The sequence below is a fragment of the Cavia porcellus genome, unplaced genomic scaffold (genome assembly GCF_034190915.1).
Source record: "Cavia porcellus strain 051 isolate PalLab524CR breed Dunkin Hartley unplaced genomic scaffold, mCavPor4.1 scaffold_3, whole genome shotgun sequence".
NCBI classification, from domain to species: domain Eukaryota; kingdom Metazoa; phylum Chordata; class Mammalia; order Rodentia; family Caviidae; genus Cavia; species Cavia porcellus.
Window position 1 is genome coordinate 19,987,637 of NW_026947486.1, and position 117,701 is coordinate 20,105,337.

Sequence of the window (117,701 nt, forward strand, 5' to 3'; positions counted from 1 at the left end):
TTGCCTTGGCTGACTACCAGTCCATCTTCCTTGTGTCTCCCTCCCACACTTAGTCCCTGGATGGTCGCCAGATCCGTGTGGACCATGCAGGCAAATCTGCCCGGGGCACCAGAGGAGGGGGTGCTTTTGGGGCCCATGGACGTGGTCGCAGCTACTCTAGAGGTAAGTACAAAGGTAAGGTTCCTCATGAGGTGAAGGGAAGGATCATCTGTTGGTGGCCTGTGTTTAGACAACTGTCAGTTAATCATTTCTGTCTGATTAGGTGGTGGGGACCAGGGCTATGGGAGTGGCAGGTATGACAGTCGACCAGGAGGATATGGATATGGATATGGATATGGGCGATCCAGAGACTTTAGTGGCAGGTGAGTAACTTGAATATGGAACTTACCTTGTATTATACTGTATGCTGATCCTGTTGAGTGGTTTTCTCTTATGTTAATAGGAAATGTGCTTTAATTTGTTTGCTTCCTGAATGTGTTTCATAAATCCTGCTTTAGACAATTAAAGCTTGCATTGTGGTACAGACTACAAAATGTGTGTATGGTTTCAGTGTTCTGTGTGTTCTAGAATGCATTCTTGTCAAGCAGTTGTGTTTTTTTCCCCCCAGAAGCCAGGGTGGTTATGACCGCTACTCAGGAGGGAATTACAGAGACAGTTATGACAACTAAGAGGCTTATAGACATGACGTAAGTGATAACCTGAGTATTGGTACTACAAACCTCTGCCCATTGGACCCTGTTGTATCCCTCTGACCTTGTCTTCAGGCTGGATTTCTCAGCATTCTACCACCTTCACATACCTCACCAGCCCACCCACCAAACCATTCCCAGGCCTGCCCTGCTCTTAGGTGCATGTCAGAGTTAATCTACTGGTGGGGGGGGGGCGGGGGGGACTAAAAACCCATCTGCAGTGATCCCCTACTCTGCAGATGAAGAGGTACTTGCATTAGCCAGCCCTCAGAATCTTTGTCCACTCTGGGAGGTGAAAATGTCAACCTGTTTCTTCCTGACATCACAATTTAGCCCTTCTTACTCTTCTCAGATACACAAGGAATAGCACTTCTCATCCAGAGTCATCCTTCCAAATCGCTGTGTACAAATTTTTGGAGCTGCGCTGAAACTTATTTAGTATAATACCTATTTTTGAAAGGAGCTCCCAAGGTATCTTGTTAAAGACCTTTTAGAAAACTCTGTGTGTTCTTTAATTTCTCCCCATTTAAAGACAAATTTCTGGGACATTTGTAGAGTTATGGGGATTTTTCCTTTACAAAAGTTTGTACTCTCAGGATCGTTGCTTCTGGCAAAAAAAAAATTGCCAGACTGATTTTTTTTAAGGGTATCTGGGGATATTTTTGAAACTTGTATACAATTAATAATGACTAGAAAGTGATGTTTGAATGTACCTGTAAGCAGTCTGCATCAAGTTGCCAAGAGCTGTTTAATTGAAGATCTACCATCATGATTATAAGAGCTTCTTAAGAATGTTAATGTAATTTTTTTTTAAATACTGGAAGAAAAAATATTCTTTCATGTTTCATGTAGTGTTTAGGGTATTCTTCAGCGCTGATTAAAAAGATGAAACCTAAACACAAGTTGATAGTGATTGCTTTTTCTTTACCACAGTTCATAAATTTTTAAAGAGGCAGGTCAGGAGGGAGGAAGACTTGGAGAATATTCAGTGGGGAGGTGAGGCAGGGATTTTGAGAAGGGTAGAGTCCTCATGTTTGGGCTTGGTTTGAGTGTATGTTGAGGCCTGAGGTATAATGGGTATAGGTAAAATTATGGTTGGAATTGGGTTTCCCAATGTGGTTTTGCAGTTCCATTGTCTAATCAGGGTTTGCTTGAGTTTGACTTCCTGCTTTCTCTGAGTGTTACTTGAGCATCCTCGTAACATTGTTCTGAGAAAGCTAGATATAGTGTCACATAGCTGCAATCCCAGCACTTGGAAGGCTGAGGTAAAAGGATCACCATGAGTTCCAGGCCAGCCTGGGCTGCACAGTGAGACCTTGTATCAACTCCCCCACCACCATCACTGGAAAAATTGATTGATTAGGAGTAAAAGCACCTAATCTCAAGATACGTACTCCTGGCCCTGTCATAAACAGTAACACCACTTTCCTCCCCAGAAGTGATGGGAGTTGGGTACTAAATTCAAGTCTGTGACACATGACAAACCTGGTTTGAAAAGTGGGTTCTAAGAACTCTAGCACAGAGGAGGCTGAGACAAGAGAATCTCTGCAAGTTCCAGGCCAAACCACATTGCATAGGGAGACCCTGTCTCCAAAAACAATACCTTAAGACTGAATTCTGATATAGGCCCCGCTACTTCAAAACGGGTTTGCCTTTGATGAGTCACTTGCTCAGTGGGCACTCTACACAAAGGTTGAACTGAGTAAGGACATAAGGCCACTGTGGACAGTTGGCAGAGCTCACAGGCATTTGGTCACATACCCTGGTGGGTCTTGGATAGTAAAATGATGGTCCTTTGTAGTCTCGTTTTTTTTTTTTTTTCCTGTGTTCCAACTGCTCTTAGTTTCCCAGTGATGACTCCATTACCATTGTTCTAGTGGCTATCTGTATTAGGATGCTATGGATATTCTCATTTAGTTCCTAAAAATCTGGTAGGTGTACAGTCATATACCATGTAGCAAGTTTCAGAATGCTGCCAGCCATACTCCCTTATTCATGGGGCCTGCTAGCATGTTACTGGTGTCCTAGTCTTGGAGACCTTTTCTCAGGTCCCCCAGCTAACTGCTCTACACTCTTCTTTCTCACACCTGAATGAATAGTCAGTTGTCTCTGGCAGGTTGATGGACATGTATACCTAAGAGCATTTTGGCTAGTTAGCCCCATTGGATGGATACTAGGTCTGAAAAAAGGTATATGCTGAGCCTTGGGAGAGGGAGAACCATGTTACTGCTTTGTAAGCGGTGGAGCATCCTGTCCTTGTCCCAGGATGAGCTCCTGTCCTTGTCCCAGGATGAGTGTTCTCTTGCCCTCGTCGCATCCCAGTCAACTCTGCATCAAAGAGTCCGCTAGGTGAGATCAGTAAAGACCCAGATAGTCTCACACCCATGTAACAAACTGCACCTGGCTCAGCTTTTTAGATGTTAGATGAATTGCAGTGCAGCCATGGGAGGAGGCCCAATCTACCTTTCTTGGTTCTGAGGGAAAGTTCCTAGGAGACCCACAGCAGCTTTCTTTTGAAGTGCTTGTTGATCTGCTTTAGCTTGGTCAACATCCCACAAAGGAATCAGATTCCCAAGAAGCTTCAGACATTCAGAAATACCTTGAGGGAGCTGGATGTTTAGCTCAGCAGCATAAGCGCCTGGTGTAAGCAGGCAGTCGTGAGTTCGATCCCCGGTACCGATAAAAAGAAAAAACACAAAAAAAAAACTAAACACAGAAATACCTTGAGAACATTCCAAGGCTTGCAAAGCCATTTTCAATCCCTAATCTTGTCTATTTAAAAAGCCTATGGAGGGCTGGGGATTTATCTCAGTGGCACAAACACCTACCTGGCAAGCATGAGGTGAGTTTAATCCCTGGTACTGAAAAAAAAAAGCCCATGGAAAATTTCTGTTGGTACCAGACATCACTCCCAGGGCTTTGAACTAGGGGCTGGGGATTTAGCTCAGCAACATAAGCACCTGCTTTGCAAGCAGGCATTTGTGAGTTCGATCCCCAGTACCGATAAAAATGAAAAAAGACCAAAAAAAAAAAAAAAAAAGATGCTCAGGGCTTTGAACTGAATCCTGCCAAATATTGTAAATGGCCTACCTTTCCCTTTCCACTTCAGAGCCCCAGAATAAACTATATGTGAGCTTTCAAATCCCAAGTCCCTCAGAAATCACTTCAGATCTTACAGTACTTAGCTTAATTTCTGCTGTTTCATAAAAGAAATAGCAATAGCACCCATTCCAGAGGAGTTTGGGATATCAAATGCATGACATTCAGAATAGGCTAGGTCTGGGATATGTACCCCACCCTCTTGCTTACATGGATTTGGAGGTTGTGGAAAATAAAACACAAATTGCTGTGACTACCTTGTCTATAAAACATAATAGCCAGTGTTTCTGCAATCAAACCTGCTAGTCAAAGTGAAACTTGCCACTCCTTGCCCAGCTGCGTTCCTTTCTCAACTAGCTAAGGCTTTGTGACCATCACTTGATTTTCTAACTAGCTACACATAAGACTCAACTAGGAAATATTAGCAGTGTTGGGTTATGAGAAGCTGCCGTAGAGCCTGCTGTGTTGAGGGGAATCAATTCAGGCTGGCCTTGAACTCAATGATCCTTCCTGCCTCAGCCTCCCAAGGGCTGGGATTACAGGCATGGGTTGCCATGCCTGACCCTGCAGCTTCAATAATACTGGAAACAGTTCATAGCATTATTCTGAATAAACATTTTAAATAGCGTGTTTTGCAGGGGACTGAGGGAGTCAAACCCAAGGCCTTAGTACATGCTAAGTTAAGTATAACAGTACCATTGAGTGTGATCTTTAGCCCCCAATTTTTTTTTATCGGTACTAGGGATTGAACTCACAACCGCGCACTTACAAAGCAGGCACTTATGCCACTGAGCTAAATCTCCAGCCCTAGCCCCCAATTTTTATGATAGACATATCTTCATGTTACACTGAAGGTTGGAAAATCAACATAACTCTTGCATTTTATTTTTTTGACCCTTGCATTTTATAATGCAAAAAATAAGTGGCATATTCTCCTTTGAGAAACCGCTAGCAAAACACACATGAAAGATAAGCACTCTACTTCCAGAGCTATGGCACTAAGGTCCCGTCTGAGAAGCTGACTGTAAAGGTGTAAGCTAAATTGCAGGGTTCTGTAGAGACAGGAGCTATAACACCAGTCTTCTGTGTTAGGGTTAGAATCATGGGACTTGGCTGCTCCATGCTACCTAAAGTGCACAGCATGAAACAGAATTTTGCTAGTTGGCTTACTAAGAGATTATTTATATAATGATTTTCCCTACTAGGAAATTTAGTCTCCTAGGAGTCTCCTAGGAGATTTAACAGGAACAAAAAACTTAAGAGTATGTCTACCAGAGAAGGCATGCCCACCTACTTATCACCCAGCACACCCCTTTTTCCTTGATAACTTGAACACAATTTACAGTCCTAGCTATGAGTACTGACTTTGTAAAATGAATGAATAATTAGTTCCCCACACTTACTGTTTGTGTGTCTGATTTGGGGTGGTTTTTTTCCCCCTTAGGATTCTCACTGTGTAGTTCAGGCTGCTCTTGAACTCACTGTATAACTCAGGCTGGCCTCAAATTTGCAGTGATCTTCCTGCTTTAGCCTCCCACGTGTGTGCACTGCCACACCCAGCTGTGTTTTAAATTTTACCCTCTTAAAGTGTGGCTGGCATAAACAGTATACATGCTTCCATGTGTGTCTATGGTGGGAATGCTCATTACCTTGCAGATCTTACAGTGTACAGTACAGTGTGAACTTTAATCACCATGGCTGTTTTATCTGCAGAGCCTGTTTCTCTTAAAGTTGATATAACTTGGCCACCATTTCCCCACTCATCAGCATCTGATTGCTATGGTACTGTTTTATTTTTTGAGAAAGACTCTTGTAGTTTGGACTGGCTTCGAACTCACAGTAAAGCCAAAATTGATCTCAAAACTTGGGATCCTCTTGCCTCAGTCTCCTGAATGTTGAGGCATGTGCCACTATGCTAAACTAAAATTTTTGAATACGACATGTGAAATGTTTTTATCTTAAGGTGACTGGTTTATTTTACTTAAAATGTGTTCTAGGTTCATGTATGTTCTATGTGGCACTTTTCTCTTTTAAGACAATATGAGGTCACGTATGGTGGCGCATGTCTGTAATCCCAGCACTCAGGCTGAGGCAGGAGGATCGCCATGAGTTTGAGGCCAACCTGGGCTACACAGTGAGTTCAAGACCTGTCTCAAAAAAAAAAAAACCCTCTGGGGATATACCTCAGAGGCATAACACCTACCTGGCAACCACAAGGTCTTAAGTTCCATTTCCAGTACCCAAAAAAAATACTGTACCATGTTTAGCCATTCATCTGTTGTGGACATTGTAGTTTTTTTTTAATGTGTTTTGGTTTTGTCTTTAGATAGGGGGTTTTGTTTTTATATAGGGGAGATACTGGGGATTGAACTCAGGGTCTTCACAGTGAGCCACAACCCCACCCGTTTTTGTACTTTAAAACAGGTTCTCATTAAGTCACTGAGTTGCCCAGTCTGGGATCAAATTTGTAGTCATCCTACCTCAGCTACCATGGTGCTGGGATTATAGGCTGTGTCAACATATGCAGCTCCTTTTTTTTTTTTTGTATCCTTGCGTTTGTGAATAATGCTCTAATAAAAATGGGAAAGTAGATACCCCTTGGAGATACTGAGTTCCATATATTTTGAAACTATTCCTTAAATGGGGTTGCTGGATCCTATAGTAACTACTTTGTTGTGGGGAGGGTAAGACAGGATCTGGCTATGGTCCTGAATTCCTGGGCTCAAATGGTCCTTTTTTTGGTGGCATCTGGGAATGTTTTTATTTCTTCTTCACCTGGAAAGAATGATTTTTTGCAAGTGGTCCTTTCACTTCTGCTTCCTAGATAGTTGGGACTACAGATGTATACCATGACTAGCAGTAGTTGTACATTTTGAAGTACCTCTAGTTGTCCCAATGGCTCTTCCCATTTACATTCCCACCAACAATGTGTGTTTCTTCATGAACTCAGCAATCCCCTCCTGCCTCAGCTTCCTGAGTGTTGGGGTTAGAGGTGTATGACATCAGGCCTGGCCTGACTTTTGGGGGCTTTGTTTTGTTTTGTTGGCAGCATTGGGATTGAATACAGGACCTTATGCATGATAGGCAAATGCTCTACCAATAAACCAGCCTTTGATAAATTTTATTTTGACTGGATTTCTGTAAATTCCCAGGCTAGCCTTGAACTGATCCCCCTGCCTCAGCCTACTGAGTAGCTGGGACTAAGGCATGTGCCACCTGGCCTGGTGTGTTTTGATTTTTAAAACATTACAAGGATTGAATCCAGAGCCTTGACTATACAAGGCAAGTATTCTGCACTGAGCTACACTCCCAGCCCTTTTAAAATTTTATCTTTAATTTTTGCTTTTAAAAAACCTCAAATTTAAACTGGACATGGTAGTGCATGCCTAAAACCCTAGCACTCGAGAGGTTGAGGCAGGAGGATCCTTGGGAGTTCAAGGCCAGACTGAACTGCATAGTGAGACCCTGTCTATTCAGGTCAGGCTTCCTGGCATTTTACTGTTAAGACACAAATGCTTTCATTTTCCTTAAAATGTGTGAGTTTAAAGAGCTCAGAGGTCCACACTACCTGGGCCTCCCCAGCCCCCTTCCCTTCCTGCCTCAGCTGCTCAAAGCCCCATGGCACCGAGGTCAGGCCAGCCGCAGGCCATGTGACAAAGCTTCAGCCTCAGGCCCTGGTGCCCTCTAGCCACACAAGCCCAGCCTATCTGGAACAAAACGGTCCCCAGGGAACATAGTTGCTGACTTCAGACCTATCCCCCCAACCTACGCAGAGTCAGGCATCCCCAGATGTGGCAAGGACCATGCCGACAGTTTTCCCTGGTCCCTACTCTACCTGTATGCTCAGAGCCCAGGGCCTGTTATGGTGGTTGCCCCTGAACCCCTGGGGTCCATGGACCTATCCCTGCCTAGAAGTTGGTCCTTTTGGGCTAAGCACTGGGCAGTGAACTCCATGTAGCTGTAACCCTGGAGTAGCCAGAGAATGGGTCACACAGGATGGTGACACGGTGGGCCTACCCACAGGAGTGGAAGTGGGCTTCCAGTTTCTTGGCCTGGAAACATCTGTGCTGGGTCTCCACCTTCCCCATGGAGGCCCCTGGAAAGGGGCAGCCTGCAGTCTCTGCAGCACCCTCTTCCCCCCTGGCCTGGGCCTGCAGGCTGGGTGGCTCTATTGGCCTACAGCTTTTGCCTGATAGCCTCCATCAAGCTCCAGCTCCTGGGCAGCTCAGGGGCCCTTGGCCAAGCTCTGGGGCTCCAGCAGCACCTCCCTACTGTGTCCATCCTTGGCTCCAGGGTGTTCTTCTCAGTCCTGGTTCAGGCACCCTAGCCGTGGGCCTCAGGTCCTAGAAGACCATGCAGGAGGAGGCCTCTGTAGAGGGCTGGTGAGGCTCAGGAAGGGCCATGTGGATGCCCTTGATTTGATTTGGAAGATAGGGGATTGCTAAATTGTCTGAGCTGTCCGTAGCCTTGAGATTCTTGTGTCTCAGTCTCCAGGCTGGCCTAGAACTCTCAGTGATCCTCTTGCCTCAGCCTCCTGAATGCTGAGATCACATTAGTATGCCATCATACCTGGCCTGTATTTTGACTTTTTGATAATAACTTTTTTTTTTTGATGGTAGTGAGGATTGAACCCAGGGTCTTCACAATGACCTTTATCCCCAGGCTTTGTATATTATGTTGAGAGAGGGTCTTGCTAGATCACTAAGTTGCCCCCAGGCTGAGCTAGAAATTTGAGATCTACCTGCCTCAGCCTCCTAGAGTGTAGGGATTCCTGTATCCCTGCCTGCTATGAGTCATTTTAGCTAATATGCAGGTGATATCTCTTTGGGGGTTTGATTTGTATTTCCCTGATTATTAAAGATGTTGACCATCTTTTCATGTACCTTTTGGCCATTTGTGTGTGTTTGAAGAAATGTTTTTTCTTTTGCTTTGTTTGCGTTGCTGTTGAGTTACATGAGTTATATATATTTTAGATATTAACTCTATCAGATAAATGCTTTGAAAATATTTCCTTGTAATGTTTGCTTTTTCATAGTGTGGATTTTCTTTGTTGTGTGGAAACTATGTTGACATCTCATTTGATTATTTTCGATTTCATTTCCTATGCTTTTAGTGTCATATTCAAAAAATTAATTGCTCACACGAATGGCAAAAAGCATTTGGCCTTTTTTTCCTCTAGGAACATTATTAAAGCTTTTGGATCTTATGTTTAAGTCTTTAATCCGTTTTGTATCCATTTTCATATGTGGTACTTAATAAATGTCCAATTTGACTAGTTTTCATGTGGATATCTGCTTTTCAACACTTACTGAAGAGGCTGTCCTTTCCCCACTGTGTGTTCTTGGACCTGTTTATCAAAGACTTATTGTAAGCTGGCATGGTGGAACATACTTATAATCCCAGGATTTGGGGAGGCAGAGGCAGGAAGATAGCAAGTTGGAGCCCAGCCAGAGCAGTTTAGCAAACCTCTCCCAAAATAAAAAATAAAAAGGGTTTAGATGTAACCCAGTGTGAAGTCCCCAAGTTCAATCTCCCACTATTACTCCCCACAATTTTTTTGATGGAGTCTGTATGTGCAGGTTTTGTGGTAGAGGGCAGGCTTATCCTGCACAAGGCCCTGGGTTTGCTGCACAGCCACATGCCAAGATGATCAATTGTACATTGAACATTATTCCAGGGCCCCAATCCATTGAGTTTAGTGGTGGTTTTTATACAAGTACCATACACTTGTATTACTATACCTTTGAGGTTTTTGCCCATCTACGGGCATCTCAGTTCTGACTGAGACTATGAACAGTTGTCACCATGAAGACCTCGGGATTGTGAGAGCTTTGGCTTCAAAGGCAAGCATTTTCCCATTAGGAAACGGTGAACTCCAAATTAGGAGCCCACATACCAACCGGCACCTACCCATTTTGTAAGAAACTCCAGGGGTAATGAATGGAGATGCAGTATCCCTACCCCAGTGACAGTTCAGCTCTGCGACTCCCATTTTACTGACCTACCTTCCTCAGCACACCCCTTGTCATCCCTAGGCACCTAGGCTTTCTCTCAAATCACATCCCATTTTGTCCCCTGAAATTAGAGCCCCAGCTTCAGATTTCATGTCAGCTTGTGCTAGTCATGAAAAGTAGCCAATGTGGTCCAGTGCTTTCCTCTGTGTTTCTAAACCCTAGGAGCCAAAACAGGCAGGAGGCACAAGAAGGAAGGGTGAGCCAGGCATGTCTGGGCCTCGGCCCTTGGGAGGCCAAATAGGCGGCTCTTGAGCTCGAGGCCAACCTGGGTTACATGGAGAGATCCTGTCTTCAAAAGTAGAAGGAAGAATGAGTCTGGGAAACTGAGTGTTACAAAGGAGTGGGTAGAACTCAAGGGGTGGAGCCTCCGTCCAGTGCCGGAAGCTACTGTCCGCGGCTTGCAAGACTCCCACGCCCTGGGAAGTATTCTATCGATTCACTCTGTGCTCCGCAGCCTGTTCTGGCAGCAGGCGGCCATCTTGCTTGGAACCTGAGAAAAGGAGAGACAGAAGAAACGGGTGACACTGGTCTCAGGGCCGCCCCGGGGGCCTCGAGAGCCGGAGGCAGCCCCGGAGGTGGTCCTCAATCCTGGGCTATGCTCTCGGACCCAAGAACCGAAGGCGGAGGGTGGCAGGGGCAAGATGGGTCGGGAACATCAAACCAGGATTGCTAGGCTGGGGGAGGAGCGTTGCTATGGGGACGGGGAGAGGCGGGTCAGGTATGAATTGTTCTTGTGAGTCACCTGGGTGCTGCCCAGGAAGGGCAGGGCTGAGGTGATGACCATAGTAACAACCCGATGGAATTTTGCGACGTTTCCAGCATGGAGGGACTTGGTATCACGGCCACCTGGTAGAAGGGGCGGAACTAGATCCCTTCGCTGGGGACGCTGACATTCCCAGCCCTTGTTCTGCAGGCTTCCGGGGCGGACACGCCAGAGGAGGAGGCCAGGGAATGGCCGCGGTGTGGCAGCAAGTCTTAGCAGTGGACGCGAGGTGAGGCGTGGGGTCTGAGCCCAAGGGAAAAGAACTTACTGTGGTGCATGCGCAATGGCATAAGTGGGGCTGAGTGGGCATGCTGAACATGAACATGCGCAGTAGACCATGGGGGCATACCTTCAGAGAGAATACGCCCAGCTGGAGAGGGTCCCAAAGAGCATGCTGGGAAAATGCAGGCAGATATGAGCAAGCGAAAAAGACGCTGTTTTGGGGAGAGCAGGATGGAGCTTTAGGCTGGCAACTTCCTAGCCCTCACTATTGCTCCCCACTCCTTTTCCTACTACCATCACTACCCCAGCTTGCCCCGTTGCTGCACCTCATACTAACTTGCACTATTGCCCTATAATAACCTCATAGTGGTGCCAGTCTGACATCTACCACCATGCTAGACTGACCCTTGTTACTGTTTGCACTGTCATCCCATATTGACTGCAGAAGAGCTGCAGACTGACTCTCATCCCCATACTGACCTTATTATGATGCCCATTACTACTGCTGAATCACCCCTATCACAGCACTAGGAGGAACCCCCAACACTATCATCGATCATTCTTGCCACCCTGACTCCATTCACTGCCACACACCTCATTTCTCCTGCCCTCTGCTCCAAGCTGATTGATTTCCTCTGTCCTATGCCTGCTGCCTGCTCTGCCTCCTGATTCTGCAGATACAACGCGTACCGCACACCAACATTTCCACAGTTTCGGACCCAGTATATCCGTCGGCGCAGCCAGCTGCTGCGGGAGAATGCCAAGGCTGGGCACCCCCCAGCACTGCGGCGGCAGTACCTGAGGCTGCGAGGCCAGCTGCTGGGCCAGCGTTACGGGCCCCTCTCTGAGCCAGGCAGTGCTCGTGCCTACAGCAACAGCATCATCCGCAGCAGCCGCACCACCCTGGACCGCATGGAGGTGAGCTCCTGTCCACAACCAACCTGCTGCTTTATAGCCGGGTTTAGCTGGTGGGCCTTGGCAGGCCTTCACATTGAGCACCAGTGTCATTAAGCTCCTGTGCTAGCAGGCCACTGTTCCTGGGATTTAGGGTCAGTAGAATACAAAAAGATACACCAACTTCGTCAGCAGACACATAATAAATGACAAAAAAAAAAATAACTCCAGAGGCTGAGGCAGGAAGATTGTTGCAAGTTCGAGACCAGCCTAGGTTATAAAGTGAGCTGAAGGCCAGCCTGAACTTTACAGCCTGACAAAACAAAGCAAAAGAAAAATATGTGAAACATGCTAGATAAACGTATCAATAACTACCATGCTGGGTATTGAGAAATGCTATGATGGAAAAATAAAGCAGAGTTGGGAGAGAAAAGGGCCTAGTGTGTGTGGCTGGTATATAGCTCAGCAGCAGAGCAGTTGCCTAATGTGTGTGAGGTGCTGGGTTCTGCCCCTAGAGCCACACACACAAAGGACTAGTTGGGGGGGGGTGCAGAAGGAAGCCATGAGGCTGATCAGGAAAGACTGCTCTGCAGTGGTAACAGCGGAGATCTGAATAAAGTGAGTAGTTTTCTAGATGAGAGTGTTTATCCTTTGTGCAGTGAACAAAATACTGAACACATTAGCATATGTTGACTATGTGCTGAGCAGAGCAAGGGTGGGGGAACAAGTAAAGGGGCCACTGCAGCACTGCAGGCCAGCAATGATGGTGGCATATGTGGTGAGAAAGGGCCAAGTTCTGGATGTTTTTTGAAGACTCCAGACCTTGAAAGTTCTCAGGAGGTTTTTTTGATTGATTGTTTTGTTGTTTATGGTTTTTTGAGACAGGATATTACTATGTAGTTCAGCTGGCCTTGGACTCATTTCCTAGGCCAGGCTGACCTGGAATTTGCTGTGATCCTTCTTTTCAGCCTACCCAGTGCTGGGATTACAGGTGCACGCCACCACACCTGGCTCAGGAGCTATTTTTAATTTGCATCCACCCTGAGTCTGTCTCTTGCAGGACTTTGAGGATGATCCTCGAGCTCTAGGTGCCCGTGGGCACCGCCGTTCCGTCAGCCGTGGATCCTACCAGCTGCAGGCCCAGATGAACCGAGCGGTCTATGAAGACAGGTATGTAACAGAGACAACTGAGGGTGGCAGTTGTTGAGAGGGGCACAGGGGCATCATGGGCTGAACACCTGCATCTGTTTCCTGTCACTCTTCTGCTTGGGGCCCAGGCCTCCCGGCAGCGTAGTACCCACGTCAGCAGCTGAGGCAAGTCGAGCCATGGCCGGTGATACATCGCTGAGTGAGAACTACGCCTTTGCTGGCATGTACCATGTTTTTGACCAACACGTGGATGAGGCAGGTGAGCCTGGGGGTGGAAGGTCCTATCACTAAACATTTGTCCGAACAGTGGCCCAAGGTGTCTTTCTAGAGTGCAAGGCCCCAGGTAGCCCTCTGAAGGAGGAATTACCACCCGTAGCACCTTAGGCAAACCCAGAAGCTCCCTGTGATGTGCTCCACAGTCTCAGTACTTTAGATACCAGGAAGGACCTCCTTGGAAATGTGGAGGAGCACTTTGCAGCAGGCTACTTGGGCTCATGAGTCCCTTGGAAGGGTTCAGAGCTGCTGCGAGAAAACTCCACAGTGGGCAGGGTGGGTGCACAGTGTCAGAGAGACCTGGTGACTATAAAGTGCTCGCTGGCTAAAACAGCAGGAGCCTTTTTGCATTGCAGAAGACTTTTACAGTCCACAAGGTGCCCTCTGAGAGGTGGGGAACATTTTGGCAGGAAGCCATCTGAGGTTACAATTGGCCAAGGAAAGCCACCATAATTGTGCTGTGGGCTCACATCCTATGTCAGAGCCTTTTATACAAGTGCATGCAGCAAGCGTGTTGACTCCTACAAATGGCTCCTTGCCTTTTCAGTCCCAAGGGTGCGCTTCGCCAACGATGACCGGCACCGCCTGGCCTGCTGCTCCCTGGATGGCAGCATTTCCCTGTGCCAGCTGGTACCTGCCCCACCCACTGTGCTCCGTGTGCTGCGAGGCCACACCCGTGGTGTCTCAGACTTTGCTTGGTCTCTCTCCAATGACATCCTTGTGTCCACCTCACTTGATGCCACCATGCGCATCTGGGCCTCTGAGGACGGCCGCTGCATCCGGGAGATCCCTGACCCTGATGGCGCCGAACTGCTCTGCTGCACTTTTCAACCTGTCAACAACAACCTCACTGTGGTCAGGCTCCAGGGAGCCCGCTCACCATGGGGCTGTGGGAGGGCATCGAGTAGAAGGTCTAGGAGCCCCCCAGGCCCATCACAGTAGCCTTGCTGTGGTCGGGTTCAAAGGAAGGAACCCTGACAAGTGGGAAGGCAGAGTAGTTTGTAGTCTCAAGTGGCTTTGCTGGGTAGACTCCAGGAGGGTGGGGGAGTCATGGCTCTGGGACCCCTTAGGCCTATCAGCCAGAGTCCTACAGTTATCCATCTGCAGGGGCTGCTGCTGGGGAACAAGATGATGACTGCGAGCTCATCCCTCTGTTGCGGTCACGTTCCAGAACAGGCTTCTCAGAGGGCAGGAAGGCCATAGAGAGTCTGGCCTGGGTGACCAAGTGTGAGCCGGTGCTTAGCACCTTTCTCCATTCAGAGCAGCAGCCTCAGGATCCCCAAAGAGGAGCTATCGATCAAGTGCGGGCAAAACTAGCTTATCATAGGCCTGGATTGTAAAACAGTTCTCAGACTGGCTAAGGGGTGGCATTATGGCTCTGAGACTCCTTTAGTTCCATAAACTGCTGTCCTGCCCCTAGGCAGATTTCAAGAGAGGCTGGCTAAACTGGGCCTGGTGGTACAAGCCTGTAATCCCAGTACTTGGGAAGCTGGTGCAGGAGGATTGTTGCAAGTTAGAGACCATCCTGGGCTACAAAATGAGTTCAGGGTCAGCTTGAACTTCATAGCAAGACCGTCTCAAAAAGTCCAAAGTGGCGGGGTGGGGGGCTGGCTAGGAGGCAAGGCAGGTGCCTTGGTTGTCTTCTGGTTCTCTGCCGCACCTCCCCACTCCCCCCACCCCACTTCTTGTGATCAGACTCCAGGAGGAACTGGCTAGGTATGGTATGAGAGTGTGCCTGTTCTCCCTACAGGTGGGGAATGCCAAGCACAACATACATGTAATGAACATTTCCACTGGTAAGAAAGTTAAGGGTGGCTCCAGCAAGCTGACAGGCCGTATCCTAGCTTTGTCCTTTGATGCCCCTGGCCGGCTGCTCTGGGCAGGCGATGACCGTGGGAGTGTCTTCTCCTTCCTCTTTGACATGGCCACAGGTAGGCAGGCCTCAGCCTTTTATCTGGGTGTGGTCCTTCTGTCTCCCAGGGTTTAGACCTCATGCTTACCTCTGCCTCCTGCCTCCACCACTGCAGGGAAGCTGACAAAAGCCAAGCGGCTGGTAGTACACGAAGGCAGCCCAGTGACCAGCATCTCTGCCCGCTCCTGGGTCAGCCGTGAGGCTCGGGACCCCTCGCTGCTTATCAACACATGCCTCAACAAGCTGCTTCTGTACAGGTGGGCTCTCCATCCTCCATCAGCCTGGGCCAGGAGTCTGTCTCCTGATAGCAGGGTGTGACAATGCTGCAGATATAACTCGGTCATACAGTACTTGCCTATTTTGCACAAGGCCCAGTATTAGAACTAATGATAATAACAACAGCAATACCCAAAGATGACAACGATAAGGCCAGTAGCAGCAGTGGAATAACAGCGGTAGCAAATGCCTGGACAGCAGTTGGCACATGGAGGACAGGCCCCATGCAGATCACTTTCTCTGGATCGCCTCATGTAGTCCTCATACGGATCGTGATGCAAGCACTGTTATTTCTTCCATTTTACACTTAAGTAGACAGAGCCTTAGGCTGGGAGTGCAGCTCAATAGTAGAATGCTTGCCTGACATGTGCCAGCACCCTACGTTTGATGCCCAGAACTGCAAAAAGCGGGGGAAAAAAGAACATGGTCCCCTGATAGCACAGGCCTGTTTTCTTTCTGTTTTTTTGATTCATTGTGCTTGTTTAGTTTGCAGCTCTGAGGATTGAAGCCAGGGCCTTGACCATATGGCATATGCTCTGCCCACTGAGCTACATCTACTTTGTTTGTTAGAGATAGAGTCTTACTGTCTTGAATGCTGTGTAACTTTTCTAGGCTGGCATCACACCTGGAATCCTTTGACTTCTTGAGTGCTTGGTTTATGGGCTTGTGCTACAATGCCTGGTTTCAGACCCTTATCATTTTAAAAAATACATTTGGAAGGAGTATCTCCTTGCCTGCCTCTGTCATGTTACACAAATGTGACTTTCAGTCTGGGCTATGTGTTGGAATACCCTGAAACGCTTCAAAAAGTCACAGCCAGACCATTCTGGGCCAGTGATTTCAGAAGCTCTGGGGTGGCCCTGGGCTTCATATGTTGAAAAATTCCCCAAGCAACATGCAATCTGGCCTGAAGACCATGCCCCGAAATATGTTTTTATTATACTATTTTTGTTTTTTGTCTTTCTGAGACAGAGTTTCACTTTACAGTTCAGGCTGACCTTGAACTCACTGTTGTAGTCCAGGCTAGCCTTGAACACGCAGCAATCTTTTTGCCTTATCCTCTCGAGTGCTGGGATTACAGATGTGCATTACCACTCCTGGCTATTGTACCATAGTTTATTATTTTTCCCCTTTAAAAAATTTCTGTGTAGGGCCAGGAGTTTAGCTCAGCAGCATAAGCACTTACCTGGAAAGTGCAAGCTCATGAGTTCAATCCTTGACACACACACACCAAAAAAAATTCTGTGTAGATACATACTTTCTTAAATTCTTACTTCAAGTATATGCTTAAGATTTTTTTTTTCATTTTATTTTGTTTGAATTGTTCATTTGTTTAGTTTGAGATAGAGTTTTGCTATGTAACCCAGGCTGGGCTCACTCTTGTGCTCTTGCCTCAGCCTCCCCAGTGCTGGAATCACAGGTGGGCAGCACCACATCACACCCCCCTCGCACTCCCTCCATCTGCTACCTTGGCCTTCCCCCAGCAGTGTCTCAGCATGCACATGCCCTCCCACTTCTCTGAGAGAGGGGCATGCTGTCCAGAGATGGCCCTCGTGCACTCAGGCACATCTCTCTTTTCTCCCCAGAAGATGCTTTGGGAAACCCCAGTCACCCAGCTAAAGTTCATTCTCTTTAGTGGCTATGCCCCTTTCACAGGGTGGACAGAGTGGTTGTATACCCACTTCCTCTTTTTGTTCCTGTCTTGATGACAGGATGGTTTAGATTCTGAAAAAAATAGGAATAAACGAGACTGCAGAGCTCCCATTTGTGTCAACAGATACTGTGTCTAGTCTGTCGAAAACTTGCACAGCAGCTGCTACAGAGAGGTGCATGCCATCATCTCAGCACTAGCGTTCAGCTGGTCATGGTTGTACAAGTCTGTAGTCCCAGCTGCTTGGGAGGCTGAAGCAAGAGAATCACTTGAGCCCAGGAGTTTGGAGCTATCCTGGGCAACAGAGTGAGACCCTGTATCAAAACAAAACAGTAAAACAAACAGGATTTTATGAACCTTGGAAAGAACTCAGGCTTAGGGGTGGCAGACTGGCCCACCAATGATGATCCCCTGGGACTGATGCTGTGCCTTGACCCAACCTCTTGACCTTTACTCAGGGTGGTGGATAACGAGGGGACTTTACAGCTGAAGAGAAGCTTCCCCATTGAGCAGAGCTCACACCCCGTGCGCAGCATCTTCTGCCCCCTCATGTCCTTCCGCCAGGGGGCCTGTGTGGGTGAGTTCTGGGGGTTCAGGAGCCTGGGTGGCTAGAGGATGGTTAGGGCCAGACCTGGTGACACCCCAACACCATGACTTCCTGGGTCTTGTGACTAATCATGCCCTCCAAATGTTTCAAACACAGACCCCCAAATACCCCAGAGTCCTCCACTCTGCACATGGAACTGAGCGGCCACATGAGCTCCCAGCTAGGGATCTGGCACCTCCTTATAGCCTCTCTCTCCCCCGGACAGTGACAGGCAGTGAGGATATGTGTGTGCACTTCTTCGACGTGGAGCGAGCGGCCAAGGCTGCTGTCAACAAGCTTCAGGGCCACAGCGCACCCGTGCTTGACGTCAGCTTCAACTGTGACGAGAGCCTGCTGGCTTCCAGTGACGCCAGTGGCATGGTCATCGTCTGGAGGCGGGAGCAAAAGTAGGGTTGTCCCAGCCCTGTGCTGTCCCCGGTGCCACCCTGACTCTGCCCTAGCCTTGTGTTGTAAATAAAGTTCCTGTGGTTGTGGTAAGGGCCAGCTCCCAAGTCAGCCAAGAGGTGTTATGAGGGAGGGGACAGCTTCAGCCGCTGTAGGTGGAGTGAGTCCTCCATTCATTCACCCAGCAAGCACTTACTCAGTGCTGTGTCACAGTGGTCACATAGCCGTGCCACCAGCAGACAGTATTGAGCACCAACTGTGCCAGGAGCTGTGCTAGGCACTGGGGACACTCCTGTGACCTAGACTGACAGAAATCCCTGCCTTCATAGCTTTGCATCCTAGGGAAGGGAAAGGGGCCATAGGCAGAAACACAGCCTTAATGTGTTTCACTTTGTGACCTTTCAACTATCTGAGGTTTTTACTCCCCATTGGTGGACAAGTGTACCCATATAGCCTGTCTGGTTCCATTTTCAGTACAGTATCAACAAGTGACTGAAGTGAGTCAGCACTACATCATACCACAGGCTTTGTGTTGGCTTAGTTGTGCTTAGATTAGATATAGTCAGTGCATTTTGATGTAGGCTTTGCTTCTTTCTTTCTTTCTCTTTTCTTTTTTGAGACAGGGTATCACTCTGTAATTTAGGCTGGTCTTGAACTCACTGTGTAGCCCAGGCTAACCTCAAACACAGCAATCCTCCTGCCTCAGCTTCCCAAGTGCTGAGATTATAGGCATGTTCCTGGTTTGCTGTAGAATATTTTCAGTTTATGATGGGCTTCTTGGCACATAACCCTATGATGAGTTGAGGATAATCACTTCTCAGTCTTTTGGCTAAGATCAAGTGTAGTATTTTTAATAAGCTTAATAAATTGAGGAGAAACATCTACACATAATAAACCAGTGAAAGACAGATGATGTGACGAATGAAAGGAGAGGTGTAAAAGTGGTTCTTGGGCTTTCTTGATGATGTTATTAGGGAAGAACCTAGAGAATGAACAGAGACCTGAATGAAACAGAGGGAGCCACAGTGTGTGGAACACTGGATGGAGAAAGGCCAGCACGAAGGCCAAAGGATAATCATACAGGCCAGAATATGGCTGAGCCCAGCATGGTAGTTCATGAGGTCAAACAGGCCAGATGCTATTGGGCTTCTTTTTTTTTTTTTTGTCTTTTTCCTTTTTATTGGTACCGGGGATCAAACTCAGGACTGCCTGCTTGCAAGGCAGGCGCTTATGCCACTGAGCTAAATCCCCAGCCCCTCTATTGGGCTTCTTGAAGTACAATGAGGACTCTGGCCTCTTCCTGAGTGAGAAAAAAGCCACTAGGTGATTTTAAGCAGAGGAAGGGTGTAGCCTGGCAGCAGTGGAGGAAATGAGTGAGGGATGCTGGATTTCCTTCCTGGGCTTTGAAGATATTGTGCCGCAGGACTCTGCCAGCTCTTCACAGAGATTGAGATGTAGCAGCCCTTGCCTGGTGGGCTCCAAACATCTGCCCTGGATTCTTTCCCACAGCAGAAAGCAGAGGTATTTTGTTTTGTTTTGTTTTTGCTTGTTTGGTTTTTAGTTTTTTGAGACAAGGTCTCACTCTGTAGCCTGTGCTGGCCTTGACTATGTAGCCCAGGGTGGGCTCGAACTCACAATTCTTCTGATTCAGCCTCCTAAGTGCTGAAATTATAAGTGTTCTCCACTACCGCAGGCAGGTGTTGAATTCTTGGAGCACTCAGCCAGTGCAGGGTCCTGAGACTGTACTGGGGGGGGGGGTCCTACCCTGAGATGGAGGCAACAGGAACTCTTCCAGTCCACCCGATCTCCTCCCATGCCCACTCAGGGCCCAAATACAAGCCTTGGAACAGCTCAGAAATTGAAAAGTGATGTCAATATGGAGCCCCAAGTGAGGAGAGACTGTTTGGATGGGTGCTGGCAGGGTAAAATTACCCAAATCCATGTCGATGGCAGGAATCACTGGAAGATATCACGGAGGCTCTTGCTCCAGCTGCACTTCCTGCTGCTCTACACATTAGGATGTATACATCAATCTGAACAATGGTATACATCTTGGGACCTCAGGGCTGGCCCACAGAGTCACAGAGATTCCAGCCTGATGACCCAGAGTTACCACAAGCTACAGAACTGACACCAGCGATCTGATTCAGGGAGGAAAACCACTGGCATTGGCTCAGGGTGCTGTTATTGGGTGATATGGTTACTTGCAGCCCAAACCATTTCTGACCAGCACCTCCACCTGATAAAACCTTGGGGTAAGTGCTATGCGATAAGGATATCCCTGAACTGGATTGTTCACATGGTCAAGGTCATATAAGTAGTTGTAGGCTCAGTGATTGGCTAGGAAGATGAATAGGACTCTGCATAGAGTTGTATTTGTGGCTCTGATTGGTCCTAGCAGAAAGCTCCAGAACCATATCAGCAAAGGAAAATGGCACACTGGGCCAGGTCAGGGGAGACCAGTGCAGTGTGCTCAGTTTCCCTAGTCACAAGTTGTAACAATACATGTGTCATGCTGCCAACTAGGGAAGTTCACTGGAGACTCAATGCCCAGGGCTTTTATTGGACTGGTTGGGTAGGCACCTTTGCCTGGCACATAACCAGGTTCCCAAGCCTCAGAAGGAAAGTAAGTGTTCAGCATAAGCCACACTCCTTGTCAAACAGCTTAGGCAGAGTGGACCATTACATCTGGGGGAACAACGGGAATGCTCCGAAATGTCCATTCCTAGACACCAGCCAGGGCCAAGCTTGAAGTCACCCTCCTGAGGACAGCAGCTCAGGTCAGCTGCGTGCTTCTCTGTGCTACAGTTTTCAAGGCCGACCAGGTGCTGTTTCAGCCAAGGTCTGTGGACAGCAAGGTACTTGGGGAACCTCAGTTTTCTCTAACTTTTTTTCCTCACTCTTCATGTCCTTTATTCAGTCTGGATTCAGGATGATTAGTCATGATTATTATTGTGCATGATTTGGGGGTTTCATCTTTGTGAAATTTTTGAGGTGGTAGAGTCAACATTCTACTTTGAGTTCATCTTGGTGATACTTTTCTTGACTTACAACCCAAGGGGAAATAAATACTGAACAAATAATAAAGAATAAAAATTAATGTTCTTGGTTGTTCTTGGGCCTCTGTGAACTCTTCTTTTATCAACTGTGCCTGTGTGACATCAGACCTGGAGTTCAGTTAGCCATTCCACCTCAGAGCCAGGCCTCTGTGACCTGATCCATAGTATTTTTCTGAGTTTGCACCTGAGTGCTATTACTTTACCTTCAGAGAGGTTCTCTGCTCCGAGCCTGAAGCTGGGCTTTGTTAACTTTTATTCCACCAGTATCCATCCAGACAAACCTCAAACCAAGGTTTCTGCAAAATACTCCACCATTAACTGGCTTCTGATCTGAACTTGAAACTAGGCTTCTACTAATCACTTTGTGATCAATGCCCTTATTCTCTGAGGATCCTCAATCCTGACCTTGCATCTGGGCCGCTATTACCTTTCTGTGATCAATTCCAACCTACACCTCTGTGTTAACAGTTGGATTTTGGATATTTGTATGGTCTAAACTTTAAGCCCAGCCCTCTGTTAACTATTCTAGCATCACTATCTCTTTGACCTCAAATCTGGCATTTGTTTGATTTTTGGTGCTAGGAATAAACCCAGAGCCTTTTTCATGCTAGGCAAGCACTCAAAACTGAGCTATAACCTCCAGCCCAAGGGCATGTCTTCCTTGTTTCTGGGGAGTGTACTGGAGTTCAAGTTCAGGGTATTCTGCCATGAAGCTATATATATATATAGTACTTTTTATTTGAGCCAGGATCTCACTAAGTTGCACATACTGGCCTTGAGTTGGCAATCTTCCTACCTCAGCCTCTAGAGTAGCTGGATTAGAAAGCCCCACAAGCCAGCACAGCTTGGCATTTCTTGGTGTTTCCTCCACCAGTCCTGTCTAATACAACCTCAAACCCAGGCACTTGAAACTATCATCATCAGTGTCCATCTGGTCTATCCTCAAACCTAGGCCTCTTATAATAGTTTCATCATCAGGATACCTAGCTTTACTTTTTTTGTTTCTTTGATTTTTGTTTGTTTGTTTGTTTGTTTGTTTATCGATACCGGGGATCGAACTCACGACTGCCAGCTTGCAAGGCAGGGCGCTTATGCCACTGAGCTAAATCCTCAGCCCCTGTTTCTTTGATTTTTGAGATAGGGTTTCACTATGCAGCTGAGCTAGCCTTGTACTCACTTTGCAGCCAAGGATGGCCTCAAATTCATAGTGATCCTCCAACCTCAGCCTCCTAAGTGCTGGAATGACAGGTATGCACACCATGCCTGGCCTCCTAGTTTCACTTTAAATGTGAATCTTTTTAACTCTTCCATCAGTGTCATGGACTATTTATGATCCCACCATCAACAATAACTCTTTTCAAGTCATTTTGGGGTGGATATCTCAGCAAGCAGGGAAGCATCGCAGGTTCCAGAGGCCCCGCGGCCTGCAGTAAGTGCTCAGTGCACTTTTCCCAAAGCCCAAACTGGTCGGGACCCTCCAGGCTTCCGGGTGCAGTGAAGTGGATAAGTGGGTTTGAGGCATCTACATCTGCCTCCCCATTCCGGCTGCGCTTGGAGAACTGTGGAGCTTCCAACAAACAGGTGGGCACACAGTGTCCCTGAAGCCCAGATTATCTGGAAATATGGAGTTCTAAACAGGCAGAAGAGGGCCATTGGTTCTACAGGCCCAGTGGCTTGGGGTAACTGGGTGCCAGAGTCTCAGGAGCTTTGAACATAGAAGGGGATTTCCAACAGACCCTGAGGAAGCTTTAAAATAACACTTGAAACACAGAAATATAGGAAAATGACAAAACGAAACACCAAATTACAACCTCAAACCTCCAGCCCATCTCAAAAAACCCTAGGAGCGATGTATATAGAAGAAAATATATCCCATCCACCTCATATATCGGACACAATAGCCACTGAAATTGACAAGCAACTCCAGGAAGCTTTAAAGAAATTCAAACTCGAAATAATCTCCCAGGTAAAAGAAGAAATGATAAAAGAAATGAAAGAGATTCTGAGTATATCTAAAGAAAACACAGTTAAAAAATTGGAGGAACTAAACAAAAAGATAGAATCCCTAGATGAGCAATATAAGAAACAAACAATACATAATGCAGATGCACAGAGATATACAGGAAATAAAAAACTCCACTGAAAGTTGTAAAATCCGCCTCAATGAAAGTGAAGATAGAATTTCAGACCTTGAAGACAGGATTGCAGCTAGTGAACAGGAAAGGAAAGATCTTTTAAAAATAACAAGGAATCAGGAAACAACAATTCAACAACTGCCAGACAATGCAAAGAAAAATAGCATAAAAATGATAGGGATTAATGAAAAAGGAGACAACATAAAGGATGTCAAGAGGATATTAAGAGAAGTAATAGCTGAAAATTTCCCAAGCATGAGATAAAAAACCGACATCAGGATCAGTGAATCATATAGAAATCCAAATAGTCATAACCAAAATAAAACTACACCCAGACATATAATAATCACCATCCCAGAAATCCAAGACAAGAATAGATTATTAAAAGCTGTCAGAGAAAAGACAGATCACTTATAAAGGAAAACCTATCAGAATCACAGCAGACTTCTCAGCACAAACAATAAAGTCAAGAAGAGCATGGAGTGAAGTATTCCAGATCCTAAAGCAAAATGATTTCCAACCTAGACTGATGTATCCTGCAAAACTATCATTCAAAATTGATGGTGAAATACGATACTTCCATGACAAAGAACAGCTGAAGAACTTCATGAACACCAAACCAACCCTGCAAAAAATATTGAAAGACAGTTTATATACACAAAGGAAAAAACCACTAAGCAAAGCAGATAATTAAACAGAACAGAAAGATAAAGATGCAACAGCAGAGAGATAACATGTCAACAATAAACCAGCATTTAACAGTAATAACCATTAATGTAAATGGTCTCAATGCACCAATCAAAAGAAACAGACTAGCAGAATGGATCAAGAAACAAAATCCAACCATATGCTGTTTACAGGAAACCCATCTAACCCAGAAGGATACTCACAGACTGAAAGTCAAAGGATGGAAAACAATACTTCATGCAGCAGGAATCCAAAAAAAAAAAAAAGCAGGAGTAGCCATTCTGTTTGCAGACAATGTGAACTTTAAACCAACAATGACCATAAAGGACAAACGTCACTACATATTCATTAGGGGAAAACTCCAAGAGGAAGAGATAACTATCTTAAATATATATGCACAAAACTCCAGAGCACCCAGTTACATAAAACAACTATTGACAGAAATGAAAACTCAAATTATCAGTAACACAATTGTAACAGGAGACCTTAATACGCCATTGACACCAAGGGACAGATCAATCAGACAGAAAATGAGCAAAGAAATAACAGAACTGAATCACACCTGCGAACAAATGGATTTGATAGACATATACAGAATGTTCCACCCAACAACATCAGAATACACATTCTTCTCAGCATTACATGGATCATTCTCTAAAATAGACCATATATTAGCTCACAGAACATATTTAAACAAATGCAAAAGATTTGAAATCATCCCTTGCATGTTATCGGATCATAGCGCTCTGAAATTAGAAATTAATGATAAAAGATACTGCAAAAATCCCACAAACACATGGAAACTGAATAACACACTTGAGTAATCAGTGGGTCACAGAAGAAATTAAAGAAGAAATTTAACATTACCTAAAAGAAAATGAAAATGCAGATACAACTTACCGGCATTTGTGGGATGCAATGAAAGCCATCCTCAGAGGAAAATTTATTGCACTGAGTTCCCACATCAGGAAAACACAATGAATACAAATAAATAACTTGATGCTACACCTCAACCAGCTAGAAAAAGAAGAGCAAGTCAAGCCCAAAGCCAAAAGAAGAGAGGAAATTATAAAAATCAGAGCAGAAATCAATGCAATAGAGACTAAGAAAACAATCCAAAGAATCAACGAATCAAAGCGTTGTTTCTTTGAAAGAATAAATAAGATCGATAAGCCCCTAGCCAATCTTATTTAAAAAAGGGAAGAAAAAGCTCAAATTCATGCAATAAGAAATGAAAAAGCTAAAATCACTACAGACCCAATAGAAATACAGAAGATCATCAACAGTTATTTTGAAAACCTCTACTCTCAAAGGTTTGATAACACAGAAGAAATAGACAGATTCTTAGAAACATATGAAGTACCCAAGCTAGATCAAGAGGATGTAAAACTGTCGAATAATCCAGTCTCTGTTAATGAAATTGAAAGTGTAATTAAGTCCTTACCTACAAAGAAGAGCCCAGGCCCAGATGGATTCCCTGCAGAATTCTACAAGAAATACAAAGAAGACCTAATGCCAACACTCCTCAAACTATTCAATGAAATTGAAAGGGAAGCAATCCTTTCTAAGTCATTCCTGGAAGCAAATATTACTCTAGTACCAAAACCTGAGAAAGATGCAACTAAAAAAGAGAACTATAGACCGATCTCCCTAATGAACACAGATGCAAATATCCTCAATAAAATATTGGCAAATAGGATGCAGCAAATCATCAAGAAGATTATACACCATGACCAAGTGGGATTCATCCCAGGAATGCAAGGATGGTTCAACATACGTAAATCAATAAATGTAATCCACCATATCAATAAAGCCAAAGGTAAGAATCACATGATCATTTCTATAGATGCAGAAAAAGCCTTCGATAAGGTCCAACATTCATTCATGATAAGAACTTTACAGAAAATGGGAATAGGTGGTCTTTACCTCAATATAATAAAGGCCATTTATGACAAACCAACAGCTAGCATCATAATAAATGTCCAAAAATTGAAAGCCTTTACTTTAAAATCAGGCACAAGACAAGGATGTCCTTTATCACCACTCCTATTTAATATAGTACTGGAAGTACTAGCCAGAGCAATTAGGCAAGAGAGAAATAAAAGGGGTAAAGATAGGAAAAGAAGAAGTTAAATTATCATTGTTTGCAGATGACATGATACTCTACATAGAAGACCCCCTAACTCCATGGAAAGACTCTTAGATATAATAAATAAACTCAGTAATACAGCTGGATACAAAATCAATACTCAGAAATCAATAGCATCCCTATACACTAACAACAAAATCACAGAGAGGGAATTAAGAGAAACCACACTCTTCACATTAGCAAGCAAAAAAATGAAATATTTAGGAATTACTCTTATGAAAGAAGTGAAAGACCTATACAGGGAAAATTACAATACACTGAAAAAAGAAACTGAAGATGATCTCAGAAAATGGAAAGACATCCCTTGCTCATGGATAGGAAGTCCAAACATTGTGAAAATGGCCATTCTCCCAAAACTGTTATACAGATTTAATGGAATCCCAATAAAAATACCATCAACATACCTTATAGATCTAGAGAAATCACTCCTAAAATTCATCTGGAACCAGAAGAGACCTAGAATAGCAAAGGTAATTCTAAGCAGCAAAGGCAAGGCAGGAGGCATCACAATCCCTGACTTGAAGTTATACTACAAAGCAACAGTAGTAAAATCAACATGGTATTGGAATCAAAACAGAGCCAAAGATCAATGGAATAGATTAGAAGATACAACCACAACTACAAACACAATCATCCACCTTATCTTTGATAAAGGAGCCAAGCAGGTTCACTGGAAGAACGACAGTCTCTTTAATAAATGGTGCTGGAAAAACTTTGCCTCTCCATTTGCCGAAAACTAAAGCTAGACCCATGTCTATCACCATGTACTAAATTAAAATCTAAATGGGTCAAAGATCTGAATATTAAAACAGAAACACTAAATCTGTTGGAAGACAAATTGGGTAGAAACCTTGAAGACATAGGAGTAGGTAGAGAATTCATGAACAGGACTCAAACCACATGGGAAATACTTCCTAGAATCAATAACTGGGACCACTTCTTATTAAAAAGTTTCTGCATGTCAAAAGAAATCTCCAGCATAGTCAAAAGAAAACCCACAAACTGGGAAAAGATTTTAGTGCATTCTCTCTCAGACAAGGGACTCTTGTCTAAAACATATAAAGAATTAAAAAAACTCAGACCCCCAAAATTCAAAGATCCAATCCAAAAATGGGCATCTGAGATGAATATGCACTTCTAAGATGAAAAAATACAAATGGCAAATAAATACATGAAAAAATGTTCATCATCATTGGTCATTAGAGAAATGCAAATTAAAACCACACTGAGATGCCATCTCACTCCTGAAAGAATGGCCAGGATCAAGAAAACCAACAACAACAATTGCTGGAGAGGCTGTGGGGAAAAAGGAACTCTCCTACACTGTTGGTGCGAGTGTAGACTGGTACAACCTTTGTGGAGGTCAGTCTGGAGATTTCTCAAAAAGCTTAGGGGCCTGGGGATTTAGCTCAGCGGCATAAGCGCCTGCCTTGAAAGCAGGCAGCCATGAGTTCGATCCCCGGTACTGATAAAAACGCAAAAGACAAAAAAAAAAAAAAAAAAACCTGGGATTGGAAGTCCCATTTATTCCAGCTATTCCACTTCTCGGCATATTCCCAGAAGAACTGAAAGCATCATACCACAGTGATATATGTGCACCTATGTTTATAGCAGCACAATTTGTAATCGCCAGATCTTGGAAACAACCCAAGTGTCCATCAACTGAGGAATGGATAAAAAAAGTAGTGGTATTTCTCTACAATGGAGTACTACTCAGCTATAAAGAAGGATCACATTGAGATATTTATCAATAAATGGGCGCAGCTTGAGACCATACTCATAAGTGAAATAAATCAATCTCGCATGTGTGAATACCGAATAGTTTCCCTAATGTAAGTAATGATTCAAATATATAAAAGTATGTGGTAATCATGATTCCCCATTATGTGGCCTTGAAGCCTTATAAAGTTTTCACTTATTAATTGGAAAGGCTTTATTCTGGGCTTCTTGATATGGAAATATTTGAAGCTATAGTATATGAAGTTATATTCAAATATTTCAAGGAAAAAGATAGACACTATTGGTAACTACTATTAAGTCAGGTTATTTGGTGATGAAGCACTAGGTTGCTAAAACAGTCATGCTTTGACCTGTATTGTTATGTTGTTATGTCCTCTTTTATCTCAATCTCTCCCTTATTCACTATTATTTAGTTATTTTTTATGGTTTTTTTTAATTAAGGGGAAAAATTTTAAAAATTAGCAGGATATATTATAGTAACTTTTTTGATTTCCTATTAACTTGTTTTGAAGTCCTGTAATACTCCCACTATCTTGTTTTGACTGATTAGACTCTGTTCCATTCTGTATGATAGTATCAAGTTTGGGGGTATAGACAACTGCTTTGAAGGCAATAAGATTCACTAAGATGCCCATTCTGGTTTGACTATTGTCTCCTTTGGAAGTCCTGTAATGTTTACAATGCCTAAGTTTTATTGGTCTTGTTCTCTACTGTTTTGTCCAACTTTATAATATCTAATGAGATAGACAATTCTTTTTAAGGAAACAAGAGACATCGTTGATAACCATTGTTGATATCCTTGTACTCTGTTTTACATCATGTACTATGTCTATCCTTGATTTTGACTGACAGCTTTGTTTTGCCATATTTGACTTTATTCTCTTCCAAAAAAAAAGTAATACGAACTAAGGAGTAATAAAACCCAAAATGTGTAAATTTTGTTGTAAAAAAGAGAGGGAAAAAAAGTGCGCTAAAGGATACAACTGCAAGTGTGTTTAGGGGTGTTAAATAGCTGACCATATTAATGTTTTTAGTTGAATCACTGAACACAACTGTTTGCAGTCTCTCTGTTTGAATGTTAACTTTGTATGCTTTGATACTGTGACTTGAGCAACTATCTCTAAGACGATAATGTGTAATCTATTAACTGGTGATTTCTTACCTTTTTTTTGTAGTTCTGTATTACTTGTACCCTTACACCACTTTGTTTTGTTTTGTTTTTTCTCTTTTTCCTTTTAAATAAATTTTTTTTAAAAAGGCCTTTTGATCCAGGCCTCAGTTAATTCGTGATCAGTGCTCTTTAAATGTGAAATTTGAATTTGAGCCTTCGTTGACTTTCACTTTTCTTTTTTTTTCAATATTTTGAGACAGGGTCTCACTATGTAGTTTAGGCTGGCCTAGAACTCACTCTGTAGCCCAGACTGTCCCTGAATTTACAGCCACCCTCCTGCTTCAGCCTCCTGAGACTAGGAATTATAGGCATGTACTACCATGCCTAGCCCTGTTCACTTTTCCGTACTGAGCACTTCTCTGACCTGACCATAGTAAACTAATATAGTTATACCCCCTCTGATTTTTACTCAGTCCCTGGCCTTTGTTTATTATTCCTCTATAACTGCTACTGTGATCTGATTTTTGTGGGGGGAGGGTAGTCCTGGGGATTGAACCCAGGCATGTGCTCTGCTTCTGAGGTACATTCCCCAGCCCTTTTTAAATTATTTTGAATATGAGGACAGCTGTGAGTCCAAGGCCTGCCTGGCCTACATAGTGAGTTCAAGTGTAGTCTGAACTACATAGCAAAACTCTATCTCAGTCAATTATAAACAGTCAAGGACTTGAGAAGAAACAGTGATGAACTGCAGTGAAACAGCCTCTCTGAGATCTGGTGTCCAAACACTGGAGTATAGCAACATGAGGAAGAGAACAGTGAGGGAAGTGGGTTCCCAGGACCCAGCAAGGGACTGAACCAAGAATTAAAGTTCACAAGGAGAGCAAAGAGAGAGAGACCTCAATGAAGAAGGTGTTGAGCAGCACTTTCTCCCTGAGCCCTGACTCACTGCATGGGAGAAAGGCAGCTCAAATCTACACCTACCTGGTGACTACTGGTGACCCCAGAGAGCTTCGCAGAGAAACACATCAGTGGAATGGAGCACTGGGCACAGCAGATTGTAGTGGCTGAGTTATTTGGTTTGAGATGTGCCCAAGAAGGGGTGATTGGCTGGCAGACATCTTGGAGAAGGGCCAATTTAGCTCAGAACTCAGAGCCACTGCTGGCTCCATCTAGCAGCTTCCAGTGTCAGGGTGAGGTGGAACCTAGATCAAGTTGACAGGAGATTAAGGAGCCAAGTTCAAACCAGCAGGTGGCACATGGAGTATTTCAGTTTAAACAAATTGGGATCCAGCCTCACATCCACAACCCAGCTGTAGGTCCAGGCTTGCTGGAATTATCCTCTACCCGTTGTAAATCTACCATGCCTTGCTGGGATTAATCAACACGAATTTGAGCTCTGTGTGCCCAATTTGTAGCCATTTTCTAAAGGCTCTAAATGCTAGCAATAAAGCTACCTGCCATAAGCAATTTATAAGCAACAATCAAATTATATATTTGGAGAAGACACTGAAGCAAGATGCAACCTCAGACTTTCAGCTCATCAAAGACAAACCAAGGGGCAATGAGGTGGAACAATTAGAAAGCCACCTACCTGCTGTTATGTTAATGGCAGAAGTAACAAAGCAGAAGAATGAGGCTCTAGAAAAAGCCAAATCAAAAGTAACTTCTCAGATAACTCCACAGATGGTGACCATAATGAAAAAATTGATTAGTGGTGCTAGAGCAGATACAGATAAAAAATAGAGAAGCTTAGGAAAATGATGGAAACCACAAATGCCCAACATAGGAAAGAAACAGAATTCGTAAAACAGAGATGTGGGAGATTAAAAATTCTATTGGAAATATGCACATCAGAGTGAGCCACTGTGAATACAGAATATCAGATATAGAAGACAAGATTCCAGTTAGTGATTAAGAAAATACAGATTTCTTGCCAGGGTGTAGCTCAGTGGCACAGTGCCTGCCTGGCATGTGTGAGGTCATGAGTTCAATCCCAGTACCAAAAAAAAAAAAAAGAAAGAAAAGAAAATACAGATTTCTTAAAAATAACAGGGAACCAAGCAGGGTATGGTGGCACACATCTGTAATCCCAGCACTTGGGACTCCAAAACAGAAGAATTACAGCAAGCTCAAGGCCAGTATGATCTACACAATGAGTTCAGAGATAACCTGAACTACATAGCAAGACCCTGTCTAAAAACAAAACAAAAAACCAAGGGACCATGAAAAATCAATCCAACAGCTGCTAGATGATGCAGAGAATAACCTAAGATTGATCAGAGTTAATGAAAAAACAGGAGCTGGAGCTAGTGCAAGTAACACAAAAAACCTGTTCACAGAAGTTATGGCAGAAAACTTCCCAAGCATGGAAAAAGTGTTTGACATACAGGTAAGTGAAGCATATACAACTCCAATTAGCCATGATTGGAAAAAAGTCAAAACCAAGGCATATAATGGTTAAGATTCCAGAAATCCAACATAAGAAGAGAACTTTAAAGCTGTTAGAATAAAGAAACAAATTGCCTATAAAGGAAAGCTCATCAGAATCACAGAAAACTTCTCAACACAATGCCTCAAGTCATAGAAATCTTGGAGTAAAGTATTTCAAGCCCTAAAAGAAAACAACCTCCAACACAGATTGATATAACGCACAAAATTATCTTTCACGATTAATGGAGAAATAAGATACTTCCTTGACAGACAACATTAGAAGACATTCATGACCACCAAACCAACACTCCAAAATGTTCTTAACATCATCCTAGAAAGAGATAGCAAGGATTACAACTCCATGGATTCCAATAGAATGAATCTGACAGGCAAGGCAAGAAATTAAACAGGGGAAAAGGGAACCAATAACAAAGAAGTAACATGACAAGGATAAGTCAATACATATCAATTATATCATCAATATTAATGGTCTCAACTCACCAATGAAAAGAAGTAGTCTTATCATAAAAGGCTATCTCCAGAGCTTCATAGACGAGTTCAGGAATGAAGTTATTAATGACCTGAAGCAAGACATAAGCAGAATAGTCAGAGAAATGCTAAGAACCACCCAAGAAAAAGCAGATGGTGGAATGGAAAAACAGAAAAAGAGGGGAGAATTATTTGATGGAGAAAATAGAGAACACGTAGAATACGTGAAGCATGTTCAAAGAGATTACCAGGGAACTAAAAACTCTATCAGAAACTGGCATAACAGTTTGAAAGAAACAAAGGACAGATTATCTGAACTGGAGGGCAGATTTGTAATATGGGAGCATGAAATGAAAAACTTCTTAAAAATAACAAAGAAACAAACAACAATAATACAAAGACTAAAAGATGATAAGAGGATCTATAACATAAGAATTAAGTACATAAAAGAAGAAGTAGGGACACAAACAAATGAACTACAAAAGCTACTAGCAGAAATAATCAGGAGAATTTTCCTAATTTAGCAAAAGGTAAAAATACTCAGATGTATGAATCATACAGGACCCCAGCCACCTACAACCCAAACAGAGCTACACCCAGGCATATAATAATCAAAATACCAGAAATCCAATATAAGAACAGAATATTAAAAGCCATCAGAGACAAGAAACAGATCACTTACAAGGGGACACCCATCAGAATTACAGCAGACTTCTCGGCACAAACCATCAAATCACGAAGAGCGTGGGGCAAAATAATTCAAGCTTTGAAAGATAATAACCTCCAGCCATGATTGATATATCCTGCACAACTATCCCTGGAAATTGATGGAAAAGCAAGGTGCTTCCAGGATAAAGAGGAACTAGGGGAATATGCACCACCAATTCAACTCTACAGAGAATACTGCAGGATATTCTAAAAAAGAAAAATATGAAGAATCCAGAAATAGTGGCAGAGAGGCCACAGTGAATGGAGCAGAAAACAAAATGAAGAAGACAAACTGACAACTAATGACAGAAAAAGAGCTCAACAGAAATGAGGCAGAGAAGATTGGATGATAGAACAACTATCTTGGAGAAAACAACATCATAATAGGTAGTGCTGATTTGGTATCATCTTATTTTGAAGTCCCATCAAGCTTTTGTTCTTCTATCTCCATAGGTCTTAACATGTTGTGTCTTACTGGATTTTATTATGTGTGATAGTATAAACAAAAACTTTTATAGACAAGGAGATTATACAGAAACCATAGTTCATTATCTGTTAGTTGATTCTAAATACCCTGTAATACTGTCATTCTCTTGAATGGTTATACATTGTGTTGATATATTTGATGCTGCAGTATACAAAGTTATACTCAAAGATCTCAAGGAAAGAGACAATATGGTAACTACTTTTATGTCAGGATTATCTTGTGGTGAAACACTAATTTGCTTAAATGGTTATGTATTGATCTGCACTGTTTAGTTGATATGCCCTCTTTTATCTCAATCTCCATTTTATTATTTACTTTTTTATTTTTATCCTTTTAACTAAAGGAAAAATAAATGTTAAAAAACAGGATATATTACTTCATTCCTGATCCATTTGTTGTTCAGGAAACAACAATTTTTCTTTTTTGGAATATCCTGCAGTATTCTCTGTAGAGTTGAATTGGTGGTGCATATTCCCCTAGTTCCTCTTTATCCTGGAAGTACCTTGTTTTTCCATTAATTTCCAGGGATAGTTGTGCAGGATATATCAATCTTGGCTGGAGGTTATTATCTTTCAAAGCTTGAATTATTTTGCCCCACGCTCTTCGTGATTTGATGGTTTGTGCCGAGAAGTCTGCTGTAATTCTGATGGGTGTTCCCTTGTAAGTGATCTGTTTCTTGTCTCTGATGGCTTTTAATATTCTGTTCTTATATTGGATTTCTGGTATTTTGATTATTATATGCCTGGGTGTAGCTCTGTTTGGGTTGTAGGTGGCTGGGGTCCTGTATGCTTCATACATCTGAGTATCTTTACCTTTTGCTAAATTAGGAAAATTCTCCTGATTATTTCTGCTAGTAGCTTTTGTAGTTCATTTGTTTGTGTCCCTACCTCTTCTTTTATGTTCTTAATTCTTAAGTTATAGATTCTCTTATCATCTTTTAGTCTTTGTATTATTGCTGTTTGTTTCTTTGTTATTTTTAAGAAGTTTTTCATTTCATGCTCCCATATTACAAATCTGCCCTCCAGTTCAGATAATCTATCCTTACTTTCTTTCAAGCTGTTATGCCAGTTTTCAATAGACTTTTTAGTTTCCTGGTAATTTCTTTGAACCTGCTTCACATATTCTATGTTTTCTCTATTTTCTCCATCAAACAAGTCTCCTCTTTTTTTCTGTTCTTCCATTCCACCATCTGTTTTTTCTTGGATGGTGCTTAGCATTTCTCTAACTATTCTGCTTATGTCTTGCTTCAGGTCATTAATAACTTCATTCCTGAACTTGTCTATGAGGCTCTGGAGATAGCGCTTTATGTCTATTGGTGCTGTGTCTGCTATTGTCTGTTTCTCAGGAATGGGAGCCGAGGAGCCTTTCTTGTTGCTCCCTCTTCCCATATTCTTTGTTCCTTAAATACAAGCGTATATAGGAGGCCCAGCTTCCTTCCCTGGCAGCCACAGTCTGATTGAATTGCGCCAGCTAGGTGTTCCTGCCCACCGCAGCAGCACCGGGGAGTTACGGACTGGGCAGCCTATATGGGGCCTGCCCCTCCAGGTCAACCTACTGAAGGCTTCACCACTAGGGTGCACCTCCAGGTGCTGGGACCTGGGTTGTGCTAGCCTACTGGGTCTCAGCCAGCAGCCTCACATAGGCTAGGCACTGCTCACCAATCCTGCTTGAGAGGGGCATATGTGACTGAAGTCACTATAGCACCCTATTCTGGCAAGTCTGCCTGGTCCCTGAATGTCCTCTGTTGGAGCCTCCTAGGCCATAGAAGAGTCCCAGTTTCCCTCACTCACCGCAGGTCGATGCATGGCTCCCCGCCCATCCTGCTCTCTACTCTGTTCACCGATTCCCGTTCTCAGAGCTGTCGCGCGTCTCTCTCCCTACCAAACCGATTCAGATGCAATAGCTGCAGCAGGTAACCCAAATCGCAGCTTCCAATGGCGGGGGCTCCAGCTTCCACACTGAGGCTTTATCTGTTCCTGTTGTAGCACCAGGATTGCATTCCCAGTTGGTTTCTCTCAGCCCAGTTCGTTCTTGGGTCAGCAGGGTATATCTCTTCTTCCTTAGGATTCCTCACTCCACACCATTCCTGGATTCTAAGCTGGGTCTCTCAGAGAGCCTCCGTAGCTGCTGCTATCTGTCTGCCATGTTCATTGTGATGCTTGAGGGTGTCCGAGGATCTTTTGCAGCCTGCAGTAAGAACTCAAAGAAACTAGAGATGCGTTCAGCTCCAGGCTCTCAGCACTGAACTCCCAGTGAGTCTCAATTGTTTTATGTTCAGTCTTCCTCAGATTAAGGTCCACTTACAATTTAAAACATGCAGAACACACACTACAAAAAGGCCAGAATAATAACTCGTTATGAGATAAGTGAATTATTAAGAGACATCAGCTAGGTAAAAATGTACAGCGCATGCGCGGTGCCTGGCTGGCATTCCCAGGGCCCAAGCAACTGTTTCTGTCAGTGGCCTCCAGGTGGCAGTTAGCTCGTTGTTGAGAAGTCGCTGAGGGATTCAGTCAAACAAGTTTCCAAAACAAATTCGTGTTCCTCTTGGCAGTCCATGTGTCTAACTTTGGTGGGTGTGCCAGAGTACACATCAGTTATCCCATGAGCTCACCTGGGACTTGGAGCTGCTTTCTATGGATTCAATTTCCATTTCCCCTGGGTCCACAGGGTGTATTTTTTGCAAATTGCATCTTTCTTCAGTCAGAGGGTCCCAAAAATGCAGCACCATCTTCCAGAGCTTGATCTGCAGGTCCCAGACCACCAACTGTACTTCTTAAATTTGTTGGAGGTCTTGGGGAAGATGCCAGGTTGGTGTCTGAGGACTTCTTTAATATAGCAATCATAGGCGATGGCATTCTTCCTGGAGTTCTGCCTTCTGTGCTTCTATCTTCTCATGAGGACACTTTCATCAGTCTCCACATTGCCAGACACTGCACACATAGACCCCTTCGAATCAGAAATACCCAAAGAAGATTTTTCTCTCTTTCAAAGTCATTTATGTTGCTTGGCAAGCACATGGTCATGAGTTTGATTCCCAGTACCAAAAACAAAACAAAAAGCCATTTATGACGGGTTTTCTTTTATACCTTTCAATTTCTTCGTTACTTTTGGTCTTCATTTTATCTTCTTCAACTGTACTTGCCCAGTCTGAACATCTGGAATGTGGTTTATGGGATTCTGGAGTAGGAAAGCTCTCAAGCCTGCAGTGGACAGCCCGCTCCTCCTCCTCCAGCTTCCTGCACCTCCCTTGGGCTCTGTGCTTCTGCCAGAAGCTCCACCATCAGGCGGGGCGGTGGACTGCGAACAGGCAAGTGGGTGACTTTGGCTCACAGGCTTTTGTGGGTAGGAGCAAGCTCTGCAGCATTAGCATAATTATTAATAGCACCTCTTTTGAACTTCAGAAGTGTCTTACTTGGTAAATTAACAGATTGCACTATGATGCTTTAAGATACTTAAGGAGGTTACAGCGAAAACGGAATTTTGTTTTCTTTTGGTTTTTGAAATACAGTCTATCTGTGCAGTTCAGGCTGGCTTTGAACTCACTATGTAGCCCACGCTGACCTTTAACTCACACTGATCCTCCTGCCTCAGCCTCCCGAATGCTGGGATTACAGCCACGAGCTACCATGCTATGTAGGAACTCTGGCCTCTGTCCTTACTACCATCAGTTATTTTGTGTTACAACAGTCCAGACTTTTCTGCAACAAGCTTTCCCATAAGCTCCTTCCCTCCTCCAGCCCAGAAAGAGGAAGAGGGCCTGCCAATGGGGAATCTCAGGAAGGGAAAACAGAGAGTTCCCAGAGGAATGCCTGCAACTTGCCTTCCTGGAATGGTGCCTGTGTGCAGGGCACTGTGCTGACGACTCTGTCTGGTCTTGCTCAGGATGTGCTTGCTAATAACTCTGGAGGAGACTGCAGCATCGAAGTGGAAGGATGTTTGACCGGGACCATAGTACCTGCAGTCAGATTTGGTTTTAGACCTGGTTTTAGACCTGTACTGTGACACAGAGAACATGTTTCAGATGCTTGCCTTCTTAAATGCAAGGATTACAGAGGTGGGCGTGCTTGGTGGAACTTCTCTGTGCCAGGAAACGCATCCCAGGATGCTCAGGCTTCTGGCTGAAGAAAGCTCTGAGGCCCTGAAGGTACCTGGGGATGCCAGCGTGCATGGATATGAGAGACACAAAGTGTCATGGTTTATGTCAGTGGCCCCCAAGCCTCATGCCTTTTCATTATGCATTTGTGATTGGTTCATTGTCTAGCACTTGGATTGGGGTGTGAGTGCACCTGGCCTAGGGGTGGAGCCAAGATGTGATGTAATGGCAGGAAGAAGGTGTGTCTCTGTCTCTCTCTTGCCAGTTTCTGCCTTGCCCCATTTGCAGCTGCCATGAACTGCGGCCTCACCATGCCACCCTGCCTTGGAGCCAACTGAGTATGGACTGAAACCTCCAAAGACTATAAGAAATAAACCTTTCCTTTCCCAACTTTGGGCTTCAGGTATTTTGTCTGAGTGATGAGTAAAAAATAACTAAGACATGGAGCTTGAGCACATACTGGGACTTCCTCTTGCACTGCAGCTATCTCTGGGGAGCACAGGCCCTGCATGCCTGGACCAAAGGGTGGGAAGGAAAGGGAAGGCCCGGCTTTGCTTCCCATTGAACATTGCCCACTACAGCAGAGTGACAAAGTTAGTGTTCTTTGTTTTTTGGGGGACAGTGTCTTGCTATGCAGTTTGGGCTTCCTTGAACTCACTATGTAGCCTTATCAATCCAAGTGCTGGGATCATAGGCATGTGACATCACACCTGATACTCAAAGTCAGTGTTCAGCACAACCTGTGCCTGCCCATGGGACCATGGCTCCTGTTGAGTACAAGGACGGCAGTCGCACTAGTCTCTAAACTCTGTTTAGTCCCCCATACTTCTAGCTCAGTGATTTTAGGAGACCACCAAGTGGTAGAGAATTTTCAACAAGTGTTGCCTTCTTTGTATGAGCCTGTGCCAAATGGGAATCTTTCAAAATAATTTCCATCACTCTTATTATTTCTGTGTGGTATTTCTTTTTCTTTGAGACAGGGTCTCGCTGTGTAGTTCAGGCTGCCCATGAACTCAGTATGTAGCCCAGGCTGACCTCAAACACACAGCAATCCTCCTGCCTCAGCCTCCCGAGTGCTGGGATTACAGGTGTGCACCACCACACATGGCTGGGTGTTTGTGTGTGTGTGTGTGTGTGTGTGTGTGTGTGTGTGTGTGTGTGTTGTACAATTTCCAAGCAGTGGCCCTAACCAGATTGAGGTCAGCCATTTGGGGCTTTTGCAAACTCCATATCCAGAGACAACTGCAAAGAAAGGTGTGTGGGTTTAGTTACAGAGCTCTCTGGGAGCAGGAAGCAGTCAACAAACCTCTCCTCCTGGCTTTCTCAGATGCCCCCCTCCAGGGGTATTCTGTTTGGGGAATTCCCCCAGATTCTGAATATTGCTCCCAGACATATGTCTAAGTTCACTTTGGCATCTGGACAAGGGAGATGTTTCCTATTTGCCTGACTTTTGCCCCAGCTTCTTTCTCAGTTATGTTAAGCCCTTGGTTAGATTCTTTCCTCTTGCATTCCATATTTTAGCTGATGTTAGGGAACCAAGTGCAGTGCTTGCAAACACTTAGCTTTCATGTTTGAGCGTTCCAAAGGTTATGCTCTCCTAGCACAGAATGATCACCTTCTATTCAGTGTGTCCAACACTTGATAACTGTACTGGTAATCCCAAACATACTGAGCAGGCCACATGGGGCCTCACTGTGGTAATAAATGTTGTTTCTTCTCTGTCAAGCTAACTTGCATAAAACTGAGCGAAATTCTTCAAAACAGCCTTGAGGGGCTGCAGGTTCATGTAGAAAAAGACAAGAAACAGGACAAGCATTGGCCTAGTGCTTTGTGCATTTCTTTGCAGTTGAAGAGCATGCCCCAGCACTCTGATGTATGTGCAGTAATTACACTGCAGTGATTACACTGAGTGATTACGAGGAGGGTTGGCAACAAAACTGTCACCAAAACACAGGGTTTTCGGGGCTGGGGATTTAGCTCATCGGCATAAGCACCTGCCTTGCAAGCAGGCAGTCATGAGTTCGATTCCTGATACCGATAAAAAGGAAAAAGACAAAAAAAAAAAAAAAAAAAAAAACAACAAAAACACAGGGTTCTCTGGGGTCATGACCTTGTGCTTTGATTGCAAGAATGGACTGTTGGAGTGTGCGTATGTGAGGATGAGACAGGGTCTCACTCTGTAATTCAGGCTGGCCTATAACTCACATGACCTGTAAAATGAGACTCACTCAGAGACATCATATCTGCACCATTCTGATGGCCCAATCTTACGACGTGCTGTGACACCAGCCAGCAGGAAGGATACTCTCCTGAAACTGGGCAGGAAAGTTGGGGCAACCCTACAAATTTACACATCAGAGCTCCCAGGCCATCTATCTGAGCTTACTCTGAGGGTTAAGGGTGGAAGGACCCCAAAAAGAGGAACTGGGTGTAGCTCAGTGGCAAAGCACTTGCCTAGCATGCATGAGGCCCTTACTTTCATCTCTAGCAGTAAAAAACAAATAAAAAACACATACTAGGCTCCATACATCTTTCCTGAAGCAATTGTTACAAAAATTTAAGCTGTAATATCCAGGCATGATGGCACATGCCTGTTGTCTCAGCCCTTGGGAAGCTGAGGCAAAAGGATTGCCATGAATTCAAGACCAGGCTGAATTGCATAGTGAGCCCTTGTCTCAAAACAAACAAATAAACAAACAGAAAACAAAACAAAAAGCAAAAAGGAAGAAATTTATGCTGTAATATATTAGTGTGGTGGCTTTACAATACACTAGAAAAAAGGAGAAGCAGCAGAGGTGGGGCTCAACAGGACAGGTTCTTTGCAGAACAAGCCTGAGAGGGACCGCTCTGGCCAGCTGCTCTGGTCCCGGTCATGGGGTCTTCTGTAGGGTTCCGGGGAGGAAGAGTTCAGTAAGAAGGGGTTGTGGCTCCCTGCCAAGGTCAAGGCTGGAAAGAGCATGAGCCAGCAGGGCAAGGTTGCCCAGGGACGAGGCTTGGGGAAGCTCGGGGAGCAGAGGCTACTGTCATTAGCAGACTGAGTGTTCCGAGTCCCCAGACGCTGCTGTGCTGGAGGGGGCGTTTTAGAGGGGTCTCTGACAAGGATGGTGGCGGTCTGATTCCTTCAGAACACATCTACAAATTCTTCTATAATCCTTTGTGAGTCTGCTTTCCATTGATGGAACAAATACCTGAGATAATCAGTGATAAAGAGACTCACAGTTTTGGAGGTGAAGATCCCTCATAGGCTGGCCCTGCTGTTCTTGTCTGTGGTGGCATGCCATGTGGTGGTGTATGGCAAAAGGTTCCACTTCATGGCTGAAGGTGGGAGAGGAAGGCTGGCTGTCTCTGCAAGGGCACACTACCAGGAACCAGAAGATCTTCCATTGTGCCCTCATAAAGGTTTTCCACCTTGAGGCAGAGGCAGGAAGATCACGGTGAGTTTGAGACCACCCTGGGCTATGGGGGTGAATTCAAGGCTAGGCTAGTCTGAACTACATAGTTGAGACCTTGTCTCAAAAAAAAAACAAAAACAAAAACAAAAAACAAGAGCTGGGCATGGTGGCTCACATCTGTAATCCCAGCACTTGGAAGGCTGAGGCAGGAAGATTCTTGCGAGTTTGAGACCAACCTGGGCTACAAAGTGAGCTCAAGACAAGTGCAAACTGCATGGTGAGACCCTATCTCAAAAAAAAAAAAAAAAGACAAAAAAAGTTTCTCCACCTTTCAAACACATCAAGCAAGGCATCAAATGCTCCCTTTGTAAACTAAGGATTGAACCCAGAGTGTTCAAACTAAGCTGCATCCCTGCATCCTTAGTCCTTTTGATTTTGTTTTGAGACAGGATCTTGCTAAGTTGCTAAATTGCCCAGGCTGGGCTAGAATTTTTTATCCTCCAGCCTCAGCCTCCCTGAGTGCTAGGGTGATAGGGATGCATTCCATGATGTAGGCTTTTGTGCGCAGGGTTTCAAGAAGCTTCTGGTCACAGACTACAGTATCCTCCATTCACAGCATGAGTCTTCATGGCCTTACCCATGAGAGCCAGTGAGACACAGTGAGGCAGTTCTAATAGGCAGTATTTAGCAAGGGTTGTGTGTAACTTCCAAGACTAGCTGATAAAAGACAATGTTTCTGCTTGCTTCTCTACCATCTCTGATCACCAGCCCAGGGGACACTAGATGCCATGTTGTGAGGGCATCAAGGGTCCCTGCATTGGCTCAGGTGGTGAGGAGCTGGGTAAGTGGGAAGCAGATCCTCCCAGCCTCAGGAGAGGTGGCCCTGATGAATCTGGCTATATGGGCACACAGGCAAAGCCCTCCAGCTTTGAACAGTGTGTAGGCATTTTCGCTGACTGCTTTAGGAATAATGTGTGACAAAGAAATAAATAATTAGGACAGTTACTAGAGCTTAAACTTGTTTGATAAATCTTTATAAACTCCGGCTGGGGTTTTAGCTCAGCGGCACCTGTACCTGCCTGGCAAGTGCAAGGTCATGAGTTTGAGCCCCAGTACACCTCCCAAAAAAATCTTTATAAACTTAAATCTCCAGACCATGAGTGGGAAAAAAAAAAAAAACAAGTAGGGGACATATCTGGCTGTCTGCCGGGAGAGATATGTGTGTTTATGCTTGGGAACAGCCACCATTTGCACAGATCTTAGTTACTTTTCTCATTGCTGAGATAAAATATTCAATGCCCAAAATTAAAGGGAGAAAGGTTTATTTAGGTCAAAATGTGTAAATGTTTTAGTCCATATTTTGCTGGCTCCAAAGCAGGGTGGTGTGGCCAAGGGGCGTTGTATAGGATAAACAGTTCATGGCAGGCAGAAAGCAGCAAAATAAATAAGGGCAATGACCACAGCTCCTTCTATCCTTTACATTTCATCCAGGATACTTAGGGCAGCTAACACTCACACCCTTGATCCTAGTGCCCTTGATCCTAACATTGCACCATGAATCAATTCTGGCATCACACACTACATGCAGCCACCTCTGACAAGCCCCACCTATGACCACATGAGGCTTTGGGGGGACATCTAGACACTAGTAGCAAGCCTCATACACTCTTTTTTCTTATGCATACCTATGATAAAGTTGAATTTATAAATTATGAATTTTCCACTTAATATTTTCAGACTGTGGTTTCACTTTAAAAGCGAATCACTTTAAAAGTTCCCCAAAGAGCTACGGAATAATTCTTATTAGGCATAGGATATATTTTTAGAATGCAAAAGTGAGCACATGCCTGTCATACCAGCTACTAGGAAGGCTAAGGCAGGAGGATCACAAATTCAAAGCCAGCCTGGAAAACATCAAGAACTTGTCTTTTTTTGTTTGTTTGTTTTGTTTTTTGTCTTTTTTGTTTTTATCGGTACCAGGGATCAAACTCACGACTGCCTGCTTGCAAGGCAGGCGCTTATGCCGCTGAGCTAAATCCCCAGCCCCAAGAACTTGTCTTTTTAAAAAAATGGCTGGGGAGTCAGTTGTTGTGATGCACATCTGTAATCCCAACACTCTGGAAGGCTGAGGAAGGAAGATTGCTAGTTTGATCCTAGCCTGGAAATTTAACTATTTAGTGCGACCCTGTGTCTATTACAAAAGGGGGTTAAAAGGTGTAGCTTAGTGGTAGAGTGCTTATCAAGCATGCATGAGGCCCTGGATTCAGTTCCTAGGATTGCAAACAGTATCTGTATTAGCATTTTAAAATTACAATTTAAAAACTATAATTAAACTAGTAAACAAATGCATACTTGTTATTCTTCCAGCTAATCTGGCTGTTTATGTGTACACAGGCTGCTTCTCATTAACACACCTAAAGACTATACTGCCAGGCCCTGGGGACCCAGTGGTGACTAAAATAGAAGCCTGTTCCGGGGGAGCTGGCGGCAGTAAAAGCACTAAAGTGATGCATGGAGGAGCTTTGAAAATGAGTGGCATGAAACGTGGTGTGGTAACACATGCCTGTAATCTCAGCACTCTGAGAGCCTGAGGCAAGAGGATCACAGTTTCAACTCCAGCCTGGGCAATTTAGTGATTTAATGAGACTCTGTCTCAAAATAAAAAATAAAAAGAGCTGGAGATGCTGGGGTGTGCTGGCACATGCCTGAAATCTCAGCATTTGGGAGGTTGAAGCAGGAGGATCTCTGCAAATCAAGACTAGCCTGGGCTACAAAGTAAGCTCAAGGCCAGCCCGACCTGCATAGTGACACACACACACACACACACACACACACACACACACACACAAAGAGCTGGGGATGCAGCTCAGTGCAGAGGTCCTGGATATGAGCCCCAGTATGCAAAAAGAAAAAGAGAGAGATTGGCAAGGAACTGTGAAGAAAAGGCCAGCCCCAGGTTCACTGATTTGCTGTGAAGACTTAGAGCTCAGCATGCAGTCCAACTCATAGCTATGACTTATTACAACAAAATGACCAAGAGTAAAACTCAGCATAGGGAAAACATGCATGGGGCAAAGTCTGGAGGAAAACAGGTATAAGTTCCCAAGATTCTTGTCCTAGTGGAGTCATACAGGACATAAATTCCTCTAGCACATCAGAAAGATTGTCCTCATTGGGGTACAATGGCATATGCACATAATCCCAGCACTCCGGAGGCTGAGGGAGAATGACAGGAGCAAGATCCTATCCCTAAAAGAGAAAGAAAGAAAGAGAATTGTCAAGTTGTTTGGCACTGAGGAGGCAGAGTCTAGAGGATTGCTGTGAGTTCAAGGCCAGCCTGGGATACATAATGAGTTCAAGGTCAGGCTGAACTATGTAGAAAGACCCTGTTGAAAGAAAGAAAAAAGAAAAAAAGAAAGACATAAAGTAAGAATTGTCTTCAAACAGGTCTCATCAGGGGCCAAGTCACAGAGCCACCCTCTGCCTAGCATGAACCAAAAATCTGGATGCTAGGAAGAAAGCAGGATCAATGTAAACCACATTGTTCCCACACACAGGTTAGGTGCCATGCATCACTCCTGGCATTTAAGGAACAGTGGAAAGGTTCCCAAAGCCTAAGCTCCAAGTGCCAGCTGTATGAATCACCATGAACTGCCATAACTAGGGGAACAACTGAAATTTATTTTCAGAGTTCTGGAGGATGTGAGGTCCCACCAACCCTGTTAGCCTTAATCCTTAATTCTTCTTTAAGCAGCCTATCTCCAAGTCTAGTCACGCTGGGAGTCACAGCTTCAACCTACCAACTGTGTGAGACACAATTTGGTCTCCAGCACTAGCGAAGGGCCAATCTTTGCAAGCAGGCCTTTCAAGGAATAGCAACCTCAGCTAGGCGTAGTGACACACACCCATGATGCCAGCTAGCATTCTAGAAGGCTGAGGGAACTTAGCAATTTAGCAAGACCCTGTCTCAAAACAAACAAACAACAGTCACGGACTTGCTCTCTGAAGTCTTTCCTGCACAGTCCCTAATACCTAGTTTCAGAAGTCTGGAAATAGCTATCAATCACATTGCCCTCTAGGAGAAAGACAGGAAGCCCTGTTGAATTCCTTGTGATCCAGATAACAAAGACTGGGTATTGAAAACCTTCCGGGGCTGGGCTGTAGCACAGTGGTAGAACAGCTGCCTAGCATGCATAAAGACCCCATCCCCAGCAAAGAGAAACAAGGAAGGAGAGAGAGAGAGAAACAGAGAGACAGAGAGAGCCAGAGGAAGGAGAGAGAGAGAGACAGAGACAGACAGAGACAGAGACTGAAGAAGAATGGGTAGAAAAAAATGAAACAAGTTGTATCATGTACAGCTACAAATTCTGTATGATGAACATGACCATTATGTACACCTAAAATGTACCAATAAAATCTGATTGGAGGAGAAAAAGAAAGGGAATTGAGGCAGGTGCAATGGCTAAGGTGGAGGTTTGCTGGAGCCAAGAGTTCCAGACCAGCCCAAACAACGTAACAAGACCTGTACCAAAGCAAAAATGAACAAGATTTTACCTGTCATTTTCGGTCAAACACAGAACATGAGCAAATACTTTGCTCTTTATATTTTGGATTTCTCATATAAGAGAAACCATGTGAAACACAAAATACAAAGAGCAAAATAAAAGATAAGAGGAAGTAGGGAGATCTTTTTCTTTTTTAAAATTTTTTTAAAAATTTTATTTAAGGAGAAAAAGAAAAAAAACAGAAAAAGGGCACAAGTTATACAGAATTTCAGAAAAAATAAACAGTAGGAAATCACTAGTTGATAGATGGGAGATCTTTTTCAAATAGGATGGGGAAGAAGAGATGGAGAAAGGGGAGAGGGAAAGGGAATGAAAATATTGACAGAAAAAATGGAAATAGAGCTTTTGCAAATGAGAAGGGTCCCAAGAGACAGGAGGAGCAGGGAGGGAGAAAAGAGTTAGGGAAACAAAAAGAATTAAGAGGTGTTTTATGTACATGTACCAACTCCCCACCATAAATGTAATTATTATACTAATAAAAAAGAGTATGTAGAAGTACATGATAACCTGGAATTTTATGTCATTTCCAGGAAAATGACAAAGAGCTTTTGGGCTCTGAAACAAGCAGATGTGTTCTAAGTAAGGTGCACATAATCCTTAACCCTCACAACCACCCATAAAGTAGGTAACGAAAGCACCATTCTTCCCACTTTTTGGATGAAGAATCTGAGGCTCAGAGAGCGCTGGATCTGGCCAAGGGTCATACAGCAGTGAACTGCTAGATTTGAACCCAGCTAAGCTTCTACCAGTCAAACAGTTCTGTGTTTCATCAGTGGGATCATTTCTAAGTTGAATATTTTATTTTGTTTGTGGAGACTTGCAGGTAGACCACGCTGGCCTCAAAAGTCCTATCTCAGGCTCCCAGAATGCTGTGATTACAGAAGTAGAATTTTTTTCTTTTCTTTAATGGCTTCCAGATTGGTGGTACTTGGGATGGAATCCTAGAATTCGCCTACTCTGGGCAGGCCCTTTACCTCCACATGGACCATTTGTTTGTCACCACAAACAAATGTTTCTAAAACACATTCCGCTTGATGGCAGTGTTGCTCCAGAAAAAAAAAAAAAAGTCCTCTAGGCCCTCACCCACTCCCAGACCGTAAGTCCTCTGCCCCGCCCTTCGGATCTGAAAAAAACCCTCAGGGCGCCGAGAGCCTGCCAGGAAAGCAGCTGCCTGAGGGTGAGCTCCGCACTTTGTTTCTTTGAAGTCCTTTCATCCTAGAATCCATTTCTACCCAACCCGGACTTTGTGAGTTCGCATGCACTCATTCCCCAACGTGAGACCCCGAATGTGGTCCCCTGTTGGGGAGGCGGGCATTCTGGTGACAAAGGCCGAGTACTAAAGACCTGGAAGAGAGCATCTCCCGCCAAAGCCACCGAATCTAGAGGGCCAGGCTCTGGGGCTGGCGACCTCCAGCTGTGCTCTCCAGCGCGGACCCTAACACTGACTCGGCGGGTTCCCCCTGGTCCCTGGGCCTTCCCGCCGCCTCGGGAACTCATGAGAAACTGCGGTCGGGGACCTCGGCGACTCGCCAAGCGGGTACCGGTGCTCTGTGTCTACAGAGGCCCCGGGGATTCTGCCCCGCGCCTTGGTGTGTGAGAACTTTGGCACTGGCGCAGGAGCACTCACAGGGACTGGGCTGTTCGGCGCAAGGGGTCCCAGGCCCGTCTGGGGGCCATCTGCTCATCCGCGTGCACCACCCAAGCTCACACACCACAGGAGGCTTGTACATCTGTGTGTGCGCGCGCGCGAGCGAGGGTGCATAGGCGACGGGAGCAAAGGGACAGTTTCTTCCAGTGGCTTTATCCTTTATCCTGGGAGAGGGCCCTTTCCCTCACTACTAATTGACTATTGTTTCCCAGTTCCCTCCTATTTACTTTTCAAAAATACTGTTTTTTCTTCTTATTAAAAGAGTCATCTATGCCACTTGCTAGTGGAAACGTGTAACCCAGTGCTTAGCATGTGCAAGGCCCTGAGTTCCAGCCCAAGTGCCAAAAAAGAGGAAGTTCATGGTAGAAATAAATGACAGGCATAAACCAAACATCCTAGACATAATTTTTAACTTTTTAACTTCGAAAGCTTTGTTTTTTAGTGACAGGGTCTTGCTGTGGAGGCCAGGCAGGCCTTGAACTCGAGGCAGTCTTTCTGCCTCAGCCTCCCAAATTCTGGGATTACAGGTTTGTGTTACCATGCCTGGCTCAAAGTTTATACTCTTTTTTTTTTGTATTTTTGAAACAGGGTTTCAGTATGCAGTTCAGGCTGGCCTTACACTCACTATGTAGCCCAGGCTGGCTTTGAACTCAAAGCGATCCTCCTGCCTCAGCCTCTTAAGTGCTGGAATTACAGGCATACGCCGCCATGCTCAGTTTCAGTTTATACATTTTAAGATTCCCATGTTTATACATATTTTTAAAGTAAAACTAGGTATATTTTTATATAAATTTTTTAAGTTTATATATTTATTAGTACATATTTATCATACATGTTGATCACATTCATCATGTACAGAGCATTTTGGATTGCCCTTTTTCACTTATTTATACTATAATATACAGTTTTCCAGTAACTTGTGAACGAACATTTTACAATTTTTAAATTGTAAATCAATCTTACTTGAATGTAGTGAAATGCAGGAAAAAATACCCTCTGCCTAACATTCTAAAAAATATTCACACTATTGTCAGGTATGGTGGTACACGCCTGTACTCAACACTCAGGAAGCTGAGGGAAGAGGATTTCCATGGGCTACATAGTGAGTTGAAGATCAGACCAAGCAACATAGCAATATTCTTCTCAAAAATGTTTTTCACTATTATCAGCTTGTATAAAATTTCAGACTATATTTCTGCACTTTCAGTTATATATATATATATATATATATATATATATATATATATATAACTGAATGATACCAAATGCCCAGGTCCACAGATTCAGTTTGTAGAATATTTATGTTGCAAGACATATTTAAGCATATAGGTAAACATATGCAATAATGCATTGTACTTTTTTCCTCGTACATAATTCAGTTCATATATACAGCATTTCATACCTGTATAATTTCATCATTTACCCTTAAATAGATGTTTCCAATGTTGTTTCAAAGTGCCTCTTATTTTGTAGTGTGTTTTTAAATTATGGATTAAACTATTCTGATAGAAAAATCAGCATAGGCATTTACTAAATTTTGAAAAGTTAGAAAATGTAAATTAGAAAATAGCTGAGTGTGGTGGTGCACCTCTGTAATCCCAGCATTCAGGAGGCTGAGGCAGGAGGATCACTGCAAGTTCGAGGCCAGCCTGGGCTACACAGTAATTTCAAGGCCAGCCTGAGTTATATAGTTAGACCTTGTTTTTTAAAAAAAAGTCATTTTCCTTTATCCCACATTTAAAATTATTTAATATTTATTTATTTTGTGGCATCATGTTTTGAACCCATGGCCTTCTCGCTGAACTATATTGCTGCTAGCTCTGCACTTTTTAAAAAATTTCTTCATTTCAGACAGTGTTTCCCTAAGTTGTGCAGGTGGGACTCAAACTTTCTTTTTTAAAACATTTTTTTATTTTTAAGTGGGCATGGTAGCATGCACCTGGAATCTCAGCACTTGAAAGACTAAGACAGGAGGATCACCATGAGTTCGAGGACAGCCTGAGCTAGCCTTAATGACAAAGCAAGACCCTGTCTCAAGAAAAGAAAACAAATAAAAAAATTTAATTTCTGTCCATATATTTGCAGAACATAATGATTGCAGTCATTATAAGGAGTTGCTACATGCACATAATGCATCTTCTTTTTTTTTTTTTTTTTTTTTGTCTTTTTCCTTTTTATCAGTACCAGGGATCAAACTCACAACTGCCTGCTTGTAAGGCAGGCACTTATGCTGCTGAGCTAAATCCCCAGCCCAACACATCTTAATTCTTTTACCACCCTTCCCCTTCCTCACCCTTCTGTTCCTCCTCCATTCATCTCTTTATCCCTTTCCCATTTGCAAAATGTCTATCTCCGTTTTCTATTGTCAACTTTTTATTTTGCTCTTTTACTTGTATTTTGAGTCTCTCATAAAGAGAAACAAAACAGCTGTGTGATTTGTTTCACTTAATATTTCAAGGTGCATCCATTTTCCTACAAATGATGAATTTTATTCTTCTTTTTAACAGAATAGTCTTCCATTGTATATAAATACCACATTTTCTCTACCCATTTATCCATCAGTAATCATGAAGGACGCTTCCAAGATCTACTTATTATGATAAACATGTATATGCATGTATCGCTGTGACAGGATGTCTTTAAGTTTGGGAGGAAGATATCTAGAAGGGGAATAGCTGAGTCAAATGGGATTTTCATTTTTAGTATTTCAAGGAATCTCCATAATGATTTCCATCGCAGTTGTACCGGTTTACACTCCCACCAACAATGCAGAAGAGTTGTTCCTCCTTTCCTAACCCTGCTAGCATTTGTGATTGGCTGATTTCTGGATGACGCCATTCTTTCTGGAGTTAGTTGGTTGCTCGGTGTTGTTTTAATTTGCATTTTCTATTAGCCAACGATATTGAACGTTTTTACATGTATTTATTGGCCATTTGCCTTTTCTTCCTGATGAGAAGTGTGTGTTCATTTTAATATCCTATTTTTTGGTTGGGTCTTTTATTTTGGGGAATCTGAATTTTTTGAATTCTTTATGTATTCTAGATGTTAGTTCTCTGTCCAAGGAGAAACTGGCAAAATATTTTTCCTGTTTTGTAGGTTGTCTCTCAGCCTGTTGGTGGTTTCCTTTGCTGTGCAGAAGCTGTTTAACTTGAAATGATTCCATCTGCAGATTCTTAGTACTATTTCTTGTGCTACTGGGGTTCTGTTCAGAAAGTCCTTGCCTATGCCTGTGTCTTCAAAGATTGTACCTATTTTGCCTTCCAGAAAATTGTTTCTGTTTTCACACTTAGAACTTTGATTCATTTTTATTTTAGTTTAGTGCTTGGTTAGAGAAAAGGGTGCAGCTTTGAGTCTAGCACTTCCTGCCTAAGCTTCCTGAGTGGCCAGAACTGTAAGTGTGCACATCAACACCTGGCTATATTTGAAGTTTTTGCTGCATTTCATTGTATGCATCATTTAATGCATATATAATACTTGCATTCACATAAAAGTGGGATTATTTTCAACAAAAAAGTTTTAAGTGAAATTATTTTCTACATAGAGTTTTAGGTAATGTTATTCAGTCTATCATGTTTTGATAATTACCAGCACATTTGCATCTTAAAAGTTGTTTTTTTTAAAAGTCTTCAACAGGCTCCCCTTCCTGCCCCTGCCTTTTCCTCTATGGGCAGTGCCTGTGTGGGAACCCCACTCCTCTTACATGGTAGGTAAGTGCTGTACTGCCGTTTTCATTTAATTAGCAGTATAATTGAATTTCAAAAATGGTAGCACCTCAATCTTTAATCTACATACACAGAAAATTAAATTTTTTATTTTTATTAGTATGTTTGCAGTGCTTAATGACTACATTCATCATGGAGGAATTAAATATTTTTATTAAAAGATAACGCTATATATGGAATAAAGTGTGGCCTATCTAGTTGGCCTGTTTGAAGATTCCAACCTGTGTGCCGTCCATGCCAAACGAGTGACAGATATGCCAAAAGATCTCCAACTGACTCAGCAGGCTGAGGCAGTAATGCTATGAATTTGAGGCCAGCGTAGGCTATACAGTGAGCTCAAGACCAGTTGAACTATATAATGAGAACTTGTCCCCCCAAAACAATAACAACAACAAAAACTAGCATCCCAAATATGTGACGATGTGCTTAAAATGCTTAAGAATGTACTATGATGGGAAACATTTCATTCTGAAAGGTTTTTTTTCTCTTCTTCCTGTTATTGGAAATTCTGAATGTTAGATAACTTTTCCCCCATGGGCTCAAAAGATACCTAAGTGACAGCTTGGGATTTAGCTCAGCGACATAAGTGCGAGGTTGTAAGTTCGATCCCCAGTACAAAAAAAAAAAAAAAAAAAGATACCTAAGTGCATGATTATGAGTGAAAAAAAGGGGACATAAATCACATATTAGCAGTTTTTCCATTTTCATTTGTGTGTGAATATTTAATATTAATGTGACCAGGCATAGTGGTATATACCTGTAACCCCAGCACTTGGGAGGCTGAGGCAAGAGGATCACTGCAAGTTCAAGGCTAGCCTGGACTACATAGCAAGTTCAAGGCTAGCCTGGACTACATAGCAAGACCCTGTCTCAAAAAAAAAAAAAAAAAAAAAAAAAAAAAAAAAAAAAAAAAAAAACTAATGCATAGATGCAAAGCATTAATGCAAGTCAAAATGTTTCAGTGAACAAGTTTCAGCAGTTCAACTTTATAACAATGATAAATGAACCTGTTAAATTTTTCTGGACAGTGCCAGCATTTGGATTTTTTTATTTTGAGGATTTTTTGAGAGAGAGTCTCGCGGTGTAGTTCAGGCTGGCCTTAAGTACACTCACTGTGTTGCCCAGGCTGGACTTGAACTTGCAGTGGTCTTCCTGCCTCTGCTTCTGGAGTGCTGAGATTACAGGCGTGCGCCACCACTCCCTGCCAATAGGCCTCGCCTGACTCTTGTGAAGCACTGATAGCTGCGGTGAGGAGGCGCAGGTCTATTTTGAGGTCCTGAGCAATTTCACGCTGCGAAGGGAGTTAGTGAAGGAGTAGTTCAGTGGACTTGTGAGTATTCCGATTACAGCTGTGCTCCAGTCGCAGCCTGTAACCACGAGGTTTCTTTGCGGCTCCAGCAGAGGGCGCGCTCTTAGGGGTGGCTTGTGTAGCCTGCCGCTTCCTGGGTGCTCTCGCCCTGGATCTGCCGGTGGCCCACTGTGTAGGAGCCGGAGTACTGGGGCCGCCTTACTGACCCCTTCCCCTTGGGCTTCAAACACAATGGGAAGATCAATTTGTTTTTGTTTATGGTAAGGGGAATTAAACCCAGGGTCTCGTGTGTGTGCTGTGCCACTGAACCCCGTCTTCAGCGCTCATGTAGAGATTTTTTTTTTTAATCGGTACCGGGGATTGAACTCACCACCACGCGCTTGCAAGGCAGGCGCTTATGCCGCAGAGCTAAATCCTCAGCCCCTCATGGAGAAATTTTTAAAAACTGAAACTTACATTTTTATACCGATGACTAAATTTAATGAGTGTCGTTATTGCCTGCTGTTCAAAAGCGATGTGACAGAACAGTATTTTACTGTACAAACAGGTTCATTCCAGTATGAGTCTCTTCCTCTTATACTTCTTGTTAATATTTTGCGTTTTTTCTTTGTATGTCTGGTGGTTTTATTTAGTTGTTTCTGTTGAAAATTAGACATCGGGGGGGCTGGAGATTTAGCTTAGCGGCATAAGCGCCTGCCTTGCAAGCAGGCAGTCGTGAGTTCGATCCCTGGTACTGATACAAATGAAAAAGACAAAAAAAAAAAATTAGACATCTGGATTGTCTAGTGTGGTAGCTCTGGAAATAGGGTTTTCCTCTCCTCCAGAAACTGCTAAGTGTGAGGGGTGATGACTGTTGTCATCTGTTTAGTGATTTTTCTACACTCTTGTATTTTTTTTTTTTGAGACACGATCTTGTTATGTTGTCCAGGTGTCCTTGAACTTACTGTGTAGTCCCAGCTGGCCTCAAATTTACGGCGATCTTCCTGCCTCAGCCTTCCAAGTGCTGGGATTACAGGCGTGTGCCACCCTACCTGCTTTATGCTCTTTGGAAAAAGCTGCTTGACTTGTCAACAGTCACTGAATCTGTGTTCCTTTAAATTAGGTTCAGTTTGTGTTTTGACAGGTATTTCCTTGAAGACCGGGAGTAGAAAGGAACAGAACACAGAAGTAGGCGCCTCCCTCCAGCCCTGTGGACTAGCATATACGCTGCTCACCACGACCCTGCCTTTGCCTTTGCTTCCACAGGGCAGTTGTAAAGCTGCATTTTCTTGATTCAGCATCCACTTGGTTACCGTAAACTGTGTTGGTGTTGAGACAGTCTTGCTATTGTAGCCTATGCTTGTCTTGAACTCTTGGAGACGTGCTAAATTCGGGACAGCAAACACTGTTAGAGACCCATGAGAGAGAATTTGAGGAAGGCCAGGGAACCCACCAGAATGAAGCCCTGAGCTGACTCAAACCCCCAGGTTTATTGAGGATCAAAAGAGACATAGAGTTCTGCTGAGCACAGATGTTTGTTTTGGGTAAGCAAGGCAGGCAAACAAGGCATGGTGACAGTTTGGCTGAATAATTAACTTTTATCTGATTGTCCCCTACCCCAGGGCATCCTTGTTTTCCCATAAGACCCATGACTGCTCTAGTTGGCAAAACTGTTCTTTAACATGGTCCCAGCTCCCTGGAGTCGGCAGTCTTCCTACTGCTGTGTCAACCCAAGCAGATAGTGACCCTTTGGGTGTCAAAAGGAACTGCCCAGATCCTCTTTCCTCAGCCTCCCGAATGCTAGGGTTACATTTGTGCACTCCATCCCAGATCTGAGGACTTTTCCTGTGTTTCTGTAGAGTAACTTAAAGAGCATACAGTGTCATTTTATTCTCATGTTAGTATTTGTGGTACTTTAATTTGTTTTATCTTTTATTAGTACACATTTGCAATACATTATGCATTTTTTGTTTTTAGTAGTACAGAAATATAATTACTAGGTCTGGGGCTATTGTCCCTTGCTAAAGCCCTTGCCTGGTGTGTGAGGCCTGGGTTCCATGCCCCAGCACCACACCTAATTAAATACAGTGATCTTTTCTGATTATTTATATATACATTTGGTTCCCAATGTATGATGGTTTTACTTAAGGTTTTTCAACTTTACAATGGTACAAATACAATGTGCATTCAGTAGAAACTCTTGTTTCATTGAGACAGGGTCTCACTATGTAGTAGGCTGGACAGGGTCTCACTGTAGTAGACAAGCCTCCTGATTTCTGGGATTACAAGCATGTACTGCCATTATACCTTTTTTGTTTGTTTTGTTTTTTGATACAGAGTCTCTCTATGTAGTTCAAGCTGCCTTTGAACTTACTATGTAGCCTAGGCTGGCCTTGAGCTCTTGGTGATCCTCCTGCCTCAGCCTCCCAAGTTCTGGGATTACAAGCATGTACCGCCATACCTGGATCATTATACTTTCATGTTTAATTGTTTTTGCAGTATGGGGCTTTGAAACGAGGGCCTTTGCACTCAGCTACAACCCAAGGCCTACCCCACCCCCCTTTTATTTTGAGACAGGTCTTGAAGTTTTCATTTTGATCTTTTCCTGGGCCAGGAATACTCAGTCTGATCCTTTCTGGTGATACTGGGCAGTCACCCAACCACCAGAAGAAAAACCAACACTATAGTGTGCTCTGGTGTTTAAGCAATTGTTTGGGTTAAATGCAAAATCAACATCAGTGAGCTTATCAGAGTGTAATCCCACCCACTGAAAGTTGAGTGTCTTTACCCATAGTCTGTATCAATATTAGCACTTCTTTTGTTTCATTTTGTTTTAGGCAGACTGGCCTCAAACTCACAGCTGTCCTCTGGCTCAGCCTCCCAGGTGCTGGGATTATAGATGTGTGCCCACACCTAGCTATGATGGCCTTTTTTTTTTTTTTGTACCAGCTCCCTGGGTAGCAATCGCCGATCCTTATTTGTCTCATTGGAACTATATTTTGTCCTCAGTCTTGTAAAATCACTGGGCAGTGATGGAGACCTAAGCTCCATGCTAGTGTTACAAGTTCCAAAGAGCCTGTAGGGTAAACAGTTCCTTTCCACACTACTGTGGGGTACACCTAGTCCAGAATGTTAGAAAACAGTATGAAACATAAGTTGGGCATGCTGGTACACTCCTGTAGTCCCAGTGCTCTGGGAGGGTGAGGCAGGAGGATCACAAGTTAGACCCCAGCCTAGAAAATTTAGCAAATTAGTGACTCCTTGTCTCAAAGTAAAAATAGAGTGGGAATATAGTCATGTGTGAAGGCTCTGGGCTCAGTCCCAGTACTGTGATTTTTTTTTTTTAAACTAGAAACCGAGCCGAGTGTGGTGGCACACGCCTATAATGCTAGCTCTGCAACTCAGAAGAGGCGGAGGACGCTGGCAAGTTCAAGGCCAACATGGACCACTTAGCCAGACCTTGTCTCAAAATAAAAAATAAAATATAATGACTGCAGGGGGCAACACCCCTCTGCCTGGCGTTGATCTACAGAAAGGAAGCGGCTCTATGGCGTGAGTACACCGTGGCCTACTGATCAGCAGCCGCAAAGAACAAAACAACACTACTCAGCACAACTTGGCTGCAACTGGAGCTCATTGTGGCAGCCAAATAAGCTGGTGCAGAAGAGATATGCGCAGCTTGCACCTGTGGAAGCTGCCCCAACCTAGGCTGGCGCTCAGGCGTCACGTGCTCGCTTGGCATCTAGACGCTAGCTTCCAGACCCAGCGCCTCCACCAGGACCAGATGATCTCGGAGAGGTCAAAAGTAGAATGCTGATTAGCAGAGGCCTGGAAGGGGGGGGGGGGCGGGAGAGAGTGGGAAAGGGCAATTAATAGGTACGAAGTTACAATTAGATAAGGAAAAAGTTCTGGGTGCTATTGTACAGTACGGCAAGGAGCGATAACAATAATGTACTTTTTTAAAAGCTAAAAGAAGAAAAAACAAAAAACCTAAGTTGGAGTAATCTGTAATCCCAGCACTCAGGAGGCAGGAGGATGGCCATGAGTTCCAGGCCAGCTTGGGCTACAAACAAGACCCTGTCTCAAAAATAAAATAAAATAAAAATAAATTTTAAAAAGCTAATTTTATTTTTTTCCAAAACCACTTTATTTCAAGCAGAAAAAGAAAAAGAAACTAAAACCATATGTCAATCATGGGGCAACAATGGTACATACATTGCACATTGTCATCCCCAAATCATTCTTCCAGAGCACAAGACATCTGCATTCAGTTGTCCAAACAATACTGGCACAAATATTTCTCTGCGGTGAACTCAGAGAAATCAGTAAGTAGTACAACTATCTTAACTATTTTTGGGGGTTAGCGATTTAGCTCAGTAGCATAAGCGCCTGCCTGGCAAGTGTGAATTTATGACTTCAATTCCCGGTACCAAAAAAAAAAAAAAAAAACCCAAAACTTGAGGTTCTGAACTATTTCTTTTTTGTCTATTTCGTTTTCATCGGTACCAGGGATCGAACTCACGACTGCCTGCTTGCAAGGCAGGCGCTTATGCCGCTGAGCTAAATCCCCAGCCCCTCTGAACTATTTATGTACATATACATACACAGGTACTTATGTTGCTTCTTTCAGCTTGTCACACTGGTTAAACAATACAATGTTTACACAGATGTGTCACTTATTTCAATAATAAGTATGGCCTCAAGTTGTATCCATTTACATATAAAAGCCTGCAGTTTATGATTCGTTATGGCTGAGAAGTCTCCACCTTGATTTCCACAATGGTTGTACAGTCTACATTCCAAACAACAGTGGAGAAAGTTTCCTTTTTCCCTACAGTCCCTGCAACATTCCTTATTGGTTGATTTCTTGATACTAGTCATTCTTTCTGGGCTGATGTAAAATCTTAGTGTTGCTTTAATTTGCATCTGTTGAATGCTCAGTGATGTTGAACATTTTTTTCACATATTTATTTGCTGTTTGTATTTCTTCGTCTCAGAGGTATGTATTCATCTCAGGTGCCCATTTTTGGCTTGGATCTTTAAATATGGGAGGACTGATTTTTTGGTGTTTTTTATATGTTCTGAATAGTAATCCTTTGTCTGAGGAACAGCTGGCAAACATTTTTTTTCCCAGTTGTGGGTTGTCTCTTCATTCTATTAATGGTTTCTCTTACTGGTGCAAAAGCTTTTCAGTAGGATGAGACCCCATTTTTCCATTCTTTTTGATAGTGTCTGTGCAATCTGGGTTTTGTTCATCAAGTCTTTGCCTAACCAATGTCTACAAGAGCTTTACGAGGGCAGGGGATTTAGCTCGGTGGCATAAGCACCTGCCTTACAAGCAGGCGGTCGTGAGTTCAATCCCTGGTACCGATAAAAATGAAAAAGACAAAAAAAAAAAGAGCTTTACCTACTCCATCTTCCAGCAGATTTAATGTTTTTGTTTTAATACTAAGATCTTTGATCCATTCCTATTTCATCTTAGTACATGGTGAAAGATACGGGTTCATTTTCTATCTTCAGCACATGTAGAGCCAGTTTTTCCAGCACTATTCATTAAAGAGACTATCTGTCTTCCAGTGAATGCGTTTGGCACTTTTGTCAAGGATAAGGTGGCTTAATGTGTCTGCAGTTGTTTCTGCACCTTCTAATCTGTTCCATTAATCTTTGAGTCTGGTTTTTTGGATTTTTTTTTTTTGTTGTTGTTGTTGTTGTTTTGCCAGTACCACACTGTTTTTATCACGGTAACTTTATAGTATAATTTCAAGTCAGGGGTTGTGATGTCCCCTGTCTTCTCTTTGTTGCCCAGGATTGCCTTTGCTATTCTATATCTTTTCTTGTTCCAAATGAATTTTAAGATTGTTTTCTCTAATTCTGTGAGGTATGCTATTGGAATTTTGATTGGGATTGCTTTGAATCTATATATAACAGTTTTGGAAGTATAGCCATTTTTCACTATGTTGGTTCTGCCTACCCAAGAGCACAGGATATCTCTTTTAATGGCATTTTTGAAATGCAAGTTTTAAAAATATTAGTGATGTTCAATTTATCTTTTGTTTGTTTGTTCGTTTTTAGACAGGGTCTCACTTATAGTGAAGTCTGGCTTTAAACTCACTATGTAGCCCAGGCTGGCCTCAAACAGCAATCCTCCTGTCTCAGCCTCCCAAGTACTGGGATTACAGGTATGCATCCTCATGCCCAGTCAACTTTATTCCAGGGGTTTTTGGTGTCTTTTTAAAGAACACTGTGTCTACCCCAAGGCTGATAAAATTTTCTCCTGTTTTTCTTTTTTTGAGACAGTGTCTCACTCTGTAGCCCAGGCTGTCCTTGAATTTACAGCCACCCTCTTGCCTCAGCCTCCTGAGTGGCAGGATCAGAGGCATGCGCCACTATGCCTGGGTTTTGTTCATCAAGTGTTTTCTGTCAAACATTTTTTTTCTGGCACCAGGAATCAAGCTTAGGACCTCCTACTTTTTTTTTTACTTTATTTTTGAGATAGGGTCTCACTTTGTAATTGAGGTGGTCACAAACTCATGGTGATCCTCCTGCCTCAGGTTCCATGTGCTGGGATTACAGGAATATAGCACTACACTCAGCTCTTTTTTATTTTGAGGCAAAATCTCACTAAATTACTAACTTGTGCAAGCGTATCTCATACTTGCCATCCTTCTGCCTCAGCTTCTCAGTGCTGAGATTATAGGGATACACCAGCACACCCAGCTGGAATTGTTATCTTGTGCAATGGTGCAAACACTGTGAAAATCAATGTGGAGATTCCTCAGAAAACTAGGACAAGAAGTCTTATTTAATCCAGCTATTCCCCTTCCAAGTATCTTTCCAGAAAAATTAAAAACATCATTCCACAGATGTGCACCTATGTTTATAGCAGCACATTTTGTAATATCCAGGTCTTGGAAACAACCTAAATGCCCATTGACTGAGAAATGGATAAAAAAAAATATATGATTGCTCATACCTGTAATCCCAGCACTCAGAAGGCTTAGGCAGGAGGATTGTTGCAACTTTGAGACCATCCTGGGCTACAAAGTGAACTCAAATTGATCCCAAACTGCATAGTGAGACTCTGTCTCAAAAAACCACACACACACACACACACACAATGTGGTATTTTTATACAACGGAGTACTACACAGCCATCAAAAGGATAAACTGGACACATTTCTAGGTAAATAGATGCAACTTGAGAACATACTCATTACTGAAATAAATAAGACACACTTGTGAACATCATATTGTTTCATTAGTGTGAGAAGTTGAAAGAAAAAACATGTATATTTGTGTGTGTGTATATATATATATATATATATATATATATATATATATATATAAGATAGTTATACTAGTAATTTCTCTGAGTCCACTGAAGAGAAAGCTTTGTGCTGGTATTGTTCAGACAATTGGATGCAGATGTCTTGTGCTCTGGTTTACTGCTTTGGGGATGACAAATCACAATGTATGTACCAGTGTAGCCCCCTCATTGACATGTTTTGACATTTTCTTGTAGTTTTCTTCTCCTCTTCTTCCTCCTCTTCATCATCTTCCTACTCCTTCTTTTCTCTTTTCTCTTTGAAACAAAATGATTTGGAAAAAATGCTGGAGAGGCTATATGAGAAAAGGAATTCTTCTCCTCTGTTGGGAGTGTAGCCTGGTGCAACCACTGTGGAAATCAGTGTGGAGATTCCTCAAAAAACTAAATTGGAGATCTCATTCAACCCAGGTGTTCTCCTTCTGGGTATCGTCCCAGAAAAATTAAAAACATCATACTACAGTGATATATGTGCAACCATGTTTATATCAGCACAATTTGTAATACCTAGATCATGGAAACAACCTAAGTGTCCATCAACTGAGGAATAGATTAAAAAAAGATGTGGTATTTTTATGCAATGGAGTACTAATTGGCCAAAAAGAATGATAAACTGGAGAGTTTTATAGGTAAATGGATGTAATTTGAGACCATATTCATAAGTGAAATAAGTTAGACAGGCATATTTAAATATCATATTGTCTCACTAGTGTGCGATACTGAAAGAAATAATATATATATATATATACGGTGTGTATACCACTGTTACCCCTCGTTATTGTGTTTTGAAATTGTTTCATTTTTTTCCTCTTTAAAATAAAATAGATTTGAAAATAAAATGATGCCATTAGGAAAATCAAAAGACAAATCACAGAGTGGGAGAAAATGTTTACAAATCACATATCTGATGAAAAACTTTTTTTGGGTACTTGGGATTGAACCTAGGGCCTTTGCACTGAGCTGCATCCCCACACTTTTTTTGTTTATTTTGAGACATACTCCATAAATTTCCTAGGCTGTGCAGGAACTTGTGGTCCTCCTGCCTCAGCCTTCCAGAGTGCTGAGATTACAGCTGTGTGTCACGACACCCATTTGTGTGCAGGACTTATGTTGAGATGATATAAAACACTCTTACAACTCAAAAAGGAAGTGACCAAATTTAAAAATAAGCAAGAGTTGAATGGACATTTCACTGAGGAAGATATAAGAATGGCTGACACATACAAGAAAAGCACTTGTTGTGATTGGTCATTGCAGAAACAGAAATTAAAGTAATAATATAATTCTTCTACACACCATTAAGAGTGGGTCCAACCATGTGGCTGTAGTAGCACATGATTCAACACTCTGGGAGGCTGAGGCAGGAGAATCTTAAGTTCAAGCCCTGTCTGGGCATCTTAATGACTTAGCAAAAGCCTGTTTCAAATTAAAAAGTATTTAAAAAGGACTGGGAATGTGGCTCAGGGCAAACAGCTTGGGTTCAGTCCCCAGTAACACACACGCGCGCGCACACACACACACACACACACACACACACGCACACGCACACGCACACACAAATGGCTGCAACATAAAAAGCATACAAGGATATGGAGAAACTGGAGTCTTTGTATATTTCTGATGAGAATTTAAAATGGCAAAACTGCCAGGTGTGGTGACGCATGCCTGCAATCCCAGAATTTGGGAGGCTGAGATAAGAGCATCACTGTGAGGTAATCCTGAACTGCGTAGCAAAACCCTGTCTCAAAAAATAAAGGCAAGCTAGGGATTTAGCTCAGTGGTCTAAGTGCCTGCCTGGCAAGCACAAGGTCATGAGTTTGATCCCTGGTAACAAAAATAAATAAATAAATAAATAAAAAAGAGGCAAAACCTTTTGAAAAGGAATTTGATAGGTTTCTTGAATATGTATGGATTTGCCTATATTCCCAGCATTCTGGAGGCTGAGACAGAGGAATCACCACAAGTTTGAAGCCAGCTTGGGCTACATAGTGAGTTTAAGGTAAACCTAAAGTACAAAGCAAGAACCTGTCTTTTAAAACAATGGATTTAGGGCCAGGGATATGGCTCAGTGGAACAGTGTATACCTCGCAAGCATAAGGTCATAAGTTCAATTCCCAGTACCAAAAAAATAAAAACATATTCATAAACTGACCATATGACCCAGAAACCTATCCTAGGATTCTGTCCAAGAGATAAAGATACATACATAAAACTTTTGCACACGAATAACCATTATTTCAACATACCAAATGCAATATTATTTATAATAATTCAAATCTGGAAACTATGCAAATGTCCATTACCCATGAATGGACAAGCAGAATGTGGCACAGCCATATGATAGAGAATTAAAGCTCCAAAGATGATCAGAATAACCACATATGGGGCCACAGAATGAGCCTGTAAAACATTATGCAAAATGAGAGAAGCTCTAACAGAGAATGCACCACCCAGCCAGTATACTTGAGTTTCTTAGTTGCCCAGATTATAGTTTCTGCTCCAGTCCCTGTTGTTCCTTTCCTAGAAATGGCCGGTCACTGTGATGTATAGCTGGTCACTGTGATGCACATCGTATAAACCAATCCCCAGCTGACCAGCTATTTTGCCTCTGTACTTCCTGCTTGCTTATCTCATATATGCTTTAAACCACCACAGATCAGGGCCTGACATTCTGGGAATGACCCTGATCAGTGTCCATCAATGTAAATAAATCTACCTCCAAATCCTGAGTGTCATTTTGGTGTTTCTGTGTGTCACTGCATTTGGCGCATTGGCTAGGAAGACTGACTGTGCTGACCTCTTTAGGCACATAGCCCTCAAGGATGGAGTAAGGACTTCTCCAGGTCCCAATGGGAAGGCATGCCCTCAAGACTTCCCAGATCCCCTCTGAGATCTGGAAAAGGATTCCTGGCTTCCCGCCCAAGCAGTTCACATAGAACCCCAAAGAGAGGAGGACACAATCTGTCTGCCTGCCTGGTTCTGGTAAGCCCCTGGGGGAACCCCAGTTAGTCTGTCAGATCTGCTCGGTTTGAGCAGAAAAAGTGCTTATCAATTCTTGTTAAGGCCTCCCTCAGTGGAAGGAGTATTGGAATGTTTAACCTCTGAATACCTGCTGAATGACTGTGTGAGTGAGTGAACCCAACAGCATAAACAATAGGCTGCTCCATCTGTGCACCAAAACTGGAAAGCACTGGTCTCGGTGATTGGGCCCTCACCTGTGGTTCTGTGACATTCTCAGAGCCTTGCACCCTCCTGGGTTAAATCATGCCTAGGTCCCCGCAAGGAGCAGTCAGGCAGGCATCTGAATTGTCTCTCTCTGGGGGGCACACGCGCTTTGTTTATTGTGCCATCATTCAAGGGTTCACAACATACACCATATGGAGATAGAATGGAAGAAAGGAGCTTTTACAGAGTTAAAAAATGAAGTCAAACCACTCCCTGCATCTCAAAAAAAAAAAGGAAAAAGAGACCCATTCTTACTGAGAATTCTTGTGCCTTGGAAGCCATATCAGCTGTTACAGATGCTGCTAACATCTATAGCTTCACTCCGTGCTCCCAACTCACTTCCAGCCAATTGAACTGGTTCCAGCTAGCCATTGCCTGCATTAAGCCACAGAGGCCTCGCTCCAGAGCCTTCTGCTTACATACCCACCTGAGATGACTGTTGACAATTCCTTCTGAGTTGCACATTTTGAATGAGGAAAAATTGGACTGCCAACTCTGACAAATAAGTTGCGCTCTATTGGGTCTGAATAGAAAGAATAAACCAAGTGCTATCAAATTGGGCTCCTGAGAGCCCAAATCATTGCAGAAGTCAGGGGCAAAACTGTGACTTTCCTGGTAAACAGTGGAACAGAACTCTGCCTTCAAAAGTTCCCTCTGTCAGAAAGTCACCATCCCCAGGACACCTGGGACTCTTGCGTCTCGTCCCTTCTCCCAGGCACAAATTTACAACCTGTAGGACATCTCTTTCATACCAAGCTAATCAGCATCACTGTCGTTTAACCCTGCACATTCAACTTTGACTGTTTCCTGGGAGGAAAACGATGTCTGCATCAGCCTGAGACAGATAACTGTAATCCTGAAGTTCTGAAAACTCTCCTCCCTAAGGTACACACTAAAGACTCACCTCTGGGCCTCGCCATCAACCATGCTGCCTCACCACAACCCCTATTACTATCAGATGTCACAGGAAGCAAAAATAGGCATCCAGCCAAACATCAGCCTGATACACTATTAATCACCTTGGGCAAGATTGTAAACCCTCTCTGGGGATCCAATTGACAGAAACATCAATCCCAGCCACCAGACCTGCCCCTGCTATATATTCTAAAAGCTCAAGCTACCACACTGGTACTAGTACACCTGCAGCCAGCTCAGGCTTCAGCATCTGTGTCAGCCCCAACCTCCCATTCCGTATCCATACTGAGAAAACAATAAAAGTCTGTAGGGTCCTGCTGTTAAAAAATCATCTCTAGATATGGCCTACCCTTGATCATTGGCAATGATAATGGGCCTGCATTTGCAGCAGAGGTAACTCAAAAGCTAGATTAAATAAAAACTACATACAACATACAAGCCACGAAGCTCTAAAAAAAACTTTAAAAAACCAGCTTGTAACTAGTTAAAAGACCAATTGTATCTGTAAGCAGTATCTGGAAGGAACTGGTCACAAGAAAAAAAATTCCACAAATTTCTTGGAGATGCTGGCTTCTAAAAAATCTGGATCCTTGAGTTGACAAAAACAATGATGCTCACTTAGACTGTCACCCCTTGGGACCACCCGATGGGCTACCTGTGCAAATACTTAGATCAGGTCACTAAAGGCTGCCTTTCCCCTTTGCCTCCATGCTCTGACAGCCACTATACTTCTGATCAAGAAAGCTGACAAAGTCACCTTAGGCAGAGACCCAAAGGTCCAGGTGCCACATCCACCTGCTGTCCTGGGATAAACTGTTCTAAAAAATGAACCTCCGGACAGATCCTGAGTCTACCCTGTTTATGGATGGAAGTAGCTGTGTTAGGAATGAAGTCCAACAGGTTAGACATGCTGTGGTAACCTTAGAAAAAACTATTTTGTACACAACTCTCCTGCAGAGATGATCTGCACAACAAACTGCTTCCTGCTGCTATTTGGAAACCTGCCACCAATGACACAAAATAATCTGGTCCAGAGGCCTAAGCCCTCTCTGAGGATCCAACTGACTGAAACATCAACCCCAGCCAGAAAAACTTTACCTGGTACTCTCAGAAGATCAGAGTCAGACCTGCCCCCACCATTTGTTCTGCAAGCTCAAGCCGCAGCACTGGCACCTGTATTCCTGCAGAGAGCTCAGCCTTCAGCATTTGTGCCACTGGCCCTGACCTCATATGTTACAATGGACTCTCCCCATTTAAAGATATACAGCTAGATTTCACAGAAATAAAACACAACCCTATAGAAATAGCTCATAACCTGTTAAATGACCAGCTATATCTGTAGACAACTGCACACACATATAACCCAGGTGCATTATTAACGACCTCTACAAGTTTTGGAAATCCAGCTGTAGATCCACTGGAAAATTTACCTGGACAGCTCCTCTGAGGCTCAATTTAAAGAGACAGTACACTTAAATCCCTGCTCTGGTCACTGGACACTTACCAGTCCATGCATAGCTGAAGCCTAAGGATATCGTCCACAGGATTGCACCAGATTTATTCCTCTTGATTTTTGTTTTTTTAAAACTGCTTGTCACAGTCCTTGTTTCCCTACCCATGCAATCTGTGTTTCATGCCTTAAACTCTATGAACAGTTGTCCCAAGAGAATATAAAATCAATCAAACACCTGACCAAGATTTGAGGAGTATCCAAAGCACATGGGACACTCTCCTAGGTCAGATTAATTACCTCACTACCTTCCCAGAGTAATGTTACAGAACGCACAGGCCTGAATTACATCTCTTATGAAAAATAACTTTGGGAAAAACTCTGTAATAAGACAGTATTGGAGAACTTGGCTAGGGCCCATCCTAGGATCACTGACAACCCTAATATTATTGCTTCTAGTTAGTTGCACTTTGTCTCAAATGATCACATGTAATATGTCCAGCAAAGATTTGCCAGGGAAACTAAAAGAGGGGAACAATATAACAGAAAATGCTCCCACCTCACCTTCAGTTTCTTAGCTGTCCCCGTTATAGTTCCTGTTCCAGGTCCTGTTGCTCCTGTCTTTTAGAAAAAGCTGATCACTGTGATACACATAAACCAATCCCCAATTGCCTCTGGACTTCCTGCTTGCTTATCTCATATCTGCCCTAGACCACCAGAGGTCAGGGCCAGATATTCTGAGAATGATGCTGATTAGTGCCCATCAACATAAATAAATCTGCCTCCAAATTCTGGGTGTCATTTCAGTATTTCTGCTTGCCATTGCAAAGCCACATATGAAAGGCCACAATTCTATTTACATCAAATATCTAGAAATGTAATTCTGTAGAAACAGAAAGGTATGGGTAACACATACCTGTAATCTCAGCAGTCTGGGTGGCTGAAACAGGATGACCCAAAATTTAAATCCTACCTGGGCAATTTAGCAAGACCCTGTCTCAAAATTTTGTAAGGGCTGGGCCAGGGATTTAGCTCAGCAGCACAAGTGCCTACCTGACAAGCACAAGGTCAATCTGCAGTACCAAAAAAAAAATTATAAGGGCTGGGGTTATATCTCAGAGTGAAGATATCTTGGATTCAATTCTAGTATCACAAAAAAAAAGAATGAAAGTAAAAAAAAAAAGAAGAAGAAGAAGACAAAAAGAAAAGAGGTGAAAAAGAAAGAGAATAGTCAGAATTTGCCTGGGCTGAGGGATGGGAAGTTGTGAGTGACTCAGGTGAGCTTGGGAGAGCCATTGGATTGAACAAGTGGCACTCCATGAAGGTAGCAGGCCTGGAGAGCGTGATAGGCTCCATCTGTCACCAGCAGTCACATCACATCAGTGCCACCGCAGCATGTGCCCAGAAGATAAGAGCAGACCTTACCCTTGAAACACAGGTGGGACACAGGGCTGGGCATGCTGTGGCCTGCACCTTTCTCCCCAGCAAAGGAGGTCACTTCCTTAAGGATCCGTGAGGGAAGACAAAAGAAGCCATTCCAAGAGACTTTCCAGAGAATTATTTTATTTTATTTTATTTTATTTTATTTGAGGTTGAGGTAAGATCTTGCTATGCAGTTCAGGCTGGCCTTGAACTTGCAGTGAACCCTCCTGTCTCAGCCTCATGAATGCTGGGATTTCAGTTGTACGCCTTCACAGCTGACTCTTTCATTTTCTTGGAAGGTCCTTGAGAAAGCAAGCAGGCTCTCAGTTCTCACAAATGGTTCCTGGACAACCTCCCCATCACCCTACTCTTTACTTTTTTTTCAGTGCTAAGGATAGAATCCAGGACCTGACTGTGATAGGCAAGTGCTCTACCTCTGAGCCACATCCCCAGCTTTTTCTGTGCTTTTTAAATGTGATAACAATGTTATTCATTGCTGAGGTGGTAATGCTTTTCATCTATAGTTCCAGTTATCCTTGAAGTTGAGGCAAGAGGTCACTTGAGCCCAGGAGTTTGAGGCCAGCTGAAAACATAGTGAGACTCTGCTTTAAAAAATAATTAACCGACTGCAGCCCTTCCAAGGGGAGAACTAGCAGTGTATCCTGAGATCCACGCCATGTTGGAACTGAGGACGCTGTGAAAACAATGACCATTCTGCCTCCCTGCTTAGCAATATTGAACCTGCTGCTATGTGGCCTAGAGTCAAATATCCCACTTCCCCTATCCTCCTCCTTCTCCCCCCACCTGCCCATTAGCAAACAGGAACCAGAAATCTGAGCATCTCCTGGGAGGTTGACCATAGCAAATAAGGGGGACTTCCTTCTACCATTTCTTTGAAGGCAAATATTTTTATTACTGTTTTGCTCTTTTCTTATTAGTGGTACTGCTCTATTCAATATTCTGTTTTGATAAGTTCTATAGTGTTCTATATTTCATCTCATTTTGATATACATGATTGAAAGAATAACTATTATAAAGATAACAAAATATACTGTGATACCTATTACTGTTATCCTGGTAACCTGCTGTGAAGTTCTGTACCAATTTCACTGTACGATCTATTGGCTTTATTCTGACTTGTTCTGTTGTATACTTTCAAAATAATATTTAAAAAAAATAAAAAATAATTAAGCACACTGAATTTAATATCATTACTGCTGGTGGGCCTATTGTTTGCTATTATGTGGTACAGGGATTTAACCCTGGGGGCATGGAGCTACCTCCCTGTATCTTTTATTTTTATTTTGAGACAAGTTCTCTGTAAGTTGCTCAGGCTGGCCTTAAACTTGTAACATTTCTTGTAGTGGGGTTACAGGTGTATGCCACCATGCTGGGCTGTTTTCTGCTCTCTCTCTCTCTCTCTCTCTCTCTCTTTCTTCTTCTTCTTCTTCTTCTTCTTCTTCTTCTTCTTCTTCTTCTTCTTCTTCTTCTTCTTCTTCTCCTACTTCTCTCTCTCTCTTTCTCTCCTTTTGAGACAGGGTTTCATTATGCAGTTCAGGCTGTCCTCAAATTCACTATGTAGCCCAGACTGCCTTAAATTTAGAAGGATCCTCCTGCCTCAGCTTCCCAAGTGCTGGGATTACAGATGTGGGCCACCATGCCTAGCTGCTTTCTGCCATCTCTTAACTCTTTCTAAAATGTATGACTCAATGGAAACAAAGCTTTTATAAATAAGGAGAGGTGGAAGAGAAGGGAAGGGAATAGAGAAAAAAAGAAGAATCAGGATACATTATGTATAGTTACAAATTTCCTGTGATCAATTTGATCATTATGTATATCAAAAGTATACCATTAAAATTAATTTAAAAAAAGAAAATGTGGAGCAGAGATACAGCTCAGTGGCACAGCACCTGCCTGGTAAGTACAAGGTACTGATTTGATTCCTAGTACCAAAAGAAAGAAAGAATGTCTGAACCTGGTGTGGTAGGGCACACTGTAATCGCAGCACTTGGAGGCTGAGCTAGGAGGATTGCAGCAAATTCAAGGCCAGCCTGGACTAGATAGTGAGTTCAAGGGCAGACTCAACTATATAGCCAGATTTTTTCATAAATAAATAAATAGATCATACAAATAAAATAAATGTATATGCCTGGGATTGGAATATGTTAAAGGGAAATAACTTTCCATGCCTGTATTGGTGCAACGGCAATCTTTTTCTGGTGCCTCTGTGCCTTTGTGGAGGACAGAAAGAAGGGGAAGAGAAAGAAGAAGAAGAGGGGGAGAGAGAGAGGAAAAGGAGCGGGAATTAGCAGGTGGAAAACCAGTCTAAAAAGGCCTTCTAGAGGGACTAGAGAGGCCAGGACTGCCTCAGCCTCCTTATATCCTGCGCAGCAGGCTGCCACAGGCAAGGAGGCATTTAATAAATATTTTTGAAAAGCAATTTCTAATCTCTTTGTGATCCATAACTACGCAAAGCTGGTAAAATTCAATGGCCGATTAATGGCTTCCAAGTGTGTCTTTTTCGACTATGAAGACTTCAAACACAGTGTCCACTGGTTGGTAAAAGGGAATTGGAAGGATGAAATCCGCGGAGCGTCATGTCCCGCCTTGAACAAATCCCTTGCGCCTTCCTTTCCCCAGAGTAGGGCGGCTTCAGGCTCTCCTCTTGCACAGGCCTTGCTTAGTGGCTACTCCAAAGAGGTCCCGGTGACCTGAGCTAACAGGAACAGAGAAGGACCCACTCATTTCTTTCTTTGGGGGTGTCCTGGAGACAGCAGCTTGCCACAGGGGCCTCCCAGCTGTCCCCGTTGCTAGCAGCTTCACAGCACCAGGCCTGGTTCTCTTTGTCTCCTTTCCCAGGCTGAGGGCTGAAGAGAAAGCACACCGGGGACCAGAATTAATAGTGTCACACAAATGTCATCCAGGACAATTGCGGGATGCCCCTAGGGGAGGCGTAGGAGGCGGGCCTGCGGTTCCCACACTGAACTCCTTGCAGCAGGCAGGGGTCCACCACCACTAGGGCCAGAGACAGGTGCAGGGCACGACCTTGTCATAACCTTATCTGTGACTTTATAAATAATCTTATTTATAACCTTACTTACAATCTGAGACTACTAATGGGCCTAAAAGGACTATGGAATCACTGCTTTGAAATAACTTTTTTAAAAATAGAGTATATTTTATAGATTGGTCCGTTTTAAAGTAGACATTAGCTTGTGCGTTACGTTCACGGTAACTGACCAGGAGGGGCAGATTCCCCTTTGTGCCCTGCTGCTGCATTGGCACCACCTTCCCACAAATGGCATCTTTTGTCACAACTGATTCACCTACGGTTTTTTTCTAACCATACTGGGGTAAAAGATGTATGCTGCCATGCCTGGCCTTTATATTTTCTTTTCCCTGAGACAGGGTCTCTGTAATTCAGGTGGGTCTTGAACTCACAGTATAGCCCAGGCTGGCCTCAAATTCACAGCAATTCTGCGTCAGCCTCCTGAATGCTAGGATCACAGACATGCACCACCACACCCTGCACCCAGCTCCTTTTTTTGTACCTTTTTAAAAATTTGTTGTTTGAGCCAAAGCCTATGTTCCCCAGGTGGTTCTCAAACTCCTGGGCTCAAGAAATCCTCCTTCCTTAGCCTCCTGAGTAGCATAGATTAAACTACAGACCATGTTTTAAAAGAAACTTAGCAATTTGCAAATGTTTCTTTGCAAACATAACAAAATTTCTACAGAGACAATGTGTAGGGAAGTTTTCAGAATCAGCTTGGATTTGAATTTTGATGTGGTGGGTACCAGTTTGCGAATTACTCAATGTCTCTGCCACATTTTGATCATCTTACAGTAGGAATAGTAACAGTGCTCACCATCCAGCACTGCTGTGAGGATTAAATCACTTGTTACATATGCAGTTTAAAGCAACATTTACTGCAACATTTACTATTGGGTTTTGTTTTTTTTTTTTTTTTTTTTTTTTTCGGTCTTGGGAATTGAACTCAAGACCTTGTATTTGCCAGGCAGGTGCTGTGCCACTGAGCTATATCCCTGGCTTACTGTTAAGTTTCTTGATTTGCACAAAGAGTGAGCTTGTTTACTCCCATAGACATGAATGAAGTGCAGTGGTAGAGCCAGTAGCCTGGGTGATCACTCTCCATCAGTTCTGGCCTTTTGTAAAATCCTGTAGGATTTGTTTGTCTTTTGAGACAGGGTCTCACTATGTAGTTCAGGCTGGCCTTGAACTCACTATGTAGCCCAGGACAGCCTTACACTCATGTTGCTCCTGCTGCCTCAGCCTCCCGAATGCTGGGATTACAGGTGTGCACCACTGTGCCCAGCCACATGGGATCTTATCACTTTCACACCTGGCACATCCTCCACTTGAGGACAATATAGTACACAGAATTTTGGAGCTGGGAGCCAGAATAGGAGCTTGCTCCGTATACTCCATGCATAGACCTGGTATTGCAGTAGCTACAGGAATAGTGCACCCGCTGAAGGATAGTGGCAGTAAAACTGGTATTTAAAAATAAATCATTCTCAAGGCCAAGGATTTAGTTCAGTGGCACAGTGCTTGTCTGGCAAGGGTGAGTCTGACCTTGGTTTATTTATTTATTTATTAATAAATATTACTACTCTAAATAAATATCACTCTCCACTGAGTAACATCAGCTCTGAAAGTTGCATCAAATATATTTTGTCTTTTAGCAACTGGCATCCATCTTGTTTTGTTTTGTTTGGGGGAGGGTTGTTTGTTTTTGAGACATGGTCTTGCTATGTAGCTCAGGCTGGCTGGAAAGCACCAGTTCTGCTTCAGCTACCAGAGTGCTGAGATTACTAGTGTGTATCGCCACGCCCAGCTAGCATTTTCTGTCCACTGTGCACAAGTTGCCATATAGCACTCAAGGAAAACTGAGTTTATCAGCAATTAGTGAGATAGAGTGATATACTAACTTGCTACAAAAAAGTGATAGAGATGGACTGAGCTGAGACACCTAGAAGTCTCTGCCATTTACTGGCCACTTCACTATATAATCTGTGTCACAGATAGTCTCCAATTTACAATGCCTCAATTTAACTCTTGTTCTGCTTTGCAATAATGCGGCCTGGGATTTAGCTCAGTGGTGTAAGCGCCTGCATTCTTTTCTTTTAAAAAATATGGGCAATTTGAGAATTTTCCAAATCTAAGTTCTAGTCTCTTTTCACTTAACCATTTTGTCTGCACTTCATTTCTCACGTTTACTATAAGCAATCAGGAGGAACCAAGCTGATCCTTCAACATTTTGTTAAGCTAAATATCATTTCTATTACTCAAGACTTCTACTGTCTACAAAACACAAAAGCACAAACACAATTTAGCCAAGACCTTTCTTGGTCACTTTTGGGTTTTTCTTTTTTTTCCGTTTTGCTTTTGTTTTGAGATAGGGTCTTATTTTATAGTCCAAGTGTCCTCAAACTCATGTTGCTCTTTCTGCCTCAGCCTCCCAACTCCTGCTATTATAAGCCTGTGCCACCATACCCACTTTATAACAAGGATCCTTTTTTCTTCATTGTCCAGTAACATGTTCCCCATTACTTCCCTAGATCTCATTAGAATGGCCTTAGACTTTGCCATCCAACTTTTCTGCCAAGAAATCTGTTCATGATGACTTAGGTATTTCCAAGGAAGGCAGAAGCTTTCTCTGTAGCACTCTCCTTTTCTCTTTGAGTCTTCACCAGAGTCACCTTCAGAGACCCACTCACAGGCACACAGGCCTTTTCTGCATTACATACCAGGACTCTTCCAGCCTCTACCCACTCACTACCCAGTTCCAAAGCAGCATCCGTGCTATTACGTATTTATTAGAGCAACACCACTTCTTTTGATCCCAGTTTGTCTTAGGCACGTTGGGCTGGTATAGCCCAGTCCCCCAGACTGGTGGCTTCTAAACCACAGAAACTTACTCCTTGAGGTACTGGAGATTGGAAGTGCAGGGTCAGGGTGCAGCTCAGTGAGGTTCTACTGAGACCCCTTGCAGGCTGATGAGTCCTTCGTCTTCACATGGTCAAAACAGGTGCAGGAGTCTGAGGGGTTCCTTTTTTGGTACAGTGGATCAAACCTATGAATGCATGCTTGAAAGGCAGGCGCTTATGCGGCTGAGCTAAACCCCCAGGCCTGGGGAGGGGTTCTTTTATAGCATCACTCATCCCACTCATGGGAGCCCCACCTTCATCACCTGTCACCTCCTGAAGGGGCATGTCCTATACTGTCACTTTGGAGACAGGGTTCCAACACATGAATTTTAGGGAGATATATTTAGCCCATCACAGTCCTTTATCTTCTGCAAATAAAACTGCTTCCCTTAACCACAGAGCAATACTGAAAGCTCATCCTCACCTCTTCCATGCACGCTACTCTACCTCTGCTCTTCCTGGAAGTCATTACTTGATAGATTTGGCCCCCTTTCATGGACCTCATGCCACATGTCTTTCCCTTTTCTTTTTTTCAAGGCATGTTTCCACCATATTTAATACCTTTTCCTGATTGTTTCTGTTATATCCAGTAAGGTTCTTTGTTGCTTCAGCCTTGGTTTTTTGAGCCAGGGTCTCCCTATGTAGTTTAGGCTGGCCTTGAATTCATTATGTAGCCTAGGCTGACCTCGAACTTGTGGTGATCTTCCTGCGTCAGCCTCCAGATTGCTGAGATTACAGGTGTGTGCCACTATGCCCAGCCAAGGGCATAGTGGCACACACCTTTTTTTTTTTCCAGTATCTGGAATCAAACTCAGGACCTTGCTTGCCAGGCAGGCACTTATGCCGCTGAGCTATGTACACAGCCCAAGGGGCAGCTTTTAACTGCTGTAAATGTTTAATCTATTTTGTCAGAGTTAATATAACCTTAATCTATTGCATCTAAACATCACAGGATGCTGGCTCTGAGACTTATGGTATGGGGAGAACCAAACACTCACTGCCTGTCCCATCCAAAAAATCCAAATACAAAGTAACACTTTGAGAAACTAGAGAATAAATGAATTTAAGAATGGCTGGGCACAGGCAGAAAAACTTTGCTAGATTTGTTACAGAAGTCTCAATGGAAGCGCCAGGCCCTGTGAGAGGTGTCACTTACTTCCAACAGTGGCACTCACACTCCTTTACACATGAGCAGTCCTACCCTCTAGGGCGGATTCTTAACACGTCATCTGAAACCCCCAGGGCCCACTTCCGGAAAGCCCAGACGAGAAACTGGCCCTCAGGCGCATGCTCCGAAGCGATAACCAATGAGAATTGGGTATGCAGGATGGGGGAGGACTATGTGATTCCCAGAGCGGTGCAATTCCCGAGCATAACAGAGATCTCAGTTCAGTCATTGACCAGTCAGGGCTACTACGGTCGGTCCGCCCTAGAGCCAATTACTTGCTCCAGTGTGTTGAGAGCGGGTTCAAAATTGAGGAATAGAGGGATGGGGGAGGGGAGCAAGGATAGTAAGGCCAAAGTGAAAGAGGCTGAGGGCACTCTGGAGAGCGATGAGAGGACACAGTCTTGGGCAGAACGGATCGGTCCGCAAGCCAGCAAGAGGCATCCCCTCACTGTACTCCGCACTCCTTCCCCACAGGCAACGTGGCGCGGGCAAAAAGGCCGCCCCGCCCCGCTGGTCTGGCCTAGGCGCGGGCCAGTGCGCACACTCCCACCCCACCTCCGCCGGGGAGGTCCTGCCAGGTGCGGCAAGTCTCCGCGAAGGGTGGGGGTCGCGAGGCTTGGGCATGCGCGTCCCGGGGTGGAGCCGAATGCTTTTCCTCCTTTCTGTTTCTAATGCGTGAATAAACATATCGTAAAACTAAGCCTGCATTTATAGAACATTTGTTTTCTGCCTTTAAAAATGTATCATAGTGGGCCGGGGACTTAGCTCAGTGGCGAAAGCGCCTGCTAGACAAGTGTGAAGTCTTGAGTTCGATCCCTAGTACCGTAGTGCGGGGTGTGGTGGTGTGCGCCTTTGGAGGCTGCAGCTGAAGGATCACTGGGAGTTGGAGGTCGGCCTACTCTACATAGTTATAGTTTAAGACCATCCTGAAGTATACAGTGAGACTCCGTCTCAAAAAATCGAAACTACATACATACATACATAAAATGTGTCATAGCATGTGCTCCTCACATCACGAGTCGTTTTTGAAATGGTTAAAAAACATGAATTTAGCAAAGAGTGATGAAGCACGCCTGTAATCCCAGAACTCCGGAGGCTGCAGCAGAAGGATCGCTGGCAAGTTTGAGGCCAGTTTGAACCACATAGGAAGACCCTGTCTCAAAAAAAAAAAAAGAAAAGAAAAGTAAATTTACGTAAGTAATGCATATAAAGTATAGAAAGAACTAAAGAACAAGAAATAAAGCCAACAAGAAGATAAAAATTACAATCTTAGCCAGGCTTGGTGTCACACACCTGGGTTTAAATTCAAATCCAGCCTGGATATTTCAACAACCTATGGAGACCCTGTCTTAAATTTTAAAATTTTAGGGCTGGGGATTTAGCTCAGCTGCATAAGCGTTCCCCTAGCAAGCATGAGGTTGTGAGTTCAATCCCTGGTACCAAAAAGAAAAAAAAATTTTTTTTTTTAAATTTTATTAAAAACGGCTGGGAATGTAGCTCAGCACAAAGGCCTTGAGTTCCATCTCCAGTACAAAAAAAGTAAAATAAAATAAAAATCACAACCTCAAACAGCCAGTGTTAATTTCTATTGGCTGTTTATTTTTGCAGTGGATACTGTTGAGTGAACCCAGGTCAGTCACACTGAGCTACATTTCCATCTCTCATTTTTTATCGTAAGACAGACTTTCAATAGGTCGATAAATTACCCAGGCTGGACTTAAATATGCAGTCTTCCTGCCTCAGCCTCCCAGGGTGCTGGATTTACAGGTGTGCACTGCCACTCTGGGTTCTTTTTAAATACTATTTTATTTTCCCTTGTTATTAGTACCTATTAACTTTACAATTTTTTCTTGTTTCATTTCATATTGGTCTCACTCTGTAGTTTAGGCTGGCCTTGAACTCATAGCAGTCTTCCTGCCTCAATCTTCCAAATACTGGGATTAAAGGTGTATGCCAGCACCCCTGGCCAATTTGAACATTTCGACTAAGTCCCCCTCCCCTGCCCTCTTCCTTAGGAGGCTCAGTCTGGATCGCAAACACTCCTGTGGGCACAAGCACTGAGGCCGGGCTACCCCAGAAACTACAGAAAGTGGGGACACTGAAAATAGGTGGTGAGACCTGTGAGCCCAGAGGAGGAAGGTATCAAGGGGTTTGGGAGGAGAAGGCTGCTGGGATGAAGTGATGATCCTGTAGCTCTTTTATCTGATGCCGAAGAGAACAGGACAGAGGAGGGTTGAGTTCCTGCCTGGCTCAGGTAGGGGGTGGAGATTCCTGTGAGGCAGATATTGGTTGTCACCATGATGACAGTGCTTTGGGACTAAATTGACAAGGGCCTGATGTTGCAGGACTGCCCCACACCACTACCACTTGAACATTTAATGTCATTTACTAAAAGGAAATATTGAACCTAGGTGTGATGGTGCACACCTATAATCCCAACACTCTGGGAGGCTGAAGCAGGAGGATCCCAAATTCCTGCCCAGCCTGGTCAATTTAGCAATTTATCAAGACCCTTTTTCAAAAATGTGTTTATTTCTTTATTAAGAGACAGGGTCTTGGGCCAGGGATATAGCTTAGCAGCACAGGGACTGCCTGGCAAGCACAAGGTCCTGAGTTTGATTCCTGGTACCAAAAAATAGAGACAGGGTCTCACTCTGTAGCCCAGATTAGCCTCAAATTTGCAGTGATCCTCCTGCCTCAATCTCCAAAATGCTGGAATTTGGGATTACAGGTATGTGTCGTACATCTGTCCCTCCCCTTTTGAGGCAAGGTCTGATTTAGTCCAGGCTGGCCTTCATCTCACTATGTAGTACAGGGTGACCTGGATCTTGAAATCCTTCTGCCTCAGCCTTCTGAGTGCTAGAGCATGTACAACCATACACAGCAGGAAATCTAACTTTTAAGTGTTAATTTTATTTTTTGCCAATCATATTTTATTGGTACATTTTAAAATTATATTTTATTGATACATTTTAGATATACACAATGATTATATTCATCATAGAGAATTTATACTTGTACATAATACAAATTGATTCTTTTTTCCCATTCCCCTACCCTCCCTTCAACCCCTCCTCCCCACCCCATTTACAAAAACTTTGTTTCCATTTTTCCCTTCTTTACTCATCTCTCTCTCTCTCTTTCTCTCTCTCTCTCATTTATTCATTTTTTAATACAAGGTATTTCTATGCAGTTCAGGCTAGCCTTGAGTTCACTTTGTAACCCAGGTTGGTCTCACACAAGGATCCTCATGCCTCAGCCTCCTGAGTGCTGGGATTACAGGCATTCACCACCACACCTGGCTCCTTTTTTAAATGGTAATTTTTATTTTATTTTATTTTTGTCTTTTTGAGACAGGGTCTCACTATCCAGTTCAAACTGGCCTTGAACTCACTTTGTAGCTCAGGTCGGCCTCACACTCACAGTGATCCTCCTGCTTCAGACTCCTGAGTGAAGTGCTTATTTTATTTTATTTTATTTTATTTATTATTGTTATTTTGGGGGGTACCGGGAATCGAACTCAGGACCTTGTGCACTTATGCCAATGAGCTATATCCCTGGAACTTAAGTGCTATTTTTAAAAAGACAACTTGCAAGTGTAGCAAAGTTGTCATCCCCTGATGCAGAGTTAAAGGGGACAGAGCTGGAGGCAGAGAAAGGTGGAAGAAGATGGAAAACAAAAGACACAGAAGAGTCAGAACAATTTTATCTTGGCCCCTGTGTGACACCTAACAGTTTGGTAACCATTTCTCATAGACGTGGCCTTTGCTGCACCATTTCCAAGTGGTGGCACCTGGGGTAAGTTACCTCAGCTTCTCTGGGCTTCAACCTCCCCACCAGCAAAGTAGGAAAAGATTTGTGCTCACTGCATGGGATCACCCTTGCATGTTAAATGAGCTAAGAAACAGAAGGCACTTGGAAACATCTGAGAAAACAATCAAATTAGACATATTGGCCAGGCATGGTGACATGCATAATCCTAGCACTTTGAGAGGCTGAGACAAAAAGATGACAAATTCAAGCCCACCCTGGATAATTTAGTGATTTAAAAATACCCTGTCTCAAGATTAAAGAAACAGGGCTGGGGATTTAGCTCAGCAGCGTAAGTGCCTGCCTTGCAAGCACATGATCGTGAGTTCGATCCCTGGTACCAGTAAAAAAAAAAAAAAAGAAGAAGAAGATTAAATAAACAATAAATAAAAAGAATTGGGCTAGAAATGCTGCGCACACCTGTGTTCCCAGCATTTGGAAGCCAAGGCAGGAGGATCACTACAAGTTTAAAGGCAGCCTGGGCTATCAGTCTGAACTATATAAGAAGACACTATCTCAAAATAATTTAAAATAAAGGGAGGATGTACTGGGGTTGTGTGGCAGCACAGAAGCCCTGGGTTTTAATCCCCAGTACCACTCCCCTTCTTCTTCCTCCTCCTCCTGATAATAATAATATGTAATAAAAAGGTCTAGTTAGCTGGGTGTGTTTGCTGACACCCATAGTTCCAGCTACTTGGGAAGCTGAGGCAAAAGGATTGCAAGAGCAAGGCTAGTGTCAGAGATTTAGCAAGACCTTGTCTCAGAATTGAAAAAGAGCTAGGGGTGTGTCTCTGTGGTAAAGCACTTGCCTGGCATGTGCAAGGCTTCATGAGTTCCTTCCACACATTGCTGCATGTCTGGTTTGCTCCAGGTATTTTGCAGGGAGACTGCTTAGTGAGCAGTGTTGAAATGAGCAAATGCAATGGCTTTGTAAAAATGTGTATCTACATTTTTTTGGTCTCTTTGAGACAGGGTCTCCCTATGCAGTTCAGGCTGGCCTTGAGCTCACTTTGTAGCCCAGGCTGGTCTCGAACTCACAACGATCCTCCTGCCTCAGCCTCCCGAGTGCTAGAATTACAGGTGTGAGCTACCACGCCTGGTTTGTATCTATATTTTATATTTGTTTATTTAGTTTTGTGATGCTGAAGATGGAATCCAGAGCTTCACACATGCAAGCCAAGTGCTTTACTTCTGAGTGGCACCTGCGGCCCACAGTCTTTTTGGGAAGGAGGGCAGAGCCTGACTAAATTGCCCAAACTCACCTCAAACTTACCATCCTCCTGCCTCAGCCTCCTGAGTAGTTGGGATTTCAGGCATATGCTACCACACCTGGCTACAAGGTGTTTTTGTTTTGCTTTGTTTTGTTGCTGTTTTGGTTTTTTTCAGACAAGGTCTCCCTGTGTAGTTGTCTGGCCTTGAACTCACAATGTAGCACAGACTGGCCTCAGACTCTTGGTGATCCACCTGCTTCAGCTTCCCAAGTGCTGGGCTTACAGGTTTGTACCACCATGGCTCCACAGTGGTTTTTAAGGCCATGTAGGAGCTGGCCCTCATCAATAGTTGGAAAGTGAGTTGATAAGTGTCCCTGGCCTGGGGGTATGAAATAGCTTGCTAAATTTCAGGCACCCTAAGCTGAGATGAGGATGAGGCGGGAGAAAGTTGCAGCTGCCACAGGGCATGGGACATGGAGCTTGGGCACAGGAGAGGCTTTGAATCAGCGGGCATGGCCTCTGAGGGGCTTGCCCTGGAGGCACACTGGTCTGTTCAGGACGTCAACCATGTCAGTCACATATCAGTCACACTCCAGACCTGTTCAGCACCCAGACTGACTGCTCTCCTGGACTTGAGAGCCTCCTGTCTCCAAATGGCCTACCTGTGTGTGGCAACCAACACTGCAGCATCACTCCAACAGCAATAGCCGCAGGTGGCCCCGGATCTGCTGGTGGGAAACCCCTTCACAGCATGAGACACTGCATAGCACTGACAAAAACCAATTACTGCTACAGGCAAATAGGAATCAAAATAGGACAGAAGGTGTAGAAGAGATGGACAAAAATGTGTGCTCTGCACTCCATCTCTCTTGGGCTTGCAATCAGGTGCTCTGCAGCTGGCATGGTGGCACACGCCTGTAATCCTAGCACCAAGAAGCTCAGGCAGGGAGATTGTTGCAGTCTTGGCTACAAAATGAGCTCAAGGCTAACCTAAACTGAATAGTGAGACCCTGTCTCAAAAAAACCCACTAAAATAAGACACATAATAGTGTATAATCTATAAAGCCAATGACGGTGAACATTTTAGAGCATTCAGTGATACAAACAGGCTACTGGGCACCCATGCCATTGGTGTGCCATCACTGCTATAGGATCTTAGAAGGTGTTCGAAGGTCTAAAGTCTTTTTAGGACAAAGGGGTTAGAACAGTGGCTGACACATGCATTGAGTGCTACATGAATGTTAAGATAAAAGTAGAGGCACTGAAAGTATAGCTCTGTGGTATACCACATGCCAAGCATGCACAACACCCTGGGTTCAAGTCCCAGTACCACAAAAGAGAAAGGAATATAGTAGAATGCCAAGTTTGAGCTCAGCCTGAGCAATGTAGCAACTTATCAAGATCTTGTCTCAAAATGTAAAAATTAAAAGTAACGGTTAGGGATAGGATATAGTTCAGTAAGAAGGCCTCAGATTCATTCCCACTACAACAAAACAAATGAACAAACTGATAAATAAATGGCTGGGGATGTAGCTCTTTGTGAAAGCTCTGGGTTCAATCTTTGATATAAGAGAGAGAGAGAGAGCGAGAGAGAGAGAGAGAGAGAGAGAGAGAGATTGAGGAATTAATTTGGGAGCTATAGGGAGGCAAAGATATGGAGCTGTAAGTCTTGTGCTTAAACTGTAAACTGTTGCAATGTCAGGGGTTCAGAGTAGGGACGGTCTCCGTAATTTTATTTATTTATTTTTATTTATTTATTTATTCATTTAACTTATTTGTTTTTTTGAGACAGGGTCTCACCATGTAGTACAGGCTGGACTTCAAACTACTATGTGGTCCAGGCCGGCCTTAAACTTAGTGATCTTGCTGCCTCAGCCTTCTGAGTGCTGAGATTATAGGCCTATGACATCACACCTGCCTGGGGCTCTGTAATTAAAATGAAAAGCTGCTACAGCAACCCTTCCTGACTTGGTCTTGGTCCTGTGCCCCCCCCTTGCCCCAGGCTACCTGGGTCCTTAGGGCAGGAAGCAGACCAAGGGCCCTTTGACTGCTCCCTGTGGCACCAGCTCTGCAGAAGTGCCCAAGATGGCTCAGCTCTCTCACTGCCAGCAGGAGGCAGGCCTGAGGCAGCAGAAGAATATGGGCCCAAGGAGTCAGAAAGAGGTGGGAAGCCAAAGCTAGTCAAGAAGGGATTAGCCAGTCAAGTGGAGGAGAGCCTCAACCTGAAGGAGGAGGGCTTGAGCCTGTCCCAGGGAGGCGGAGGCCAAGCCCACTGCAGGCCCCGAGGACTTGTTTCCCTTGTGGCTTTTTGCACTTCCTGTTCCCTTGCTCACTGCGGAAGTTCCTCTTCTTTACCCTGCACCCGGAGCCTAGGCAGAGAGGACAAGGACTGAAGAACCATGAGTGGGGGCCCTGTGGGAGGCAGGCCTGGGTCCCGAGCAGGAGCGGCTCAGAACATTCCTTCCAGCCTCCTGCAGGACCATGAGAACCAGCGCCTCTTTGAGATGCTCGGCCGGAAATGCTTGGTGAGCTGGGGCTTGATCTCCAGGCTCCTTCCCTTTTCTCCTTGTCCTCTCAGCCCCTCCTCTTCCCCATCCCTCCCCCCTCCTCCTCTTTCTTCCCATCCTTTCCTACTCCTTTCCCTCTCCTTCATCCCATCTTCTAGGACCCACTTACCACTGGTCCGCCATACCAGGAAGATCTCTGCATCTCTGGCCTTCCCTTTTGCTACAACTCTACCTCCAGGCCTATGATTGCCATGGGCAAGAAAGGCCTAGGCCTGGCTTCTCATCCCTCAGGCTACCCCTGAGCAGACTCCACTGACCCTACTCTCCCCGCAGACACTGGCCACTGCAGTTGTTCAGCTGTACCTGGCGCTGCCCCCTGGAGCCCAGCACTGGACCATGGAACACTGTGGGGCCGTGTGCTTTGTGAAGGACAACCCACAAAAGTCCTACTTCATCCGTCTTTATGGCCTTCAGGTAACCCTGTGGCCCACTGTGCACACAAGGCTGTTCTCTGTGCTGCCCCCATGCAAATCTGTGTCCATAACCCTGACCCTTCAGACAGATAGTAAACCCCTAAGCCCCAGAACCAAAGAGCCATCCAGATCCAAACTCTGCCTTGCCTTTCTAGGTCTGAGGCAACCCGCCCCAGGTTTCCATGGCAAGATCTCTATATACCCAAACAGTAATATACTCCTAAGTCTAATGTGTTTCACAAACAAAAAAAGAAAATAAAGAGTACTGTAATTGTGCCTCAACTTCAAATCCGTTCTGAACACAGCATTTTAAATGTATCTGGGACCAGAATTCTAAATTCTGAAATTTGAACCCCCAGGTAACCACATCTAGGGTCCTGAACCCCCAAGCTAAGCCTCTCCATCCATACCCCAACCCTAGACATCTGACACCTAGACCACCAACTATTTGATGCTGAGTTGAAAATTTCCAGATCAGACCCTGGGACCCAAAACCTGGCCATCACACCCCAGAACCTGGTCATAGACCCCAGTGTGCCTCAGTGTCAGTGTATCCCCATCCTCCCCAGGCTGGCCGGCTCCTCTGGGAACAGGAGCTGTATTCACAGCTGGTCTACTTGGCTCCCACGAGCTTCTTCCATACCTTCGCGGGAGATGTAAGTGGCCTAGGGTCTTTGGGCCTTCACTGGGGTGTGAGGAGGAGAGAGGAAAGGTAGGGGGCCTGGGAGACTGCTGACCCCAGGGCATGTGCAGGACTGCCAGGTGGGGCTGAACTTTGCTGACGAGGGCGAGGCCCAGGCCTTCCAGGCCCTGGTGCAGGAGAAGATACAAAAAAGGAATCAGAGGCAAAGTGGAGGTGAGGAGGCTTTGGGGGAGGATAATGGTTGGGACAGTGAGTGTATGGATGGGGAACTAGAGAAGCCCTTCTTATGGCTCTGAATCTACCTGTCTAGTCACAGATAGACGCCAGCTACCACCACCACCACCACCAGGCAATGAAGGTGAGTCCTTTAATGCAGATGGGGCAGTAAGGGCCTGGCCCAGGAAACTGGCAGGGTTATGAGAACTCCTGACCCATTCCATCTTCCCAGAGAGAAGAGGAGGGCTCCCACCTCTGCCCTCACATCCAAGCGGGGACCAAGGGGGTGAGTGGTGATTCTTTCCTGTGTCTCTTGATGGATGGATTGGTGAAGGGAGGGTGGTTGGATGGGTAGTTGGCTGAGTACATGACTGGGTGAAGGGTTGGGTGGATGGATGGGTATGCAGACATATTGATGGATGGGTGAGTGAATAGACTGGTGGAAGATGGATAGTTACATGGAAGGATGAACTGATGGGAAATTGAAAGTATGAATAGATGCACAGATCTATAGGTAGGTTATAGGTAGATAGGTGAATACATATGTGGATAAACACATGGATGGATCATTCAGTAAACGAATGGACAATGATATATGACAATATTCTAGTCAGTGAAATGATTAAATGAATGACTGAATTAGTGAATAAATCATTTAACAAACTAATCAGTCAACAAGTCAGGGAACAAATGAGTAAATACTGTAGTGATTAGCATGAGTGAATTAATAAATGAATAAATCCATGAATGCATGCATCGTCTTTGACATCTGCCCATATCTCCACAGACCCTTAGATTCCTCCCTCCTTGCATAGCAATTAAACAAACTCCTCCAATTGCCTTCACAGTTCTTGTTCTTGTGCTTTGGCCAGTAGGGATGGGGGGTGAGCAGCCCATTTGTCCTGTATTCTCCACAGGCCCATCAGCTGGCTCCGTGTCCTTGGGGCTACTCACAGTGGACATCCACAACCCTGACATCACAAGTTCACGATATCGTGGGCTCCCAGCACCCAGTCCTAGCCCAGCTGATAAGAAACGCTCAGGGAAGAAGAAGATCAGCAAGGCGGACATTGGTGCACCCAAGGATTTCAAGTGAGAACCCTTCCCCTGTGAGCCCCTCAGGCTAGCAGAGGATACAAAAAGGTGCACGGTCAGGCATGGTGGCACATATCTGTAATCCCAGGACTTGGGAGGCTGATGCAGGAGGATCACTGCAAGTTTGAAGCCTGCCTGGGCTACAAAGTGAGCTCAAGGCCAGTCTGAACTACATAGTGAAACCATGTCTCAAAAAAAAAAAAACCCACCAAAAAAAAGGTGGACAATCTCGTGCCAAGAGGGAGGCCAGATTGGTGGGTGGGCAACTGGACAGGTGAATGGGTGAGTTAGTGAGTGAATGGGTTGAAGTATGGGGTTGAATGCGTTAGGAAAATGAGTGGATGGATTGAAAGGTGGGCACATGGGTAGATAGATGGGCAGATGGACTATGTGAAATCAGGTTGGTGGACAAATGGGTAAACATATGTGTGTGAGTAGCTGCCTGGAGGGATGGATTTATAGGCAGATCAGTGGTTTATGAATGGATAAGTAAACAAAAATTGGGTGGTGGATGATGGCAAGAGGGACAGATGACCACATTGGGGCCACAAATTTTGGGCCCTTTCTAGTCCTGTAACTGTGCCTCCACTCATTATCTCTTTTGGACTCATTCCCTCACTTAGTTCCTGAGTCCCCCTGGGCAGGAGCGGGCAGGGGGGCTTCCTTAGGAAGGGAAGATAGTGGGTTTCACTGGAGTTTCTTCCCCTCCTCCAGACATGTCAGTCACGTGGGCTGGGACCCCCAGAATGGATTTGACGTAAGTAGTCCCAAAGGCCCCTGCACGCGGTTCACCTCCGTGCAGCCCTTCCAGATTCCTACTCAAGACTCCATCCCCAGACCCTGCCTTTCTCACTTCCCTCAGCCGGGGTGGGATGGACCCATTAATAATCCCTGCCCTCCCATTGTGCCTTCATGCTACACCCCTTCCTGGCAGGTGAACAATCTAGACCCAGATCTTCGGAGCCTCTTCTCCAGGGCGGGAATCAGCGAGGCCCAGCTCACAGATGCAGAGACTTCCAAACTCATCTATGACTTCATAGAGGACCAGGGCGGACTGGAGGCAGTGCGGCAAGAGATGAGGCGGCAGGGTGAGTCCGATTCTCCTTCAGCAGCTCTGATATCCATACCTTTTAGATACACTGAAGTCTCTCCATGTGTCTAGAAAGCCCTACGCTGCACAGTAGAAAAGGACAGGACCAACAGTTGTGTGTTTTCTCCTGCAGAGCCACTTCCACCACCCCCACCGCCATGCCGAGGAGGGAACCAGCCCACCCGGCCCCCTGTTGTGGGGGGTAACAAGGGTCGTTCTGGTCCACTGCCCCCTGTACCTTTGGGGGCTGCCCCACCGCCACCGACTCCCCGGGGACCGCCTCCCCCAGGCCGAGGTGGCCCTCCACCACCACCCCCTCCTGCCACTGGACGTTCTGGCCAACCTCCCCCACCACTCTCTGGAGCTGGGGGGCCACCCGTGCCACCTCCACCGCCAGCACCACCACTGCCACCAACCAGCACCGGGGGCGGGCCAGTTCCTCCCCCACCCCCTCCCACTCTAGGGTCTGGGGGAGGCCTGGCCCCTGGTGGGGGTCGGGGGGCACTTTTGGATCAAATCCGGCAGGGAATTCAGCTGAACAAGGTGAGAACCAGGAGGATGGAAAACTTGGGGTCTGTGACTCAGGGATGTTCTGTGCAAATCAGGATATTGCGGGGGCTGAGGCCAAGACTGACAGGGGTGTCATGCTTTGGGGGTTCCGTGATAGGGTTGGGAGATTTGTGGGGACCCTTGCCAGAGATTGGAGTGTGTGGAAGACGAAATGCTCTTCTGGTAAGCCTGACCCCTTTGCACCCAACCCTGCTGACTTGCAGACGCTCGGAGCCATGGAGAGTGCAGCTGTACAGCCCCCACCACAGAGCTCAGATGGTCTGGTGGGCGCGCTCATGCACGTGATGCAGAAGAGAAGCCGTGTCATCCACTCCTCAGGTGAGTCTGTCCTGCTGAGACCTGCACTGGACCCCTCTGACAGCCCTGTTTGAAAAGGGCCAGATCCACTAGCAACTGCATACTTGCCTGGCACTCCCTTTTTTAGTGTTAACATTATTGTTTGACAATAATGTAATTTGGCTTGATAATAATAACATTAAAGCCAGGCATGGTGGCTCATCCCTGTAATCCCAGCACTTGGGAGGCTGAGGCAGGAGGATCCTTGCAAGTTCGAGATCAGCCTGGGCTACAAAGTGAGACCAAGGCCGGCCTGAATTGCATAGCGAGACCCTGTCTCAAAAAGACAAAAAAATAACGTTAATGCCAAGGTATGTCCACAATATTAACATTAGTCCCACATGTTTAGTATTATTAACATTAGCCCACTGTGTCATGATATTTATTTATTTATTTATTTTATTTTATTGGTACTAAGGATGGAACTCACAACCTTGCGCATGCCATGTAGGCACTTGTGCCTCTGAGCTAAGTCCCTGGCCCTGTCATCATATTTATAAAGAACCCTATCTTGTTTTGTTTTTGTTTGTTTCTCTCTTTTTTTTTTTTTGAGATGAGGGCTTGCTCTATAATTGAGGCTAGCCTTGCACTCACTATGTAGCTCCGGCTGGCCTTGAACTCATGGAAATTTTCCTGCTTCAACCTCCCAAGGGTTAGGATTATAGGCATGCACCAATGCATCACCATGCCCAACTAAAGAACCTTATCTTCATAATAATATTAACTTTTTTTTGGTACTGGAGATTGAGCCCATGTCCTTTGTACTGAGCTATATCCTCAGCCCTTCTGTACATTTTTTCTTTGAGACAGGGTCTTAATATGTCATTCAGTTGCCCAGGTTGGGTTCAAATTTATAATGCTCCTGCCACAGCCTCTCAGAGTTCTGGGATTACAGGTTTATGCAACCACATCTACCTAATGTTAATTTTAACTCTGTGTGTCAACACATTTAATTTAACAAATTGTTATTTGATAGTAATATTATAACTCAGTCTTTTTATAATAATGTTAATGTTAATCTTCTAATGTACCAATAATATCATCCTCAACTCATTATATGATTTAATATTGATCTCAACCTATTATGTTACAATAATACACTTCAACTTTGACAGTAATATTGCCATTAATCTTATGGACACAGTGTGTCCATAGATTAATATGAATCCATTACATGACAATATTATTAACAAATCTCATTTTCTTGTTTTGAGACAAGGTCTCATTATGTAGTTCAGGCTGGCCTTGAACTCACTATGTAGTCCAGGCTGGACTCAACCTGATCCTCCTGAATCAGCCTCTCGAGTGCTGGGATTAGAGGTGTGCACCACCAAGCCTGGCCAGTTCCCAACTGTGATCCCTATTTTGCCCCCACTTCTCCCTTTAATGGGAGATTTCAGCCTCCGAGGCTATGGGTCCTCATCCCCAAGAACCCCTCCCTCTTCCATCCATTCTGAGTCACCTCCGTGTCTTTCTTTCCAGACGAAGGAGAGGACCAGGCTGGAGATGATGATGAAGATGACGAATGGGACGACTGAGCTACACCTGGGCCCCTCCCCTCAGGCCAGTGGCTCTCACTGTGCCTGCTCCGCTCCTACCCCTGCCTCAGGCTGAAGTCCACTGCAGCTTCCAGGCCCCACCTCCAGTGCTGTCACTTGCAACTGTGCCCCATACTCAACCCTAGCATTCCTGGGGGCCCTTTTTAAACAACATTTCCTAGTTCTCTTCATGCAAGGATTTTAAGACAAAAATAAAATAATTGTCCTTTAGTCTGTTAAGTCTGGATTTGCTTACATTGCAAGTGTGGAAATTTGGGGTCATTTACCCCTAAAGTCCCTTTTATGCATTTATCCCATTTTATTTAGTCATACATGTATATGTTCACTCACTCATTCATTTATTCTTTTACATTCTAAGTCATTTAGCTTTTCTTTTCTTTTCTTTTGTCTTTCTGAAGGGGTCATGCTATGTTGCGTAAGATGGCTTGAACTTCCCAGCTCAAGCATTCCACAAATATTTCTGCAAACCAGGTACTATCTCAGGGGGTAGGGTGAAATGGGCATTCTGGGGGAAGAGACCAGACAAGGCACAAGAAATCAAAGATAGTGAGCTGGGCATGCTGGTACACACCTATAATGCCAGTGCTTGGGAGGCTGAGACAAGAGGATGGCTGATAATTCGAGGCCAGTCTGGGCTCAAATAGTGAGTTCAAGGCCAGCTGGTCTACATAGTAACAAACAAAAACAAATAAAGATAGCTACATATCATGGCAAATGCTATGGAGTGCTGAGGCAGAGATAAGGGAGCAATGACATTCCAATGGAGCAATCAGTGAAGGGCCACTTGGAGGAGATGACAGCTGTAGGGGACCTAAAGACAGATGTGTCGGCCAGGGGAGTAGCCATACAAAGGCCCTAAAAGCTTAACATAGGCTGGCAGTGTAGCTCAGCAGTACAGTGCTTGCCTAGCATGTGGGAGGCCCTGGGTTCCATCCCCAGTACCATACACAAAACACCTGGCATGAAGCTGAGAGTGATAAATGAGTAAATCATTTATTCATGTGCACATGTGAAGTATTTTTCAGTGGACACTATACAAGATCAAGAGCACACTCAATGGTCAGACCTCCCTACTCTTTGTGCAAACCAGGACCCTGATGGGCAAGATATCCCTCTCAATTGCAAAAGTCAGCTGTGCCCAGTTCCCAGAACAAAGCAAGCACTGACCAATTGCAATGGAAGTCGCAAAGATTTAATCACCAGCTGGGCACACTGGGGCACATCTGTAACCCCAGCACTCGGGAGACCAAAACAGCCTGGGCTACACAGTGAGACCCTGTCTCAAAAACAAATAAAAAATAGGTAGAGCATTCCACCAGTACTGAAAAAAAAAAAGAAAGAAATGGGCCAATCAGGGAACTTGCTCAGTCCTGTTTTTCATTTTGTTGCTTTTTGCACTGCTGACAATGGAACCTGGAGTCTTCCACATGCTGATCCAGTGTGCAGACAACTGTTTTACCCCGTTTGTGAGGGGGAATCCAGAGCCGGTTGCAAGATCAGTGGAAGACCTTTTGAACCATCAATTTGGAAAGGGCACAGTGCTTGGAGGGAGAAAAACCAGTCAGATATAAATATTTGAAAAAATGTTCAGCATCACTAGTCATTTGAAAGGTGCAAATTAAAACAATCCTGAGAGTCCATCTCACTCCAGAAAGAATAGCTATCATCAAAAAATCAAGCAATAACAAATGCTGACGGGGGAAATACGGACCCTTCACTGTTGGTGGAAGGGTAGACTAGTGCAACCACTGTGGAAATCAGTGTGGAGACTCCTCAAAAAAACTAGGGTTGGAGGTTCCATTTGACCCAGTTATTCAGGTACCTTTCCAGAAGAATTAAAAACTTCATACCACAGCAATATATGTGCACCCATGTTTATAACAGCACGATTTTTAATATATTGATTTTGGAAACAACCTAAGTGTCCATTGACTGAGGAATGGATAAAAAGACGTGGCATTTTTATACAATGGAGTACTACTTGGCCATAAAGAAGGATCAACTAGAGACTTTTATAAGTAAATGGATGCAACTCAAAACCGTATTTATAAGTGAAATAAATAAGACACACATGTGGAAACATCTTATTGTCTCCCTGGTGTGACAAGCTAAAACAGTAAATAAGATCCAAAATGTACAACAGATATTGTAAAATGGAAAGAAACTGTTCAAAAGGAAAGAGAAAGTGGGATGGGTGGAAGGAGAAAAGCAGGGAGGGAAAAGCAAGTAACATATATACACATATACATATATACACATAAGACACTTGTATTACTAATTCCTCTTAGTTCATGGAAAAGAAAGGTTTGTGCTAATATTGTTTGGATGATTAAATGCCTATATCTTGTACTCTGAGTAACTAAAGCTAACAATACACACTATATTAACCATTGTCACCAGCCTACTGTTTTGAAATTTCTTCTTTAAAAAAATAAATTATGGGGCTGGGGATTTAGCTCAGCGTCATAAGTGCCTGCCTGGCAAGTTCGAGGTCATGAGTTTGATTCCCGGTACCACAATAAATAAATAAGTAAATTATGACTTGCTAGGACTTGGAAGATATAGGCTGGTTTCAGAGATATTAAAACATTAAATGTTTCTTAATGTCTGCATTCAGATTTCAGGTGTATATTCCCTTGTGAAAATTCAGCACACTGTATCCCCATGGTCTCTATACCATTCAGTGTGTATGTTACAGGCCAATATGCAGTTTTCACACATCAAAACAGTCAAACCTATGCACCTTTTGATGGATAAAATCATGTCTTGTCCCCAGCATTAGGCAAACCAGACACATGCTGGATAAACAGACACATGACTGGAATCTAGTAACAGGGTGACATTTTTATTTTAAGATCTCCTGAAAAAGGTACTAGTCCAAAAAAATTCACTCTCCAAATGAATGAGAGACTAACCCCTTCATGAATGAAGAAAATGCCCAATGCCACTCTATACAGTAAAATGTGGAGTTGGGATTTGACCCAAGTGGTCATTTTCCAGAGTCCAGGCCTTTGCTCTAACTATATTATTACACTATTTGGGAAAGGTCAAGGGTTTCTCTCCACTACCCACAGAGCCCTCCATCTACCAAATCAAGGACAGTAGAGGTTTCATCTTAAATCATTTTCTTGGTTTGGACAGCCTCTGGGACTCCAAGGAGCAGGAACTCAATCCCTCCAGAGAGGCTGCACGTGAGGGAGGAACAGCATCTGACAGTTCTACAAGGAGTAAGGGAGGGAAAGGGTTACACGGTGGCACTTAACACAGATGAACATGGCCAGCAGGAATTGATGGAACCTCAGTGACAAGCCATTTTCTTCATCTGGATGAAAGCAGACACAGTATCTGGTTAACTGTGTGAGTTTTGGTTGACTATAGCTCACAGAATGACAGCAAGAGGGGCAGTTTGAGAGATCAACAGTGCAATTTCCTGATGCTGTGAGGCTCTCACCTAGGACTGGCTGGACTGATGGCCTGACAGTGAAGAAGACAGGCAGCCTCCTGAGGGCGTTACTGGTGACCTGTGGTATTCCTGCTGGGTAGGGGCCAGGGTGTTGTAATGAAAGACTGGGGACTGGGGATTTAGCTCAGTGGCATAAGCACCTGCCTTGCAAGTGTGTGGTCGTGAGTTCAATCCCCAGTACTGATAAAAAAACAAAAAGACAAAAAAAAAAAAGAAAAGAAAAGAAAAGAAAGACTGATGCTAGAAATTGCCCCTGGCCTGAGAGAGGAACTGTTTGGATGTTACCCTGTATGGCCCTATGTGAGCAAAGACTAAACTGAAGGAATTTCAGGATTACTGATCAAGGACTGCAGCTGCCCACTACATAGCTGTGTCTGACTGAAATGCACCATGCTTGAGGGCCTGGCTCAATGTGTTGACTAACTGCTCACATGGTACAGGTTGGGGATTGCTGAAAATGACCACCTGGCTGCCTGACATGATAAGGGGCAGCCTGAGTGAGTCACAGGCCAGCCTATCCACAGCAAGATCCATGTAGCTACCTGACTATGGCTGTATGTGATTACAGACCACCTGCTCTGATAAGACCCCATGCTTCTCGGAGGGACCTAGACATCACAAGACACTGACTGACTCGACCCACGGTGGGGATGAGCTACTTGAGAAATGACCGATCATGTGTGAGAATCCAGCATGACTTGACTATAGCCATCTTGGTCTTAACCATCCTCTTGCTTGGCGGATGACCCCGGAATGGCTTCCAAACCCTATAAGATAAGGAAAGTAATTAAGGTAAGTCAGATGAACATTACATGCTGGCTACTGATTTTTTTTTTGTCTTTTTCGTTTTTATTGGTACCAGGGATCCGTGACCGCACACTTGCAAGGCAGGCACTAATGCCGCTGAGCTAAATCCCCAGCCCCTGGATACTGATTTTGACATTTGATATATTAATAGTTTGATTTTTTTTTTTGTCTTTTTCCTTTTTATCGGTACCGGGAATCGAACTCATGACTGCCTGCTTGCAAGGCAGGCGCTTATGCCTCTGAGCTAAATCCCCAGCCCCCAATAGTTTGATTTTTGAAAAAGCACATGTATATTCTGGTCAGCCACCCCATTTTTGTCTAGTTTAACAAAATAAACTCCTTCCTCGTGTCTTTGAGGTGTGGGAATTCTGTCTTGATGCCACTCAAGACCTGCTTCTGTTTTTTTTGTTTTGTTTGTACCGGGGATCAAACTCAGGACCACGGGCTTGTAAAGCAGGCTTATGTTGCTGAGTTAAATCCCTGGCGCTCTTCTTCTGCCTTTAATACACTTTTTTTTTTTAAAGTAGGACAATTTATTGGAAAAAGGAATGAGGAATATCTCTTGAGAGTTTTTGTTTGTGTTTGTTTTTGTACCAGGAATCAAACCCAGGACTTTGTGCTTACTAGACAGGTACTTAATGCCGCTGAGCTATATCCCCAGAGCTCCCGAGAGACAGGAGGGATCCCAAATGATTTGCTTTTCATTTCACTTTGCAAAATCATAGGATTTGGGCTGGGGATTTAGCTCAGTGGCATAAGCGCCTGCCTTGCAAGCAGGCAGTCATGAGTTCGATCCCCGGTACCGGTAAAAACGAAAAAGACAAAAAAAAAAAAAAAAAAAAAAAATCATGGGATTTGTCCAACCATTGCTTCGGCCTTGCCACCTTTCATCTTTGACAGCCAGTTTTGGTGCTCAGACTTTTCCTACACCACGGGTGACCCACTGACAGATGGCCAGGAGGTTTTATTGTGTTTCTGGTTGCTGAGATTATTTGCTCTGAAGGCCTAGATGGGTGTGTAGTGAGCAGAAACTTGAGGGGACCTGACAGGGCCATCATCTGACAGGGCTATATTAGAAGCCGACAATGACAGCTTGTCCTGACTTAATCCCAATCTGCTTGAGGGCATGGCTGAATGCTGCAATTTATGAGACATTTCTTTCACGATGGAGCACAACTGGTCCCATGGCGAGGGCAGATGAAGAGAAATGTTTGACTAGCTGACAGTGAGGGAATGGCAAGGTGGCTGGCTAATGACACTATGTCTCCCTGAAGACAAGGACAGAGTATAAGTGGATGCTATTACTGACTGACCGACAGTGTGAATAGGGAGTTGGAGGTTTGAAAGGACACCTGTCTGGAATTATTCATTTCCTGATTTGTACGAGTGCTCAACAGGGCAAGAAGCTATATACAACGCTAGTCCATCCTGGGAGTCACGGCCTGCTTGGGGTTAAAATGTGATGACGGACTGACTGACTGAGATAATTGGGGGTCTGACAGGACGGAGGATACCCCCTACGACCGTCTGAGAACGTGATTGGCTACCAGTGTGACAGACAGAGCGTGCGTAGAGGCAGGGCCTCGGGCAACCTCAACCGCCTCCGCCTCCGCCTCCGCCTCCGCCTCCGCCACCTCCACCGCCACCGCCTAGAAGCACTCTGGGAAAGTGTGGTGAACACAGTCTCCGGGACCGGGCCGGTGGCGGGGAGGAGTCTAATCAAGGCCTGCCGGTTGGCCCGCCCAGCCACTGCAGGCTGCAAGGCGCGGCCAATAGGCTATGCGATCCCGGGCACGCCCGCACGAGCTCTCTTCTCGCGAGGCCTGCTAGACCCGAATGTCGTTAGCCGTGGGGAAAGATGGCGGAAAATTTAAAAGGTGAAGCAGTGGCGGTATAGGCACGGGCCCGCTGGCTGGGTCGGGTGGGCTGGCGGGGTGGTGTCGCGGGCTCAGGGCCCCGGCGTCCGAGGCCCCAGAGCTGGGAGCCGGACCCTCGGGGTGGAAAGGATAGGGCTCGCGGAGCGCGGGCCCAGCGCGCTGGGTTGGGCGGGGCTGAGAGGAGGGGGCGCGCGCCTTATAATGCGGTGGGCGCAGGGCTAAGTGGGGACACGGGAGGGGGACGCGCGCTGCAGATCGCTACCGGATCGGCGCGCGCACGCGCGGGGAGTACGGGGATGCCGAGGCTGCGTGCGCGGGAAAAACCGGCTCCTGGTGACCGTTACCCTTTCAGTGTCCACGCGAGACGCCGGAAGGGGAAGGAAGAGGGAACAGACCCACTCCTTAGAGTGGGTGGATAGGTGACTCTCGAGGGGGACAGGGTATTACCGCTCACCAACATGAGGGAGGAATATGAAGTAGGTTCCCCCAAAAGAGGGGAACAGGGCCTCTGATGGCAGAGCTGGACTCCCCCATGTGCAGAGAAAGGGATGGCTCTGTCGTGAAGCTAAGCCGCGAAAAGAGTAGATTCCACAAGTGTGAAAGGGACTCCAAGGACCAGGAGAGTCCAGCTGTTGTCAGCACAGAGCCAGCAGCCCGGGCCGTTGGGACCACGCCTGTGGGATTTCAGATGCAAGTTAAGGCTTGGGCAGGGAGAGGCATCCTAGGGAGAAGGAAGCACAGGCGCAGGCTCATCGGACCTTGCCCAACGTACCAGGGAGCTTTAATTTTGTAAAGCTCCTCCTTGTTTAGCTTGACATCTAGGGCATCACATCATGAATTTAAGTAAGCTTGATCTTTGTAGTGGGAAGTAGAGAATATCGAACATTTCTAAAAAGATAAAATAGGATGTGGGCTGGGTACATTTGAAATCCAGTGTTTTGTGACATGGTTTGATAAAATGGCTTCTAAAGCACATTAATGAAAGACATGCCTTGAATAAGAAATATTTATTTTTAAATCTATGTCTTGAAATTTTTTGGTGGCTTCAGAAACATTCTAGGTATACTTAAAAGAATTAATGTCACAAATCCATTCTGCTTTGTGTATTCCTGAATTCAGAACATAGCCCTTTAGATGATCTCTAGCCTTCACAGAAATGTGGCTGAGACAGAGTGTCAAAATGCAGCAGAGGGGAAAAAATTTTACCTTGTTGGGTTAAGATGCTCCAGACAAATCATTCAAAGGAACCTTTCTGAAATGTGTATCATTTCACAATCCTTACTTACAATTCCAAAATCTAAAAAGTCCTGAAAACTGAAATCTCATTCTTAAATTTGGCACCATTCATGCAAAAGAAGATATTAAAAAGTGGGACTATGCAATGAGCTTATCTTACATTTCTATTTAATGTGGGAAATTAGTGCTTTTGCTGCAGAAATATTCACGTGTTTGATTATAGCTTGATGTCCCTCATCATGATTGGAGGGTTTAGTTTAATGTATGTTTCCAAGTTGTACTTGTAAAATCCCTCAATTTTGAGTTCTAAAACATGCCTGGCCCTGGGAGTTTCAGACAGGGAATTGAAGACCAGTCTTTCCAGTTACTCCTTTGTTTGGTGCCCTCGAGGTTTTAATCCTGTCCCCAACCCCCTCAGGCCAATACACCCTACCTAGGTGGGGGTTGGTCTCTTTCTTTTGCAAAGTGGAATGAGCAGGTCTTGAACCTGAGGCAGGTTTACTGGCAGTTTTAGGGATGGGGCAGAGGGAGTTAGAGGTTCTGGGAATAGATTCCTTTAGGACCGACCATCCATGAAACAAACCCCACTTAAAGCCTGCTGCTCCAAAGGAAGCCTTTGACACAGAACAAGGGTTTGAGGAGATAACACGAAAATCTCAGCATTGGGGGAAGACCTGTGGACTAAGTTTCCCTGACACTTAGGCTGACTTTGGGGTGTCCTAGAGAAGATTTGGGGTCCCATTTGGCCCCTAAGCTGGTCAGGCTGCCCAGTAATGGCTCACTCCGGCCCCCTTGTTCCAGGCTGCAGTGTATGTTGCAAGTCCTCTTGGAATCAGCTGCAGGACTTGTGCCGCCTGGCCAGGCTCTCCTGCCCTGCTCTTGGCATCTCTAAGAGGAACCTCTATGACTTTGAAGTTGAGTACCTCTGCGATTACAAGAAAATTCGCGTAAGTCTGGATTGATCCATGCCCTGGGATGGGGCAGGTCTCAAGGGATTTGGCCTCTTGCCCCACCCTTGCTGCCCATACCTGTTTCCAAAGGGGGTTTTCTCCTCTGATCCTTCCTGAAAAAAAATAGGATGAACAGATTTGGTTATCCCCATTTTATAGGTGGTAAGACTAACTGGGTTTCTTAGGGGATCAGGAGCCAAATGAAGCCCCAAATGTCTCTCTCTTCCTACCTCCCTGGAAATACAAACTGGTTACAGAGATTTAGCACCAGAAACCTGGAGTAGAGACAAGAATAGGTATTGTTACTAATTGTGTAACTATTGTTATGGTTATTTCCTCTCAGGAACTCATTTAACACTCCTGCCCCACCCACCCCCACAATACTTTACTGTGAAATGGCAACAGTTACCTTTGCCAGAAGATGTAACACAAAGTCAGTTATAAACATGCTTGGGTTTAAACCGGGTCTGTGTAAGCAGAGCCCCCTTAAACTCAAAACATTTTTCATCATCTGTGAAATGAGGAGAGCTAGTATGTAACTCATATAAATTTGGGAGTAACTTTGTTACCAGCACATAGGAGTGCTTAAACTGTTAGTATGTAACTCATATAAATTTAGGAGTAACTTTGTTACCAGCACATAGGAGTGCTTAAACTGTTTCATGATGAATGCTAGGAAAATGTTAATGGAGTCTTTGTTACCAATGGAAATTGAGACCCAGAGAAGTTAACTAACTTGTTTAAGGCAACACAGCCAGGGAGCTCCAAATGGAGGATTTGTACCCAGGTGTGTAACTTTAGAATTTGTGCTATGAAACTGTCCCATTGCTGCCTTCCAGCAGTAAAAGCTCCCTCTGGCTGTCGTGCAGGGAATAGAAAGGGCCAAGGCAAGGGGGACCAGTGAAGAGGCTCCTGCCAGGGCCTACTGCAGCCTAAGTGGTGGCAGTGAAAATGGTGGGGTGATTCGAAAAGGTCAAATCCTGGATGTGTCTGGAAGGTGGGGCTAACAGAGTGTGCCACGGCTGAATGTGGGGAGTGTGAGCAGAAGATGAGTGAAAGGTGACTCTGGAGTGTGAGCTGGATTAGTGCAGATGCTGGAGGAGGAAGGAGGGAGTATGCTTGAGAGATGAAATGAAAAGCAGAAATTGGAGGGACAATAAGGGGGAGGGTGTGAGTTGAGCCTAGGAATCCTGTCTCTAGAGCCTATGGTTTCTAAACATTCCAGAAAAGGAGTAGGGCAAAGTGGAGATTCTTCATTGGCCCAAGAATCTCATCATTTATGACACCCTCATTCCCCTGCCTCCCAACAGGAACAAGAGTATTACCTGGTAAAGTGGCGTGGATACCCTGACTCAGAGAGCACCTGGGAGCCACGGCAGAATCTCAAGTGTGTGCGCATTCTCAAGCAGTTCCACAAGGACTTAGAAAGAGAGCTGCTCCGGCGATACCACCGGTCAAAGCCGCCCCGGCACCTGGACCCAAGCTTGGCTAATTACCTGGTGCAGAAGGCCAAGCAGAGGCGGGCACTTCAGCGCTGGGAGCAGGAGCTCAATGCCAAGCGCAGCCACCTGGGACGCATCACTGTGGAGAACGAGGTGGACCTGGATGGCCCCCCACGGGCATTCATGTACATCAATGAGTACCGAGTTGGTGAGGGCATCACTCTCAACCAGGTGGCTGTGGGCTGCGAGTGCCAGGACTGTCTGTGGGCACCCACTGGAGGCTGTTGCCCTGGAGCGTCCCTGCACAAGTTTGCCTACAATGACCAGGGCCAAGTGCGGCTGCGAGCTGGGCTGCCCATCTACGAGTGCAACTCCCGCTGCCGCTGTGGCTATGACTGCCCCAATCGCGTAGTACAGAAGGGCATCCGCTATGACCTCTGCATCTTCCGCACAGATGATGGGCGCGGCTGGGGTGTCCGTACACTTGAGAAGATCCGCAAGAACAGCTTTGTCATGGAATACGTGGGAGAGGTAGGGAGACAAGACCTAGCGTGTCGTGCAGCTATCCTCACTGGGTATGCCCAGCTTCTACCCTGTGTGCCCAAAACTCCTGTGATTTCGTTGTAGAAGTCTGGGTTGTTAGTCTGAGTGGCATAGGGATCTCCTGGCAGAGGCTACAATTCCAGGCTGGAACACACCAGCACAAACATGCTGGTGGCTAAAAGGACACTAAAGTACTTCTGGACAGGAGTGGCCGCCTAAAGGTCCCTAGCAAAGAAGGAAAGTAGGAATTGAGATCTAAACAGCAGTCCTTTCAGAGGTCACGTGGTCAGAGCACAGGGTTGTAGCACCTAAAAAAGCCCTTCCCTTACCTTCTCAGGGCCATCTTACACAATTAGTACCTGCACCAAGGGAGGATCATTCATGGTGTGCAGTAGACATAGGCCTGCTTGGACTGAGGTTGCCTACTTCCTCTAGCCTTTCAGGTGACCCAGGAGAAGGGCTGGGCGAATGAGGGAGGCCTCCACTGTAATGAATGAGACACTACATCCTAGTGACTGCACAGGCTGGAGTTTGTGTGCTCATGACCAGTCTAGTGTGGGTGTTCAGGCAGTCATCCCTTCACAGTGTCTGTGATACCATGTTCTCTCCCCTCTTGTGCCTTTCCTGTGCTTTAGAGCCTCAGAATTGCCACCACATCCTCAGCATTCCCTGGCAGGCAGGCTGAGTAGAGGACCAAAAGGGAGGGTGCTAATGGGTCAGGTCTGAGTACAGCATACGTCACTTCTGCCCACACTCTTGTTGGCTGGCACTGAGTCACTGGCCTTTACTGCAGTGCCAGTGGAGCGGGGGTGATTTAGCTGTGTGCTCAGGTGCAAAACAGAAGAGGTTGAGTGAGTAAGTAGCAAATGTCTGCAACAAAGTGTGTCACATCTAAGGTGGGATGTGGCAGGCATTTGGAGTAGAGCAGTTCTCTTTTATGTAGAATCAGCTCATGCCATAGGAGACATTTACCATCCATAGACCATGACCACTTAAATCCATGAATGTGCCACATTCTTGGTAACAATCTCAGATACCTCTACATAGTTCCACAGGTTTCTTGGGGGGGGTGATATGGTTGGGAAGTGATGAAGAGTGTCATTGCCCACACTGTAGCAATGGCATTGATGACAAGGAGAGGCACCCTCTCTTGAGTAGAAAGGAATAAACGCCAGAAGGGCAGGCCCAGTTTTGAGACCACAGAGTCTGTACCACAGAGGACTAGCAGTCTGGATGAAAGGATGGCCACACCCTGGGTGGGCTGCCAGAGGACACATCCCCATGCCACAGAGCCAGCTAGTCTGGAAGAAGGAAGTTTCCACACTCAGAGGGTTCCTGACAGCAGCAGGAGAAGGGATCCTGAGGAACTTTAGGGAGAGATGTCCCCATCTCAGAGTGACCCAAGGACTTAGAGAAAAAGCTCAAGCTCTCTGCACTCCAGAGGACCCTAACTTAGGAAGTATCCACACTCACACCATCCTGGGGGGTCAGGAAAAAGAAATGTCCTCACCCCCAGCGGGATCCACAGATTCTGGAGACAGTCTTTATACCTTTGAGCACTCTGGCAGGCTGTAGGAAGTGGCCAGACCTCAGAAGGACCACTAACTATGGAGAGGATAATGTGTTGTGACCTGAGAGCCCCGACATTCTGGAGGGGAAGGTGTCCAGGCCCCCTGAGATCCTGGAACTCCTAGAGGCCATCCCAAGCAGGAAGTACAACCTCATTGTCCTTATGTCTAAAGATGTGGCCATCCTCAGAGCCCATAGGCAGCCTCAGAGTTCTGGGTTTAATGTCCATACTTCTGCATGCTGGAAATGGGTTCCAGGGGCCCTCTCACCCCTTCCTCAGTATCCCCACTCTCCATGCTGTTTCTTGGCCCTCCTGTTGCCATATATGGTGGCTTCTAGGCATCCCTCTGGCTCCCTTAGACCCATGGGTCCTCCTGATGCACTACAGGTCTCTAAACACTACTGAACCAAACTCATCTTCCCTTGGCTTTTGAGGAGCCAGCAATAGGGTGGGCCCTGTATCCTGCCTGCCAGAGCTTGTAGCCCAGTGCTAACACTCAGCAGCAATCACCGCACCTCTCTCTGTCTCCATTTCCTCATCTGGAAAATGGAAGCAATAACAGCACCTGCCTCCTAAGCTAGTCAGAAGCATGTATTCTGTGGGAAATACGCGGAAGAAGCACTTGAACAGTGGTCAGTACACAGTAAGTCTCAGGTAAGTGCTAACCATTACTGTCCAAAAGTCAGAAAATCTAAATGCTCAAAAAGTGAAAGGTTTTTTTATTACCCATCTGTTCACAGACCCCATCCTGACCAGACAAAGAGATATTTATAGTCCTTATTGTCCTACTTAGGGTGACTATTCATATGTTTCATATCAGAAATACTAACTTGATTATATGGTGCTGTCCCATGTTTTCAAGTTGTTACGTATTTTCAGGACATAATCCCCATATCTGGATGCTACACTGTCTTTCCCCCCTGGGGACACTGACCATCTTTTTATTTTTTTTTTGATCCTGACAATCTACAGTGACAGTTCCTGCCATGTATGTAACCCTTTGCTTCTTCTAACCCTTTCACATTTGAACTTTCACATTTCTGCAGAACACTTCCACCTCACCCAGCAGAAAATACTGGCCTACTTTATCCATTCCAAACCACATGTTCTCTTCACATTTTAACATCTCTGAAATGAAGGGGATTTTAATTGATGTTCTTAGGTGGTAATATATTTAATTAACAGTTTTCCCTTTCTTGGTAATGGGTACAATACGGTAAGGGTGCACCTCAGATTTCTACAAGATCCAACACAACCCCTCAATACATTGCTCTGTTCCTAACAAAAACAAGAACACTTTCTACATCAATGATCTTAGGATTTTACAACAGCCCCTGTGAGGTTAGACTTCTGTCACTGTTATGCCCATTCTGCAGATGAGAAAACAGAAACCCAAAGCCATGTAGTAACATGCTAAGTCACAAAGATAGTAAAGTGGATTTTTTTAAAAGCCCAAGTGTCTACAATTGGTGCTCTGCCAGGCCTATTGGCCTTTTTATTTTTGGCTGGGGAAATAGACACAGAGAAGGAACATTCAGGATCTCACATCCTGGAGCAGGCAGACTGGCAGCTACCCTCAGGGTTCTAGCTCCTGTTCCTGTGCTGCCAGCTCCTGGGCTGGCTGGCCTTCCCACCAGTAGCAGCGCTGTACGGCCCAGGGATTCAGGATGAACCACCCATCTCAGAGTGGGGCTGAAAGGAAGGCAAAAGGGAAGAAACTGTGCCCTGGAGGGCTTGAGGGATGATTCACTCCTGGTGAGACTGAGGAAGCAGGTAGGGGCAGGACAGACAGGAAGATGGAGCGGGAGGAAGTGGGCCTACCCCTGGCATGGGGAGGGACTCCAATTAGAAAGATGGCTCAGATTTGAGTCATCATGCTAGTGAGTGGGAGCTGCTGCTCTTTGATCCCAAGCTTCTGAGGTGGGCTGAGAAGGCAGAGGCTCAGAGCGAACACCACAGGATAGTGCATATTGTCCAAGAGCTAGAGGGAGACTGGCCACCTCGCCACTCAGCATGCTCCTATGGCTCTTGTTGCATCCCCAGGAGAGGGCCTCCACTCTAGCCAGTGGCCTACGATGACTTCCACCTCACTTTAGACACTATATCTCTTTTGTATTCCCCCTTGGATTCCTTCTAAGCATTGTGTTTTCTGATCAGCATCTTGCACTGTGGGTGTCTGACTCCATCTTCGACATCTCTATGACCCTTGAGGGTAAGGGCCAGGCCTGTCCTGTCTGTCTCCCCATCGAACTGTGATCCCTGCAAGTTGAGACCAGGCAAAAGGTAGGCCTCAATCAAGACATCCACAGAATGGGATGGGGTTGTGTAGCTCAGTGGCAAAACATGTGTTTAGCATGTGTGAGGCCCTGGGTTCCATTCCCCTCACTACAAAAGCAAGCAGGTTTACCAAATGAATAAACAAACAAATCAGGTATGGAGGAGCCATGCCCCTCCAGGACTGTAGGTAAAGTAGTAAGCAGTATGGCCCAAGGGTAAATCTGGGTTCTATAAAGGTACTGCTGATCAGTAGCCAGCACAGAGCACAGGCTGGAGGTGATGGCATAAGATAGAGGCAGGTGGGAACCTGTGTTCCCTTCTGAGGAAAGCTCACAGAGTACTCAAGCCTGGAAAGGGATAGATATGTAAAGTGAGGAGTATGGTTCTAGGGCCAGAGGGGGACATCCTGGGTAGTTCTTGGGTTTATATCCATTGTAGGGGAGGTTGGAGGCTGGGCTGTGCAGCAGAGGGGACAGGGAAGGAGGAATGGGTGTGAGAGACGATGAGTGTTGAAGCTTCCTAGAGGACACCAGCGGACTGAGGCCAGGTCTCTAGGCTGGAGGAATAGAAAGTTCAGCATTGCTGTGGACTGCGCCATTCTGGCACTTGTCTCTGAGGGCTTGACAAAGAGGCAGAAAAAAACCCAGGAGTGGGGGCATCCCGGGTTAGGAGGAAGCAGTCTTTTGTACAGTGGGACTTTCACCCAGAGAAGGGTATGGTCAGCCACAGTTGGGTATTGCCAGAGGCTATATTCATTGGTCCTGGAGAAAGGAGATACCGGGCCAGAAGAGAGATTTGTGGGGTAGAATCCATCATCAGCATTTTGGGTATAAGGACAGGCCATGGATGGGAGGTGGAGCAGCTCCACATTTATTAGGGGGAGGGGCATGGGAGGTGTCTAGTCGGTCAGGTGTGGTGTGGTACTGAGAGGGGTCCTCTCTCCTTTGGTTTCCCTTCTTTCATTCATATTCCTCCTCTGTTCTACCTTTCTCTATCATTCCATCTCTTAAGCTTTGGCCTCTGCCCCTTTCTGGCCATCTCAGACTCTCAGGGTTCGTGGCCTTGACCTTTTCCCAGAGAACTTGGCCTTTACTCTGAACTGCACTTTCGTACCAAGATTCTGTGTTTCCAACCTGGCCTCTGCCTCCAGTCCCCTTCCCTGAGTCTCTGCCCCATTGCCTCTCCTTCCCCACCATCCCAGGTCTCATGCTCCTTGTCTAAGTCCTGGCTGTGCTGGGACTTGTGCTGGCTGCAGCCCTCTTGGCCCTGGCTCAGCTTTTCCCTGTCTTCCTCCTAGTTGTGCCCTGGTCTCATTCTTTCTTGCCATTCCTCAAGCCCTCTGTCTCTGTCTCTCTTTCCCTTTCTGCTCTGTGCTGAAGGCACAGGGGGTTGTGGAACATCAGGACATTTCAGGCAGTCTCGGGGGGCAGCGAAAAATGCCCTTTTTATTATAACTACACCTGGTGACCAGCTTCCTACCACGGCAAGACTCCTGCCATCCAGAGGCCTTAGGAGGGAGAGAATGGTGGAGAGCAGTCACCTGAAAAGGCTGTCAGGCTATCAGCATTGCTGTCCCTATATGTCCATGGGGCATAGGTGCCTCCTGCTCTTCCCTGGGGGCAGACCAGGGTTTGAAGCAGTGCTGGCTTTCTGGAGCCTTGGTGACCAGACCCCCACTCCTTTTCCCAGATCATTACCTCAGAGGAGGCAGAACGGCGGGGCCAGATCTACGACCGCCAAGGTGCCACCTACCTCTTCGACCTGGACTATGTGGAGGATGTGTATACTGTGGATGCCGCATATTATGGCAACATCTCTCACTTTGTCAACCATAGTGTGGGTACCCCTGGCAGGTGGGCAGGGGGTTGGAAGGAACAGGTCAAAGCCCCTCCTCACTATTCTATTGTGTTTTTTGTTGTTGTTGCCTAGTGTGACCCCAACCTGCAGGTGTACAATGTCTTCATAGACAACCTTGATGAGAGGCTACCCCGCATCGCTTTCTTTGCCACAAGAACCATCCGGGCAGGCGAGGAGCTCACCTTTGATTACAACATGCAAGGTGGGGGTGGCAAGGGTCCAGAAACAGGGACAAATAGTGATGTGGGATGTGAGATCCCCATGCCAAGGCACCCTGGTCACTCAGAGAACCAAGGGAAATTCTTTAGCTGGAGCTTTTAGATGCTCCCCCCAGCTCCAGAACCCCAACCCTGAGTCAATCTCACAGGACTCAAGGAGGTAGGGGTTTGGCTGGAGAGAGAAAGCCCTCTTGGTTCCATCTAGACTGAAATGTACCAGCCCTTCCTCCCTCCAGCTCCCTTTGGCTTCTCACTCCTGGAGTCCCCACCCAGTGCCTTCCCTGACTAATCAGTTGCCTCTCAGACACTCAGGTGGATCTCATGCTGAGAGTTCAGCTGTACCTCTGGTTACCCAGGGGGCCCTCTATTTCTGACCCCCACTTGACCTAACCCTTCTGGTTCCCTGCCAGCCCCCACCTCTCCCAAGAACCCTCAGCCTGTGGTCTGACTGCCCTTCCCGGGATGCACGCTGCCCTAGCCCCAAAGCCCCATCCCTGAGATTCCTCACTCAGATCCCAGCCTCTAAGATCTGAGTCTCCTGGTATAAAGGGTGGCAGGATACTTCATCCAGGTCTTCTAATGAGTCCTTTCCCTCTCTTTCCTTCCCCATCCCGGCTGTGACTCCACAGTGGACCCCGTGGACATGGAAAGCACTCGCATGGATTCCAATTTTGGCTTGGCTGGGCTCCCTGGCTCCCCTAAGAAGCGGGTCCGTATCGAATGCAAGTGTGGGACTGAGTCCTGCCGCAAATACCTCTTCTAGTTCTGAGAAGTCTGAGGCCAAACTGACTGAGGGCGCCTGAAGTCACCCACCCTCCCTCACTGCTGCCCTCCTGTTGGGGAATGATCGCAGGTCCTCTTACCTGCCCCCACCTGCTCCGCCTGCTCTATGGTCAGGGCTCTGTTGAGGACTGACTCCAGCAGTCCTTGTATGTGTTCCAGCCCCTCCATGGGTTGCACTTACAAACCCTCACCCACCTTCAGAGTACATCAGTCACATCAAGATTTTCTGCAGTTAGGGTTGGGGCTTACTGTGGAGGTCTAAGGGTGGAGACCCAGCCCAGGGCCAGAATAAAAAGATGTTTGTTTTTGTACTTGCTTCTGCCTGTAGCCTGAAGCCCCTGCTGCAGGCCTCCTCCCCTCCACCACAGGGCAGGCAGACATCCCAGGGGAGCATTCCAGCCTCCCAGCTGCAGCAAAAATGATGGAAAAGGGAGTACACTGTGGGGGACTGAGGCTGGATCTGTTCATCTCACTGGTAATGCTGGCAGTGATGGCTCTGTCAGGACTGCCCAGATGAGAGGCGGATGCCATATGCCACTGGGAGGGGGATGGGTACTTGTGGCCCACTGAGCAGTGAGTGGAAGGTGGTTCTGACCCCTCAGGAATGCCAAGGGTACTAAGAACCCTGCCCTTGGCTATAAGGACTGCTGGTGCTACTGGAGCTGGAATCGAGACCTAGATAGTTGTAGATAGCACTTAGGACAATAATGTGCATTGGTTAGAAGCTGGTGAGGTGTTTGGCTCTGGTAGAGCACCTGGTCCATATAGGTTGTCTCAGGGAGGCCTTGAAAACCACAGAGGTGGTTCCAGGAAAAGGCCCATGTGGCAGAAGGCAAAGCACTGTACAGTAAAGTCCTCAACTTAATGGAGCATTCGGCCTATGAACTTTGAAGGGTGTACTGTGTAAGATTCACTTGGTCGGACCATGAAAGAACCTGACAACAGAATGCTGGGGAAAGAGCTTACCCACTAGGATATGGGAAGGCAAGAAGGAAGCCCCTGCTGGCCAACCCCAGCCTCCAGCCCTCTGTGCTCACCCCAGGCCCACTGGTCGCAAATATGAACTGCCTTCAAATGTGCATAACATGAAGCCTCGCCCCCTGTTCCCCCAGCCCTGAAAAGTCTCTAGGAAGCCTTTCTTGATTCCCTGTGCCCAGAGTGCCCTTCTGTGAGACTGTGCGCCCTGCTAGCCAAAGCCAGATCACGTGTCTGTGTGTCCTGCCCTTGTCTCCCAGGCTGACCTTCAGACATGGGCTGAAGCTGGTTCTTCTCTTGTAAACCCCTTGGCCCTACCCAGCCTGGAATGGGCACCAATAAATTGTGTGTTGACTGAACAGACCCAGGTGTGGGGGAACGAAGGTGGGGCAGGAGGGTGAGAGGCTGGGACCTAAAGTTGCCCCTAGTGTAGTCTTCAAGCCTCAGCCATCTGACTTAATCTGTTCACTATGGGCTCTCACAGCATCCCACATTGCACTATTCCCTACAAAAACCCTGACCTAAAATAAACTTGCTTCATATATCCATGCTGACATGCAATCAAAAAGCAAACAACCCAATGCTGTCTGAATGGATAAAACATTATCTCTTGCCATAAACAAAATAGCCAAACGAGTAAATGCAGTGATGATGAAATGTGCTGATTTGGGCTGTGCCCTCCTTATTCTTAGAAGCTTTGAACTTAAAGCCTGCCAACTGCATTCAAAAGAAAACTTTCACCCAGGGAATCCCATACCCAGAGAGTTCACACAGTGTACCTAAGACACAGGCTCCCAGAGATAGCTCCTAGACCTCAGAATGTAGGTATGGACCACAAACCTCTCAGGGCCCTCATCCCCTAGGATACCTGCCTCCAGAAAGCTTGGAGCTAGCACACCTGGACACAGATCCCAGGGAACTTAGGCTTCCAAACAGCTCTCGCGTGCAGGGATGCAGCAGAAGCCACACAGGGGTCTTTACTTCTGTCTTCTGTGACACAGATGAGCAAACGCCATAGAAACCTGATGACCTGGATTGGATGTTACTTCCCAAACTATTTGGAGCCCTTACATTCTAACTGCCACCATCCAAAATGCTCCCATTTCACATGCTGGGAAAGGCCCCAAGTGGCTGAAATGTCACTGCCAGGGTGCACAATGCCCAGACATCTGAGAGATCTAACAGTCTCAATCCACCCTTAAATGAATCTATCTTTTTTAATGAGATGGCATCTCATTTTATTGACCAGGCTAAAGCAATCCACCCGTCTCAGCCTTGGGTTCAACCAATCCACTTGTCTCAGTCTACCAAGCAGCAGGACTACAGGCAAGTGCCACCATTTTTAGTTCCTTCTACAACCTCATACTTTGGACACGCTTCCAAATTGCTCAGACAATATCCTACCATCACTGAACATTCAGATACTTGACTTTAGAGATCTCATAGCCTGGAACAGACACCGATCAGAATTCATACCCTGGAAACAGATCTATATGCAGCTTAGAAACCTTTTGATTTAGACCCCCCAACAACAGTTTGTTGTTAGGACACCCTAGGGCTCCTGCAGCTATCTCATGCTTTCTAATCTACATGTCTAAAGAGCTCCCAGGTGAGAGCTTGGGAGCCTCATACCCTGAGCACACTATTAAGGTGGCTACAAAACCACACTCAGTGGAACGCTGCCCTAAGCCAACTCTCTCACCTCATGCTTGGAGATGGGTTCCTGTTAAGATGTTCTGTGCTCTATACAGATTTCCAAAACATGGCCCATAGCTTTTTAGACAACAACCTCTAACAGTTTAGAAACCTTATATCCTTGGCTTAGATCCTTAAACAGTTCAGAATCTTTCTTTTCTTTTCTTCTCTTTTTTTCTATTCCCTTCTCTTCCCTTCCCTCCCCTCCCCTTCCTTCCCTTTCCCTTCCTTTCCCTTCCAGAGAAGACACAGACTCAGAGAATTTCTAACCTGAGACAGACACAGAACAGCTGAGATATCACAAGCCGGTTACATATACTCAGACGGTGGCTCTGGCACCTTGTGACGGGACACAAACTCCTGAAGAGTTAACCTTGAGACCTGGACAGTAGACTCTCCCTGGCAGATGTGCAATGCCAAAATGCTCACAGCGGACAAACTGTAAAGGCCTCAAGACACAGACCCCCTCCAACACCCAAGAAATACCAAAAACTGGTAGCAAAACCTCAAACCCTGGAAAAGACCCCCAGAAAATCAGAGACTTTACACCCTGGGACAAAGGCTCCGCTGACTCACTGTTGGAAACATAACTCAATAGTTGAGCCTCAACACCAGAGTACAGAAACCTGAGATCTTATGCTCCCAGACACAGAGGGTGAAGCACTTTAAAGGTACTACATGGTTAAAAGCCTTCACATCTGGGAAACAAGCCTGAAGCTGCTCAGAAAAACCAATCCCAGGACAAAACCCCCACCATTACAATAGACAGGTTCAGAGTCATTGGCTCAAACCAGTTCAGAGGGGTGATCCCCTAGGCTTTAACGTCCACATATCACAGGCACCTCACATCTAAGAGAGTTAAGTAGCTCAGAGACATCAAAATCTCTGCAGAGACCACCACAGTTAAGAGATTGCTCACACCATGGCCAGGCATGGTGGTGCAAGCCTGTAATCCCAGCATTCAAGGATGAGGCAGAAACACCAACATGAGTTCTAGGCCAGCTTGGATTACATAGCAAGACAGACAAGCAAAACAAAAAAAAAAAAAAAAAGAGAGAGAGAGAAAGAAAGGAGACAAAAGAGGAAAGAGAGACTAACTGCACAGGCCTGCAGACCACCCGGAGAGTACTAATAACCTGGAAAGAGATCCACAAATAGAGCAGACTGTAGACCTCCTAAGTGTGCTATATGCCTGGAAACACATCAGAGGGCTCACGTGCAGGGTATCACATCACACAAATCAAGGAACACACACACACACACACACACACACACACACACACACACACACACAGATCAGAGACCTTCAGGCCAGGAAAACCCCAGAAAACTGATCCTAGATCTGACATCCTGCAACCAAGAGACCCCAATGAATTTGGAGAGCTGAGGTACTGTTTCCTACATCAGCAGAGACAAGAGATCTCTCTGGGCAGACTGACAGCTTGTGGAGTCCCCATGCTGGGATGGACACCAACACAGGACACAACCCCCACAGCATGTGACATAACATTGCTTTTGTACTACTACAGAAACAAACCACCAACATCTTCATCTCATAAGACAGTGCACATTTATTATCTTATATTTCCACATACCAAAAAATCTACAAAAGCCAGGCATGGTGACACATACCTGTAATCTCAGCACTTGGGATGTTTGAGGCAGGAGGATCACTGTGAGTTTGAGGCCAGCCTGGACTACATAAGTTAGTTCAAGGCTGGCCTGTAGTACATAGTGAGACCCTGCCTCCAAAAAAAAAAAAAGTCAACAAGGAGTTTGTAGTGTCAAAGTCGAGGTATTGGTCAGACTTGGTGGTGGTACACCTATAGTTCCAAATATTTGAGAGGAAGAGGCAGGATTGCTTAAGTGTAGGAGGAGTTCAAGGCCGACCCAGGAAGCACTGTGAGACCCCACCCCTTTCACTCCCCCCAAAAACAGTAAGTCTTAGAACAGAATATGTTGCATTATCTTGTTTATGTATAAATGACCAAATATAAACATTAAAGCCACAAAATAATTTTTTCTTTTTCTTTTTTCTTGTTTTTTTTTTTGAGACAAGACGCTAACTATGTAGCCCAGGGTGACCTTTAACTCACAGCTTCCTGCCTCAGCCTCCCAAATGCTGGGATTACAGGCATGTGCCACCACACCTAGTTCTAAGAATTTTTGAAATGTCAAACTGTTGGCAGGACCAAAGTTCCTTGGGGAGAATTGTTTCTGTAGGAAGCCCACTGCCCCTTTCTCCATCTTCAAAGCCAGCAGCATTTCAGCTTCAAATCCCTCGCTCTCCTCCTTTGTATCTTCTATCTCTATTTATGTTGTCATATCATCTTTTCTCCCTCTGCTTCCATCACTGGATCGCCTTCTCTGATTCTCACCTGTTTCCTTTAGATAAGGACACCTGTCATCATATCAGGCCCATCCAGCTCATCTAGGATCATTTCACTAAGTTAGGATGCTGAGCTTAATCAGAACTACAAATTAGCATGCTCACGTGTCCCAGGGATCAGGACATGGACATCTTTGGAGTACTGTACTGCAGTCACCAGAGACACAGAAAGCTCACACACCTCACCAAAGTGACATACTTCCAAATCACTCAGACACCTCCCACGCTTATAACCATCCAAAAAGAGCAGTGAGATACACAGTCTGGGATAGGTACCAAAAATGCTCAGAGTCCCCAATCACTGAGACTTAAGCTCAAGCACGTAAGAGAATCCACCATCTGGGACACATACACTCAGAAAGAACAGAGACCTGACACATGCCTCTGACATCGTGCCTACTTCTCTGCCTTTCTCTTATGGACTCTTGGGATTCCACTGGGGCCCACACCGTGACACAGGGACAATGGTCTCACACTGTGGGACATAAACACATAGGCAGGGGTCTCAAGCAGAAGAAAACACACTCAAGAGCTCAGATTCCTTACATCCCAGGCACACATAGCTCAACAGATCAGAGACCTCCTTGCTGCAACAGGTACACCAAGTCAAAGTGGAGCTGTCCTGCTCTAGGCCTTCCCCTGCCAACCAAAGCTGAGAGTGCACACTCTGGGACACACCACCAAACAGATCAGCACACAAGAGATGGGCACCTCTGGTCCATGCCTTTGCACAGACACATGAGCCCTCCACCCTCAGACGTACTCACAGGCAGAGTGTGGTGCTACCACCCTGGGGTATACGCCAACACCAGACTGGCCCCCTCACACCTGGGACATCATATCAGTTTTCCATTGCTGTGACAGTAAGCCACCATAATCCTTTTATCAAAAACCAAATTTACTGTCTTGATTTTTTTTTTTTCATTTTGGTTTTTCGAGATAGGATCTCACTGTAGTTCAGCCTGCCATTGAATTCATGACATAGGCAAAGCTGGCCTCGAACTCATGGCAGTCCTCCTGCCTCAGCCTCTAGAGTGCTGGAATTACAAGTGTGTACCACCAAGCCCAGCTTTAGATTTCTGCAGATCAGAAGACCAACGGGGTGGTATCTAACAGGCTCAAATTCAAGGTGTTGGCAGAGCAGACTTCCCTCTGGAGTTCGAGAATCCAGTTTTTGGAGAAGGTCCACATTCATCAGCCCCTCCCTTCATCTTCAAAGCCAGCAGCGTTGTACTTTCAAATCCCTCTTCCAACTCTGTCTCTGTCTCTCTCTTTGTATCTATCCATATCGCTCTTTCTTTCTCTGATCTCTGTTTAGGTTGTCATGTGATCTTTTCTCACTCTGCTTCTGTCTCCCTCCTCTTCCTCTCCCCTGCCCCAGATAGATAGACAGACAGACACACACACACACACAGACACACACACACAGACACACACACACAGACACACACACACACACACACACACACACACACACACACACACACACCCTGAGCTAGGGATCAAAGCTAGGACCCCACATGTGATGCAAGCCTTCTGCCACACAGCAACATACACCCCCAGCCCACTTGATAGCCTTCCCTGGCCTTCACCTTAGTGTGCCCTAGATAGGGACACCTGTGAGTGCACTGGGCCCACTCAGATTATCTAGGATAATTTCCCCATTTCAAAATGCTTCTCAGTCACAACTGCAGAGTCTCCTGTCCCAAGTAAATCAGCATGATCACATGCTCTGGGGTCTTAGAAGCAGACATCGTCAGGATGCCACTATCTGCTACCAGAACCATGCATGCCAGCAGCTCACAGACCTCACATCATCAGGACATTGGGCTCCCCTGGGAAGCCCCAGATCATCTCCCCATCTTAAGATAATGACTTTCTTATATCTGCAAAGCACTTTTTAATATGAAAGGATACATACTCAGATAGTCCAGAGATTAGAATGTGGACATCTTCTGGGGCTTGTATTTAACCAACTACAGATTAGTTATCCACAAGCAATGAAAAATGTTATATCCTGAGAAATATCTCCATAAGTAGCTCAATGTCTCACATCCTATATCATACAATTCCAGAGGAAGCTGAGACTTTTGATCGTCAGATATACATCCCTAAGAAGAGTGAGCACACATTCCATGGCGTATATCTGAAAAGAGGGCAGAGTCCTTACAAATTGGCACATGCCCTTCCTAAACACACACAATCTCTTAGCTTTATGATGCTATAAGGAAATAGCCAAGGCCAGGTGCTTTATAAAGAAAAGAGGTTTATTTGGCTTAGGACTCTGGTGGATAAAGGGTTCTTACTATCATCGCATTTCTGTCCCAGCAAGGATCCCTGGCTGTACAGAAACCTTAGCCTATACACAATATAGTCATGATGAGCTCCAAATCTCATCCTAGCACATATGTGCCTAAACAAGTCAGCCATATCTCATCGTGTGCATGCATGCATGTGCATGTGAGTGTGTGAAATCTTTTTGGGAAATATCCATGAAATATCAGAGACCTACCAACCTACACATAACAAATACCTCAGAGGGCTCACATACTGGAATGTACAAACAGATCAGCCAAGAGACCTTTCATCTAGGACACATACACATACATGCATGCATAAGCATGTATGTGCACGTGCACACACACACCCCTCACACCCTGAGAAGCACACAGAATCTCAAAGACCAGGAGCTTAGGGACACACACTCTCAAACATCTGGGACCTCCCACCCTGGTTCACATACCGATGGGTAGATTAGAGGACTCCCACAAAGAACACACAGAGGCAGGGGATGGGTTCCTGTCCTGAGATGTCTGCTAACAAGAGAGACATGGTGTAGTGACAAAAGGCTTAAAATTTCCAGCACCCAAACTTTTGAGAACACATTTCTACCCCACCCCCATCCCTTGCCCTGCCAAGCAACTCTATCTTGGAAATTTGCCCACTCTCCCTCTTGACAATGCACTCACTCATCTAAATAAACTAATCTTTCCTATGTTCTTTGTTGATAAATTCTTTTTTTTACCTGCTGCATCACTGACCTTCTATTCATCACCTGGTACAGCACACAGGACTCGATATGACTCATTACCACTGTGACAAACCACTACAATCTTGATGTTACACAAGACATAAATTTATTTATGTTATTGCATTTATATAAGCTAGAAACCTGAAAAGGGATCTAAAATCAGGTCTCATCTGCGCATGGTGGCACACACCAGTAATCCCAGTTTTCTGGGAGGCTGAGGCAGGAAGACTACATGTTTGAACCCATCCTGGGCAACTGAATGACTTAGTGAGACCCTGCTTCAATATAAAAAATTAAAAAGGGATTCTGACATGGCTCAGTGCAAAGACTCTGTGTTCGGTCCCCAGTACCACAATATTAATTTAAAAAATAGTAATAACAATAACATTTAAAAATCAGATGTCAACAGAGCTATCTTCCTTCTGGAGCCTTTAGGGAAAACTCAGTTTGCAGCTTCTATAAACACCTGAAGTCCTTCATCTCTTCCCTGTGCTCAATGTACTAAGCCGACAGCAGCTTACCCTCCATCTCTCCATTCCCCTTCTCTCCTCCTCTGACCATACATCCCTTCCCTCATTCAGGATCCAGGCTCTTGTTCGCTTCATTGGTCATCTTTGGGGAGTCTTTATTTGGTCAACCATTGACATGTGCACAAAGAATCAAAGATTTTACATCTCAATCTCCATCTGTTCCTAACAACAGCACAAGGGCACATGCTCACAAACATTTCCATCATCATAATGTTGTCTGTGACTCAGTTCATTTCATTACATTGCATTACACTGACAATAACCACCCTGTCTTCCTCATTCAAGGGCCCTTTGATTACACTGGGCACAGCTAGAAAATCCAAGAGCTAGGTGTGATGGCATGCACCTGTAATCCAAGTACTTAGGGAGGCTGAGGCAGGAGGATCAATTGCTGTGAGTTCAAGGGCAGCCTTAGTGGGCTACACAGCAAGACCCTGTCTCAAAAACAAATAAACAAAAAACCTTCCTTTCTCCATGATGCTTAATGTAGTCACATATGCAAAGTATCCTTTTTAACATGCAGGGTTACATGTGCAGTTTCCAAGTTAGGACAAGGCATCTATACAGGGCAGTAAGTTGGCAGAGCAGGGACACACATGTGCACACACACACACACACACACACACACACACACACACACACACACACACACACACAAACCTCTTGGCACAAAACACATACCTCCAGAGAGCTCAGAGACCCAAAAGGCAGGAAATACACTATGAACCCTTCACATACCCTACCTGAGACACACACCTAGAAAGCAATTGAGACCCAGATGTAAAGCACAGACACACTTGTATACCAAGACACACACTCGCCAACAGGTCTTGCACCTTACCACAAAACAAACAAACAAAAACAAATAAAACAGGTCCTGCCCCTCACAAATTGGGATGTATACCCACAAAGCAAAACATACTTCCTATACTCAATAGGCAAGCATATCTTTCTGATTTAGGGTGCAGAGGATAGGACACGGGGTCTCACTCATGCTAGGCAAATGCTCTATGGCTGGGCCACACTCCTATCCCAAAAGAGACTTTTTTTAAACTCAGACATTGTAATACACATACACAGGACTCATGTCCTGCAGTGAGAACCCACAGCATGTAAGAGAGACTTCACATCCTCAGAAGCATACCCAGAAAAATAAAAGACACCTAGCCTTTGGATGTATGTACCCACAATGAAATGAGAATGCTCCAAATCTGGGGCATTGATCTGCAAACAGATCGGAGATAACATAACTGCCCTGAAACACACATTCACAATGATCTCACGAACCCCATACCTTGCAATATATATAAAACCTCACTACTCATTTATATGAAAGCATACAAATCAGAAATTTCATATGCTTACTAAAAGCATTGGAGAGCAGACAACATGGGATCTATCGATAAACAGTCCTGAGCCCTTACATCCTAGAACATGTATCCCTGTGTATGTGTATTACAATGTCTGAGTTAAAAAAATCTCTTTGGGGACAGGAGTGTGGCCCAGCCATAGAATATGTATCCTAGAACATGTGGTTTTTTTTTTTTTTTTTTTTTGTCTTTTTTGAGACGGGGTCTCTCTATGCAGTTCAGGCTGGCCTTGAGCTCACTTCGTAGCCCAGGCTGGTCTCGAACTCACAACAATCCTCCCACCTCAGCCTCCCAAGTGCTGTGATTACAGGCGTGAGCCACCACGCCCGGCTTAGAACATGTATTAAGAAGCAAAACAAAAGCCAGATGTCCCAGCACTCAAGAAGCTGAGGCAGGAGTATGGCCTCAAGTGTGAGGGCAGCCTTAATTACACATAGTGAGACCCTGTTCCTAAAAACCAAACAAACAAAAAGAATCAGAGTATAGAACTTGGATCCCGGGAAAACATAAACACATCAGAATCTTCTCAATCTGGTTCATTTACAAGAAAAGAGCAGAATCTTCACATCACTAGCCACATACATACCCACTAAAAAGGGTCTGGGAGCTCCTGCCTTTGGCTATACCTGCACAAATAGATCAGAGACCTCAAGTCTGACAACATATACCCACAAAGAGATTGGAGACCTCACTCTCTGAGACACAGACCAACATACAGATTGGTGCACTTACATCTCCAAATCACATCAGAAGCCACATATAACCAGAGATACCACAGATAGACCATAAATCTCAAATGTTATAACCCTAACCCTAACCCATACTGAGATACACACCCACTGACAGGTCAGAGCCCTCATATGTACTCAGGCTCCAGCAACCACAGCCGTAACAGAGAATTCCCATTCTTGCCATCTGCTCATGCAAAACACCTCCCATATGGATCATTACAGTGACAGGCACATCACAGCCCTCAAATCCTGGGACACACCTCCGCAGACACACTGGTCACTCACACTGGTACATCCCACAAACGTGACAGAGATCTCCTGCTCTGGTAAACACATTTACAAACAGATGGGTGACTTCAATTCTAGGAACAAAATCTGTCTGCCCACATCCCTCCATCCCTCCAATTCTAAGACACAGAACTACAAACACAAGAGTCATCACATCTGTAGACTGTAACCATAAAAAAAGAAGAGTTCAAACTCTCAGGATATCTACCAACAGATCAGAGACCTGAGACAGACAGACATATCTGCACAGATATAAACTTCTTCCTCTGGGACATATGCCCCCATAATGGACCAGAGACTTCATATGTGGAGAAACATACCCACAATTTGGCACTGACATACACTAATGAAGAAAGACGTCCACATTACATACAGGAACAGAGCAAGGAACAGACTAGAGACCTCACAGTCCGGGAATTATACCAAACATCGAATTCACACCTTGGATTTCCACCAACAAAGAGCTCAGAGACTACACATGAAAAGAGATCAGAACTCTCCATCCCAGATCTGAGATCCATAAAAAGCTGTGAGCATTCACTGCAAACTCCACCCCCAGACAGGTCAGAGGCCTCATACTTTTGAGCATAAACCACAAAAACATCAGTTATTTCATACCCTTGAGCAAGGCATGGTAGTGTGTGCCCGTATTCTTAGCACTTGGGAGGCTGAGGCAAGAGGAAGGATCACAAGGGAAAGGTCACTCTGGGCTACAGAACAAATTCAAGTCTGCCTTGAACTACATAGTGAGACCTTGTCTAAAATGTAAGAACAAGAGAGATCTTATCTCCATGACATATACCCAGGAAGAGATATCTCACAATGTCACATATCAAGACACACACACAAGGATAGACAGGAAGAGACAGAAGACCTCATATTCTAGACATACACTCATGAATGTTCAGAGACCTCACACACCCAGAGATACATATACTCCCATAGCCATAGCACTTAACAGATCACAATACTCATGTTCCTAGAAACTACATAACAACTACTCAAAGTAATATCCAGGCAAATATAACCACAAACTGCTCAGAGACCCAACATCTCAAGACATAGATCCCAAATAGGTCAGAGACCTAACATTCAGGGACATAAAACCAAAATCAGAGCAGAGACCTTATATCACTCATGTAAAGAAAGAACTCACACCCTGCAATATACAACACTAAACAAATCAGCCAGTTCATACTCTGGCATGTACACCACAGACTGACACCTTGCACCACTGGATACACACGTACAAACAGAACAAAAGTGTCACAACACCACCAAATAGATCTGAGAAGGTCCATCTTGCAATATATACCCACAAACAAATTAGATTATCTCTCATACTGGGACATATGGACCCAAATAGATCAGAGGCCTCACTGCATTGGACACATACTCAAAGAGCTCAGCTATGCCAAGCATGGTAACACAAGCCTGAAATCAGAGCACTCATAAGGCTGAGGCTAGAGGACTGCCACAATGTCAAGGCCAGCCCAGGAGACATAGTGAGTTCAAGACCAGCCTGAGTAACTGCATAGTGAGACCATGTCTCAAAAACACAGAAGAAAAAAAGCCCAGCTACCTCATCCTAGCATACACACCATGAGCAGAAATATGGAGGTCTGTGATATACAACTATGAACATGCTGGAAATACCATGACAACTCAGGAACTCACATCCTGCGACATACATATATGGACAGTTCAGAGAACTGCTACCTGGGAAACAGATTTCCTCTGCCCTCAAACTCTGAAATCCCAGTATTTGGACACAGACTTTCATGCAGCAGAGACTCCCCGTCCAGAGATGTACCGGCCCAGACCACCCTGATGCCTAATGCTCGGCCACAGACTCCAGTGACCTTGGTAATATCACTTCTTGGGACTGACTGAAAAACCCATACACCTCAAAGGACACAGAAAACCAGGGTGCACTTCTCCAAAGTATTCAAAGATGCTCAGTAAATGGTACATACCTGTAATCCCAGCTACTCAAGAGGTGGAAGCAGGAGGATCGCACATTGGAGATCAGGCTGGGCAGCTTACTGAGACTCTCTCTCAAAATTAAAAAAAAATATAGCCGGACATGGTAGTGCACCCCTGTAATCCCAGCACTCGGGAGCTGAGGCAAGAGGATCTGCCAGTTAGAGACCAGTCTGGGTTACAAAGTGAGCTCAAGGCCAGCCTTAACTGCATAGTGAGACCCTGTCTGAAAAACAAAAACAAAAACAAGGACTGGGGGTTTAGCTCAGCAGGGTAAGTGCCTGCCTGATAAGCACAAAGTGGTGAGTTAGATCCCAGTACCAAAAAACAAAACAAAACAAAAAAACAAAAAATGGCATGCCTGAGGGTGTCGCTCAGTGGTAGAGCACCACTGGATTTGACTTCTAGTACCAAAACAAACTGTTTCAGGTCTGTGAAACCAGAAATATGAACTCCCAAACCCTGGCGACGTCACACCCAGAACACAGACTGCCAGAGAGCCCAAGAAACTTTTGAGTCCTGGACTCAGGTAACCAAGGATCTTGACGACATCACACCCTGGGATAAGGGCTCCCAACAGCTACAGTCACATTCTGGATGTGAACTGAACAGCTCAGAACTCTCCTCCCCATTTTGAGACATGGGTCCCCAAAGAGTTCAGAGATCTAAAAGGTCCAGCAAGAACAGCAAGACACCCGCCCCCCTCAACATATAAAATCCAGAACGTCCCAAGACCCAAGCCATCATGGCACGGCCAGAAGCCACAAACTCATGTTATCTGCTCTGCATAACAACCCAGCACTTGGTAGGATGAGGCAGGAGGGTCGTTGCGAGTTTGAGTGGCTACAAAGTGAGCTCAAGGCCAGCCTGAACTGCATAGCGAAACCCCGTCTCAAAAAGACCAAAAAAAAAAAAAAATTATAATCCCCCAAATCTACGCTTTAATAGCTGGACGGGGCTGGCACTGGGTGCTCAGGGTGGGTCGTCTGAAGGCTTGCCTGGGTCTGAAGGCTTGTCTGGGGCCGGCACTCAGGCCAGCAAGGTGGTCCTGGCTTAGGGCAGGGCTCCGCAGGTCCACTTCTCT

The 117,701-nt window shown here is 44.9% G+C and overlaps 4 protein-coding genes, 1 long non-coding RNA gene and 2 pseudogenes across 7 annotated transcripts in view; 5 read left to right on the top strand and 2 right to left on the bottom strand.

The window, feature by feature from the left end:
• Rbm3 (RNA binding motif protein 3) overlaps positions 1 to 1,591 on the top strand; it is a 3,400-nt gene extending 1,809 nt beyond the window's left edge. For 2 of the 3 annotated variants that reach the window (XM_003462557.4, XM_005000250.3), the window contains exons 4-7: positions 54 to 162; positions 263 to 362; positions 608 to 686; positions 1,042 to 1,591. In XM_003462557.4, coding sequence (XP_003462605.1) covers positions 54 to 162; positions 263 to 362; positions 608 to 668 — 270 coding nt within the window. In that variant the 3' untranslated portion in view covers positions 669 to 686; positions 1,042 to 1,591. Of the gene's footprint in view, positions 163 to 262; positions 363 to 607; positions 687 to 1,041 lie in introns of all 3 variants that reach the window. The other variant, XM_013144324.3, reaches the window with a different exon arrangement.
• Positions 1,592 to 10,168: 8,577 nt separating this feature from the next.
• Positions 10,169 to 21,047, top strand: Wdr13 (WD repeat domain 13). Its single transcript, XM_003462558.5, has 10 exons — positions 10,169 to 10,377; positions 10,716 to 10,794; positions 11,465 to 11,705; positions 12,742 to 12,851; positions 12,959 to 13,089; positions 13,651 to 13,958; positions 14,854 to 15,034; positions 15,131 to 15,272; positions 17,401 to 17,519; positions 17,755 to 21,047. Exons 2-10 carry the CDS (start codon positions 10,754 to 10,756, stop codon positions 17,937 to 17,939), a joined length of 1,458 nt encoding a protein of 485 aa, XP_003462606.1. The 5' UTR covers positions 10,169 to 10,377; positions 10,716 to 10,753; the 3' UTR covers positions 17,940 to 21,047.
• Positions 21,048 to 35,320: 14,273 nt separating this feature from the next.
• On the bottom strand, positions 35,321 to 37,535 carry LOC100717150 (histone RNA hairpin-binding protein-like; annotated as a pseudogene).
• Positions 37,536 to 70,295: 32,760 nt separating this feature from the next.
• Positions 70,296 to 70,467, top strand: LOC111754760 (U2 spliceosomal RNA; annotated as a pseudogene).
• Positions 70,468 to 80,436: 9,969 nt separating this feature from the next.
• Positions 80,437 to 86,812, top strand: Was (WASP actin nucleation promoting factor). Its single transcript, XM_063245802.1, has 12 exons — positions 80,437 to 80,638; positions 80,954 to 81,094; positions 81,663 to 81,749; positions 81,847 to 81,949; positions 82,047 to 82,094; positions 82,185 to 82,238; positions 82,870 to 83,044; positions 83,762 to 83,804; positions 83,982 to 84,135; positions 84,271 to 84,680; positions 84,911 to 85,025; positions 86,526 to 86,812. Exons 1-12 carry the CDS (start codon positions 80,513 to 80,515, stop codon positions 86,579 to 86,581), a joined length of 1,512 nt encoding a protein of 503 aa, XP_063101872.1. The 5' UTR covers positions 80,437 to 80,512; the 3' UTR covers positions 86,582 to 86,812.
• A 767-nt stretch (positions 86,813 to 87,579) lies between these two features.
• LOC134475425 (uncharacterized) lies at positions 87,580 to 96,252 on the bottom strand. Its single transcript, XR_010046531.1, has 2 exons — positions 95,014 to 96,252; positions 87,580 to 90,832 (listed from the first exon to the last, which is right to left on the bottom strand). It is a non-coding gene; the product is annotated as an uncharacterized LOC134475425 (long non-coding RNA).
• Positions 92,505 to 103,936, top strand: Suv39h1 (SUV39H1 histone lysine methyltransferase). Its single transcript, XM_003462559.5, has 6 exons — positions 92,505 to 92,749; positions 94,787 to 94,932; positions 96,246 to 96,908; positions 102,457 to 102,603; positions 102,697 to 102,826; positions 103,472 to 103,936. Exons 1-6 carry the CDS (start codon positions 92,731 to 92,733, stop codon positions 103,603 to 103,605), a joined length of 1,239 nt encoding a protein of 412 aa, XP_003462607.2. The 5' UTR covers positions 92,505 to 92,730; the 3' UTR covers positions 103,606 to 103,936.
• The last annotated feature ends 13,765 nt before the right edge of the window (positions 103,937 to 117,701 follow it).

What these genes read in the sequence shown, in the direction of transcription:
- Was (XM_063245802.1), top strand. Translation starts at nt 80,513, where the DNA reads ATGAGTGGGGGCCCTGTGGGAGGCAGGCCTGGGTCCCGAGCAGGAGCG. An exon ending in TCCATACCTTCGCGGGAGAT is followed by an intron (nt 81,750 to 81,846) that starts GTAAGTGGCCTA and finishes GGGCATGTGCAG; the next exon opens with GACTGCCAGGTGGGGCTGAA. An exon ending in ACCACCACCAGGCAATGAAG is followed by an intron (nt 82,095 to 82,184) that starts GTGAGTCCTTTA and finishes CCATCTTCCCAG; the next exon opens with AGAGAAGAGGAGGGCTCCCA.
- Wdr13 (XM_003462558.5), top strand. Translation starts at nt 10,754, where the DNA reads ATGGCCGCGGTGTGGCAGCAAGTCTTAGCAGTGGACGCGAG. An exon ending in GTCTTAGCAGTGGACGCGAG is followed by an intron (nt 10,795 to 11,464) that starts GTGAGGCGTGGG and finishes CTGATTCTGCAG; the next exon opens with ATACAACGCGTACCGCACAC. An exon ending in CCAACACGTGGATGAGGCAG is followed by an intron (nt 13,090 to 13,650) that starts GTGAGCCTGGGG and finishes TTGCCTTTTCAG; the next exon opens with TCCCAAGGGTGCGCTTCGCC.
- Suv39h1 (XM_003462559.5), top strand. An exon ending in CTCACTTTGTCAACCATAGT is followed by an intron (nt 102,604 to 102,696) that starts GTGGGTACCCCT and finishes GTTGTTGCCTAG; the next exon opens with TGTGACCCCAACCTGCAGGT. An exon ending in CTTTGATTACAACATGCAAG is followed by an intron (nt 102,827 to 103,471) that starts GTGGGGGTGGCA and finishes GTGACTCCACAG; the next exon opens with TGGACCCCGTGGACATGGAA.